Raw genomic sequence first — 144,179 nt, 5'->3', positions numbered from 1 at the left:
CACTTCTAGTTTTATTGGGTTGTGGAAATTTTCCAGTTTTTCTGTGTCACCCTGTACTTATTCATACTGTATATACACTTCCCTGTGATATAAACTTTTAAGTTATTTATAAAAAAGTTCTCAGTTATTTGCTTAATTGAATTAAGTAGCTTGTGAAAATACCTATTGTTTACTTCACCTGAAGCATTCACAATCAGTTTTAGATTTTGCTGTCTTGTGTAATAATTTTCCTTTCTTATTGTTGTAGGATCACATATGACTTGCCTTCACTGACATAATATTCTGATACATGTACTACAGTCAGTACACTGTTATTACACATGGTGTTTCAAAATGAACATACCGGTTTTAAGGCATTGCAGCATTTATTACATTCAGCTTACAATTGTAAATAATATACCACGTGAAAGAGCAACTCGAACAGTTTTGTTTGTATACCCGTGCGCAATGGGAAGAGTATGGAATGACAAAGAGTGACAGAAAGTTTATGGGCCTTTCTTTTTCGATGAATCAACTGTAACTGATGTTTCCTTTCTTGATGTGCTACAGCTATGGCCCGTGCCTCTACGGGAAGAAGCTGAACAACACATCTTTATTTGGGAGCAAGATGGTGCGCCGCCTCTCTGGCGTAACTCAGTATGTGACAGGTTAAATGACGTTGTATCCGACCGGTGGATTGGGCACAAGGGGACTGTTGACACAGAATTTTATGCATGACCTCCATGTTCACACGCGATCTGACGCAATCATGTGTATGTGCTTCCGATACCAGCTGACTTATCCAACTTTAGAAACGGTGTTGCAACAGTTACTCCTGACTCATTGATCAAAGTTTCGGAACAACTCTCCTATTGATTCGATGTGTGATCGGTGTTCACACTGAATTATTGTAAAAAAACTCTTTGTGTTTCTCTTTCATTTTGGTGCATTATTTGTAATTGTAAGGTGAATGTAATATAAGCTACAAAGCCTTAAAACCCGTACATTCATTTTGAAACACCCTTTATTATGGTGTATAAAACCTTATCTATAGGACTCTGTGTGTGGTATTTTTGCTATATGCCCCACTGCTCTTTTCTGAATTCCAAATATTGGTTTTGTTCAGCCAGTTTTTGCACTTTTTACGCACATCAAATTATTAGAGGAAGAAAGAATAGTAATAATAATGAAATCACTTTTTGAATGGTAGTCTAAGTGAAAGTTCATTGACACGAAAGTTTGCACATATATATCTACATGCAAATACTTATATGAACAGCATGTTACCTGTTACATTTTGTCTATCCCCTGGTAACAAATTCTGCGTCTCAGCTCCAACAACAACTTCACACACTTTCTTCCATATGTCTGTCTTCACTACATGATATTTATAATCTGGAGATTTTTGGATTGCAAAGAGAGGGATATTTTTCCACTGCACTTACTATCAGTTCACTGTCCAAATGACAACAAGATTTTCAGACGCTGCCACACAAAGACAGAGCAGAGTTCAGTAAACCTTGTGGCAGCTGTGCTGCTGACTGTAAGAACAGCTAGTAGGGCAGAGATGCCAACCACAATCGCAGCAAATAACATAATCTGACACATTCTACAGTGACCGACGCGAGTGGAAGCTTCACAATGTGACATTTCCAGCTTTCTCTTTGGATCATCTAGTTCTGTTATTGATGAGACAAAATTCGTTTAACATCATTGGAAAAAATCACCTTTTGTGGCACTAGGCTCAATTGTGCAGTTTTTTTTTGCCATCCTGTGTCGATGCCATCGTTATGCAATGAGACAGCACTGTGTCCCCCAATGTAGTCAGTACTTACTACATTTACATGTTCCATGGCTTCTCGCATACGAAAACCGAAATTCAGGAATTGTCCTGTCTACATGTTAAGACCTGTATTGATTTTGGTGCCGCAGTCACATATCGATTTTCCAATTGTCAAAAATGGCTCTGAGCACTATGCGACTTAACTTCTGAGGTCATCAGTCGCCTAGAACTTAGAACTAATTAAACCTAACTAACCTAAGGACATTACACACATCCATGCCCGAGGCAGGATTCGAACCTGCGACCGCCGCAGTCGCTTGGTTCCAGACTGTAGCGCCTAGAACCGCATGACCACTCTGGCCGGCTTTCCGATTGTCACTTACCTTACACAAATAGCCTCTGGAATTCAGCTGTTCCAGTTTCTGATTTAGTCAGCTCGATTGCTGTTTCTTTTCAATTCGGTGTAAGAGATGGATAACTTCTTCATCAGTGTAGAATTTCTTCTTGTCCCTCGATAACTGGATTTTTTTAACAAGACGGAACCTGGCAGTCCAAGCACATTTCACATTCAACTGAGGATTTACAAGGGAGAGAAAATCGATTGTCGAGGTGAAAATCCAGTAGCTAACTGCACTTCCAAAATCAATACTGGAGTCATTAAGGTCAATACACCAAACTGGCTGTGAAGGCATCATCACATCAAGGCACCATCACATCGGGGTGCATTCACATTTTCCATCACATCATGTCAGTTTAAGTCATGTGATCTCAACTCGCATTGCTGGCCTTAGCTGTTTCTTTACGGAATATGTCATTTCTGCAATATGATTCTCAACTCATTTTACATGCGAAGTGCAGATAAACAACGTGATAGCACATATACATAGATGCTGGAGCTCACTTTTGTATAAAAAATGGTTCAAATGGCTGTGAGCACTATGGCACTTAACATCTCCCCTAGAAATTAGAACCACTTAAGCCTAACTAACCTAAGGACATCACACACATCCATGCCCAAGGCAGGATTCGAACCTGCGGCTGTAGCGGTCGCGCAGTTCCAGACTGAAGCACCTAGAACCGCTCAGCCACACTGGCTGGCTCACATTTGTATAAAAATGACATTTATCAGAGTCTTAGATGGTTTGCAGCTTTCAGGGGTAGTGTGTACATTAGAGAAAAAAAGACAGAGGTACGAAAGAAGGCAAAAAGAGTGTGGGTCCGGAAAATGTCATTATGTGGTGTACAAGGGGGATTTCACACACTCTACAAGAAGCTTGAGGAACAGGAATCTGAATTTTACAATTATTTTAGAAAGTCGAAGGAACAATGTTTTTTATTTTGTTAAGTCAAATTGCACAGTCTTATGAGTTGTCATCACATCCCACGAAAAACTGGTTTGATTAGGACTAAGTTTAGTTGCTGGTTACTACAAATTTTTGCCCAATAGTCATATATCACTCATTACCTTTCTGTTCAAGATTTATAGGTTTTCCTTACATCTTGTTCTTGGTTTTTAATAGTTCAGGTGCCTTACTTTTATTTGGGTTATCTTGTGAAACTATACAAATATTGACAACTGGTGGTTGCGAAACTATTGCACACAATCCAGAGAACTACTCTACAACAAATAAGCCAGCCACAAAATGTTTAAACAAATAACTGTAATACATCACTTGATGTATACTTCACAAAAAAAAGCATATTGCCACTGTTGCAATGTCTGAAGGTTTCAGTCAATTGCTTCATCAAACATTATAAATACTTGACAACATACAAATAAGTTCCACTTAATAATTCCTCTAATTCCTGCCAGAGTACTTTCTTCACTTCAAGTTGCAGCCATATTGCAGCCCATTTCTTGTAAAATATTAAACACAGTACTAGTATGCATAAAAATCACTTTATAAATGTAGTAGAGCACAAGTAATTTAGTACACTCATGTCATACAATTCATACAGCTGCTTGATTTCTTCAGTTAATCTTTCGTCATTCATAAAAGAATCATAAATTTTAACAAAAGAAATAACGAAACGTAATAATTTATAACAAATAACAAAAATAACGAATAACAAAGACTTAAAGCAAAAACTCATATCAACAAAGAAAAGGGGTAAAAACTTTCTTTCCGAGAGATCTTGACATTACCATGACATGACGTGATGGCCAATGTGGATGCTGCCATTTGAAGTGCATTTCAGAATGTTTTGACAGGACATGACGTGATGTGACAGTCAGTGTAAATAGGCATTGATGAGACCAATCATATAAGTCACTGAAAAATAGGTTTCTGAAAATCAGTTTTTCAACCCCATGAAAATACAGTAACTAAAACTTTCCTTCATTAACAGTATTTTGAAATGCAGTGTGACTTATGGGAAATGGACTTTTAATTGCTAGTAGGCTACACAGCTCTCAGTGGATGATGACAGTAATAACATCAATCATCTGCAGACTTTCCGTCATTCTAGTAGCAAGAGAATAGTGGATGACTGGTTACTCCACCTTCATGTACAATACCATCATCCCAAATACTGTCAGCACTAGCAACTCGATATATATTTCGGCAGCATTTCAATCATGCATCACCAATATATAACTCCACAATTTTTACAAAGAAACCATCAGGTACAGACAGAAAAGCTAGGATGCTTTGAAACATCGCTATTGTAAGGGAGGCAGTCATCAGGAAGCTGAGACAATCCATGCAACAACATATATGGTGTCTACAGATGAGTCATATCTCTGTGTGAAAAATGTTACATTTCGATTTAAAATTTCAGCTGGGTAAAATGCTAGTTGTTATTCAGATCAAAGGGAGGAACTTATGAGAATACAATGAAATCATTTTGAGTATGCGAATTATATTTGAAGGTGACCGAAATGGCTTCAAAATGGTTCAAATGGCTCTTAGCACTATGGGACTTAACTTCTTAGGTCATTAGTCCTCTAGAACTTAGAACTACTTATACCTAACTAACCAAAGGACATCACACACATCCATGCCTGAGGCAGGATTCGAACCTGCGACGATAGCGGTCGGGTGGTTCCAGACAGAAGCGCCTAGAACCGCTCGGCCACACCAGCCGGCGAAGGTGACCGAATTTCAGTAGTTTTTTATAAGGCGATAAGGCTCAGTTTACTTACATGGGTCAGTTAATAGACAGAGCTATCTTTTTTGGGACCCGGAACAGCCTTTCTTAGTTCTTGAAAGATCTCTTCATTCTCTACTTATGACTGTGTGGCGAGCCGTAGTGAGGATTACTTTGGCAGAAAGCTTGCTAAAAACCAAACTTCACATCAGTGAAATTTTTGGGGAAAATTTAATTATGTGTGGAAACGATAGGTAATGGTAAATGAAAGTGGTGTATCTGTCTCAGTAGACAAGAAAGCCAAATCCACCAAGACAGAAATTTTAGCTAGACTCTAGATTGCTTGGTCATGGATCAGAACCAAAGGTTGGCATAAACTTTTTAACTAGATCCTCCTATCGACCACTAGACTCACCTCCAGACATAACCAAAAACTTAAGAGAAAACCCAACATCACTGGTACATCCCCGGTTACATTGTCATCACTGAAGCAGACATTAATCATCAAACAGTCAGCTGGGTAAAATTTCAGTTTTTTAAATAGTGGGTATGACAACACATCCTATAAAACACTACTAAATGCCTTCTCTGAGAATTACCCACAACAAATAGTTTGGAAGCCCACTTATGATGGAATTAAACTTGAGCTGAGGGCAATAAATAGATCTGACATCTTTGAATATGTCTACATTGAAACTGTTATCAGTGACCATAACACTTGAAGTATCAGTGTTTACCAAAGTACATAGAGCAACTCAAACAGGTAGAAGGATTTATACATTCAGCAAATTAGATAGAGGTGCAAAATTGTATTTCAGACATTTAGCAATGGAGAGGAGTGTGTAGGAGAATTGTGGCTCAGGTTTAAAAGAACAGTTTAAAACTTGATAGATAAGTACTTAGAAGAACAACTCATCATACGATGTTTTCTCCATGGTAGACAGTCACTGTAAAGAAACTTCTATAGAAACAGAGAATACTGTGTAATAGGTGTAAGACAAATCGCAGAGCTATAGATGCAGAGGGGCTGAATAAAACACCTTTGGCTGTCGAGAGAGCAATTTATGAAGCCCTTAATGACTACCATAGCAAAATGATATCGAGAGAGCTCTCACAAAAGTTAAAGAAATTCTGGACAAAAGTAAGGGCTGTTAATGGTACCAGAAATAGTTCCTGGCTCTAACGGATGAGAATGGAATTGAAATTGAAATTGAAGGCAGCACAGTAAAAGCAGAAATGCTGATTTCTGTTTTTAAATGTCCGTTATAAAGGAAAATCTAGAAAAATTCCCCCAATTTTATTTTCTCATTGCTGAAAAAATGAAAGACATAGATATCAGGGAAATTAACGTTGAGAAACCCCTAAAATCTCTAACATTGAACAAAACTCCAGGGCCCAGATGAATCCCTGTCACATTTTATACTAAGTTCATAGCTGAGTTAATTCCACTGTTAACTATACCTACTGTAGATCCATCAAACAAAAACCATGCCCAGCAGTTGAAGGATGCATAGGTCACCCCCATCTACAATAAGGATAGCAGAAGTATGCAAAAATATCATCCAGTTTCCTCAACTTTGTACCATCTCCTAGTTATGATTTACTGAAAAACCGACAGTAATTTTTGATCTGTTTGATAAACTGAAAGTACTACAGAAAGTGAAAGAAATTGCGTAAAGCATGTGATAAAACGTTATCAGCGACGCTCCTATCCAGTTACATAGCAGTAGTAGGGCAAAAGGCATTTTTGCCAAATTTTTTCAAGATGGCGGATCCAAGATGGTGGCGACATATGTGGCAACTTCGCAATGATGTCATGACAAGAAGTTCAAATATTGGCAGGAAAATAGGTCAATTTCGCTATCTCTTACTAACCTAACCCCATCTCTTCCCCTACCCAAGTAATAGTGGGAAAATTTTGGTGGGAAAAAATGGCGGGAAAAAAGGCCACTTGGGACACCCCCACCAACCTAAGTCATCAACCAACACCTCTTCCTTGGAATTGGTGGGAAAAGGACTCAGTGTGTGTTATGTTGATTGGTAGGATGGATGTAAGTCTGTATTTTGTATGCATTGTTTATTTAAACAATTTGAGTTGTCATTGGCAGTAGCTCCATCCCGTGTGTTCACCATGAGATCTGGAGTCCAACTGACCTAGTTCACAACACCGCCACCAGAGGCCACTGTCGACCCTCCCTCTCTCCCCTTCCAATGACTTAATCCAAGATGGCGGTGTGGGAATGAGATGTCAGAAAAAGGACTCAGTCTGTGCCTAGCTGTTGGAGAGGAAGGAGTGCACTTTATTTATTTCCAGTGGGAAGTTAGAACAATTTATTTAGGTATGGATTTCACATAGTTTATGTATTACACTGATACAAATCACTCGCCCTGACGTGCTTGCGGTCACAATAAATAGCCTACAGACCTGCAAACTGCCAAAATAATGCATTGCACTGCCTACAGACATGTTCACAAGATAGTGCAGTACACTGATGTACGAACACGTTCACTACGCGTAAAAATGTCAAAATAATGCATGTATAATGCTCTGCAAACATGCTCACAACGCTTAAACAGCCGAAATAATGCAATACGCCAACGCTAATTGCATGTAAAAATGCTTCTGAACTATCGTTAGGAAATTCGACTGCGATATATCAGGGATTTGTTCCCTACAGAGGTCCAAGGCACAATGATGAACTATCCCACATGTGAGACACGTCTGGCTGCGCACATGTTTACCTAGGCACCATAGTTGCTGCACTGACGCATTGCCTTTGTACCTGTTGGTCCAGCATCAGCCTAATTGCCGAGTGAGACATTTAGCTAAAGATCCACCTTCGTGGGTGTGACTAAAAGGTTGTCAGTACTATACTGACAACTCATGTCTATGTAAATAACAGCCAAGTCTCCCTCTGCATGTACTATAGAAATCTTTTGCATTGCTTTCAGAAACTGTTTAAACTTTTTACGAAAATATCCCAGAACAACACAGGATGCAGTCTTCTTAGCGATCCTAATGGGACAGCCTGTCCATTACATATCAACCCTTCCCGGCAATCATGAAGTGGCACAGAAATAGTTAACGGTTACTTTTGTTGTAGGAGCTTTCATGATGTCTCAGCTTGTCTGCATGAAAATTCTTGTCCTTACAGTACCTGTTTACGAAAATACCCACATTAACCCCAAATACATTCTTCCTGATGGTCCTAACGAGGCACCTCATCCATCATGTGTTACACTTCCCAGTAATTGTAACATCCTGCGTTGAACATACATCTCAGAAATGGTAAATGTTCGCTCATGTTCTAAAAGCCTTCATCATGTCTGTGCATGATTGCAAAAACATAGTCACTCATAATAGCATTCTTGTTGTTTGGAATGAGGGCACTATCTAAGCACAGAAAGGAAAATCAGAACAATTACACAAAGAGAATTCGAAGCACTGTCCTACAAAAGAGAAAAGTAGCTGGAATTTTCGGTGTCCTACAGCTGCTGGTCTGGAGACGTCCTAATGCCACGATGGTGGATGAGGGACAGCATCCTGCCATAGATGGATAGACTGCTTCAACTTGTCTTCGAACACTTGAACAAAGAAGACATCACATTAGTCTCAGAACATTCCGTAGATACCTTGCCACCATCTTGTTCGAACCAGTCTGTAGAGACTCTACAGGCCCCTATTCCCCAGCAAAAAGGGTGTCTTGTGATTGATTCTTACTGAATTTACCCATCAAACTGCTGCTGCTGCCGGTGTGGGAGCACTGTCCGCCATTTTTTTCTGCAGACGAGACTTTCAGCAGCAAAACTATTTTGTATAGATCACTGTATTGCACTGATAGTTAAACCCTGCAAGAGTGGTCTACAGATCGTCCAATATGGAAAGACACTTCCTCAATTATACTCTTCTGCTGTTGTTCTGCAAAGCCTGAATTTTTCGTTGTGAAACCCACCGAACTACTGCTATGGTATGAGAGCACTGCCCGCCATTTTCTGCCGACAAGACTTTCAGTGGCAAAACTATTTTGCACAGATCGGTATATCACACTGGCAGTAAAACCTTGCAAAAGTAGTCTACAGATCATGAAATATGGAAAGATACTTCCTCAATTACACTGCCCTGCTACTGTCGAGGAAAGCTTGAATATTTCAGTGAGAAGCTGATCTCCGACCTGGCTATATCACCACATACCATATTGATGTAGTAAATATACAATTCGTATCCTGCGCTATACAAAATCACCACTTTGGCATCCTGCATATAGCTATCGACCGCCAGACACTTGTACTTATACCACGAAGACAGATAGCATGAGCACACGCCCTGTATATGTTCCTCTCAGTACTAGATATTTCCCATGAGGTCGGGTGCTCATTCACCGCAGCTGATGGTCACTAGTCATCTGCCCCTGCCCACACATTGGCCTGACGCATGACCAGAGCACCCTCACCGGACCGAGGTAATTTTCTGAACTGTTGCACAAAGGCTGGGTGGGTTCCCCTTGGCACAAAGTCATTGCTGTTTCTGACCCCTACCTGCTTGCTTCCTACACCCTTCTCCAGACTCTGGAATTACAAGAACACTTGTACTTATACCACGAAGACAGTGTTTACCAGAATATCACATCATTTTCGTGACAATTCTCGATATCAAGAACATAGCAACATCGCTTGCATAGCGGTATTGTTTGTGTTTGTGTTGTGTCTAGAAATCCTGCATACTCGGTTCACTAGACAAACGATCAAACAACTCGTATTAATGATTTTCATTACAATAAGACAATTACAATACATAACTTTGATAGATGTGTCGCAAGCAAAGGGCGACATACAAAATAATCAGCCTACTTCAGTATAGGTAAAGACAAGTCTGCTCTAAATAGAGATTCCTAATGAAGTGGCTAACATTGACACTGCTATCGAAATGGACCGCCACCAGTCGGGCGCAGCGCTTATGTCGTCTTCATGTATGGGGGACCACTGCAGTCGCATTGAAGTCCTGGAGGGAGGTCAGTCAGCAAGCGATTGGCTGACCTTCTTCTCACAGCCGTCTATTCTCTTTCGTCTCCGACTGGCGTCCCGGCGCTTGACTTTATACCGTAACATCCACCCCCCCTCGCCGCCCCCCCCCCCTCCGAAAGAGACGGACTGTTGTCGAATATGGAGTACGACAACGGGGGGAGGCGGGGGAGGGGGGGGGAGGGCAGGAGTGTGGATGCTCTGATGGACTTCCGGTCGTACCCCACCATCCAGCTTTCCCTCTGATGGAAACGTCCTCCGGAAAATGCCTCCTGAAGCCCATATTAAGATTTAGAATGTGTCGGCCGCTACGGCGTGGTCGGTTCTAGCTCCATCGGTAGGACGAGGAGGAGAAAGAGACGAAGACTCCGTCTCCATGGGGTCATCCCGCGGTGTAGTGATGACATCCTCTGGCGACTGCTGTGGCCGCGCTGTCCTCAGGATCTGTGAGTCTGGGGGAAGACATACAGAAGGATCACCCTGCACATGACAGTGGTGAATTTGATTGTCATGTCAGCGCTGCAATCCATCTGGGCCTGAAATGAGATACATGTATGCGCCAAGTCTACAAAGGATCTCGTCTCGCGCCCAACGTCTGCTGCCGCTAAAACCCTGGAAATCACAATATCATGCGGCGCAAAGCGGTACGTGCAGTCTTCCTTCGGCGCCGGTTGCTGAGGAGGGTGGAGCAGGTGGAGCAATTACCGATGGCGGCGGCCGTGAAGCTATTCATCTGGCGATAGTCAAAAATGGTTCAAATGGCTCTGAGCACTATGGGACTCAACTGCTGAGGTCATTAGTCCCCTAGAACTTAGAACTAGTTAAACCTAACTAACCTAAGGACATCACACACATCCATGCCCGAGGCAGGATTCGAACCTGCGACCGTAGCGGTCTCGCGGTTCCAGACTGCAGCGCCAGAACCGCGCGGCCACTTCGGCCGGCTGGCGATAGTCGATCTCGTGGATGAGGACGGTAGTAGGTGAGAAGCAGCTGTAATGCTTGATCCCTGGTGTATGCGGTGGGAAATTTGTCTATCTGCTGCTTGAAGGTTCTGACAAAACATTCCACTTCACCACCTGGCTGTGAATGGAACGGTGCACTAGTTAGATGCTGTATACCATTGCGTTCACAGAATGTTTCAAATTCATTTGACGTGAACTGAGGGCCGTTGTCCGAAACTACGACTTCAGGCAAACCTTCGAGGAAAAAAACAGATGACAATACCTGAACTGTGCTACGTGACGTTGTCGAGTTCATTGGAACAGCAAAATGAAACTTGCTACAAGTGTCTACCACAATAAACAAACGAGTGTTCCAAAAAGGTCCTGCAAAGTCTATGTGCACACGTAGCCATGGTGATCGCGACTTAGGCCATGCAGAGAATTTTTGTGGTGGAACAGACTGATTTTCTGCTCATGCGTGACACTGTGACGTCATCTGTTCTACTTGGATGTCCATACCCTGCCAAGTAAATTGTCGACGTGCTAATTTTTTTCTTACAAACAATCGCCCAGTGTCCTTGGTGAAATAACTGCAACACATCTTTTTGCAAAGCTTTGGGGATCAACACACGTGACTGCCCACTGTTATTTTGAACAAGAATCACACCTTGCTGTATAGTGAGGCTATGCTGAAGTCCAAGGTAACGGCGCACTACAGAGTTCTTTACGCTGTGCAATGAGCAACGCCAAGATGTGTGAAAGTATGTAAAATGTTCTAATCTGAATCAGCTTCCGTGGCCTGTTCAATTTTCCTATAGTTCAGAGGAAAGGATCGAATTAATTCAGAATCATGACCATCAATGTGACAACAAGATGTAGCAGAAGCGTCAGAGTCTGCATCAGGGACAACCAGAAGACGTGAAAGTGTGTCCGCATTACCATGTTGAGCTGTCTGACGATACACAATCTCGTACTGGTATTGGGACAACAATAAAGCCAATCTTGGTAATTTTTGGGCAGTTCACACAGGAACCGGCATCATCGAATGAAACTGGGACTGCAATGGCTTGTGATCCGGTACTAATTAGAATTTTCTGCCATACAAATAATGATGGAATTTGGTGACACCATACACAATAACCAATGCCTCTTTCTCTATTTGTGAATAGTTACACAGACTGAGGTTTGGACAACACTTTTGATACGAAAGAAACAGGCCTGTCTTTATGTGTGAGAACATTGCACCCCTAATGTTGACAAAAAGTATTGAACTTTAACAGTCTTTGATACTTTGTTAGCAATGATGTGCGTGGGCTTCGTACTGTTGCAACCACACGAGCCATTCCTCTTCTTTATCATTAAACTGGTGAAAAGGCGGTAGGGCACTAGGAGCTAGAGCTACAGTTGTGGCATGTTGCGCTGCATTTGTAGCTTGGTTGGCCAGTAACTCCTGTACCGTGTTTAGGAGGTCTCGCGTAATTATGTATATTTTTTGTACATTAATAAAACGAATAAATGGTGCGTGATAAGCTCTGTAAAATGGTTGAGATTTGGTTTTGGTTTGGATTTAAATTATTTATTGAATCTGATTTTTATGCTTTTTACAACTAGTTGGTCATTAATGATTAATCATGAGCACACTTTTTGTTCATGTTAGTTACTGTAATACGAGCCAATCTTGAAACACATTTAATTTAAGTTAAGAACTGAAATAATATTTTTGTATTTTGCCTCGGCTAATGTTGTGAACATGTATGAGATCTTTGATTGTCATTCGTAATTGCTCTGGATCTCGACCAATAACTGAAAATGAAAATCTTAGAAACTACGTTGGTCTACCTTCGAGCCCTATCCCAGATGTGACATTTGGTGAATCTGCCTCCAAACATCCCTCTGCATATAATATGCGGCAGATGCACACATGAATGCTGACTCGGATGTGGTATGAGGTGGATCTCCGTCCCAACGTCGCTCTGGACTTAACTCATGGCGGATATACACTCCAACCCTATCCCATATGTGACATATTGTGGATCCACATCCCAACACCACTCCGGTGGATCCACACTCGAACGCTAACTCAGGTCTACTTTTGATAGGCGTACTAGGTGAAAAATGTTACTTTAATTTCATTCATATCTCAAGCAGCACACACTGAAAACGATAGTAACCGACTTGAATATTATAAGTTCGAGGTTTAGGTAATGAAATTCGATTGGAGAAATAAGTGAAATATTGTTTACAACTGTTGTGCCACTTGAAATATGTGATATGTGTTAATTTTTTAAAATGAATTTTGACCATATACAACAATAGTAGACCACTTAAATACCAATAACTCAAAGTTTAAACCATTAATATCTAATAAGAAATAGGCAAAATATGCTCAAGAAATCCGTATTAAATTTTAGTACGCTGGTGATATCTCAAAATCAGAATTCAAAAAATTTTCTTGTGTGCCGATGCACTGAATATAGCTGTGTGACAAAGCAAGAGCTACAGTGCGAGTTAGATGCCGATAAGGAGGTGGAGCAAAGCGGAAAACGTAGATAGATATACTTACCAGCCGTGCCCAGCTGACACAGCTGAGAGATCTGAATGTCGGATGTTTACACACCAGGTGCTACCGGGGCAGTTAAATAGATCGCTTTTTGTTTCTAAATCTACATCTACATGGATACTCTGCGAATCATACTTAAGTGCTTGGCAGAGGGTTCATCAAACCACCTTCACAATAATGCTCTTTTATTCCAAACACGAACAGCACATGGAAAAAACGAACACTTATATCTTTCTGTGCAAGCTCTGATTTCCCTTATTTTATTGTGATGATCGTTTCTCCCTGTGTACATCACCATCAACAAAATATTTTCGCTTTCAGAGGAGAAAGTTGGTGATTGAAATTTCGTGAGAAGATTTCGCTTCAACGAAAAACGGCTTTATTTTAATGATATTAACCCCAAATCCTTTACCATTTCATTGACACTCTCTCTGCCCTATTTCGCGATAATACAAAAAGTACTGCACTTCTTTGAACTTTCTCTATGTACTCCATTAATCCTATCTGGTAAGGATCCCACACCACACAGCAATATTCCAATAGAGGACGGGCAAAAGGTGTGTAGGCCATCTCCTTAGTAGATATGTTACATTTTCTAAGTGTCCTGCCAATAAAACGCAGTCTTCGGTTTGCCTTCCCCACAACATTTTCTATATGTTCTTTCCAATTTAAGTCGTTCATAACTGTAACTCCTAGGTATTTTATTGAATTTAAGGCCTTTAGATTTGACTATTGTCCTAAATCGCTTATATAGATAAGGAACAGCAGAGGACCCATAACACTACCTTGGGGAAAGTCAGAAATCACTTCTGTTTTACTCGATGGCTTTCTAGCAGTTACTATGAATTGTGACCTGTCTGACAGGAAATCATGACTCCAGTCACTTAACTGAGACGATATTCCATAAGCACGATATTTCACTGCAAGTCGCTTGTGTAGTACAGCGTCAAAAGCCTTCCAGAAATCTAGAAATACAGAATTAATTTGAAACTTCTTGTCAGTAGCACTCAACACTTCATGTGTGTAATGAGCTAGTTGTGTTTCACAAGAATGATGTCTTCTAAATCTGAGTGTCAATAGATCCACTCTCCTTGAGGTAATTAATAATGTTCAAACAGAATATACATTCCAGAATCCTGCTGCATATCGACATTAATGATGTAGGCATGTTATTTAGTGGATTACTCCTACAGCCTTTCTTGAATACTGGTGTGATGTGTGCAACTTTCCAGTCTTTGGGTATGCATCTTTCGTCAGGTGAACGGTTGTATATGACTGTTAAGCATGGCGCTATTATATTAGCATACTCTGAAAGAAACCTAACCCTAATTGAAATACAATCTGGATGGATGAATTGCTTTTATTAAGTGGTTGAAGTTGCTTCACTACTCTGAGGATATCAACTTCTAAGTTACTCATGTTGAAAGTTGTTCTTCATTCGAATTCTGGAATATTTATTTCATCTTCTGTGGTGAAGGAATTTTGGAGGATTGTGGTTAGTAACTCTGCTTTGACACCACTGTCGTCGATAGTATTTCCATCACTATCACACAGAGAAGGTATTGATTGTGTCTCGCCGCTAGCATATTTTACATATGCAAGATCTGGATTTTCTGCCAGATTTCGAGACAAAGTTTCGTTGTGGAAACTATTATAAGCACCTCACATTGATGTCCAGGCTAAATTTTGAGCTTCTGTAAATGTCTCAATGGCTATCAATAATATTTCTTTAAATTAAAGACACATCTGGTCTACACCTACATTGTTAATTTGGAAAGAGTGTAGACTATCACCCAGGAAGGCGTCAAGTGAATTATTATCAGCTTTTTTGAATAAGAATAATTTTCTTTTATTTTGGGGGAATTTGGGGATTACAATATTCAATCTTGCTACAACAACCCTGTGTTCACTGAGCTAAACATCAACTTGTATATTCAAGATTCATTGATAAATGTAGTTCTTTTTTCATTATAAGATAGACCTGGCGAATCGCTGGGTTTTCATATTGTGCTTTATCGCCACTAGCCACATGTTTTCGAATTGCATCATCAGTATCTTTATACTCCACATACTTAGCTTTAAACCCAGGACTATTCTCTATATCAGTTATTACAAACACTCCTTTATTATTATAAACAATACCACTGTTATTCTGAAAAACATTCATTAAAGATGCTTCAGCATTAGATGTGCTTGGACTTGGCTCCATTTAAAAAAGAATAAATTTATTAGATTTTTATTTTCATTAATAAAAATTCTTATCTATGCATGTATTGTAAAATACAAAAGAAAAAATTAACACATTCATATTTTCTATTTGTATATCATCCTGCTGATGAGTCATCCACATTCATAGAGCAATTAATTCACGAGAATGTGTTTTCTTCAATAGCTTTCAGTACATTATCACCAACACCTTCGATTCCTTCTTTAACTTTTTCGATTACATCAAGAATATGTTGACTTTCTTTAACCATTTTTCATGTTCTGCTCCAAAACCTGAATTCTATTTTCAATTCTTCATATGTTTTTCAATTTCGTTTATTTTTTTATCCTTTTTTATTTTTTATCGTTTCGAAAAGGGTAAAAACAATAATGGAATTTATTTTCTTATTTGAATTTATGTTTGGATTTTAAAAAAGTAATACATTTTGCTACTACACTTCTCAAAAAAATAGCAACAACATGCAACTCTTTATCTTCTTTATTAGCTACTGAACAATTAGTATAATGTTGATCAATTTTTTATAACTTTTCATTTTCTATTATACAAACAAGAGCTTGTTTAATTCATTTATATCTTCGAGTAAAACACCATCATCAAGATCTAATAGGCATGAAATGTGATCTTTTAAAGTGCTCATTTAATTAGGAAATCCTTTATATGACATCTGAATTCCTCTTCATTAGGTTTCCTAGTCATGTCTATTGTAAGAAATCCGAACTAGTTCTCATTCCCACATTTACTACCCATTTCTGTAAAATCATCGAATTTTAAATCACCACCAACAAGGTCATGATAATTGTGATTTACATTTGTATAATCTTGAGAATATTTAAGAAATTTAGATTATCTCAGACTAATAGTTAAGGTATTTTCGAATATGTTTAAACAATCTATTCCTTTACATCCACCTCTAGTAAAATATTCCCTAAATGCATTCTGGTTTTCAAAAATTAAATACAAAAAAACTACATATGAACTATGTTGGCATTTGTTCGGTGGTATAATTTCAACATTATTCTCAATAAAAGTAGTAATCCTCTCATTATTTTTATCTACAAATTATTTTACATGTTTCAATATGTTCTTGATATTTTGATTGAAATAAACTTTTTGAATAAACATAAAGTGATTTATCTTATTCCAATTTAATCATCCTGGAGATAGAACACAACTGTTTTCTCCCAAGCCACTTGGTCCCATTATTGTGTATCGAATAGAATTTGGTTAACTCTTCCAATGTTTATTTTTTGATTTCTTTTCTGGAATTCTTATTTTTGGTTCCCAATCTGTTTTCATTTTATTAAATAAAATTTTATTAATATTAAATGAGTCACCTATTTCAATTGGTAAGTGACCAGTTCTCAAAAAACGATTCACTGTATCTTTATGAGAAAGTTATAGCGTTGTTGCACTAATTGGTTTTTATATGTCTTGAGAACTCCAAATATCATATCGAAAAATAGGAGATTATATTGTGTTGGAGAAATGATAGAAATTCCAGTTGGCCAATGTAGTACGAAAAGCTTGGAATGCTTTATTCATTCAAAAAAAGCTTAATTATCTCATTAACATAAATGAAATTTAAAACAGAATTATTATTGAGTGTAATGATAAATTATATACAGATATAACACATAGTTTTGGAAGTGTGTTCGGATTTAGTGGTCAGATTATTGAAGCTAATAAAAAAGCTGTTGCTAATGATGTTCCTAAAATTAGTCTGTTTTAATTAAGCAACATAAATTTTAATTTAGCTGATGGAATGTTTGTGAAGCATACTGATCACTTTCATCAAGAAACAAATATTACTGCTTAATTGAAGCCTAATGCTGAATTTGGTGGAACAATAATTCATGACTCACACTATCATGTATATATTCCAAGTTTCGAAGTATACAGGAATTAGAAATAACTATAACTGTTGCAAATGATAATTTAATTGAGTTGTGTGACAGTTGTTTTACAAATGATGTAATAAAATTTCATCCTTATTAAATGAACAAACTGAGAGCTCTCAGTTCTATTCATACTCTGTGAATGAGAAATTTAAAAAAAATAATTTAAATATGTATGGCTTCATCCTAATCATGCTCAGTTGCACATGAGCTAAAGTATTATAGGAGCTAATGATACAGACTATCCAACTTATGATGAAAAATCTAATCAAAATGGCAAAGCTATTTGAGTTTATAACCATATAGAAAGGAAATAAACTTACATCTAGAATAGAGCATCCTTTATTTCACCATCAGTTTTGTTGTATTTGACTTCATCTCTTAATGATAAAACAAGAATGGAATGACATACACTTAATAATGGTAAAGTAAAGAGTAAGAAAAATGAAGTGCTTTATCCACTGAATATGTGTGGAGGTTTCTTTAAAGACGACAAAGAAAATTTATGGGAAAGTGATCTTACCGTAATTTTTACATAGAATTCCTGGACTGGAGATACTCTTCTTAGATGGGCTGACCACAATAAAGCTGGAGTTGAATTTCCAAAAGCAGGTGAAATTATAGTAGAATCTATGGAAATTCGTGTACCTATTGTTAAATATAAACTGAATTATGAGCTTCAAAACGAGGCAATATGCTGGAAATTCCTAAAATTCTAAAATTCCAGTATCTTTCTACAGACAATAAACTGTGGAAGTTGCTGGTTTAAGTAACAAGAAAATTTTGAAAAGGGCTCACATATTGGTACTACTCAATAGAATTTGATATACCTTATTTTATTTTTGTCATGTTACAAACTAATCGAAAAAATGTCAAATTGCCCTGATCAGCACTACGTGATCACATAAAGCTATGCAATACACATTTGAAAAACGGAAGAAAAGAAATATTTCCTCAAGAAGTATGGAATTTAGAGCCACCAGATAATCATGAGAAAGCTTGTGACCCTTTCTCAATTTTAAACGAGTTACTCAACTGAAAGGAGATCTTGATACAAATCCTTATAATTTAATAACAAATTATCCTATATATGTGATAAACATGACACACAGAAAAATAATTGTTTGAAGTCAAAAGACATCAGTGAAATTTGTGGGTACCTTTAACGATAAGGTACCAAAAGACACAGTTCTCTCTATAGCCATGTACAGTAAGAAAAAACCGAGCGAGGTGGCGCAGTGGTAGCACACTGGACTCGTCTTCCGGAGGACGACGGTTCAATCCCGCGTCCGGCCATCCCGATTTAGGTTTTCCGTGATTTCCCTAAATCGCTCCAGGCAAATGCCGGGATGGTTCCTTTGAAAGGGTATGGCCGACTTCCTACCCCATCCTTCCCTAATCTGATGAGACCAATGACCTCGCTGTTTGATCTCCTCCCCCAAAACAAAACAAACAAGTAAGAAAAATTTGATGTAGGATTCTCAACACAGAATACTTACTGAAAATTTTTAATTAGTAGGTGCATCTGATTTTATTCATTACATATTTTCTGGATAGCTTTTTTAGTGCAGTTTATATTGGCATTTTAAATTTTTAAAATCAGCCAGTAATTAGCTGAGAAATAGAGAAAAAGCGATCTATTTAATTGCCTATGTGGCAGCTGCTTCATAGATGTCCGACCTCTGGCAGATCTTTCAGCTGTTTGAGCTGGGCGCCGCTGTTTTGGGTCTTCCACTTCGCTCCCCCTTCCTTATCGCCATCTCACTCACACAGTAGATTCTGCTTTGTCACGCAGCTACAGTCACCATGTTAGCACACAAGTAAGTGTTCTAAATTCTGATTTTGAGATATTAACAGCATAGTAAAATTTACTACGACGTTTTTAGCATATTTTACCTATTTCTTAACAAACATTAATGGTTTAAACTTTATGTTATTGCTCTTTAAGTGGTTTGCTATTGCTGTCTTAATGGTTAAAATTCATTTTAAAAGATTAGCACCTACCACATATTTTGAGTGACAAAACGTTTGTAAACAATTTTTTCACTTAATTTTTTCATCGAGTTTCACAGTTTAAACTTCGACTATTTAAGTCAGTTACTAACATTTACAATGTGTGCTGCTTGAGATACAAATGAAATTAAAGTAATAGTTCTTGCATTGTGCAGACAGCCCAGTGCTGAGGTGAGTGGAGACACATCATTAATTTCATAGTTTGAATGCTGCTCAAATGCTGGGCATTTTAAAAAAATCCTGTGTAGTGTTACACGTGATTTCTCCATACAAGACAAGGAATTTTGCCAAAAAAAAACCAGTGTTTGGAGTAGTAAATTTGTAACTAAATTTTTTTGTTCATTGTGTTAATATTCTTGCTACAGATTTTAATTGGTATGAAGATGATAATTTTAGGAATGAAAAAACGTTTTAAAAATAATGATGAAATTAATGCATTATAATTTTTGTTAACTGATTCTAGTGATTCAAAATTGATATGGAATTCTATATAGTAACAATAGTACTACTAGTAAGTGGGTACTTTCAGTGTAGTTGGCATGTTTTTATTGCACACCTTTTTTTGGTGAATTAATTTTATTTTTGATTTTTAGTTAACTTTATTTGAATTAGAACTAATTTTATTTATGAAAATTTTAGGTTCAGTCGAAACATCAGCATTTTAACTGCTTCAGAGTTTCGTAATGACGTGGTCTTACACCCACAAAGATTTTATTCAAATTGATACTGTGGAAACCAATTGTTGTCAATTCTGCCACAACCATCAACAACTTCATGGAGTGTGGCAAACCTGCATTTGCTATAGTAGTCTTCTGACTATATTAATCAACAAGGCATCAATTTATTCACATAAAAAAAGAAACACACTCACACCTTAAACTAAGATTGAATTAAATTTTTGGGATTGAGTGAAATGAGTGAAATAGACTGAATTATAAAAAGGAACTCAAGGCTGATAATATAAAATATTTTGCAACATATAAAATTCTGTAATTAATTAATAGTCCCATCATCTACAGCTCATGACACTACGCACAAAAATATTTAATACAAAAAAGCACATTAAAGGGTTAAATGTGAAGAATTAAACACAATGAACAATTGTATTATTTTCATTTTTTATTAATGTTAATGAAACGTTGAAACGAAACACAAGTTATGTCATCATACTGCTGTTGCACAAAACTGTAATACAGCACATAAGTACCCTATGGCCACTTGTATAAGCAGTCTCTAATGCAATGACAATGTGGTATACCACTTGGTGTTTATATCATGTCACTAGTCTAGAATGTCTACAAGGTTACAAATTGACTTATCTCCCTTCATTGAGCTTGCATTCTCACAGTATTCTGAGCAGTTTAAATGTACATAACAGTTGTACATGTAAAGATGGCGTATTGAAATTTACAGTCAACCTAAACAACTAGTATTTCTGTTCAAACAACATAAATAAGCGTAAATTGCAACTATATACATCTTACTCCTTTTCCAAAGTAAAATATTTTACTCACTCTGAATTCCATTTTAAATTATCTACCGAAATTTGCGACATATGATCATTTGATCCATCTTTTGCTATGTGTAAACTGAACTAGCAAAGATCTATTTTAATTATAAATCAGAGATAATGTTCACCCAAGCATGATCAGAGAACAGCATGGAGGTACAAAAAAAAGAAGGGAAATGGCGCTACAGACTCACACTGTATGTTGTTTTGTAGCCATAGTGGGCAGGGCCTGCCCCCATCTTAAATAACCCAAAACATCAGCAGACTATGACTGATTCTTGTTCATTATTTTTGTCGTGTGAACGCAAGGGGTTTTTAAAAACTAAAAATTACAGCGCTTACACAAATAATTTAGTGGAAGGAAGGGATTTTCGACGTTTTTCTGTTCTTGGATGCATTCGCTCAAGTAATATGTCACATTTACCCTCGTTAATCGAACCTGATTTTTGTTAAAATGTTTGAGTAACCAAAAGAGAAGGATGTGATGTGAAAAAGATGCTTTCTATATGCATTTAATTCCTTTTCTACTGTATTAGTATCGATGGTAAATAAAGCTATAACTAAAAAACTACAGCTTGTTTGCTTACTGGTACTGCTTCTTATACATCACATTATCTGATTTCAACCCATATGCACAATAGTGTTAATGTTCATGTTTGCAAAAAAAATATGTGTGTGTTCCTCATTAGTCCACAAACGTCTCCAAACAGGAAAGAAGCAAGGCATGCTGTTGCATCTTGTGCACATCTACAAAGTAAATAATTATTGAAATGTCAAAGAAACAGAATGCATAAAGGTATACCTTTGTGCAGAATAGAGTTCTTGCAGTACTGAAATGTCAGTGCATTAGTCTCAGTTTACACGTCTCACCATTTTGATTATAAATGAGAGATAATGTTCACCCTAGCATGATCAAAGAACAGCATGGAGGTACAAAAAAAGAAGGGAAATGGCGCTGTAGACTTACACTCTATGTTGTTTTGTAGCCATAGTGGGCAGGGCCTGTCCCCATCTTAAATAGCCCAAAACGTCAGCAGACTATGACTGATTCTTGTTCTTTATTTTTGACATATGAACGCAAGGGGTTTTTAAAAACTAAAAATTACAGTGCTTACACGAATAATTTAGTGGATGGGAGGCATTTTCGACGTTTTTCTGTTCTTGAATGCATATTCGCTCAAGTAATATGTCACATTTAGCCTCGTTAATCTAACTTGATTATTGTTAATATGTTTCGAATAACCAAAAAGAGAAGGATGTGATGTGTAAAAGATGCTTTCTATATGTATTTGATTCCTTTTCTATTGTATTTGTATCGATGGCAAATGAAGCCAGAACTCAAAAAATACAGCTTGTCTGCTTACTGACACTGCTTCTTATACATCACACTATCTGCTTTCAATTCACATGCACAACATTGTTAATGTTCATGTTTGCAAAAACAAAATGTGCGTGTTCCTCATTAGTCCACAAACGTCTCCAAACAGGAAAGAAGCAAGGCATGCTGTTGCATCTTGTGCACATCTACAAAGTAAATAATTATTGAAATGTCAAAGAAACAGAATGCATAAAGGTATACCTTTGTGCAGAATTGAAATGTCAGTGCATTAGTCTCAATTTACACATCTCACTTTAAAATTTTACCTAAGATGCATCATTCAGTGTGTGGCTAATAAAGCATTTTACATGTTAAAAACGTGTTCCAGTCTTGGGCAATGCATTGGATGTGGTAAAGGGAATGGTCCTCAAACGCTGAAGACCCCTCAAAATTGATATTTTGCTTCAACATGTACGTAAGTTACTTTTAGTAATATAGCTTAATCTGTGTAACATGTAGGCCTACCTTTCCAACAGTAGCCTATTTCCTTCTTTTTCCAGAATCTTTCTCGCCAGCACCTCTATTGGCTTTTCAGGACTAACCAAATACACAATTGGAATTTACATCTACTTTATCAGCTTGATTTTACTTTCGACTTTTATTTTAATGTTTTCAAAATATATATAAGTCTGTACTATGCTTTGTGATATATCAACAGTTAGTTACTTAATTAGTTAATTTCATGTTGCATGTAGCATTTGCACAATAAAGCGTAATGATGCCTAAAAAGTGATTTTATATTAACATCAATTTCTTTTTTGTAAATATGCCTCCATGCTGATCATTTATTAGTTTCTTCTTTAAATTAAAGACAGACAGATGTTAGTCAAATTCCTACCCAGCATCGTTTACATATTTCAATAATGTATAGCCTTCTGCAGAATAGAAGCATTTGTCAGAAGGAAACGTTATCAGTTAAGTTTTGAATTTTACTTTCCTGTCTGTCAAGCACTTCATATCAATGGGTAAGTGATCAAATCTTTGGTTGCAGCGTTCTAACGCCTGTTCATACAACACACAACCTAAAAGTGGCAGAATGAATGTTATTTCTCTATTAATGTTGTAATTGTCATTGTTCCTGTTGAAGTACAGTGAATTATTTACAATAATCTTCATAATCTTCACGTGGGAGTAACTATACTGTGCAGCACACTGAGCAGCAGGCAGGCATGATAAAAAGAGTGTTCAGGTACGTTTTTGGCTACAGGCTTCTTCAGAAAGGAAGCAAAGTTCGCAAACATATTCATACAATAATACACTCTCTCTCTCTCTCTCTCTCTCTCTCTCTCTCTCTCTCACACACACACACACACACACACACACACACACACACACACACACAGGTGACTGCTGTCTCTGGCGGTTCTACGCAGAATCTTTTTTTAAAGAGGGATAAAATGTCAATAATGAATAGTTATTGGCGGGAGGAGTTAGAAAATGTGGCGTCTGTGAGAGTTGACACGACCTGGTGGAGATAGTTGCCCCAGTCGGTATGACGTGGAACGGCGTCCGTCTCTCACGACATCGCCACCCTGTAACTAGTAGAAAACCACAAACTCGTCACATGGTTTTCTTTTGTTGTGACTCCGTGACACTTTTCAGCTTGCGTGAACTGGCTAACTGTAGTTCTTTTTATTATGCCTGGTTAGATAATGGATGTTGAATATTAATATAATAGTGTCTTAACTCTTCAATCCATCACCCAAGTCATGGCTAAATTATAGAATTGCGAGGATGTTAAACTGATAAATTGTTATTCCGATGTCAAGACGTCGCTACGTCGCATGTTCAATAACTACACGACGTAATTCCAGAGATAACACATACTTAAGCAATGTTCAGAATGCGTCGTAATCTTGGGACAAATCGATGATTGTACATTGTTAAATAATCATGAATTCACTTTTCACTTCATAATATTCTAATAGTCAATTAATTTTCGCTAATACCGATGATACTGTCTATTCAATTATGTAGGTGACACAAAGAATTAAAGTTTGAATCCAATTTTATTGTTCCTTGTAATTAATTGTTCCTACACTGAGCACGTACATCGATTTCTCACTCAGGGAATTGCTTCTGTTTGCATCAGTAATCCTGTCGTTGGCAACAACATCTGACAACTCGGCACAATTACACGTTCTTCGTGTTGGCGTTTGTATGTTACCTACTCGAGACTAATAATTGTTTCTCTGTCAGCAATCTTTCTTTTACAATGTACTTGAATGTTCGTACTGATTCAGTATCATGGAGGATAAGTCCCATCACATACTCACACGATTTAACTTAATCGCAAATCTCTGTATCCTATTATCTTGCTAACGGTAAACATGAATTTGCTTTAGTATGACTTCTGAATAATGCTTCAGTCTATATCGTAAAACTTTCAAACTTCCGATTAGCTTAAAACAATCTAGTAGCGCTTACATGCATGCTACGATCACGATAGTACTCAAAAGCGACTAGAGAGCAACTGAAGTTAACATTTCCATTTCCGAGTTACATTCTAGTCACATCGAACTTTGTTTACGATACGGCTGCAACTCTCTTATATGGTAAATGTTATCTTTGGCCAATTAACCATCTGGCTTTAACCTTCGTTACTAATAATTTTGCAATTCTTTCTTTGATGTTTTTGTATCCTATCATATTCTTTCATTCAGTCTCTATATCATGATAAATATTATTATTCGCATGACATTCCTGCTGATCAAATTATCACAGGTGTAAATTTTGTCGTCAGTAGCTGCTGTCCCTGTCAAGATGACTAATTTTCCTACTTCTTTTACGACTAAGGTTTGTTTATTAGGGTTTCTGTAACTGGAGTGTTGCAAATGCCCCCCCCCCCCCCCCCCGGGAAATGAAGTGGGTATGTGACTTCCTGCTTCAATGTCCCTAACCAGGTAAGGTCCTTGTTTTTATTGTTGGCACACTCACATTCACACACATACACATAGACATACAAAATTTAAATCATTACAACGTTTTTTTCTACAATACAATTAACTTAAGGTTTATGTCTTATGAATAATTCATTTTTCATTTTATTTTCGACATATCGCCACACTGATGCTGCATCCTCACCAGAACATGAAAGCTGCAAACATGGCCTGGTTTGAAGCCAGTTTCTTCTCCACCATCAAGCATGGCGAAGCTGCCACAGCATCGGATCATATATGGCAGCAAGTATGATCCGATTACTCATGCTCGTCTGGCTACTCTCGATCTCCAGTGGCTGCTCTCCTGGTAGACTGCACTAACACCTCAGCACAATCTGCCCTAAGAATGTCTGCATTACCATTGTTGTATATGCTGCAACAATTAAATCACTTCTCTTCTCGGTACGTAACATGAGATTACATATTACTGTTGCAGTTCATAATGCTCGTTCTGCACATTGTCTCTGCATTTTGTGGTAAGTATGACTAGTCTATCGCCACTTCATACATGTACTATCAGTCTATGAACAAGTACAACGTTCTACAGATCAGCACCATTCTAAGAGTTTTCCTTTATCAGTTAGTTTTTTCCTCTTTTTCAAGTCTTATTGGTTCATTTATTCATTTCTATTCTCTTGTAATCGTCTCTCATCTTTTCAATCCTCAAAATAAGTGATTTTGTTTAAAGAAATTTCCTTATTCCCGAATGATCGTGGTAAGATGTTTCATTCTGCTCGCGTACTCTATCTTAAATTGATGCCTCGTTCATCACACAACACGTACAGGCATTTTAGCATATGAATATCAATATCAATCATTAACATAATAATATACACTTAATTATACTACTTAATAAACTTTCAATGAACAAAATGATGATTATGAACTTGTAGTTCGTGATCTTTCTTGAACACTTAACTAAATAAAACTTAATTGTTGCAAGAGTTACTTAGCACAAATTCGTTGTCTATTACACAGAAAAATTCATAAACATTGTTGTAATGTCTTCCTATTTTATGACTTATCCTAGTCTGCATACTTAAACCTAAACTTTCAATCAACTAAAATATTTATTTAACTCTAAATGAGAGTACATCCCCCTTTATCTTCTTAGTATCTTCGTCTTCCAGCAGGTAACTTCCTTGATGTGGAATCTTAATAATTCTATATGGTCCTTTATACAAATTACACAATTTTCGATCTAATTTCCTTATCTTTTTTAGGATCATTCTTTAATGAAACACTATCACCAATTTTATACTTTCCTCCTAAACCTAGCAATTTGTCAAATTTACATTTCCTAAGATTTCCTTTATGTTGAAATTTTAAATATACCTTTTTTATAACTTCATTACGATTTTTCGGTTTATTATGCAGACATGGTAAATTACCAACCCAATTATTAATATTTTGTTTATTAAATAAGATCTCATTCGGTGAATACCCAGTTGATATATGAGGTAAGTCATTGTAGATCTCTTCAAAAAATTTGACTAATTCGATCCACCTATGGTTGATTAGGTACATAGGTTCTCACAAATCTATTCAATTCTCTAAAGACTCTTTCTAGTGGGTTTCATGACGGATTGAAGTGGACAATGAATACATGAGGAATCCCACATGTCTTCATTGTATTCTTCCACACTTAACTTCGAAAATATGATGTATTATCTGAAATGAGCCTTGCAGGTTTCCCTAATGAATGCCGTATACATACTGGATTCCTTTGATATTTTAGTTTGCCAGTAGGAACTTCAGAGGTCGAGGGAGGTCAAGAATTTCACCCCGTGAAATTTCTGCAATAGTTCTTCGAAGTTCCCTGGGTGAGTTCTTACAGGTTTGAAAATCTTACTAATGTCGCGAGTGTCAAGAACTAATCGAATATCGCCGTTCGGTTTAGTCAACGCTAACAATGGACTTGAGTATTCGGAAGCTGAAGTCTCAATTATTCCCCAGTCTATCACCTTATTTATTTCTTTCGTCACAGCTTCTCTTTTCGACCAGGGGACTGAATAAGTAGTTTTACAAAACGTCAAGTAGGGGTATGTTTGAATACAATATTCAAAATCCTTAATTACGCCTGGTCTTTTATTAAATACTGGAAAATATCAATTCAATACTTCTCCCAATTTATCCTGTTGTTCTGTTGATAGACATTCTGAATCACATACTTTTTCTACGATGCTTGATACATCTATCTCAGCATCAGTTTGCCTAGCACAATCAGTAACCAGCAAATGCAAAGCATTGACAGGTAGACAATTAACTGTTATATTTTGGCAATACTTTCCCAAAATAATCTTTTTCTTTAATAAAGTTACCCTTAATGGTTTGCCTTTAACTATAAAAGTACATACATCCTCCTTAATATCAATTACTGCACTGTAATCGCATAAAAAATCCATTCCCCAAATACAAGGCGTTGACATTCGAGACACTACCAAGAAAGTTCATTCAATGGCTACTCCTTGTAGTTCTACCATCACCTGTAGCTGTTTAATGATGTGTTGCACTTTTGCACTAAACGCCCCTGACACCATGCAGCCTGTTGCTGGTAAGGTGAGTATTTTTCTTTACCAACTAACCATATTCACACATCACATTAACCATCGCCCCTGTACCTATAAGTACATTAATCAGTGTGTTATTAATTTTTACTTCGACAATTGCTTGCAATGTATACCCACTCTCATTCATTTCCTGTTTTGGTTCCAACATGAGATCTTCCCGAATATCAGTTTCCTTACCATATTCCAGAATACGAAATTTGCCTCCGTACTCAATACTAGCCACCTGAGGAAGGCCTAAAATGACTGGCATTAGTTTGACCGTCCATCTTTTAGGTCACTCGGCTGTTATGCACCTCAACTATATGAATTTCGTTTCCTGTTTGTGGATATGGATTGTCCACAACTACACCCCTTCCGTCTGATAACAGTAAGGGTCTCTTGGACCCAGAAGATGCACCTGTATTATTAGAGTTTCTCCAATTTACATTGTGCATTGGACAATTTCCACAATTCGATTTATTCTGCGGCTCCATAGGAACGTAATTATTCCTACTGCCATTTTCAAAACATTGATATTCGACGACTGGCGCCCCCCATACTCTCTTTTCTTGTTGGTAGTTACGACGATAACTCGTTGAAAACTTCCTTCTCCAAGCACTTGGTTATTATTTCCTACAAAATTCCCTTTTGAATATTGGTAATTCATGTTCCAATCATGACTTTTCTTTTGACTGTGACCTAAATGATCATTACTGCTCTTAGAATTAGCGTTATTTTGGTTAAATTCTAGAATACGATTGTTAATTTGATTGCCACTGTTCCAGTTGTTATTACTAGTGTTATTCCTAGAATAATAATAGTTATTGTTATTACTATGCCACTGTTTAGCATGCTCCATCAGCATGTCGATAGAATCGATTGCTGATAGCAATTGTTCTCTGTCAGAGTCGGGACCATGAATTAGTTTTTCTCGAATATTAAAAGGTACCCTGCCCTTCAGTATTCAAATCACTTCTCTACTCGAAGTCGGTCTGTCCAATAACGCGTCTTATTCAAATAGCGTTCAAAATACTGCCTAAGTGTTTCCTTTTTCGAGTTGTAAAACTCTGTTTTGTATACTTCCTTCTGCAGTTTCTCTGGTTTATTCAGGACCAATATTTAGCTAGAAATAATCTTCCAAACTCAGAATATGTGTTGCAGGTCTCGCTGACCTCAGTGGCCCATAACGCTGCTTCTCCTACTCTTTTCGATACTATAAACTGTAGTTTATCATACTCCATCCAACTACGGGGTAATATTCTTTTAAAGGAATCGATAAATACTTTGGCTTTGATGTTATTCTTTTCATTCGAAAATGTCGGAAACTGTCGCCTTTTGAAAATACTATGTTCTACTCCTACTTTCAATGACGAAATGCATCCTCTCTGAACGTAAGGATCATCCTCCTTGTCTAATTGGCTGTTCATTTCCCACAGTTCGCCTACATACATGCTACGTTGCACTCGCGGGCGTTTTCTCTCACACTTAGATTTCATATTGTTATGTATTTGTTCATTTTCCTCCTTGGAATTGATTCCTGACGGGTGATCGGAAGACCAAGCGATACTTGGCACATTCTTCGTCTTTAACTTTGTCTTTAACTTGCCGAAATTCTGTTACAGAGGTCTCTATCAGAGAATTATCGGTCGTCACCTGTCTACATACTTGCCTTTGGGTGCTCTCAATAGTTAAACGCACCTTTCCGTCAATTCTACTGTTTTGTTTTCTATCCATTCTTTCAAGTCTCTTGCTGTTCAGCAAACTTAGTATTTAAAGTCGCTTCCTGTTCAGCGAACTTACTATCCATATGAGAGAACTTAAATCATTCAACATAGTTAATTTTGCCAATATGGCACTAAGGACATCTATATTTCCTGACCACGTTGGTGTAACGTTCGTCATGTATTCATTGACTGCTTGCTCCTTAGGATCAGAATTATTATCCTCAGATTCCATTTTCTTACTTCCAAACCCAGAGCCAGATACACTAGGGATGTTAATTTTGTGTGACTCGGCAAAAGATTCTATTACCACATTGACAATCGTTCTACTGATCTCCTCATGGGCTGATACTTCACTCAGTTCATCACAGGATTCGGGAACAGTTTTTTTCGAAGTCGCTACACAACTTTCTACCTCTTCTTGACATGACGTAAATTTTGTTAACTACCTTTTACTAGTAACCACGCTTACTATATCCACCATTGTCACACAATACTAAATTTACTATCTACTTGACACCAGAACAATAAAATACAATTACCATTTCGGTAAAGTAACGAAATCTACCAGACCTGAATAATCACTTATTTTGAGTAGTGATTACTGTATGTAGTCTGCTTGCAGACTCGCTCACGTCACTAGCGGCAGCCGATGTCGCTGTCTCGACCGACGTCCTGCTCTGTTCCTGTTCTCCGACGCGTTGCGTCGCTCCGTCTGCAGATGTCTCGTACTCGCGAAGCGTCGTCCCTCGTGTTGGAATCGTCGTGGCGTCAAGCTCCACACGTTGTGTCGTTTGGCGTCGTCGAGCCCCGCGTTATAGGCGCCAAGTACTGTGGCGTCTGCGTCTCCTTAGAGTTGACACGACTTGGTGGTGATGGTTGCCCCAGTCGGTATGACGTGGAACGGCGTCCGTCTCTCACGACAACGCCACCCTGTAACTAGTAGAAAAACAAACTCCTCACATGGTTTTCTTTTGTTGTGAGTCCGCCACAGACTTTTCAGCTTGCGCGAACTGGCTAACTGTAGTTCTTCTGTTTATTATGCTCGGTTAGATAATGAATGTTGAATATTAATAATATAAAGTTTTGGATCTTCAATCCATCACCAAAGTCATGGGCACATTATGGAACTGCGAGGATGTTAAATTGATAATTTGTTATTCCGTTGTCAAGACGTCGCTATGTCGCGTGTTCAATAACTACACGACGTAATTCCAGAGATAACATATACTTAAGCAATGTTCAGAATGCGTCGTAATCTTGGGACAAATCGAAGATTGTTCACTGTTAAATATTCATGAATTCACTTTTCAATTCATAATATTCTAATAGTCAATTAATTTTCACTAATACCTATGATAATGTCTATTCAATTATGTAGGCGAAACGAAGAATTAAAGTTTGAATCCAATTTTACTGTTCCTTGTAATTAATTGTCCCTACACTGAGCACGCAAACTGCTTTCTCACTCAGGGAATTGCTTCCGTTTGCATCAGTAATCCTTCTGACAACTCGGCGGAATTGTACATTCTTCTTGTTGGCGTTTGTATGTTACCTACTCGAGACTAATAATTGTTTCTCTCGGCGAGCTTTCTTTTTCAATGTTCGTACTTATTCAGTATCGTGGAGGATAAGTCCCATCACATATCTCACACGACTTAACTTCGTCGCGAACCTCCGTATCCCATTGTCTTGCTATCGGTAAAGATGACTTTGCTTTAGTATGACTTCTGAATAATGCTTCAGTCTATATCGCAAAACTTTCAAACTTCCGATTAGCTTAAAACAATCTAGTAGCGCTTACATGCATGCTACGATCGCGATAGTACTAGAGAGCGACTAGATAGTATCTGAAGCTAACATTTCCATTTACGAGCCACATTGTAGTCACATCGAACTTCCTTTTCGATGCGTCTACAACTCTCTTATATGGTAAATGTTATCTTTAGCCAATTTACCATCTGGCTTTAATCTTCATTATTAATTATTTTGCAATTCTTTCTTTGATGTTTTTGTTGCGTATCCTATCATATTCCTTCATTCAGTCTCTATTTCGTGATAAATATTATTATTCACATGACATTCCTGTTGATCAAATTATCACAAGTGTAAATTTTGTCGTCAGTAGGTGCTGTCACTGTCTGGATGACTAATTTTCCTACTTCTTTTACAACAAAGGGTTGGTTATTAGATTTTCTGTAATTGGGGTGTTACAAACATGAGATGCTGCATCAACAACCAGCACTGTTACATAGCAGTGTGTTGTGCAGGGATGGGTCTGTTGACGTAGTGGTTTGGATGAAGAAGTGATTGTGGTTTGTAAAGCAATGAAACACAGGAAAGAAGAATTTACAATAATATTTTAAATTTTTTGTGTTAGATATACTTTGTTGCATAACCAAATTTAATACATGGACTCAGCAGTGAGTGAGAAGAGCCTTCAGATTTCTTGTTACAACGTTATTACTGATGTGTCTGACCATCCATTATTGATGCTCCATTATACATCTGGCCAACCAACTTCTCTGCAATGGCAAATTCTTGAACTATGCATTCAACATGAGCAAACAAACTATTAATGGTTCTGTCTCCTTGACATCAGCAAAATATTTAGTTCACTTTCCCTTTATGCATTATTTACTTTCTTAATAGAAGCATCTGATTCATTATGTCCCCAAAATAGCAGCTCTTGTTTAGCTAAATAACACACTGCATCGAAGAATATTTTACAATTTTCCCTGTCCATTTAACTTGTTCGTTGTGTTGGCTAATGTTACTACGGTGCTGCACATTTAATAAGATGCCAATTCTGTCCTTTCCAAACATTTTTAATTGCCAAAGTGATTGAATGACATTTTGTGATTTCGAATGTCTTTGTTGCCCAACTGACAGGTGACTTAAATCTGAAAAGCCATGTACCTTCCAGGCCAATTCTTCTCTGGAAAACAACAAACGTGGCCAACAGAAGGTTTTATTTGAATCAGGTGAACCTGTCAACCAATCAAGATTTTCATATTGCGAAACAGAAAAAAATGTCTAGCATAATGTTCTTTTTTGCCCTCATGCTATGAAACTAGGTTAGATGGTCATGACTTTGGTCTACCTTTTTTAACTAGTTTCAATTTTTCTTGTAGAATTCTCATGGAAAAGTCGTTCAGAGTTACATTTACTTCCATTGTCAGTTCTAAATTGGAACAAAAACACTACAACCTACCTCAGCATTTCAAACAAAACCCTATATCTCATTTTAGATTATTAGAATTAAGTACAGTTCAAAATAAAAACCGAAAATGTCTTGGGGAACTTGTCTGGAATCCGCAGGTCCCATGTGTGAAAGTGTCCTTGCCGGTAGAAGTGAGTGGCTTAGTGTCTTTACTGCACACGTCAGTGACGTCCAGTCGCAACCGCCTCCCGAAAACTCAAAGTTCATGCATCCTGCCATCTCCCCCCCCCCCCCTCCCCCTCCCATTCCTGCCCACATTTCCTCAACAATGTGTTTGGCCTCGACGTGTGACGCAGAACATGCTTCGTGTAGTCATTCGCCTGGATGAAGGCGTGTAAGGACTCAAGTGTCGACCAGCTGTAACAAGAAATACAATCCATTCGACCAACAGGCGACTCGTTTCTATTGACTCGCGGAGAAAACTCAGTGATGCTGTGCCAATTGCAATCATAATTGACGATGTCGTCGGGTCAACATAGGAACATTAGGGGTCGTGTGATGTGGAGCTCCATGTTCAACAATGGCCTTTGAAAACAGTTCTCCGTGCATCAGCATTGTACTCACATATACGATATTGCAGTGCCTAATGCCGACTTACGATGCACTGTTCCTTTGCAAATGCATGCACGTCCGAAGGAACGAGCACTGCGGCGACTACAGCCGTTTGAAATACGTTAAATGTATTTGCAGTTGCAAGTGTCGATAACTATCCGCAGTATAATGGAATGACGACAATGAAACTTTGTGCCCGACTGAGAGTCGAACCCGGGTTTCCCGCTTATGGTGAGCGGTCGGCTTACCATTTGGCTACCCGAACACAAGTTATGGCCAGACGCAAACTTCCATATGTCGTCAGCCAAGTGTCTACAACCTGCACTCGTACATCCATTATGAATATTCCCGCGTAGAGGATACGTTTTACTCGAAAGTTGCTCGCCTGATGTCGGCAGATTTGTGCTCTGATAGCCAACTGATAAGGCGACTGCTCACGACAAGTGGGAAATTCTGGTTCGAGTCCCTGTCCGTCACAATTCATTGTCGTCCTTTATGCAGCTGATGGTTATCGGTATTCACAAATACATTTCATGTAAAACATTGTACTTTGTCGTCAAATCTGCCACAGATAGCTTTCATCTTGTATTACGCAGTGGGGGATCAATCGACCTCTACGTTTTGTGATGAGTAGACTTCGGGCTTTTAGGTTCTAAAAATCTTAAAAACTGAAGTATTGTGAAAAACGGCGCTCGGCATGTCTTTCAGCTGCCGGTGCAGGCTCATAGTGTAGTCGTCGCCTCCACGGAGTTTCGGTCATTTTGGATACCTCCCACGCCAACAGGTCACAGCATCTTTCTCCCTTCTTTTCATCTACGAGAATTTTGTGTCACAATTTACATCAATAAGCCACAAAGAAATTACATAAACCTTTTAATTCATAATAGTATCTGCTTATTGATGCATAAGTTGGGGTCACATTTGTCTCCTTGTCTCACGACAAACGACACGTAAATTTTGGCAGGTTACAAGGTCGATGTTTACGCTTGTTAGCGTAGTTAGTAAATATACCTAACAAGCATGTAACTTCATTCAGATTGTTTGTATTTACTAGTTTCTAAATATACACGTTTGTCTAAATTACTTACCATTCGTATTTCCAGTTATTGAACGAATTGAGAACGTCGTCGGCGTTATGCACACACATAAAAGTCAGCTGCTTCCCGCGATTTGTTTTTCAGTACAAATGAAAACACGTAACAAACAAGTGGGGGGACGCGAGGGACCGTCACCACCATGGAATGGAGGTACGAAGTCACGGCCAGTCAATGGGTGAGAAGAGGACAGAAGTTGAAGCATGTTCATAAAACAGGAGCATGCGGGATACAATACGACAATGGAAGCCACGCAGCTGTGTGTTTTCGAAAGGTACCGTCGGGCAAGCGATGAGGCGTCTGCTTACTTCGTGTGCTGATTGTGACCACCTAGCGTATCCTATATGCCATCGACACCTTCCTGTTTCGACTATTTTTGGAGCGAATACGTATTATATTTAGAATTGTTAGTAGTGCTTAAAAGTCGGTGTATTTGGCGCCCCGACGTTTCATGACACTCCAAAAAAAGTGAACATCCCACGAAAATCGGACAGCTGACAAAGCTACACATGCTTGTTCACAGACAGTTGCAGTTTCAAGTCGAGCATACATACACATTTTGAATAGTGTTGTTCAAAATATCACATGTAAGTATCTCCGTCTTTCGCATATACTACTATTACACAGTAAACTCCTGAACCAGCTGTGAGCAGCAAGGTAGATTGAAAGATACCCAGTTTTCTTCCAATCATATATATAGTTCCTTGTGCTATGGGGATAATTCTATGCGCCTCGCTGTTACACAGTTTGAGTCCAGTTTTTCGTCCAAGTGACATTGATAGTTGGGCCAGTCGACATCTTTGATTCTAAACGTATGAGATGGGTAACATATATGTCATAATCGCATTCTATTGATGATAGTTGAATGTCTGCGCATGAGACTGATTCGAATTTACCGAGACGTACTACTGGGTGCTACAGAGATGGAATACGAATAAAACCCTCCCTGTTTCTGCAATTTTGCTGTATTTCCAGGCTGTGAGCCTGATACTGCCACATTCCGTACGACATTGGTATCCGAATAATTAGCTTGTGCTGGTCGGGAAATTTGTGCGTCCCAGTCGCAACAACAAGCGGTCAAATAGCATTATTAACGGCAGGTGAAGTGTAATGTTGTTTTCTTTCTTCCGCCCTTGGCTGTGTGTGTGGAGATAAGCGAGGTCATTTGAATCCACGTAGCTTCTACGTCTTTTCTAATGCTGTGCGTAGTTCCGAGTGTACGAACTACGAGCACTGCGAAAAACCTGTTCTTGATATACTACCTACGTAGACGTATGGAGCTCTCTCATTGGTCAAGCCTTCAGAAGACAGTCACGCCACCCGCTGTCAGTGAGTGAGTAGTGACGTTGTAACCGTAAATAACACAGGGACACACATACCGTTTCAAGTACACGTGCAGACATGATTAACTTAATCAAGAAAAATTTTGCGAGAAAATATTTCAAGAAATATGTTAAAACGTCACATTTTTCTCTTGTAAATGAAAGACTTTCGATTTCTTAGTAAGAATGCCCGGAATTTGCAGTAGTAAACATGTTTCAAGGCCTATACGCGAACATTTTTGGCTACAGTGATTGTTTGCGAATAGAAAGGTAAAGGTGGGCGAGCAGTAATATAAATGCGAGCATGAAGCGCACTTGTGTACAACTTGCGATGAGTGCATAAGTGATGTTGCTGTGCTCAGTCGTACAGTGTAAAGATGTCTCTAAGCAAAAATATTCCTCGGTGCAGTCAGTGCATCTGTATGTCAAAAAGGTATTTGTGTTTCTGCAGTAACTATCAGTAGCCATTTACTCTGTTATAAACAATATTTAGAGATAGGCTGAAGAAATTACTCTCATGAAATTGTGGTAGGCGTGATAATCCGAAATGCTAACAGGATTTCAGTTAATAACAGTCGTGTGCTTCCGGAAGTTAGTGAAGTATGGTTAAATAATTTGGCATAGCAGTCACTACTGCTACGAAAGATGATGATATGCTGTCGTCTTCAATGGTGTAATCTAATCCGAATGACACAAATATGTGCGCCTCACTGTCACGATTGACAGTGAGAATGTACGTCGTCTGCTGCAACAAACATGGCGAACAAATTTATTGTAAGCAAATTGAGGAAGGTGTTAATAGTGAACCAACCCCTCGCTTCCGTCAGTTGTTCACAATACCGTAATTAATTTAGGTTAAAGGTACATGTATTGATATAATAGAGCTTATACATTGTTTTTGGGATACGGCAGATGACGTTTACCAGGCAGAAAACTGTAACTTCCATACTCGTGTCAAATTTGCGTAGTGGTGACATTATTCTCTTAATATTTAACGTTATATCGATTGGTCACAGGTACACTGCCTGTTTTCTTCCAGACAATACGCCACTCGTAACCCCATTCATGAAAGATCTACATCAGTTGACAATGAAAAGCTGCTCGGATCAGCCTCGAAGGACATGCCCACAAATCATTGGAAACTGCTTAATCAACTGAAGGATTTTGTAACGAAGACACCCATTAACAAAGGTTTATTATTTGTATTGAATAATGAATGGGCGAAAGTTCTTCAGAAGATTCCATCACTTCAAAATCAGCTGAAGAAACAAGATACGTCGACCATATCACAGAGTTTGCAGAAGGTTACCACCAAGGAAAGCAGTACTCAGGAATTAGCAAATGTTTTGGAGGGACCGAACAAAAAGCAAAATGAAATTCGAATTACAGATTCGTCACAAGAAGTGCTGCCAAAATGGAAATCATTCAATAAAGCAATGTCAAAGGTATGGCAATTAGTAACACTGTATTCATAATCACGGATATATGTAAATAACATGAATATGTTACAAAGCCTGAAAGCCACTGCTTAAATGTAGCATAGAGTGTAGCATAGACTAGTGATTCTTGATTGGCTTGTTTGCATTATACACTTTGTAAAATAATTAAAATCATATTATTGCCCTCTGAAGATTTGTCATCATGCTACAATGAAAATAAATAACTCTATTATACACGAACACTATGGAACCATAGGAGTATGTTTATGAAAATGGGTCAGGAGGTTGGCTGTGGCCTTGCTGCAGGAACTGTTATGGCATTTTCCCTTAATGATTTAGGAAAATCACAGGCAACTTAAATCAGGATGGCCAGACAGCAAACACTATTCTCCCAAATCAGAAATCAGTGTCTCAACAAATCTGCACTGCTTCGTTAAGTTGGTTCCTACTGTACATTGTTCTCTTGATCATAAATAACTTGCACAAAATATTTTATACTAAAAACAGTTTTGTAGTGCACAAACTGTGGATGCCTGTTGGTGATTCCAGCACCAAGAATGTGCACAGCTCCGTGTCGTCACATCAGTCCGTCTGGAAAAGTGAGTTGAGTGAGATGTTGAGCTCAGGAGAACAAATAATCTTTGTATAGTATGCTGCAATTTTGAAGCATGATTTAGCTGTCATTTCAAACAAGTGTATTTAAGCAATTTGTTTCATCACTTTTGGCAGTTCATTACACACCTTTGTTTTGAGTTTTTGTAAGTGAAATCCAAAAGTGACTTTTGTTCCATGGTTATGGATAAAACTATTAGTGAAACACTTACTGATGTTTTCTGTGATACACACAACAAATTGATAATGTACTCACTTGGTGCATTAAGGATACCCAGTTTTTAAAATAGTTCTTTACAATGAGCCCAGTTACTGTTCCAAAATATTATTCTCGCAGCTGATTTATTACAGTTTGAAACTATGTCAATGTTTCTGTCTTTGATCCCCAGAAAGTAATCCCATATCTTAGAATTTAGTGCTTGTAGGAGCAGTGTATCACCACAAGACAGTGGCTGTTACTAGCTGCTGCTAGAACCCAGAGAGCATAACATGCTGACGACATTCTTTTTGCCACTATCTTTGTGTAATTATTCTGGATGTTATTTGTCGGATCAGTGTTCATCTCTAACAACTTAGTGTTTGTTACATAATCTGTGGGTTTATCATCTGTGCTCAATGTGATAGTCGTTTGCCCCTGTTTGTGCTGAAAGGCATGCCATTTGTTTTCCTTATGCTTATTGTCAATTCTTTATATACAGCCCACTCACAAACATCATTGAGGGTGTCACTTGTCTTCCCTGTTGGGAGTTCTGGTGTTTTATCAGTAATTACGATGTTGCAGTCATCAGCAAATAGAACTTTTTCTTCGTGTCTTAAACTGTCCTGAAGGTTATTGATATTTATTAAGAACAGAACTCAGACTTCACAGTACATGTACTCCCTAGTAAAGTTCACTGTCAGCAAAGTACAGTGACTAACTAAAATTACAGTTGTTTTTTCACTAATGTGAAAGTTTTGTAAGTACTGTAAGATCCAGAGCCAACTTTTAAAGTGAATGCAACAAAAAGTGTGAAACATTAGCACATACACTGCTACAAGGATCTCTCCTCTATCAGATACAAGTGCTCACATTCTGCTTCATAATAATGTGTAATTATTTGGTTATTCAGTTATTTAATTATTCAATTATTTGCACATTATGCAGATCACAACTGTTATATCTTGATATGATTTAGAATGGGACAGTTTTAGAATTATTATTCACATACCTGGTGGATAATATGGTAGTGTGATAATTGATGATTGTCTTAAGCCACTTCTTCTTCATACAGTAATTCACAATGAACTGTGAATCATAGCAAGTCTGTGCATCGCTCCCGTAGCGATTGTAAGGAGAAGATTAGACTAATTACAGCAGCCATTGGAGCATGTAAACAGTCGTTCTTCATGCACCCCATACATGAATGGAACAGAAAGAATCTCAAGTATACTATCTGATCAAAATATCCAGGTGCCTGCTAGTCGAGCTTAATATGGGCTGTGTGCATTGTTTGCTTTTGCTTGAATCTGCTGGGGACACTTTCAGACGTGTCTTCCTCGACTTCAAAGTCACTGAATTAATGTGACCAGCCCATTCTACTAGTGCTTTTCGACTGATACCACAATACTTCCAGCCTCCTTTTATACTGGTGGGTCCACCTCTCAAGGCATCTAGTGGTCAATTCTACATTATGTAGGGGTATCTGGATACTTTTGATCAAATGGTGTAACTGATGCCATGGGAAATACCCACATCCATGCATTTGACAGTGGTTTGTAGAGTGTGGCTGTAGATGTAGATTGCAATAGTGGTCTGCAGAACATGGAGACAACTAACTGCCTGACCACATATCAGCCTATCTATAACATTCATGTTCTTATCAATATACACATAATTAAAAATATCCTGTTTCACGTACAAATGCCTGTGTGCTGCTTTCCTTTGTAATTCCACTGTGAGAATTAACTAGAGAACTTAGGTTATAAGGCTATATTTTAAGTGAGGTTGTATTTAAAGTGAAACTGATTATTGATTCTTAGGAGGGCACCCACTAAAGGCATCAGCACAACAAAATAATTTGTAATTGATCAAATATCAAGAAAAATAAATAAAAAATTGCAAAATTTGTCTGTGTTTTTAACCCATACCCCATATTAAACAAGCACAAAATCATTACCCTTTAGGCGGAGGGGGGGGGGGGCCAGGGGAGTGCCTAATTTGCAAACTGTGAGTGGAATGCAGGGGGGGGGGGGGAGTAATTTTTGCTGTTAAATCAGTTACTATGTCTTCTCAGAGTGAAGGTAATATCTCACTACTATGAAAGCTAGAGAGCTGAGCATGAGATCTGGCACATGGCAGTCAGAAGTTCATGTTTACTCTCATTTACTTTCTACACAATTGTAACAGTGTCATATTGTACCATGTGATTATGTAAAGCTTATAGATGTTAAGTTCGTAAATAAACTGAGCAATAATATAATCATAACATTATTGCCAGTAAAATGATTGTTGCAACGCTGACAAAAGAAAGATATAATGTGAGAAAATTTGCCAAAACATACAGAGAATATTATTTCTCATATGTCAAAGTATGGGTTGATGGGTTTTTTGACATCTTTTTAGACAAACACCTGTATCGCATACCACCAATTAATAATAAAAAAATAAAATAAAAAACTGTATGGAAGAAAACTATATTTAAATTCAGAAATAACACTGAGAGGGACTTTTAAACCTAGAATACTGAATTTTGAATGACCCTGTGCTGAAAAAATTGTATCTGGAAAAATGTTGTTGTTGTGGTCTTCAGTCCAGAGACTGGTTTGATGCAGCTCTCCATGCTACTCTATCCTGTGCAAGCTTCTTCATCTCCCAATACCTACTGCAGCCTACATCCTTCTGAATCTGCTTAGTGTATTCATCTCTTGGTCTCCCTCTACGATTTTTACACTCCACGCTGCCCTCCAATACTAAATTGGTGATCCCTTGATGCCTCAGAATATGCCCTACCAACCAATCCCTTCTTCTAGTCAAGTTGTGCCACAAACTTCTCTTCTCCCCAACTCTGTTCAATACATCCTCATTAGTTATGTGATCTAACCATCTAATCTTCAGCATTCTTTTGTAGCACCACATCTTGACAGCTTCTATTCTCTTCTTGTATAAACTATTTGTTGTCCACGTTTCACTTCCATACATGGCTACACTCCATACAAATACTTTCAGAAACCACTTCCTGACACTTAAATCTGTACTCGATGTTAACAAATTTCTCCTCTTCAGAAACGCATTCCTTGCCATTGCCAGTCTACATTTTTTATCCTCTCTACTTTGACCATCATCAGTTATTTTGCTCCCCAAACAGCAAAACTCATTTACTACTTTAAGCGTCTCATTTCCTTATCTAATACCCTCAGCATCACCCGATTTCATTCAACTGCATTCCATTATCCTCTTCTTGCTTCTGTTGATGTTCATCTTATATCCTCCTCTCAAGACATTGTCCATTCCGTACAACTGCTCTTCCAAGTCCTTTGCTGTCTCTGACAGAATTACAATGTCATCGGTGAACCTCAATGTTTTTATTTCTTCTCCATGGATTTTAATTCCTACTCTGAATTTTTCTTTTGTTTCCTTTACTGCTTGCTCAATATACAGATTGAATAACATCGGGGATAGGCTACAACCCTGTCTCACTCCCTTCCCACTGCTTCCCTTTCATGCCCCTCGACTCTTATAACTGCCATCTGGTTTCTGTACAAATTGTAAATAGCCTTTCGCTCCCTGTATTTTACCCCTGCCACCTTCAGAATTTGAAAGAGAGTGTTCCAGTCAACATTGTCAAAAGCTTTCTCCAATCTACAAATGCTAGAAACGTAGGTTTGCCTTTCCTTAATCTATTTTCTAAGATATGTTGTAGGGTCAGTACTGCCTCACATGTTCCAACATTTCTACGGAATCCAAAATGATCATCTCCGAGGTCAGCTTCTACCAGTTTTTCCATTCGTCTGTAAAGAATTCGTATTAGTATTTTGCAGCTGTGGCTTATTAAACTGATAGTTCGGTAATTTTCACATCTGTCAACACCTGCTTTCTTTGGGATTGTGATTATTATATTCTTCTTGAAGTCTAAGGGTATTTCGCCTGTCTCATACATCTTGCTCACTAGATGGTAGAGTTTTATTAGGCCTGGCTCTCCTAAGGCTGTCAGTAGTTCTAATGGAATGTTGTCTACTCCTGGGGCCTTGTTTCATCTTAGGTCTTTCAGTGCTCTGTCAAACTCTTCACACAGTATCATATCTCCTATTTCCTCGTCATCTACATTCTCTTCATTTCCATAATATTGTCCTCAAATATATCGCCCTTGTATAGACCCTCTATATACTCCTTCCACCTTTCTGCTTTCCCTTCTTTGCTTAGAACTGGGTTTCCATCTGAGCTCTTGGTATTCATGCAAGTGGTTCTCTTTTCTCCAAAGGTCTCTTTAATTTTCCTGTAGGCAGTATCTATCTTACCCCTTGTGAGATAATGCTCTACATCCTTACATTTGTCCTCTAGCCATCCCTGCTTAACCATTTTGCACTTCCTGTCAATCTCATTTTTGAGACGTTTGTATTACTTTTTGCCTGCCTCTTTTACTGCATTTTTATATTTTCTCCTTTCATCAGTTAAATTCAATATCTCTTCTGTTACCCAAGGATTTCTATTAGCCCTCGTCTTTTTACCTACTTGACCCTCTGCTACCTTCACTATTTCATCTCTCAGAGCTACCCATTCTTCTTCTATTGTATTTCTTTCCCCCATTCTTGTCAATCGTTCCCTAACGCTCTCCCTGAAGCTCTCTACAACCTCTGGTTCTTTCAGTTTATCCAGGTCCCATCTCCTTAAATTCTCACCTTTTTGCAGTTTCTTCAGTTTTAATCTACAGTTCATAACCAATAGATTGTGATCAGAGTCCATATCTGCCTCTGGAAATGTCTTACAATTTAAAACGTGGTTCCTGAATCTCCGTCTTACTATTATATATATATATATATATATCTATAAAAATTTGGTTATAATAGAGGGAAACATTCCACGTAGGAAATATATATCTAAAAACAAAGATGATATGACCTACCAAATGAAGGTGCTGGCAGGTCGACAGACACACAAACAAACACAAACATACACACAAAATTCAAGCTTTCGCAACAAACTGTTGCTTCATCAGGAAAGAGGGAAGGAGAGGGAAAGACGAAAGGATGTGGGTTTTAAGGGAGAGGGTAAGGAGTCATTCCAATCCCGGGAGCGGAAAGACTTACCTTAGGGGCAAAAAAGGACGGGTATACACTCGCGCGCGCGCACACACACACACATACCCATCCACACATATACAGACACAAGCAGACATATTGGTCTTTAAATATGTCTGCTTGTGTCTGTATATGTGTGGATGGATATGTGTGTGTGTGCGAGTGTATACCCGTCCTTTTTTCCCCCTAAGGTAAGTCTTTCCACTCCCGGGATTGGAATGACTCCTTACCCTCTCCCTTAAAACCCACATCCTTTCGTCTTTCTCTCTCCTTCCCTCTTTCCTGATGAGGCAACAGTTTGTTGCGAAAGCTTGAATTTTGTGTGTGTGTATGTGTTTGTTTGTGTGTCTGTCGACCTGCCAGCACCTTCATTTGGTAAGTCATATCATCTTTGTTTTTAGATATATATCTATAAAAATATAGATAGAAAAAAATGGACAACAATGGGCGGGACTACAGAACATGGGAATAAGTAGATTTTATTTAATCGTATGGCAAGGGGGGGGTGGGGGTGGGGTGCCCTCCCTCCGCGCTCCCCTTCGGGCACACCATTCGCTGGGTGCCGGTCTTTCAGTTTGATGATACTTCGGTGACCTACAGTCAATGAGGATGATAGGATGATGATGCTGCTGCTGCTGCTGCTGCTGCTGCTGCTGCTGCTGCTGATGATGATGATGATGACAGAGCAAGACCCAATCGCTGGGCAGAGAAAATTCCCTGACCCAGCCGGTGAATCGAACCTAGGCCCAGAGGATTGACAATCCGTCACGCTGACCACTCAGCTACCGGGGGGCGGACAATAAGTAGATGTCCAAGAAAAATTAAAATTTTAAAGTCAGTAGTGACCGCTGCTCATGTGTCTAGAATTAATAGTAAAGTACATTAATATTTATATATCCCTCCAGCCATCATCATCTGAGTCTTCCTCTGCCAACCGGAAAGGCTCCAAGAAGTCAAACAAAAGTAAACAGTCTTCTCCTTTGCTGACTCGAAGATCCTCTTTGATGGTGTCACCATATGATAGCCGTGTAGCAGCGAGTCTTTGATAGCTGGCGCTTGGCAGTCGCCGAGGTGACACCGCTTCATGTTTTCCTCATCATGACTCTCCAATGGAACCTCTGCAATCTTGGATCCAACAAAGAGGATTTATGACTGCTCTTAAAATCGCAGTGTCCACTTGTTCTCTTCCTTCAGGAAACAAAATTGCATCCGTACGATCTCTTGCACTTCGTGCCGATCTGTTTTTTTTTAAAAGAATTTGTCAGGTAGGCGCGAACACAATCCTGACTTCCAAAAATTATGCACCCGAAGGACACATTTTCTTTTCTTTTCATTTCTTTTAATTTTTTTGTTTTTTATTAATATTACATCATTACGACATAACATCTTTACAACAGTACATGAACAGAATTTTTGACCTTCCCCCCTGAAGGTGGCTCATGGGGGAGTCATGCTGCTCATACAGAATGATGATCATAGTCAATCCATCTTCCTGACTACCTACCTTCAAGCTGTTGCAGTTTGCCTTTTCCTTCCTCACTTGATTTTTCCCGTTGTACTATTTACGTCCCTCTGTCTTTCGATGTCACCAGGCCAGACTTCCTCTGGCTTATTGGGCAGCTAAGTCACCCCTTTGTGCTGCTTGGTGACTTTAACAGGCACCATCCCCTTTGATGTTCTCCCAGAAGCTATCCGAAAGGTGCCCTCTTGGCTGACCTTCTCAGTTTACTTAACCTCAACTGTCTTAACACAGAAGCACTCATGTTCATTTCAGACTCCACATGTACCTTTTCCCCTTTGGACCTATCCTTTTGCACTGCCGAGCTTGCCCATGTGTTGAGTGGCCCGTTCTCTCTGATAGGTACGTCAGCGATCATTTCCCGTGTTCTGTCCATTTGCTGACACCTACCCCACCTATGTGCACACCCAAATAGCAGCTTACTATGGCTGACTGGAGGCTTTACTCCTCCCTGACGACCTTCGATGAACATTTCCTTGGTTGTGATGACCAGGTAAAAATCTTAAATACATTATCCTTTACTGCCGCAGAACATTCCATTCCTCGCACTTCCTCTTTACTACGCCATGTCCTGGTCAGAGGTGTGCCACGACGCAATTCATGCATGGAGATGTGCTCTCTGCATTTTTAACCATCATCCTATGATGGCAGACTGCATTCATTATAAATAGTTGCGTGCACAGTAACGTCGTGTTCTTCCAAATAGCAAAAAAACTAGCTTGATTTCATCCACTAATTCTTTTAACAGTTCCACTCCCACTTCCTTTGTATGACGGCTCTCTGCGACAAAGATCCATTCTCAAATTTCCAGCCTGACAGTCGCAGACAATGTCATCGTAGACCCTATTGCTATTTCCAACACCTTCGACCGCTGTTTTGTGGACATTTTGAGCTCCTCCCACTATCACCATGCGTTTCTCCATCGGAAACAAGAGGAAGAGGCTCGGGCGATACCCTTCTCTGTTCAGTCGTGCTGCCTTTACAGTGAGGGAGCTAGATCGTGCCCTCACTTCATCTCTATCCTCCGCCCTAGGGCCAGACGTGTTCACATTCAGGTGTTGAGCACCTTTCTCTTGCAGACAAATACTTTCTGCTTAATAAGTACAACCGCTTCTGGACAGAGGGCACGTTTCCCAGACTCTAGCATGAAGCCACTGTCATACCCATACCCATAGCTAAGCCTGGTAGGGACAAAGGTCTTTCTTCTAACTACCGGCCTATTTCTCTTACCAACTGCGTTTGGAAGATGATGGAACATGTGATTCATGCCCGGTTGGTATGGTGGCTAGAGTATCGCAATTTGCTAACCACTACACAGTGTGGATTTTGAATGCGCCATTCTGCAGTTGACACCGAGCGAGGTGGTGCAGTGGTTAAACACTGGACTCGCATTCAGGAGGACGACGGTTCAATCCCATGTCCGGCCATCCTGATTTAGGTTTTCCGTGATTTCCCTAAATCGCTCCAGGCAAATGCCGGGATGGTTACTTTCAAAGGGCACGGCCGACTTCCTTCCCCGTCCTTCCCTAGTCCGATGAGACCGATGACCTCGCTGTCTGGTCTCCTTCCCCAAAACAACCCAACCCTCTGCAGATGACCATCTTGTCACTTTGTACACCCATATCCTGAATGGTTTTCTGCAGAAATCCCAGATTGTGGCCATGTTTTTCGATTTGGAGAAAGCCTACGACACCTGCTGGAGGACAGGCTTCCGAGGCTGCGTGCCTTGTTTCCTTTAGGAATTCTTAAAAGACCGAGTTTTCAAGGTACGTATGGGTTCTGCCGTGCTGGACACCGTTATCCAGGAAAACAGTGTGCCTTGAGCGTCGTCCTCTTTGCTATCGCCATTAACCCTATAATGGCCTGTCTCCCGCTGGACATCTTCAGCTTCCTTTTCGTTGACGATTTTGCCATCTACTGCAGTTCTCCGTGACTTGTCTGATTGAGTGCCGTCTTCACCGATGTCTTGATCGATTTGCTCATGGAGCATCGGCAATGCTTTCAGTTTTTCACTGTCAAAACCATTTGTATGAATTTCTGGCAATGCAGTCGGTTTCTGCCACCGTGTTTATGTCTTGGCCCTGTTGCTGTTCCATTCATTGAAACTACGAATTTCCTGGAGCTCCTCCTCGATAGGAAACTTTCTTGGTCCTCCCAAGTGTCTTACCTGGCAGCCCGCTGTACGCAGTCCCTCAATGTCCTGTGTGTCCTCAATGGTGCTTCCTGGGGAGCAGATCGAACGACCCTCCTCTGTTTGTGCCAGTCCCTTGTCCATTTGAAACTAGACTATGGGTGCTGCGTTCATACATCTGCACATCTGTCACTCTTACACTTTCTCAGAAGTATCCACCGTTGTGGCATCCATTTGGCCACTGGTGCCTCCCACTAGCCCAGTTGAGTGTCTGTCTACAGAAGCTGCTAAACTACCACTGTCCTACCGTTGTCGCTTTATCCTCAGCAGATATGCATGCCATTTGTCTGGTACGTGTTGCCACCCATCCTATGCCTCCTCCTTTGACGCCTGCTTTGATCGCCAGTATGGGGCGTGTCCCTCTTCTCTGTTACACCATGGAGTTTGCTTGTGGCTCTTGCTACGGCAGCTTAACTTCATGCTACGTGCAACTTTCCCAGTGGGTATAAACCCTTCACCACCTTCACTTCGTGCAGCGGCCCATGTTCACCTTGGCCTTCATTCACTTCCTAAGGACACTACTCCAGCCTCACTCTATCATCTTCAGTTTCACGACATTTGCACGGAACTTCACGATAGTACCTTTGTGTACACTGATGGCTCTTGGGCTGACCGTGGTGTCAGGTGTGCCTTCATCATTGGCACTGATGTTTTTTGGTATTGGTTTCTGGAACACTGTTCAGTATCTACAGCAGAGCACTTCACCCTGTACCAGGCCACACAGTACTTCCGACGACACAGGCTTTTTAACTGCGTCATCAGCTCTGACTCTCTCAGTGCCCTTCAAAGACTGTGTGTGCTGTATGCCATCTATCTGTTAGTGCAACGGGTCCAAGAAAGCTGTCACTTGCTCACTCTTGATGGAATCACTGTAATATTTATGTGGGTTCGTGGTCATGTGAGTCTGACAGGAAACGAGGCCACCGACACTGCTGCCAAGGCTGATCTGTGTGGTGTTGTATGTCAACAAGTGATGACACTTTGGCATCACAGTTGGCCCTCACTTCATGGGAACAAGTTCCAGGTTATCAAGCCTCTCCCAGCGGCTTGGACAACCTCCTCGTGGCCCTCTCACTATGAGGAGATCATTTTAGCTAAGTTGCGTATCAGGCACTGTCTTTTTAGCCATCTCCATTTGTTAAGTGGTTCTCTTCCGCCACTTTGTACTCGTTGCGCCCAACCTTTGACAGTCCGCCATTTCCTGACAGAATGCATTTCTTGTTTGTGTTTGCCATCTGAATTATCGGCAGTTTTTGCAAATGGCACCCAGGCTGTCAACCGCATTTTACTTTTTATTTGTCGTAACAATATGGCAGCCATTTCATTTTTAGTTCAGGACCTCCATTTCTCTATAGCGTATTTTAAAGACTTTTCTCCACGTCCGTCTTTTTAGCTGTCTTCTCTTCTGTTGTTTGGGATTAACGTGTAGTCATTTGAACTCCTCTATCTTCATATTCTACAGTTCTGACGTGGGCGCATATGACCCTAGTTGTTTTTGCACACTAAAACAAAACAAACAAACAAACCCTAAGGAAACCCCAAATTACAGTCCCTCAACTACATAAATTTGTCAGAAAAGTTTGTGATTTTTCCCTTCTACCATATTGCAGTAATTTATTCAGCTGTATTCTGTGATCTACACAGGAGCTCCCAATGCTTCATATAAGCTAAAAAGAACTTATTAGCTGTTCCTGCCGCCTAACTGTAAGTTTGTGGAAAAGTTACATTTACTTATGTAAACAACATTTTTTTTGGTAACATTTTCAATTTTTTTGAAGAGACCAGAAGTGGTAATTAGCCTATAGTTGTTGACTTCCTTTACTTCCCCTTTTGTATGAAAATGTGTAAGACTGTTTGGAAGAGAACTTCTTGAATGGATGGAAGTGTTGTGAAAGCAACTACCTACTCAGTTACTGCAGAGTGCGAAGGCTGTGACAGTCATAATATTCCGTGACATCCGTTTATTGTATAAAAAGTAGAATTTACTTAGGAGAAACAGTGAAATTAAAGGGAAACTGGCTGGATGGCCAATAGGCCTATTTAACGTTATCAACAGAATGACCTCCTCAGTGCCATCCAGCATGGATTTCAAAACTATCAATTGCATGAAATCAGACTTCACTTTTTCCACTTGACAATCTGACAATCATGGGTCAAGCTTCAGAGTGAAACTTCTTCAGTGTAATAGAAATGGCCGTGGTCCATCCACATTTTGACTGTGCTACAGACGTTTCAGTTGGGAAGCCTTTATGCATCCCCCATATAGTTTTGAACTTTCTCCATGTGATTTCCATAGTTTTGGAGCCATGAGGAAAGACATTCATAGCTGTCAGTTCATTTTGAATGTAGTAGTGTCTGTCTGGGTACAATCATATAGGCTACCGAAGTCATTTTTCCCTGAAGTCATTGACTATCTTGTCTGTCTTGTCTCACAGTGGGGTAGACATATTAACATTTTTGGTGATTAGTTTTGAAATGATAAATAGTTAATGTAGTTTCTTTCCATCTGTCTTGTTTCCATTTGACTGCCTCGTAATATTAACACTTTCAACACTGCCCTCTTTACACCCGGCACTTGGCTGTGAACTGGCATATTTAATGGATGTTTGAAATTAGATTGCAAAGAACAGAAAAATGATAGGAATATGGTTCTTGCATCATTTAAAAGGAAAAATGAAGAGCTTTACATGAATGTGAGTTTATTTTACAATATAAAATACAAATGAGTGTTATAATTAAAAAAAGAAAACACAGAAATATAGTGGATAAAAAAGTTTTGCATGATCTCTCTCTTGAGTAATGCCATTATTACTTTATCTAAATTTAAAACAAAATATCACTGGACTGTCTAACTGCAGGTACCTGTAAACAAGAGTATTTTAATAGTGCAGATGTAGTTAGCCTTTGTGGGAAAATCCTGGAAACACTGTGGGACGCAAACTCCAATGCCACAGTCCTTGCACCACCATCTACTTTCCTTCCTGATGCTCTTACCCGTCTCTTTCTTCCCCTGTCTGAACATACTTTGCAATACCTAGTAGTATTCACCATGTTTGCAGTGGGTGGTACCTTCTCTGGACAGTGCCTTGCAAATGTCCTCTCAGTTTGTGAGGATGAAGCGGCTTGTTGCTGAAAAATATTTCTGCCCTTCACAGCCAATTTCTTCCCCACTCTGTGAATAAAGTCTACTAGGGATACATTCTTCCTAGTGTTCTTTATATAAAATAAAACTGTTGACAGTTGACACGATAAACAAGTGGAAAAACAGCTTTTACCACCACCTCAAAGTTTTTCGGGCAAACGGATAATAACTGGAGAACTGATCTGCTCTGTCAATCCCAGCTTTATTCTTGTTGTAATCAATAATAACGTCTGGCTGTACAATTTATGCTATTCCACCTTTGGCCCTAACTTGAATACTAGTGCTGGTAGACCTATGCTTTGTGGAAAGACAAAAAGACATCTCGTTTTAACTTCCACTTCACTGCCAAGAGATGGTGTTTCCTTTGAAAAACTATTTTTGTTTTTTTTGTTTTAGTGCTCTGAATATTCGTCGCAAACCTTTCCTGCTTTTCATTACAGTTCCCACTCCAAGACCTTTATTTTCCCACAACATGTCCAAAAGAGATGGACTGGTGTAGTACCTATCCATATAAATGCAGTGTCCTTTGCCAAAGTACTGTGTACACAACCTTTTTACAAGGCCCTGGATACTATTGTCAACACTGCCTGCAGAACCTGTATATACATCACAGTTTAGCATATAAGTAGTTGATGAATCACAGAGAGCATACAATTTTATTCCCTATTCATTGGGTTTGTTTTTCATGTATACTCTGAAGCTTGTTCTACCACGAAAGGGACACATTGCCTCATCTATTGTCAGATTCATGCCTGGACGAAAAGTAATTTTGCTTTCATTCACAAAGAAATCAAAAAAAGGCCTCACTTTGTGAAGTGGGTCGTGCTTTTCTACGCCTCTGCTAATGAACGTAGCATTGTCATTCAAGTGTAATACCGACAATGTAGTGCAAAATCGATAGTGACTCAACAATTTACTCGCAAATCCTGTCTGCGGAAACGGGTCTGTTGACTAATAATCACTGAATTTCGGCAATTTGATGACGCACATATGCAAAATAATACTATGAGACCAGTAAAGCTCTTGCAATTTTACTGCAGACCACTTATGCCAGAGTTTATTTTCAGGCTACCTTTGCGTTTCATTGTCGTAATAACGTTACCAGCGTACAGATTCATTTCACTTTTGATGAGCCGAATAAGGTCGTCTTCAAAGAAATAACTAAAATATCGAAGCTCCTCAGTGGCATCTGAAAAATGCTATGCTACGCTGACTACTTCCTGGAAATCCGGCTGATCGTCTAGTTCCGACAAATCTTGCTCTTTGTGCTCAGTGAGCCACACACGACCAGGTACCACAGATGGTGACTGATGGTCTGTACCATTGTCTGCATAGAAAAAAAAATAATGCTAAGATTGGTACTAAAAGGTACTAAATGCAAGTGAAGTAATGAACATTACTCACAATACAAAATGCGGTACCGTAATGAACTCTTCACTTTATGAACAATTGAGACACATACATACCTGAATCATCAATTGAACTTTTGTCTGGAGAGTACGAATCCTCTTTGTCAGAATCGTCAATTTCAGATCCTGCATCTCCATAAAGAATATCTAAGATCTCTGCCTCCATCAACTTGCTGCGCGATATTTTTACGATCTTAAACACCTGTGAATGAACTGCAGGTAACTTCGTCTTTGTAGTGCTCACAGCCGCTCCCAGGGTGAGATAGCCGATAAGTGCTTACCACTTGCGGAAGAAGAATGAAATACCTTCACATTAGTTAACGAAACTGCTTCGGAGACGCACTAAATGCACTTACGGAGCCAAATAAAGGCTCGCCCATACGGTATACGGGCCCCGTCGTCAACGTCAGGGCGGCCGCGCCCGTATGGCGTATGGGTGCCGCGCTGTAAGTGTTAATGAAATTGCAATCGTATGGGATGTTAAACAAAATTTGTAATTGTATTAAGGATTTCTTGGTGGGAAGGACACAGCATGTTATCTTAGGTGGAGAATCGTGCACAGATGTATAAGTAACTTTAGGTTGCATGGAAGTGCCTTGGGATCATTGCTGTTCTTGTTATATGTAATGATTGTTTAGAACAATATTAATGGTAACATCAAACTTTTTGCATATGATTCGGTTATCTGTGTTGAAGTACCGTGTGAAAGAACTGCACAAATATCCAGCAATAGAAACTCCAGGTTGGGATGTCTACAATGTAAGGAAAAAGATAGATTTCTACTTACATTAAGGATGAACATTAAGTTGCAGACAAGCACAGACTGGTCCGAGCTGCCGGAGTTGGTAGTCACGTGTGCCTGAGGTATGCTTATTTGTGTGACTGAATAGTGTGTGTTTCTTTGTCTCTTTCTGATGAAGGCTGTGGCCAGCCAAAAGCTAATGTGTAAGCGTCTTTTAATTGTGCCTGTCTGCTACTTAAAATGTCATCTTTACGGGTAGTAGCACACAATCTTTTCCTTGCATTGTTGCAAAAATATCCAGTCAGATCATGTTTCCAACTGGTGTGTGGCTTGGCATCTTGCTTTAAATTTTCACAGTGTAAAATTTTGCACTTCACAAAATGACAAAAAAAGTTGTATGCAGTGACTACAGTGTCAGTGAGTCATAGTTGTAATTGGTCAGCTCGTACAAATGCCTGGGTATAACAGTTTCCAGTTTTCACTGGAGTATCTTACAGGTCCCTACTAGCTGCCATGCTACATTGCTTAGATTCAGCTACTTTTTCTGAAAGAATTATAGGCATCTGAGCAACATAAAAATCAGGAAGTTAGTATTTTTGTTTTTCCATTTTTTATGTCCTATGGGGCAATATTTTGGAGTAACTGTTTGTATAGGCCATACACAAAAGAGAGTAACTAAATTTATGTATGACGTTCCCACACAAATATTTTCAAGGCATTTGTTCAAACATTTAGGACTTTTTATTTATTGGTTGATGTGCACACTTATTTGTTGATGAAATTTATTTTCAACAATTGTTTGAGTTTGAGACTAACAAGTACCAAAGAATACTGTACTAGAAGGGAAAATGATCTGTATTGTTCTCTGTTGCATCCTATATGGTCAATTCAAGGCAATAAAAGCCTGGCACACAGCACTAGCATTTCTAAATGCAAATTGAAGTTCACTGTGTGAAATAACTATTTCCACATGTAATGGCACAAAATGACATTGGCTAACATTTTGAAAATAACATACTATTTTTATCATATAAACTATTTGAAATTTGGTGGTAATGCATTATAAAGTATAAGGATTATAGACAAAAGTATTCATAACTGTAAGTAAAACCATCAAGTGAGGAAAAAATGAATACCTTTTTATACTTTATTTTGTAGAAAAATATTGTTCACCATTACATTGAATGTCACATAAAGGGAAAGGGATAGTACTAGAAATTATTATATTGTTATTATTATTATTACATTTTTGCAAAATGGAAAACTATAATTTTTTCTTCTGGACACATTCACACCTCTGAAAATTGGTAAGTTCTACCATCTGATGTTTCTGGACATTCATCAACAGCAAGTGCAAGGGGATTGGCCACTGGGCAAACATCCTCTAATTTGGACCAATGAAATGATGACAAAAGTCTTGAAAGATGCATAAATTATCTGGTAACATCACGTTCCATTGTATTTACTTCAGTGATTATCAGAAAGTACTACAGAAGGTATTATTTTTGAGCCACATATGTTGATGAGATAAAATTTTCTTCTCTCACAAAGGACATCAATTTTTCTTTGAATTATATTTCCATGTGAACTCCTCATCACTAATAAGCCTCCTTGCTTTCACTTACCCTATATGACCTAATAGCTTAAATTTATGGAAATTTCTGGATCTGGGAAGTGTCAGAAGTTCTGTGAAGCATTCTGCAAGGTAACGATGTGTCTGGTCTGCAGGCTCTTCAGACGTAAAATGAAACTTGAGTTTGGTAATGTTAACATTATGAACTGAAAGAAATCTGTCTCGAGTAATATTTGATTTCCTGGGATTCTTTGTGTAGTGTTCATGACTTAGGGGAAGAACATGCTGTGATTGAAGTGCCCAGGTAGTGAAGGAATATTGTGTGTTATTAAGTCTAATGAACGGAATACAAGAACGCAGTTTGTTGGGATATGCGGCACACTACTTGGTGCAGGCTGAAAAGTGAGTCACTGACAGTTGCACTGAAATGTTCATACACTAATGAGGTCCGTAAGGCCACAGGCGGCAGTGAGCGATAGGGTGCTCAAGGATGAATGAAGTTGATGAATGCTGTGCTGAGATACTACTTGTTGGCATGGTAGTGTGAACTCCAGTTGATGAGCTGCTAGGCACAGATGGCTTAAGCCTGTAGAGCAGTCAGGCGGTGACCTAAATACTTGACTGGCAGAAGGAAACCAAGGGAGGCAAATAACTCGTGGAAGTGAGGTAATGCCACAGTGGAAGCATCATTAGTGGAAGCAAGGCTGGCATCACACTATACCATGGCAGCTACTGGACGTTTGGTTGAAAATGACTCGGTATGTGTCTCTTGATACAGACTGTTTTCATCTAATCCCCAAAGAAAGTATCATGTGCACACCGGAGCTGTGGCAACCTGCAACACACTGTATGGTTGGTGGCTGTGGCATATATGGTATCCAGAGGATTCAGCAGCCTTTCCCTCTGTAAGGGAGAGATGGCAGAGCCATCTCAGAAATGATCTGGCATCCGAAGGGAGAAGGCACCCCTTTGTAGGTTTTCCTGGGAAAATAACTTTTGATACTCTTCTTGGGTTTGCAGTCATGTCAGTACTATATTTTGAGAACCCAACTGGCCACTGTTTTGAGGTGAGATGCTGCTTTTGCTGAATGGCATTGCACCGATGCCATGCTGGAGCCTATGCCCCTTTAAAGGCCAGCAAAGACTATTTCGTACATGTGCCAAGTGCTGTGAGTGCTGCCCCCACTGCAAAGAGCAAGAGCAGTGCTGGCAATGGTGATGTTGATTAAATCAAAGACTGTCATGTTTTAATGCATATCAACACAAGGTTCGACAACTTGCTCAAATGATCGCCCTCGTCCCTATTAATAAGATTATCAGCTAACCTAATTTCGGTTCATTTTGTGAGAACAGAGTTCTGGTAATGGGAAGTGGTAGCAGCCACCTGTGTCTTATTATTGCATGTCTCTCAGCTAAGCAATGCCCTGCCACCACAGACCTTTCAGATTGTTGTAAGCTAGCATGGCAGCTATGTTCTGCACACTTGTCTTCAGCAGTATGAATAGTCTGACCAGTGAATGCTTTATCACAGCAGAATGGAATCATAAACACCAGTGTTCCTTAGTCACAGATCTTTTTTAATATAACCCAATTGAATTCTAATCTTGGCTGCCAGACAGAACCCCGTCTTGATGTTAAAACTTCTTAAAATGCTCCCTGTTTTGAATGATATGCTCTCAGCATGTTTGTAGGGAATGAACTGACATAGGTTCATTTTGATGTACTCACGGTGATGGTTTGAACTCCAAAGCATGAGTGGTATGCCTCTCAGAGGATACATTCTTTATAAATATAGACTTAAGTGTTCAGGTAAGCTTCCTTTATCAAATATGGTATACACTCTTTGCATCAGCATTGTAATAACTCTTCTGCATTGATATGATGGGTAACAGTTTGTCACATCTTGGATACCAGTCAGTATGCATAGATTTGTGGTGAATACAATGCCCCAGATTACCATTGTTTTGTTTGTGGACAAGAACGTCCACAAATGGGAGCATGCAATTAAGCTCCATTTCCATTGTAGACTTATTGGTAGGATTGAAGGGAATTAAAATGTTCCAATAATAGTTATGGATGGCAGCTCCATGTGGTCATATTAAAATGATTTTGTCATTGTATCTCCAGAAACATGTTGGTTTCAAGACTGCTGTCCTCAATGCTCTATCCTCAAAGTCCTCCATAAATTGACTAGCAACTATGGGAGATAAGAGGCTACCCATAGCTGCTCCATCAGTTAGTTGATCTAACTTTTCATTCAATTCCGAAAGTTTCAGTCCACTGTTGACAACCTGACCCTCCTAGAAGTGGCTATTCAGCAGGCTTTCCTCAGTCAGCATCACTGTGTTGGCATATTCTTTGATATTAGTAAGCCTTACGATACTACTTGGAGACACAGTATTCTCGCACAACTGCATCAATGGGGCTTTTGTGGCCACCTCCCCATTTTCATTCGGTCTTTCCAGTCTCAGCGGTTTTTTCGGACCCGAGTTAGTCACACACTGTCTGATCGATTTGAGCAGGAGAATGGTGTCCCCCAGGGCAGTGTTTTAAGTGTTACCCTCTTTGCCATAGCCATCAACAGTATAACATCTACGGTAAGGAGTCCAGTACAGTGCTCCTTATTTGTGGATGACTTGGCTGTTTTATGTTCCTCATCCAGTGTTGCAACGGTGAGCTGACAGTTGCAACTAACAGTGCAGCCGTTAGAGGAGTGGGCTGCAAAAGACGAGTTTTCTGCCAATAAGTGTGTGTGTGTGTGTGTGTGTGTGTGTGTGTGTGTGTGTGTGTGTGTGTGTGTGTGTGTTCATTTTAATCATTCTCGTCATACTTTTAATTTGCCTGTCTTGCACATAGGGGGCACTATCCTACATTTTAGAGACACAGTGCGGTTTGTGGGCTTCTTTTCTCTCTCCAGATTGTCATGGTTGCCACACCTGCGAGACTTGAAAGCCAGAACCCTGAAGGCACTGAACATGCTCAAGTGCCTTAGCCACATATCTTGGGGAGCAGACAGGGCGCGTCTTCTTCAGTTTTATCGCGCTTTCGTGAATTCGCAGCTGTACTGCGGGTGCACGGTGTATGGGTCAGCGAGGCACTCTTATTTGCGGATCCTTGACGCTGTCCACCATGCGGGGATTCGACCGGCCATGGGTGCTTATCAGACTAGTCCCATACCCAGCCTCTGTGCTGAGGTGGGAGAACTGCCACTTACCATCCGGTGTCAGCTCCTGTTGGTGCGGCATGCTTGTAAGTTTCTTGCAGCTCCAATTCACCCACTCACCATATTGTTGCTCGTCTGCTTTTGGAGCGCCTTTTTTCCAACCATCCACAAGCCACAATGCCATTAGGGATCCATGTGCAACATGTGCTGGAGTCCTTTGGTGTGGAGGCCGTACAGCCCCAAATCCAGGGTTTTAACCGCCTGCCACCATTGTAACTAGAGAGGCCCAGAGTGATATTAGATTTGGTGCGTTACAAGAGAGATTGCACTCCTGCCACCGTTTTTAATGCAACATTTTCTGCCATTTTATCCGAGCACCAAGACTATGTAGACATTTTTACAGATGGGTCGAAACAGGAGGATTCTGTTGGTTGCTCTGTTGTTTTTACAGATCGTGTCCTCAAGGTCAGACTGCCTCAAGTATTTACTGTCTTTGATGCATAATTGTCTGCGATCTTGAAGGCACTGGAGCAGATGAGATGCTCTTCCCATCCTAAATTTCTTGTCTGTTCCGATTCACGAAGTGCCCTTCACTCATTGTAACATTTGTATCCAGCAGATAAAATAGTCTAGAACATCCAGGACGCCCTCCTCCAACTACAGCTTTTGGGGAAGGAGGTGGTTTTCTGCTGGGTTTCAGGGCATGTCGGCATTGCTGGGAACAAAAGGGCAGATCCCGCAGCCAAGGAGGCCTGTCTTGATCTGCAAGTATTTCAGTGCGCCATCCCCCTGCACGCACTCACCACACTATTGAGCTCACGAGTCATGCGTCGGTGGGAGGATGAGTGGTTGGAAATGACTGACAATAAGCTCCATTTAGTCAAGCCCACAATGCGAGTGTGGTACTTCTTTCCAGCCCCATACACAGGATGAGGTTCTCCTCACTTGTCTTCGGATAGGCCACAGTCCAATGACGCATGGCTTCCTGCTCCGGCGAGAAGACCCTCCAATGTGTGGTACTTGTGGCATCCAGCTCACTGTGTACCACGTTTTATTGGACTGCATTTTATTTTCTGACCAGCGGGCCGCAGCTGACTTAACAGCGGATATGCCATCTCTTTTAGGAAATACTCAAACAAATGTGGTTAAAGTTTTAAAGTTCTGTGACTTGTCCAATATTTTTACCAAGATTTTAGGGAGAGAGTCTTAATTTGTTCACAGGAAGACTGGCTTGCCCATATTTTACATAAGTGGCCAGCCAGTGACAATTTCCTGTGGCGTCCTTGACACACCTTTCTCGTTTTCCTCACATTTTATTTTCTTATACAGCATTTTGCATCTTTTCCCACTTTCTTTGCGTTTATGCTTCCATTTTACTAAGTTTGTCCACATTTGTTTCTTTTAATGTGTGTCAGGGCACTGATGACCTCGATCTCGATGTTGAGTGCCCGTAAGCCCCAACACACACACACACACACACACACACACACACACACACACACACAGGGTAGTGCAGTGGCGACATAAGGATCCTAGGCTCCGGGAAGTGTCTCAGTCATATAGTCAGTTGGCGGTGGGCCAGAGGTGGTATTGGCTGGTGGTGTGTCAGACACAACATTGGGGCTGGCATCAGTCAGTGGCACATCAGGAACATCGGAGGGGACCTTGTTGGCCTGCATAGTATTCGGTGTAGTGTTGATGGTGCTGTGACTGGGACTGGTGGCAAGTGGTGGCAACTCCACCTCGATGGTGCTGTTCTCACTGGCTGGAGAGGGCTCTAGGATGTAGGCCAGCTTGGGCCTGTCTATGGGGGCAGCTGTGACCCCATTCAGGCAAATGGAGAATGTCTTGTCTCCATGTACAAACACCAAGTGCGGGCCCAAATACTGAGGGCAGAGCGGTTGCTGGTAAGCTTCCAGCCAAAGCATGATGTTTGTGCATGCTGTGACGTCATGGTGGATGAAGGCTCACTATGATGGTGCGGAGGTGTTGGTTGCAGCTGGGCCACGAAGCCATGGAGCTGCTGCACAAAACCTGGGATGCTACTGTTAGGTGGGAGCAGCATCGCTTCCACAAAATCACCAGGAATGGCGAAGGACTATCCTTGTACCAGTCCGGTAGCAGAAGTTCCCAGGCCAGTTTTGTGTGCAATCCGCAGGCCTAGGCATACTGTGGGCAGGCCAGTGGACCATTCAGAAGAATAATTTGTGAGGGCTGCTTTAAGTGTACTGTGGAACTGCTCCACAGTGCTGTTAGCTGCATGGTGGTAGCTGGTGGTGTGGTGGAAACTGGAGCCTCAGGTAGCTGTTTGAGTGGAAGAGGGCCAAGGTGAATGGGAACTCGCAGTCTTTAGTGATGACACGTGGGCAATCAAAATGGGACACCCAGTTTCAAACAAAGGCTGCAGCCACAGTTTCAGCTGAAATGTCGGATATACAGTTGCCAACAGATATCGATATCCATTGGAGGAGGATAGTGGAACAACAATGTTGAGATGAACGTGTGTAAACCAGTGGGGGGGGGGGGGGGGGCAGGCGGACGCAGGGGAGTGAACGTGAACACAGTGTCCGACCTTTGTGTGCTGTCATGTGACACAGGCCCAGTTTCTGCAGTCACACTGGATGCCCGGCAAGACAAAGCATTGTTTCATGAGAGTGGCAGAAGCGTGGATGCCTGGATGTGTGAGGCCGTGGACAATGTCAAATACTCGTTTTTGGGAGGCAGGAGGGAAGAAAGGGTGGGGGAGATCATCGGAACTGTCAGACTGTGAAGAATCCATAAGGAGGTCACACCAGATGTTATGATCAGAGCTGGGTACAGATTTTAGCTGGAAGTTGAGGCCCAAGTCTGCATTTTGAAGGGAGTGGGCTAGTTCCGGGTCCCCGTCTTTGAGCATTGGCCAGCTTATTGTAGTGTAAGGGTTGGGTGATGACACAAGAGCGGCTAAGGCAATCTGCTGCAATGTTACTATGTAGCCTAAATTGTCAAGGTGCAGTGGGCAGTGGTCTGTGAAGATAGTAAAGACGCATACTCGACTGAAGCTCGGAAATAGCAGATGGCTTTGTGGACTGTGAACAGCTCGCTGTCATATATGGTCCAGTGGCACTGTGTGTCGGATAGCTTGGACGAAAACAAGGTGATCGATTGTCAGACATTGTCCATGTATTGTTGCAGGATGGCCCCAATAGCCGTATGGCTCACATCTGCCACTATTGTGAAGGGGCCATTAGGGTGGATGGGGGACAACACAGAGCCACATTGGTGAGGTCCTGTTTTGTTTTTCTGAAGCTCTTGATCATGGCCTGGGGCCAACTGACCAGCTTGTTGCCTTTGTTTTTATCGCAACAGACTGCTGTGATAAGGGACTCTTGGCTGGTAGCAGTGTCCTTAAGATGGCAGCGGAAAAAGTTGACCGTGACCATGAAACTTCTGAGGCCTTCGAATGTAATAGGGTGTGGAAGGTATGCTACTGCTTGTACTGTCTCGAGGAGGGAGTGGGAAATGGCAGCAGAGACTAAGTGCCTGAGGCATTTGACCTCGCTCACCGAGAAAAAACATTTTGCCATGTTGAGGAAAAAATTTCGCGTAGCTGTTGGATGTTCAATAGGATCTCTGGAGTAGATGATATCATCTATGTAGGTGAAACACCTTGGTGTTCCCTGGAGGATGTTGTCCAAAATTCGCTATGTTTCTTCAGCATTGTAGACGCCGAATGTTGCGGACACTGAATGTGATGAATACACTCTTGAACAGATTGAAATGTTTGATTATGGCTGTTTTCTCAATGTCCGCTGAGGCAGCTGAGATTTGTGTGTAGGATTTACCACAGTCTATCTCAACTAAAGACAGTAGCTTCCAAGATAGCATTGTTGTAGATGCGGAGGAGTGGGACTGGATAGTGGTCAGCGATGGTTTGAGTGTTGAGTTTCCTTTTCTTGGGGGTGCGGTGAATAGCTGAAGAGCAGGTCATGCGGGGGCATGGTGTATGTGGAGGGGAGCAGGGAGAGGTGCAGGAGGGGAGCAGTGGTGCATGTTAAGGGAGGGCATGCGTGGAGGGGTGTGGGGGGAGGGGGGAGGTGATGCATGTGGAGGGATAGTGTGTGTGGAGGGGTGCAGGAGGTGTGCAGAAGGCAAGGGGCAGGTGGGGATGCGAGCTGGATGCATCCGGCCGACCTAATGGGAACTGATTTCATGACCAAGTGGGGTGTGCTAATTGGAATAATAAAAAAGAAAAGCCAGTGTTTTGATAGTGAGACTCGGCACTTTGGTTTAGAGGAGGTCGCCAAGGAATGTACGATTTAAGTTCCTTCCTATACTTGTAAGGGGCTATGTGCCTAAAAGGTGTGCTGATTAAGGAAAATGACAACAAAAACTGGGATATTTTGGAAGAGCCTTAAGGGCTGGTTCCAAGGTATTATTCGTAAAGATAATGACTATAGTAAAATTCAATGAATTAATACCACTTAATTAAGGAAGGCCCTTGCTCGGGTTGAAGTCTCTGGACAGGGCAGATCTTGAATGGCTTACAGCCTTTGTTCAGCCTTATCTGTCAGGAAAACCCACTTCAATGGCATGCTTGGTGGCAAAGGGTATGCCAAAACAGCCGGACGTGTACTAGCAATAAACCCACTTGGTACTCCAGGCCCGCACTGCACTTTGCTGTGCTATTTACACTCCACTCCACACAGTATTCCAATTGTTTATACTGGGAGGACAAACCAGGCGTCCGGCATCAGTAGTCAGTAGAAGTACCACGAGGGGAGCAGCTTGGGAAGGTAGGGCAGAAAAATGCAGTAGCATTCCTCTTGTCAAAGGAATCATGACAGAACACTGACAATGAATGCGTAGTAAGAATTACGCTGTTCACGAATACCCCAACAAAATGCACCAGGCGATGATGCGAGCCAAGTGATGTGGCGCAAGTGGGCTGCCGAGAGCACGGCTGGGGGGCGTTGCTTCATCAGAGCAGAATAAGGGACTGGTCAAGCAGCGGTTCAGTGTGCGTGGTGTCTGGAAAGCATGTCCATCATATTATTTCTCATTCTTTCTTGTTATGTTGATAGTTTTGCTTGCTTAACAATTGATTTTCTCTGGAGTCTGTAAACATCCTGGAAAAGTTGCAACTGACTGAAATTTCACATCATTTTGTGAGGTGTACTGTAATTGCTCCATTTATAGAGAATGTACTGGCTGTGGAAAGTAGAAATAAAGTTTTCATTTCAATCTGTGACACTGTGTTTATCTACTACAGAGGTTTTAGGACAAGAATGTATTGCATTTAATATAAACAAAAAAGTTTTTGTGGAACAAGAAATAAAATGTTGATCATAACAAAATAGCTGCACAAGCGAGTTGTTTCAGACAGTGTGTATGTTCATAAAACCTATTTGACAACTAAATATATGGAAGACAACATACCATACAGAAAGAAAATGGGAAAATGCAGAAAAGTCAAAGTGAATGGCAAACAGTAGAAAGAGGAAAAATAATAAAACAACAACAGAGTATGAAGAGGGTGTTGTTGTGACAGAGGCTGTGTTCTTTAGTAAGTTATCCCAGCTGCCATGGTCCTCCTTGCAAAGTTTTTTTTAGTGTTGATATTGTAAAAGGAGACTGAATATTTCCTATCAGACAGACAATTTATGTGCAGATGTGTTTGTCTTTCTACCTGTTTTATGCAGATTCCTATGTTCTAACTTTTTCTTTCTTTTATCTTTACTAGTATTTTCCTTTGTGCATTTCTTTTATTTCATAGTTTCCCATTTTCAAAGTGAAAGGATACTGGCCCCACCTCCATTAGGGATAAACATTAAAGAAGTTGTATAATTGCTCATTTGTCTTTGCCTTAGAGTTTCTCATAATTTTTACTACAGCTTTTATTTAAATTATTATATTCCTTTGTTTTTTCTGTCCTTCATGTATCTAGGTTGTCTTGTTTGATACAGTTTGTTGGTTAAATGGCAGGCTGTAAGTTTGTGTCATATATTTGCCTGTACCATTGGCATAAATAACTGCCCAATCATTAAGTAAAATGTGAACACTCCCTCCCCCCTGCCCCCCCCCCCCCCCCTCTGTCCGTGTGACATAGTAAAGGGGCTCGGATGAGAAAAAAAAGGAGATATACATATATACAAATACTATGAGAAAAGCTGTTGTTTTTCCATTTGTATAATTTAAATACCCTTTCCTATTACAACCGTTATGTGTTTTAATGTTCCACGAATGAATGTTGTTCGATGTGTGAAATGACTTACAGATATCCTTGTTGAATATACACTACTCATACACATATACATAATTATTGGAGTTTCTGGATTTAAAAATATTTAGTGATTTTTCCATCACTTTATTACTTTCTACCTCCTCAATGTTCACCATATTCCATCTAACTTTGTAAACAGGCACCCGTCATTCCAAGCTTACGAACTCTTAACTATCTGTATAGTAATTTATTATTTTTGTATCTTATATTCTTTTCTGTCCATATCTTTGGGGCATTTTGCTTCTGATTTTCGAAAATCATTTGCTTCAACCAGGATTTCAAATTCTGTTTGCAGCCAAGCCTGAGATCTAGAACAAAACATGTGATTGCATCAATAAGCACAGCCGAAAGTGAGCTATCGAGACATAAACGACTCGAAGATTTGACAAACCATTTAAATCAGTACCCAGAGGCCAAGCATCTAGTTATAAAGGTAATTCTCTCTCTCTCTCTCTCTCTCTCTCTCTGTTCTTTTTTTTTCTAATTTTTGAATTTTTGTACTTCAATACAGAAGGCTTTACAAATTTATGAGGACTACATTTTATAAAACCTCGTGCTGAATTTGACACCATTTATAACTTCTTGTAAATCAATCATGCGGTTTAGTGTTGTTAATATAAGTTGATGTGTGATATTATTACATGCCTAAAAATACTCAAGAGCATAGTGTTCACCTAAGACTGTTGAAAATTCACCTTCAGTAATGTAGTCTATGATCGTGTGAAGTTGTTCATAAGTCTACTCCTTCACTAACATTTGTCAAGAGTTAGTATAGCTAGTCTTCAGGATAGCTTTATAGATTACATGTTTGTATACTCTCTGTTTTAGTGAAAATAATAAAGTCCACATTCACACAAAACGGGGGGGGGGGGGGGGGGATCAAGTTACATGTAGATTGTTAAGTTCTGACTCAAAAAGTGAATAACACTAATTGGAAAAGATAAAGTCAGTAAGGATTCAGTTCAGGAATGTTATCAGCTATTTGTTGGAGAACAAGTAATTTATGAATTGTCTAGAATAATATTGAACAATGGAAAATCCAGGATGGAATGTAACAATATTATTAAAAGGAAAGTTCCTACTCACTATATAGTGGAGATGCTGAGTCGCAGATAGGCACAACAGAAAAGACTGTCAAACAAAGGTTTTGGCCAAATGCGCCTTCATCAGAATTACACACACACACACACACACACACACACACACACACACACACACACACACACACAACTGTTTTCATAACACTGTCTAGAATAGTATTGCGTTTATAGATGATCTAGGCTGTAAATTTTCAGCATAACCAAAAGGTTGGTTTGAACACTGCAGTTTTTCATTAGGCAAGGTCCTATTGGAGTTAGTGTGCTCTTTCTATCCCTTGACTTTTAAACTGATGTACCCAGCCAGTTACAGGGGGACCTACAGTTTGATGTGAACTATGTACCACAGTGTGATTCGACACATGTCACACATACAAATCTTTGCCAGAGATAAAGTATTAAGTTGTAGGAAAAATATACAGTGACCGACAAAAGATTAAACCCAAAACCTGTGCATTTGCAGACTAGACCTCTGCTTAACCATCAATCTGCCCTTCATCTGCTTAATACTTGGAAATGTAGCACTTCCAAAGGAATCATATAACAGTATTGTTGTATAAACAGCAAACTTCATTAACTGTCTTCTATTTGTATGACATCTAATAAAACATATTTTACTTAGGAAGGAGGTATTGGAACCCTGTTACGTCTTCGTGCACAAACTAGAGATGAAAACACGCTTGCCACAGTTCGTGAAGCTCTTTCAATTTTGGGCTATGTCGATCCACCACCTGGTCGAGGAATCAGGATTTTATCAATTGACGGTGGAGGTATAAGGTAATGTTTTCACACATTTGCTATATATTTCTTGTACTTTTGTCACTAAGAGAAGGATATTTACGAAGTTCGGTGTGATTTATATATAAAGAATCAAATTTCTGGGACTGGAGCTGCAGAAATAGGATGTTTGTGTCATTAGTGACTTTCATCTGTTAGTGTGTGACAACTAGAGTGTGTTCTGAAAGTTCTTGTAGAGTTGAAGGAATTCATGTGAAGTTGTTTTATGCTGCCCACACTTCACTGTAATTATGTATTTTGTATAGCAAAATAGCAGCAAACATGCAACTGTCTTAGTTTATATTGTTTCATAACAAGTATGACACCGTCCCTATGTATAGAACTGGCGAGTCACTTGCATTTGCATTTTTGTGTGTGTTCCCTTCTCTTGAAACAGAAACAGTTTTCAATTTATTTTTGTGTACGCGGTGCTCAACATCTACTAAATATTTTGAAGTGGAACACCTGACGACTAGCGAGTTGCAATATAACTTCTCCATTCTCTGGTTGAGTGTAATTGAGACATACTGGCCAACTGTGGCAAGCCATTGCCACCATGTGCCATGAATCGTTCAACATTTGTATGCATACATCTATTATAGTTGGTACAGTTTATGAAACTGCAGTACACATACTCTGTATACACTGTCTACATGCTGCAGTTTGTTGACATGGAGTATAGACTAGATGGGGGAAACATTTCAAGGTCACCTCTTGAACATTTACCATATCAACGGTCAGTTTGTGATCAGGTGCACCATTCTGTTGGATGAGCTCTTTCATGATAATTAATGTTCATAGTTTCTGCTTCACTCTGTCAATTTTGCATAATAAGAGCCACTAACTATGTTGACATTTTAGAAATAGTCAACAAGATGATACACTATGAGTTTCAAAAAATTTTCACTGTCATATTTTCAATTGACAAAATGGTTTTTGCATTTTTTTTGTGCTCCATTGCCTCTCCCGACTCACTGCTTTACAGAAATTTTATTTCAGAGTTATAATGATGATCCACATTTCACCTGCAGTCACGTAATACTAAAAACACTGCCGATTTTGCTTCAGTTGTTTCAAACAAATTTTTAGTATATCATTCCTCAAGTGCATTTTATCTAGAGTTATCAGACATGATGCCTATCTTGCACTCAGCTTCTCTGGCACTAAACTACATGCAGAATATTATGTACTGGGTGATCAAAAAGTCAGTATAAATTTGAAAACTTAATAAACCACTGAATAATGTAGATAGAGAGGTAAAACTTGACACACATGCTTGGAATGACATGGTGTTTTATTAGAACCAAACAAAAAACAAAGTTCACAAAATGTCCGACAGATGGCACTGGACAGCAAAACGTCAGTGACTGCGCATGTATAAAAGGAGCTGTAGTGAAAGAGAGAATCAAATGCGACAGCAGTCGCAGCATGTTGACGTTGCCTGAAAAGACGCTTTTAGTGAAGCTATATTATCAGAATGGGGAATGTGCTAGTTCAGCATTACAATCCTATCGCCATAGGAAGGGTATTCGAACAGGTAAAGGTCCGTTGACAAATGCAGCTGTGGCGAGAATGATTTCAAAGTTTGAAGCGACGGGTTGTTTAGACGATATACCCCATAGTGGCCGACCGAGCACAAGGCTGCTGAGACAGTTCAGGAAGAAATGGAGACTGTAGTGGGTTTGTCTATGCACGGGGAAGTCAGCGCTCGTGCAGTCGCACGTCGCACCAGCATTCCATACACTACTGTTTGGTTGGCACTTAGGTGCACCCTCTGATGCTATCCGTACAAAATCCATCGGCATCATGAACTGTTACCTGGTGATTTAGTGAAGCGGAGGGCATTTGTGGTGTGGGCGTTTCAAAAGATGGCGGAAGAACACAATTGGTTGAGTAACGTGTTGTGGACCGACGAAGCTCATTTAACGCTCCGAGGGTCTGTTAACTCCCACAACTGCAGAATTTGGGCTACCAAAAATCCTAGAACTGTCGTGGAAACTCCATTGCATGATAAGAAAGTCACAGTATGGGTTGGATTTACCACATCTGCCGTTATCGGGCCTTTTTTCTTCAAGGAAATGCGTGATTCTGGTTTTGTAACTGCTACCGTGAAAGGTGAGAAGTACGCCGATATGCTACAGAATCACATCATCTCCAGCCTGGCTGATAAACACCTGCTGGAATGTACAATGTTTATGCAGGATGGCGCTCCACCCCATATTGCTAGATGCGTGAAAGATCTCTTGCGTGTGTCATTTGGTGATGATAGTGTGCTCAGCCGCCACTTTCGTCATGCTTGGCCTCCCATGTCCCCGGACTTCAGTCCGTGCGATTATTGGCTTTGGGGTTACCTGAAGTCACAAGTGTATCGTGATCGGCCGACCTCTCTAGGGATGCTGAAAGACAACATCCGACGCCAATGCCTCTCCATAACTCCGGACATGCTTTACAGTGCTGTTCACAACATTATTCCTCGACTACAGCTATTGTTGAGGAATGATGGTGGACATATTGAGCATTTCCTGTAAACATCATTATCTTTGCTTTGTCTTACTTTGTTATGCTAATTATTGCTGTTCTGATCAGATGAAGTGCCGTCTGTCGGACATTTTTTGTACTTTTGTATTTTTGTGGTTCTAATAAAACCTCATGTCATTCCAATCATGTGTGTCAATTTGTACCTCTCTGTCTACATTATTCCGTGATTTATTCAGTTTTCAAATTTATACTGACTTTTTGATCACCCAGTATTTGTTTGTATCAGATGTCCATCGTCTCAACAATCTTATGGACAGAGTTGGGCAAAAGTTATTCGAATGATGAGTAACAAAGACAGATAAAAATTATTGTACATGAATTCAGATAAAAATATTTATTTGAAATATTATTCATTTCTGATAATAAAAACATTTGTTGGCCATCTATAAACAAAATAAGTTAAGAGTAATAAACGAATTTTAAATTCAATGGCTTTTATTGCCCCAATTTTTGGTAACTTATATAATAATCTACCTCTTGTCGCTTTTAAATTAGTTTTCAGATTAACTCCCCCCCCCCCCCCCCCCTGACCACCCCCTTCCCCCCCCCAGCCATATTGGCAGAAAGTTTATTTGATTTTGGAATACTTTTGATTTAGGCATATAGAAAAATACATTCTTCACATACAAAAGAGGTAGCCTTTATTTCACCATAAAGATATAAGACTTTAAATTTTATAATCTTATTTGGTAAAATTTTTGGTGAATGACTTTGTAGTGACTACATATCAGCTTCACATCCCAAATCCCACACAGGATCGAAAAATTCATTTTCTTTTCCTGTCAGAACCTAATTTGAAAAGCTTCACCTGAGTTCTTTGAGATTTCTTTGGCTGTTATGTGTCTGTAGCTTATTGTAAACCTCCCCTTGATAATGGACAGTGATATAGGTGAACTACTGACTTTGAAATTGTGGATAAGTTTCTGCTGAAACCATTTGGTGTAGAAAGGCAAAAAAAGTCTACAAATCATCAGTTGACTCTTTCTTAATAGAAAGTTGCCTGTATGCTGCAGTATGTAGTCAGATTCAGTGTCTCTTATGAAATTTATCAGTCACAAAGCCTTACGTAATTACACAGATTTTTGTCGGATCAAGAAACTATTAAGGCTTGCAGCACAGAGCTTACTCTGAGTTAGTCCTTACATAATTTTAACTATCTTGGATGAGTTTGGACACCCAGTAGTATTCCACAAATTGTGACATTTTTGTGTAGGTTTGCAATCAACTTTGGCTAATACTGTTTTAGGAGAAGTTAGATTTAAAGCATGTTGGTGGTAGTAACTAGCAGATACTGAGTCCTTACTTTGTTTCCTCATTTTATAGCACTACAAATACAAGATAATTGTGTAATTGTATCAATGAGACAACCATATTTGGTAGTGTTAAGCAATGTTCATGCAATTGAGGTAGGTATTGCAGATCAGAGTTTGTTGGCGCATTCTCATCTTTACGTACCTAGCAGGAGCGGGAGAGATGAAAGCATTGGCAAGAGCAGTGTCAGTTGAATTGGGTTGCACTGGTAGTGTGAACTGTTTAGTCACCGTGAAGGATTGTTACATTATGTTTGTTATGCTGTAAAGCAAATAAAGCTGTGCCTGACCCAAAGGTGGGTTTGAACAATGCAGTGCTTTATTGGGCATGTTCTGTTGGAGTTGGTATGACATTGCTTTCCTGAAAGCTCAGAACTGACTTACCCAGCCGGTTACGGGGGAACCTATAAAGGAACATTTTCCCCATTGTTAGAGGGGAAAGAAGTGGTCCCAAAACCAACGGGGGGGGGGGGGGGGGGGGGGTGGGATTGAACCCAGGCCATTAACTCAGTAGCCAAGAAATTATCCACTAAGCTACCAATGCACACTTCCTTACAAAGCCTTAATAAAGCATCAAACAGAAACTACACTGAACTGCAGGAACAAAAGCTGGTTATATGTGACCCAGTTCTTTTCAAGTTAAGGAAGAAAATGTGGTGGTATTCTACTTTATTTACTAGTTAAGTTATGAACAATAAATAACAAATAATTATTTGTAGTGACAGAGATAGAAAAACCTTTTTTCCGCCAACAATTTATTTATGGATAAAATTTCTTGAATAGTGTATTTATTGGAATCGTTATGTAGACAGAAATCTATATGAATTATGCCCGTCTCTGTTTAAGGACTTCATGTGGTCTGCCACTACACTTGCAAAATTTGAATTTCAGTTGTCTAATAATGAATGGTCTTAAGTACCTGCACAGCATTGCAATTTCCTTCAGCTGAGTTTTTAAGTGGAGCGCATACCATATTCCTTAAATGAGGTAGTATTATTAATGTAATATACTCCTTGTTAGCTATTTAAATGAAATGAGACACCCTAATCACGTAAGACAGTACCCAACAAACAACTGCTCATTTCTGAGAATGCGTGGTTTGTGTGATTGGTAGTGCATTGCCACCAAAATTCAGAGATCTGGGTTTGAATCCTGTCCCAGCATACAGTTTTAACTAATCATGTGCAATCAAATATACCAATCATGTACTGGCACTTCAAATTTTGGAAAAAAGAATTAAAAGAATAACTAACTCTAACAACTTGTCATACCTGTTAACAAGCTTTTCTGCCTTAAATGTGAACATTGCAGGTTAGACTTGACAGAAACTGTTATCAGTATCAATTGAACTACAAATTACTGTAATCACTTACAATGATGGTGTCAAGCCACCTTAATTTGTAGCTTCAGTTCGAAATTTCTTGCTCTTTTGTAATAATTCCACTACATATCTTCCATCTTTGAGGATGCTCATCTCCATCTACATCTATGTGATTACTGTGCTATTCACAATAAAGTGCCTGGCAAAGGGATCAATGAATTTTTTCACATTGTGCTGAGTGTGTCAGCAATTCTACTTTTGCATTATGATGGGACATTCTTACATCTGGAAATTTTCTGCAGAGTCAGTCTGTGTGTCAAGCATGGTCTCAAATATGGATTCTGATTTTTTGCGGATGAAACAGTAATAGTTTCCAATATTCTAAGTGATGTACCATTATTTTTTCACTGTCAGGACTGTTTTTTTTTTTTACTTTATCCTCACTCCAGATTTCTTGTGGCATCTCATTGGATGCAGTGTATTGTATAGAAAATTTGATTGTTTTTTCGAGCTATATTTTCGTTTGATGACCTCCAGTTTCTCCTTCCAGTGCAGTTGAGTAGTGGATTAGGTTTTTCGTATTTTAACAGTTTGTATTATGTTTTACCATTCTGAAAGCCTATGAAGAAATTATTTTTATAACTAGTATTATATCTGACACCAGGTGGTCCTATGGTTGGTTTGCTGTTCTTCTTGGCTCACTGTGCCCTTCTTTGACTGTTTTATAAATAAATAATTGTACAGTCTAATTCTCAAAAAAGTGAAAACAACAACCAGCCACAGTTAATAATGTTATTTATTAAGAACAAGTAGTACTTTTACCTGTTTCAAACTGATGGGTTGGTCTTCCGAAGGCTGTACACATTTAACTACTGTGTAATGATGAACTTGTCAGTTTGAAACTGCTAACAGCGCATTGTTAACGGTAGCTGCTTGCTCTGATTGCTTTTTTCGTATGAATTAACCTGTATTTCACACAGCCAAAGGCTCATTGTCTCAATTTTCAACATATAGCATAAATGATTATAGTTATTACAGGTTTATATGCACCCATTTACGTCAGAGATGGAAAGATTACTTTTACACATGACATAATTGAAGCCCCACTAATGATCTTGTACCCCTTTTTTTTCAGAGGTGTTGTTGTGATAGAGATGCTCAAGAAACTGGAAGAACTTACTGGGAAAAGTGTATATGAATTGTTTGACTTCGTCTGTGGTGTCAGTACAGGTGCTATACTAGCTTGTGTTGTTGGTATGTATATAAGATAAGACTTTTTGATGTGTTTTTACACTTGCTTCTACAGTTATTAATGGCTTTTTCTTGATTTTAGGTGCCCAAAGAAAACCATTAGATGAAGTGTCCACACTTTATAAAGAGCTAAGTACAGAAATCTTTACTCAAAATCCTATTTGGGGAACCAGCAGCTTAGTATGGTCTCACTCCTATTACAGTACTGAGTTGTGGGAGAAACTGCTGAAAAATTATATTGGAGATACACAGCTTATAAAGACCTCAAGAAGTCCCAATTGTCCAAAGGTATGTAGAAGATTAATGTGGCTTTATAAGAAAAATAAAAATTCTAAATAAATTGAATGTTCAAAATTTATTAATGTTGTTTCGTTTTATTTTCATATCTTACTGTCCCTGTCGAATAGGATTTGCATGTTATTCTCCTTAAAAACTAAATATAAATTTCAGATTTCAGAGTGAAAGTCTTGTCAAGTATGAGAGGAGCAATTTTAAACTAATAACATAAGGAAAGGGAAAATAAGAAGAGATGATTGGCTTTCTATAATTTTCGTTAGAAAATTGTAAGCTGAAGCCATTGAGTTTTATTAAATATATTGTAAATTCCAACTTCTTGCATACCAGTGCAACATAAGATAATTAATAAAGTAGTGTGTATCAGTGGAGGCCATATGAGTCTACCATTGTCCTTTTTTGATCACTTTGTTTTCAGTTCTTATGATTTCACAATGCAGAATTCCATTTAGTTCCATCTTGTCTCTTAACTGAATTTTATAAGGACCAAAACTACTTCAAGAGCACCAAAAGCCAGACTAAGATAGCTATGCATTGCTAGCAGTGGTATAGTTTATACATGATAGTGTTACTTTAGATCCTCATTCCTCCTGTAGTAGACATATTTTTGTAATGTACCAGTATGACACACATCAGTAATGCAGTTTCAGAACCAAACAATCCAATAGGCATAATGTGGCATAACTTGTCAAGCTCATATACAATTTAAGAGAGACATTTAAAAAATTGTATTTTATAATCTGATGCTTTGTTACATGCTTTTCCTGTGTAACACGCTGCTTGCTTACCTGCTTAGAGCTTGTTGTAGTAGGCTTCTGTTTGTATTGTACAGTCACATGTAATGTACAAAAAGGTACTGTAGTGCAATGTTACACTACACAAGGGACTGATGACCCTGTAGTTTGGTCCCTGTATCCCTCAAACAAACCAACCAACCAACCAACCATGGTTGAGCAGGTCACTACCACGATCGTTTCTGCAGCAGAAAACGCGATCCCTCGCTCTTTAGGTTGGCCCCAGTGAAAGACAGTCGCTTGGTGGCCACCAGAAGCCGCTGAGGCAATTACAGTGTGTCGACGAACTCTACAGCCTCTTAAGCGACATCCTTCCCTAGAGCATCTGATAGCCTTTAAGCGGCTATGTGCGCGTGTATACCAGCTTATAAAACGACGGAAACAGGAGTGTTGGGAGAGGTATGTGTCGAGGAATGGGTGCCATACGTCATCTTCCCGAATCTGGACGAAGATCAGACGTCTTTTTGGGTACCAGACACCAACAGTTGTCCCTGGCGTTACCATCAGTGGTGTGCTATGTAGCAATGCAAATACGATTGCCGAGCAGTTTCCTGAGCACTGTGCTCGAGCCTCTGCGTCGGAAACTATCCCCTAGCCTTTCACACCTTCAAATGGTGGATGGAAAGGGAAGTCCTCTTGTTCACTACATGCCACAGTGAACCCTATAACACCCCATTTACAGAGTGGGAGCTCCTCAGTGCCCTTGCACATTGCCCCAACACAGCTCCTGGGCCAGATCAGATTCACAGTCAGATGATTAAACATCTTTCGTCTGACCACAAGCACCATCTCCTTGTCATCTTCAACAGGATCTGGTGTGATGGCGTCTTTTCATCACAATGGCAGGAGAGCACCAGCATCCCAGTGCTCAAACCCTATACAAACCAGCTTGATGTGGATAGCTATCAGCCCATCAGACTCACCAATGTTCTTTGTAAGCTGCTGGAACGTATGGTGCGTAGGCGATTGGGTTGGGTCATGGAGTCACGTGGCCTACTGGCTCCATGTCAGGGTGGCTTCTGCCAGGGTCGCTCTACCATTGATAATCTTGTGTCTCTCAAGTCTGCCATCTGAACAGCCTTTTCCAGATGCCAAGACCTGGTTGCTGCCTTTTTTGATCTACGCAAAGTGTATGACACCACCTGGCGACATCGTATCCTTGCTACATTATGCGGGTGAGTCTCGGAGGCCCGCTCCAGATTTTTATCCAGAATTTCCTGTCACTCTGTACTTCCAGTGTCCAAGTTGGTGCCTCCGATAGTTCCTCCCATATCCAGGAGAATGGGCTTCCACAGGGCTCTGTATTGAGCGTATCACTATCTTTAGTGGCCGTTGATGGACTAGCAGCAGCTGTAGGGCCGTCCATCTCACCCTCTCCGTATGCAGACGATTTCTGCATTTTGTACTGCTCCACCAGTACTGGTGTTGCTGAGTGGCACCTACAGGGAGCCATCAACAAGGTGCAGTCATGGGCTCTTGCCCAAGGCTTCTAGTTTTCGGCCACTAAGTCGTGTGTCATGTACTTCTGTCGGCATCGTACCATTCATCCAGAACCAGAACTTTACCTTCATGATGATCCACTCATTGTAATGGAGACATATCGATTCTTAGGACTGGTTTTCGATGCCCGATTGACTTGGCTACCTCCCCTTCGTCAGCTTAAGCGGAAGTGCTGGCAGCACCTCAATGCCCTCCACTGCCTGAGCAGCACCAACTGGGTTGCAGATCGCTCTACTCTGCTGCAGCTCTACAGAGCCCTTGTTCAAATGCGCCTTGAATATGGGAGTCTGGTTTATGGTTCGGTGGCGCCCTCAGCGTTGCATGTACTCTACCCAGTGCACCACTGTGGCGATCGCCTAGTGATGGGAGCTTTTAGAATGAGTCGGGTTACCAGTGTCCCGGTGGAGGCCAGAGTCCCAACATTGCAGATCCGACGTGCACAATTGCTCACCAGTTACACTGCACACACTCATAGTTCTTCTGAGCATCCGAATTACTGTTTCCTTTTTCCACCCGCGGCAGTTCATCTCCCCACATCAGCGGCCCAGGTCAGGGCTAATGACGGCGGTTCGTGTGTGATCCCTTCTGTCTGAACTGTAGTCCTCCCCTTTACCACCTCCCATCCAGGTCCATCTGCATACAACTCCATGGTGTACACCCAGGCCACAGATTCATCTGGACCTTTTGCATGACTCTAAGGACTCAGTTACTCCTGCCACTCTCCGCTGTCACTTCCTCTCGATTCTTGATATGTTGCGTTGCTCTCAAATGGTTTACACCGATGACTCGATGGCTGATTGTCATGTCGGCTTCGCCTCTGTCCACAGAGGCCATTATTGAACAGCATTCCTTGCCTGATGGCTGCAGTGTATTCACTGCAGAGCTGGTAGCTATATCTCCTGCTCTTGAGCACATCCGTTCATGCCCTGGGGAGTGGTTTCATCTGTGTACTGACTCCTTGAGCAGCCTACAAGCTATCAAGTAGTGCTACCCTCGCCATCCTTTGGTAGCGTCCATTCAGGAGTCCATCTATACCCTGGACTGGTCCTGTCGTACAGTAGTGTTTGTGTGGACCCCACGACACGTCGACATCCCAGGCAACGAACTTGCCAACAGGCTGGCCGAACAGGCTACGTGGAAACCGCTTCTGGAGATGGGCATCTCTGAACCTGACCTGCGTTCTGACTTATGCCGTAGGGTTTTTTGGGTTTGGGAGACGGAATGGCATAACAGGACACAACAACAAACTGCATGTCATTAAGGAGACTATGAATCTGTGGAAGTCTTCCATGCAGGCCACTCGCAGGGAATCAGTTGTCCTCTGTCGGCTCCACATTGGCCACGCTTGGGCGACCCATGGTTACCTCCTGCGCCATGAAGACGCACCTGATTGTCGGTGCGGCGCCCGGTTGACAGTGGCTCATGTTCTGGTGCACTGCCCCACTTTGAGTGCACAGCAATGAAATCTTGGGTTACCGGACTCATTGCCGCTAATTTTATCTGACAACGCCTCATCGGCTGATTTAGTTTTACGTTTTATTCGTGAGGGTGGGTTTGTCCTTTGTCCCTCTGTGTCCTCCACCCTAGTGCTTCTAGGGTGGAGGTTTTAATGTGTTGCAGAGTGGCTGGCTTTTTTTATCCTCATGGTCAGCCAGCCATGGTAATTTACTTTGTTGTTTTAATCTTTTCATCCCGTTTCTTGCATTTCTGTGATTTTATTGTCCCCTTTTGTCCATTTACATGTTTGTTGCCTTTCACCGTTCTTGTGATTTTTTTCCTTTCATTCCGTTTGGAGTTGTGAGTCTCATTTGTTTTATTCTCACACTTCTGGCATTCTTTTATTCAGAACAAGGGGCTGTTGGCCTTGTAGTTTGGTCCCTTTCCCCCTCTTTTAATCCAACCAACCAACCTATCCATTTCCCTTTCTAAATTTTCTACCTAACCTGCCCAATTAAAGGATATAACATTCCATGCTGTGATCCATAATGCCAGTTTTGTTTCTCTTGATGCCAACATCCTCCTGAGTAGTCCCTACCCAGAGATCCGAATGGGAAACTATTTTACTTCTGGAGTATTTTACCCAAGAGAGGATGCCATCATCATTTAACCACACAGAAGGAAACATTGCAGCTGTAGTTTCCCCTACTTTCAGCCATTCGCAATACGGGCACAACAATGCCGTTTTGCTTGATATTGCAAGTCCAGATCAGTCAGTCATCCACTGTTGCCCCAGCATCTACCGAAAAGGCTCCTAAAGTATGGCTATCTGTATTGCTGAGGCACGCAAGCCATCCCACCAACGGCAAGGTCCATGGTGCATGGGGGATATAACCAGATAGAATAATCATTAGTTCTGACAGCATCTTTAATTTGTACAGTACAGAGAGAACACACAAAAATATACATGATTTCATCATTGCTGATATTGTTCTCCATGATGTAGAAACAGATGGCAGGAAATGTTCCAAAATAAGAAACAAATACACAGCATTGTTAGAGAATGATAGGGAAACATAGGGAAGGAAATGTTCCAATATAAGAAACAAACACAGAACATTGTTGCTGATGAATAAGACTGGCTGTACTGATATAATATTGGAATTAAATCACAGAATAAGAAACAAGTATTTGTAGGTTGGGGCTCATCTGGTGCAGCCTGAAAAATCTCAATTTATGTACAAGAGGATGTTTTCTGTTCTTACTCTTACTCACTGTAAGAGTATTTTGAAATGTGTTGTGTTCAGTTTTTACTTGAAAGTAGAAAGTCCAACAGTGACTTCCAATATCATAACATATGGATTTCATAAAGGCAGTGCTGCAACGTATTGACTTAAAATTTTCTTTGGATAGTTTAGCTGTCGTAGGATTCGAAGTTCTTGGGCACTCTCAGTATGGTCATAATTTTGATGAAAGGAGTGTGCCATGTTTGCATAAGTGAAGATTGTATTGGTGGGACAGTAGTTTTCTACAGAAGAGAAGTGGTGCCAGAACCACTTGGAAGAAGTGCTTTGATTGTTTTCGAAATATCATAAGGCTGAATATATTGGGAGTTGCGTTGAAAAAGTAAAATAAATGGGTTATTATTTTTTATCTACCTGGCTGAAGGTACACTGTACATTCAAAATGACGTATCTAAAACAATGGTTAATGGTAGTTTTAGACGTGCTGTGTTCTTTTTACCGTAGAATTTTCAGCAAAATTTTAGTAGCATTTTTGGCTGTCGTATGAAGAATTATGATAGATTTTTGATGTTAGGTGTCATTAATTTTTGCATCCATGTCACCCCACCCTGCTTACCATCCCATTTACTTCTCTGCATGTTTCAGAGGGCTGGGGTTCAACTGTGTTGTGTGTTTTCCCAAAAGCGCTTAAGGTAATGTGCTTCCCCGTCCTTCCACAAACTGAGCTTCTATTCAGGTCTAATTACCCTGTTGTTAGCTGTTAAACCATAATCTTCCTTTCACTTTCCCACTTTATGCCTTCAGCTGAGTCACAGGAGATGCAAGGTTGCATGTAAATCAAAGAGTGCACCCCATTTACGTTGAATTTATTTATTTGTAGTCTGTAACTATTGGTAATGTCATCTTCTACATTTTTTCTAGATTGCTGTCGTCTCTGCTATTGTTAATCAACCACGAGTACAAGCCTTTATATTTAGAAATTATTCTCTGCCATATGGAATAATTTCACAGTATACAGGAGGTTACAAACATGCATTGTGGGAGGCAGTCAGAGCATCTGCAGCAGCACCATCTTACTTTGAGGAGTTTAAACTAGGAGAATATTTACATCAGGTGAACACCACAAATATTAATGTCCAGTAATGCATTTACTGTTTTTCTTACCTTCTTTGATTATAAGTGATACCTTGTGTGCATATTCCGTAGTTAGGCTAACTACTGCTTGTGATGTACACTGGTTTCCACATATTATTGAAATACTAAGGCGAGTCTTACCTGGTAAACACACAACTTAGTTTACACGTTAGTTGAGCTGCTTGTTTCCATAGCAGAAATTCATAAAATTATGGAACGCAAATAGTTGGCATTGTCTCATTGCAACATTTATAACACACACTTGTTCAGATAGAAGTTGGATGACAGTTTGTTCTATTGAAGTGAACAAAACTAACTGGGATAGCCAGCCTGGATGCATTCTCAGCCCATGTTCATAAGACTTAGCTGTAGCAACAACTAAAGCATTGGTACATCAAATATCTGCACACAAGATGAATAGTTGAACGAGATGCATGATAGTCTTTTCACCTAAAACTTCATGAGAAATCACTTATAGATACTGTATAGTTACTCTGTGATGTGCTTGCACTGATAACACTGACTGTAAGCTGGCAGTGAAGGAAGGAAGGGGTGGGAGGTATCCATTATTTGCAATAACATCCACTTCTTCTTCAGCTCCCTCTTCACTCATTTCAGTGTTTCTGTTGAGACTGTAACTATTTAGCAAAGAGGTGTCAACAACTTGTAAATGTTTCCGTGATGTTGTAGCCACATTTTAACAGACTTTACATTATGGTTTCACAACGGGGCAGTTGTAGAAATAAGTCATTTTGGAATAAACATATTCAGAATTGTGAATACCATTAGACTTCAGCTGCACAATTTATTTGTGACAAATGAAAATTTGTGCTGGCCCACCAGGACTCTCCCAAACCCAGATTTCCCCGCTTTACATGAGCGTTCACCTTAACCATTTCAGCAATCCGATCACACCTCCAGGACTGACCCAAATCTCTACATGTCAGCGAGTGTTTATGTCCTGCACTGACGCTATTGCTGTGACTCCTGTACAAGGAGAGACTTTATTACTTTCGTTGTGGCCAGTCTTAGACATGTAAATACTGTTTGCCATGTATGTCATGCATGCATGTTTGAAGGACATTGCACAGTACATTGTAAAACGCAAGCACTGCAAATAGTAAACATCAGTTTGTTTTAATGAGAGTGACACAGGTGAGAGAAAGCTTTTAAAATTTTGTTTTATGCCAGCTCCAGTCGAAAGTTTTAATTGGAAGTTTTAGTGTGTTGCATATTGGCTGGCTCATCCTTTTCCAACCCAGCGGTCAGATATTCATGTTTTTCTGCTGTGAACTTTTCATTTTTGTTGGATCTTTTCAAGTGAGTCACGTTAATCACATCACATCATATCTTTTCAAACAATGGAAAATCCAGAATTTAATAATGTTTTATGAGAAGGATAGTGTGCTACTTTCCATATAGTGGAGATGTTGAATGTTCGGCGAAAAAGGGCTTCATCGAAAGTGGACAAAAAACACACACACACACACACACACACAAAATCATGCAGGCACAAAACACACACACACGACCCCTGTTTCTGGCCCCAGTGGTCACGTCTGAGTTCACTTGTATGAATGATATGTGCATGTGCTGTCTACTTTCAACAAAGGCCTTTTTGGCTGAAAGCTCACACTGCTAAGCTGTCTTTTTGTTGTACCTGTCTGCGACTCAGCATCTCCGTTATATGGTGAGTATCACTCTACCCTTTTCATAATACTGTCACTTTTCCATCCTGGACTTTCCATTGTTTGAAAAGATATGTTGTGACTGAAAAGATATGTTGTGACTCGTGTAGACAACACACGCACACATTCATGCAAACGTAACTCAGATGTGACCACTGTCTCTGGCCTCAGTGGCCAGAGACAGTGGTTGTATGTTTGTGCTTGTGTGGGCCAGAGGCCAGAGACAGAGGTCGTAAGTGTGTGCTTGCATGATTTTTTTTTCCTGTGTGTGTGTGTGTGTTTGTGTGTGTGTGTGTGTGTGTGTGTGTGTGTGTGTATACTTTAGACGAAGGCCTTCTTGACTGAAAGCTCACTTGGTTAGCAGTCTTTTCATTGTGCCTGTTTGTAACTCAACATCTCCACTATATGGTGAGTAGCAGTCCACACATTGTATAATATTGTCACAAAGAATCTTTTGGACTAACTGGAGCTTAATGTAATTTGTTTGTAAGTTTCCATGAAGATACGCACTGCTGTTGAACAGAGAGTGGATTCCATTGTCACTCTAGCCATTTGTTCAAAATATTTATGACACTAGGTGAAGTAAGCTGATGAGAAATGTAATTGCATCAGGTACAAAATCAGTGGGTACTCCTGCATGAAGAATGTTAATAGCCTCATATTTTGATGAAAGATTTTGTGTCAAAGCTGACCATTAAGTTAATTTTCTGTACTTATGTACTAATCGTGAATATGTTATCTACAGTGTTCACATATGTTTCTGCATATTCTGTGTGTTCCACAAGGTGACATAGTTTTCTGACCATACACTTCACCAGATTGTATGTAGCTGATTTGATCCCATCAGCTATAGGCCTAAGCATACAGGGTGTTACAAAAAGGTACGGCCAAACTTTCAGGAAACATTCCTCACACACAAATAAAGAAAAGATGTTATGCGGACATGTGTCCGGAAACGCTTAATTTCCATGTTAGAGCTCATTTTAGTTCTTCCACCTACACTCAATGGAGCACATTATCATGATTTCATACGGGATACTCTACCTGTGCTGCTAGAACATGTGCCTTTACAAGTACGACACAACATGTGGTTCATGTACGATGGAGCTCCTGCACATTTCAGTCGAAGTGTTCGTACGCTTCTCAATAACAGATTCGGTAACCGATGGATTGGTAGAGGCGGACCAATTCCATGGCCTCCACTCTCCCCTGACCTCAACCCTCTTGACTTTCATTTATGGGGGCATTTGAAAGCTCTTGTCTACGCAACCCTGGTACCAAATGTAGAGACTCTTCGTGCTCGTATTGTGGACGGGTGTGATATTATACACCATTCTCCAGGGCTGCATCAGCGCATCAGGGATTCCATGCGACGGAGGGTGGATGCATGTATCCTCACTAATGGAGGACATTTTGAACATTTCCTGTAACAAAGTGCTTGAAGTCACACTGGTACGTTCTGTTGCTGTGTGTTTCCATTCCATGATTAATGTGATTTGAAGAGAAGTAATAAAATGAGCTCTAACATGGAAAGTAAGCGTTTCCGGACACGTGTCCACATAACATATTTTCTTTCTTTGTGTGTGAGGAATGTTTCCTGAAAGTTTGGCCATGCCTTTTTGTAACACCCTGTATAGCTTTCCTTATGGATTTAAATATTCCACAAATTATTGCTCAGAGACTTCAATAATCAGTCCTCTGGCTGTGTCATGATAAATTCTAGAGTCTTCGATTAAGGCTCGTTTCTTAGTCAATTATCTTAAGAGTCTTAGTTAACTATCTTCAGTCAGATTTCACCTGTGTTCTCTGCAGGTGAGCGTATCTATCAGCCTGGATAATCATTGAGTGATTCTTCCCAGGATATTCTGTGGTGACTCTTTCTTCCAGTATAGTGTTATGTTTGGATGTTTCACTTTTTGCAGTATTCTTACTTTTTCATGGCCTTTTAATTTCAGCATCAATGTGATGGACATGTACTCACAAAATGAGAGAGGCAGTTGAAATACTGAAGCAGCTTACCGTCATTAGAGAGAATAGCCAAAGGCTTTCATTGTTCTGGTTGCGAGCAATTCTCAGAACGACATACAGTACGATCGCATAGCAGTGTCTCACCAGACACTAGTACAACTGACTAAGCAAGCAAAATGTACAGAACGGGCACTGCTTTACTGCAACTAACAGTTGGAACACACAGTCCATATAAGCCTATCACCAGTTTGTAGTGGGCTACCAATTACCAGTGTGCCATGTAACCCATGCCTAGTATGCCTTATATCCCCTCCCTATCTACTGGCACTGACTGTTTGTATTTAGACCCAATAAAATCTAAGAATATTGACAGTGGTGATCTTATGACGACCTTAGAAACACAATACATTGGAGCACCTTCCTTCAGCTAAATTTGTATGTGCTCTGAGGAAGGCCATTGTGACATGGCTGAAATGTCAGTTATTTTAGCATTTTAAGTTTTTTAAGTGATGAGGATTTCAGTAAGCTCGCCACAGGCTGCAGAAGTCCACATGCTTAATTTCGTTGTTGCTAAGAATTCTCACCACTACGCAATTCAGAATTGACCACTAGTGGAAATGAACATCAGTGGTTTTTGGTATGGCATCAGTGTTACATTTCCTGTGTGTGATCTGTAACCCTCGTATGTGTGATATCAGTAGATTTATTTTTAAAAAATTCATGTGGTCACCTTTCGTAATGTTTACACTGAGGTGAACCTGCTAGTCAGTGCCGCATATCTGTAGTCCAGCAGTCTCCACAGGACTACCACTCATTCTGTGTGAATGGTTGCTGAAAGAGAGCATCCTCCAAGCTACATGAATTACATAAACAACTGAACTTTGAACTTTCTGTATTCACACTTTGTTTTACAACAACACAATCTCATACACTAATTGGGGTGGCAAGTCTTGTACATACATAGCTTGTACAAGATAATGACAAGAAGTTTCTCTTTACATAAGCCAATTGGACAGTCATTTGTCATGGTGTTTATTGTAGCCATGACCTTTCCTCTCTTTCTCCTTATCTTCTAAATGTCTTCAGAGTATGACACCAAGAAACACGTGGCCCCCCACAGCAGGTGGTGACCCTCACTTGACATCCCATCTTGCAGAAGAGATGGGTTTAAGATGTTTTCCACAGCAGGTGGTGACCCTCACTTGACATCCCATCTTGCAGAAGAGATGGGTTTAAGATGGTTTCCATATGCACATGTAATAATAATACCCCCCTCCCCTACAGTTGAATATCCCGACACTTACTTCCTAATAAATGTCACAAACATGTTTGTTGTCATGGAAGCTTGGAAGTGGGACATGTCATCCTAAAAATGTCATCTCACACTTCATATGCCCCTGGTAAGATGAAAGATATTATGTAAACCATCCTAAACTAATTACAGCAACTTGGAACATAGTGTTTTTAATTACCATCAAATTATTTACATTTAATCGCCCTTTGGGTCATAACTAATAAAGTATATGAGAACGTAGCTCTTCTATTCCAATACCAGTCCCCCTAATTTTCACTTCTGCTTTTATTAATTGGAGTCTGGTTTACAGAAACCTTTTTCTATATTTATTATACAGATTGTCTATGATAGTTTTACTACATATAAATCACAGCATTTAAAATATCAATTGACACTTCTCTGCACACAACTGTAATCATCTCCATATACTTAAACTTTTTTTCCAGAATCAGCAAGAACTTTGCTCTCCATTTCAACCATTTTATTTTGAAATTACATTCTGTTTTACTTTATTTCTTTTTCTGTAGCTAATATATTTCACTGTGCTAGTGGACTATCTTTTGTATTAAATAATCACACTCTTAACATGTGTGCAATTTTATGTTTGCTATTTATTTGGATAATTGCATATGAAAGTTATTCCCATTTCATTAATTTACTCCTGCACAAGATTTGTGGATTTCTTATGCATCACTTTAGATAATATCTGTTTTATTTAATATTGTCATGATGATGAGAGATTTTACCTGAAAAATAGTTCAGACTTCCTTTTGCCTTGTCACCTTATATTGATGACTGTATACTCTCTCTCTCTCACGAAGCAGACATAGCCACTGCTAGTTCACTCTAACTCAGTAAATTAATAAATGCATATAAGCATATGCTAGTTAGATTACTTCTTGCATGTATCCAAGGAACTGCGTGATGATCTGTAAATTCAATCCACAGTTGCTTATTGCAAATCTTAGGCACTTCCCATGGGGCTCACCACTCTTTGGTGAGTTCATGCTTGGCTACCACTGGTCCCCAGCCTAATGCATGATGCGTGTCCATTCTCCTACTAATCGTCCCCTACTTCCCCCCCCCCCCCCCCCCCCCCCTCCTCTGGTGAATGTGTCTTTGATATTTTTGAGAATGCATTCTGAAGTTTTGGCAGCCCGGCATCAGAACAGTGCCTCTCGTCTACTTCTTTCTTCTCCATCTCTTCCCCTTCCTCTGGTTTGCCGTTTGAGGTCTCTCTTTGATTTTTCTTCCTACCTAAGTACTCCTGAAGACCAGCCCATGTGTGTAACATGTAACAGGTGATAAGTTATGTGTAGTCCCCAACCCCGGGTCAACAGGTAGGGTTCTCTCATACTCCCTGGTACAGGCCAGGCCAGGGAGGGGTGACTGCCTGAACTGTTACCTTACCAATTGCCAATGGTCCCTCTGTCTGGATTTTGGGAGGTGTGACTTGAGGTGTGAACAATCACCTAAAGGCGGATGACGCCCCCTCTCTTTTCTGATGGTGGCCCCCAGTTGGCAGGAGCATGCCATTGAAGATGCTGGCAATCATGGGGGATTTTTTCACAGTGAGCCAATCATTTTCATCTCAGTCAACATCCACTAAACATAAACAGAATGAGGCTAAAAATTTAACAATTGTTCCAGTTGCACCTCGGTTCCTCGTGGTGTCATGTACTGGAGGAAGTTGGAGGTCGGAGGTCGGTCTTTTGCTACAGTTACTCTGTTTATTATTCAGAAAGGTGTTGGTGCCATTGCAGACCCTGTGAAACCCTGCTCTTGCTTACTTATTGTGATTTTGCTTCTGGAGACCAATTGTAATTTTGAAGCCCAAGAACTGCTTACAGCTTCGCTCCTCCAAGATTGTCGTGTTTGTGTCCAGGCCTGTTGTATGCTGAATTCTTTGCATGGTGTTACACTCGGCTGCTCCTTGGCCTGACCAAGGGGGAAATCCAAAATTATATCTCTGATCGGGGCGCCACTGCAGTCTGTCGAGTGATGAAAAAGACTGATACAAACTTAGTGCCTACATGCACTCTTTTTCTCACATTTGATCGAGTAGTGTTTCCATCGAAGATTAAGGCAGGTTATGAAGTCACCACACTTCAACCGTACATTCCAAACCTGATGCATTGCTACCTGTGTCAACATTATAACCACACTTGCATGTCCTGTCAAAACACAGCCAAATGTGTTGTGGTAGAGATGCTCACGAGGGAGATTGCCCACCTTCTTCTCCCTGCTGTAACAATTGAATCCTATATTTCAGAAGGACCCTAACTCAGCTTTTATGACTTTTGAGCTATTTACATTTTTGTGTTCTTTAGGGGTTGACTCATCGAGTGTGGAAAGGACCTCCACATTTTATCAGATAGCTGCAATATACAGTGGAGAAATTCTCATTAATTTCAAGAGAGCCCTATGTACAGAACATAGGACGTTTTTGCTCTCAACACTTTTGAACAATAACTCAATGTATGTTAGTGAGATGCTGTGATTGTCAGAAAAGGCAGGAGAATGATATAGGTAATGCATCTATAGTTTGTCTCAAAGTCATTGTTGTAGAGCAAGCAGTAGGATGTGATACTGTTTCCTCATAGTATCTTATATTTTATCAATATGAGAGAATCTGATTGTGCAGTTGAACCTTTCCATAAGGAAAGGAGGAGGAAAGTTGTACGTTATCCTGAGCATTATGAACGAAATGTAATCAAAACAGCTAAACTAAAGGGACTGAAGCATAATGATTATTGAGGTAAGCTAATATCAGCAAAATCTTTCGGACAGCCTTGAACATGCAGTTCTAAGTGTTTTGAATCCATTGGTCAAGATGATCAATTACCAAGGCTCAGACATGTTCTGGATCTTAATAGTAAAGATGAACAAGATCTTTACCTTCAGAGCCTAATACTGGCATTAAAGTAAAATAACTTAGACCAAGGGAAGGAAGAAATGCAAAAGCAAATTCTTTCAAATACCATTGTATGGTGGGAACAAACTGTATCCAAATTTGCAGAGAAGCATTTCTAACCTTTTTTGCAGTTGGTGAAAAAAGGGTGAGAAGAATAAGACATCTGCTTCTTCTTGGAAGAAGCCCTAAAGATGTATGAGGAAAATATGATGTATAAGCGGTAATTCAATATCAGTACTTGAAATTGCCAAAGTTGATGAGCACATACCATCATTTCTGATGAAGGGGTCTCATTGTGCCGGTAAAGCGTACCTTTACTTAGTGCTGACTGAATAGAAAGATCACGTATGAGCTTTTCAAAGAAGTGAATTCCCTTTCTCCAATCAAATATGATTACTATGTGAAAATATTTGACCAGGATTTTGACCTTCATTTCGGCAGACCACAGGTAGATGCGTGTTGTGAATTTGAGCAATTAATGGTGAACATAAGTTTCAATGAGGTGTCTTGATGGACTTCTGTGTGCAATTTAATGGTGCACGAGAGAAGAGTCAAGAAATTTTATACTACTTTCAATGTAAGTGAAAGGCTTTGTAAAGAAAATAAACATATTTCAAGTCTGAGATTTGACTTCATGCAGAATCTTCATCTGCCAAGAGTACCTGTTCAAGACCTATTTTATCTCTGGTAGCTGACAGTTAATGTTTTTGGCATTCACAGTCTGAAAGACAATATGGCATTTCATTACCCACAAAGGTCCTAATGAAGTGCACACTTTCTTGTATCACCATATCACCACATGCATCCCAAAGACATAAAAATTATACATCTGTTGTGTGATAACTGTTTAGCACTAAACAAAAATCATTTGTTTAATAAGAATGTGTCAAGCGTTTGTGGGTGCTGGAAAATTTCGGACAATAGAGGTATTCTTTCTTATCAGGGGACACTCAGTCTTACCGTCTGATAGAGCTTTTGGCACAATCAAGAGATCACTGCAAAGAACTGACAGAGTATAAACTGTTGTGGATTATGTTGGACTGATTATATCATCTAGTACAAGAAGACAATCCTCCATAAAGGTTGTCTCAACAGATGAAATCGTTGACTTCAAGTTATGGTGGATGGGACTTTACAAGAGGACGACAACTCATTCTCTAGAGACAGTTACATCACAAAGGGACTTGAAAGTAGCATTTAGTGTTTAAACATTTTATCATTTTTGTCATCAGCGATGAGGTATTTGGGTCTCTAACAGCCTGGAGTATGGTCAGTGGTTTAAATACCCGTTCAGATTATGACTACCTGGAGTTTCTTGATCCAGTGTCAACTTCCCAGCTGTTCAAGCCTACTCAGATGACTACATTCCTGCCAATGCGAAGATGATGATAGGTGTAAAGAAGTTGGCTGCTTACATAGTGCAAGAAGAACACATCCTAGAATTCTGAAATACTGTTCGTCAGTGGCCACTGCTGTGGGAGCACTGGACACAGATGATGTGTTATTCGTGATATTCATTATTGATTAACAATTTGTTTTCATAAGCAGATATTGTGAATTCTTTAAACATTGTCTCTAACATTTACTTATATATTTATTGACAGTTTTTTTGTGTGCTGTAAAGGTTTTAAGATTTTTATGTCTCACTTATTTCTGAAAATCCATGTCAAAGAGAAATATTCGCCTCTGGTCAATAAATGCATACAGTATTTGAGTACAGAATAAATCAAGATAATTGTTCATAGTGGCATATCTCAGATGGTCACTGCAAACAGTTAAGAAAATGCCCCGTAAAATATTAAAACAGTTTTTTCCACTTCTCTCAAAACAATGTCAGATGGATATAGGGCCCTTCTGAAATAAGCGATTCAGTTGTAATAAGTGGGCCATCCAGGAGATCTGGGTGAAGGAAAAAGTACCCTACCCTGTCACACACAAGTTGTTGGCCAGTCAAAAGCCCTGCTTTGCTTTTTACCATTCGACAATTATAGTACCATCCTTGCTATGCCACACTCCATGAGGGACATGGCCACACAGACTTGCGACTACCAGTTCAGTATTGCAGTTCTGAAATCGCCCAGTAACATTCAGTCTCCTCTTGCAGCTGCACGACAAGCCACCAAATCTTTGCCCTTGCCATTGAAATCACCTGATACACTACTGGCAGGCCATAAAGGACAAAAGAAACACTCCCGCGGAAACTTTTTATGTCCCTCCGACCAACAAATGTCTGAGTCCTTGTCTGCCAGTCATAAAGGCTCTAAGAAATCAAAGACAAACGGTTCTCTCATTCCCCGACTTGGGGATCCTCTTGAACAGTGGCGCCATGTGATACCTTCACCCAGCTGATCTCCATTTTGCTGGTGCACACTACCCCAATTTTTTGCCATAGAGCCTGCAGGCTGACCCAGGGAGAATGCTGAAACTTACATAGATTTCATGGAGCAGGATCCTCCAGCCTCTGGTGTCCTGTAGCAGTGAATCTTCGAAGACTGACACTCAGCAGCCACCAAGATGATTGCCCTTCATTTGTCCCCTCCTCCCCATTCCCCATTATGACTCTTCTCCAGTGGAACATTCATGGCATTAGATCCAACAAGGAGGAATTAAGGCTACTCTTGGAATTGCAATGCCTGGTTGTTCCTCCAAGAAACAAAATTGTACCCTCGCGACAACTTCCATCTCGTGGCGGAGGGGGGGCGGGGGGTCATCCATAGCCAAACTATCAGACTATTTGAACACTTGGCTGCAAGCTGTTGCAGTCCTCATTTTTCTTCCTCGCTTCACCAATTGTCTTTATAATGTCTACATCCTTCCTTCATTAGCTGTCACCAGGTCAGACTGACTCCAGCTTACTGGTCGGCTGCCTCACCCCTTTTTGCTGTTTGGTGACTTTAATGCCCATCATCCCCTTTGGTACTCTTCAAGGACCTGTCTTAGAGGTTCCCTCTTGACAGATCTTAACCTGCTCAACCTCATCTATCTTAACACTGGAGCACCCATGTTCCATTCATACTCCATGCACACCTATTCCCATCAGGACCTCTTATTCTGCACTGCCCAGCTTGCCCGTTGTCTAGAGTGGTCTGTTTTCTCTGACATGTATTCAAGCAGACATTTCCATTGTGCTATCCGTTTGGTGACTCTCAATCCACCTGCATGTAAACCCAGTTGGCAGCTTTCTAAGGGTGACTGGAGACCTTATTTCTACCAGGGGCCTTTGACAAACATTTTCTCAGTTGTGACGACCAGGTAAAGTACCTTATGAACATTGTTCTTACCACCGGAGAATGTTCTGCACTTCACACTACTACTTCACCACACCGTGTCCCGGTCTCCTTGTGGACTGAGGTGAACCAAGGTGTGATTCGCATATGGAGACATGCTCTCCGCATTTTTAACCGTCATCCTGTTTTGGCAAACTGTAGTCATTATAAACAGTTGCACATGCAGTGTCGATGCATTGTTTGGTATACCAAAAAAGCTATCTAGATTTCCTTTACTAGTCGTTTTAACAGTCTCACTCTCTCTTCTGTTGTGTGGGGCAACCTCTTTTGGTTCTCTGGTACCAAGGTTCATTCCCTGATTTCCAGCCTGACTATAGCAGATGATGTCATTGTGGATCCTGTTGCTATCTCCAACACCTTGGGCATCTATTCTGGAAGATTTCAAACTCCACCTACCATCACCCTGTCTTCCTCCCTAAAAAACAAGTGAAGGAGGCTCGGGTGGTATCCTGCTCCTCTCAAATCATGAATGCTATGATGCTGCCCTTACTATGAGGGAACTTGACCATGCTCTCAATCTCATCCTGATCTTCCACCACCCTAGGGCCAGACGATATTCACTTTCAGATGTTGCAGCACCTTTCTTTTGCAGGCAAACACATTCTCCTTTGTATGTACAATCGCATTTGTGGAGATGGCACATTTGCCAGACATTGGTGTGCAGCCACTGTCATACTCATACCAAACCCCAGTAAGGACAAACACTTTGCTTCTAGCTACCACCCTATTTCTCTCACCAGTTGTGTTTGCAAGGCGAGAACGTATGATTCATGGTGGCTCAAGTCTCACAATCTACTACCCACTGCACAGTGTGGATTTTGTGTATGCCGTTCTGCAGTTGACCATCTCTTCACTTTGTCAACCCATTTCATGAACAGTTTTCTGTGAAAATACCAGGCTGTGGCCATGTTTCTTGATTTGGAGAAAGCTTACAACACCTGCTGCAGGACTGGTATCCTACTCTACACACTTTGGGCTTCTGAGATTGCCTGTCCCAGTTCCTTCAGGAATTTTTAAAAGCAGAGTTTCAGCCTTGTTGAAGACCTTTATCCAGGAAAAGAGGGTGCCTCAAGGCTCCATCCTGAGCATTGTCCTCTTTGCTGTAGCCATTAACTTTGTAATGGTGTACGCCCCTGGTAGCTGAGTGGTCAGCGCGACAGAATGTCAATCCTAAGGGCCCGGGTTCGATTCCAGGCTGGGTCGGAGATTTTCTCAGCTCAGGGACTGGGTGTTGTGTTGTCCTAGTCATCATCATTTCATCCCCATTGATGCACAAGTTGCCAAAGTGGCGTCAAATCGAAAGACTTGCACCCGGCGAACCGTCTGCCTGAAGTGAGGCCCTAGTCACACGACATTTACATTTTACTCTGTTATGGATTGTCTCGTGCCAGGCATCTTCGGTTCCCTTTTAATTGACAACATTGCAGTCTGTTGCGGTTCTTCATGAACTTGTCTCCTTGAGCGGCACCTTCAGTGATGTCTTGATTGTCTTTACTCATGAAGCATCGACAATGGCTTTTGCTTTTCCACTGACAAAACAATTTGTATGAATTTCTGGTGGAGGAATGAGTTTCTTCCTGTCTTTACATCTTGGGCCTGTTGCACTTTCATTCACTGAACCTGTGAAATTCTTGGGGCTTATGGTTGATACGAAACTTTCTTCATCCTTCCACATGTCCTACATGGCCAACAATATCTTACCTCTTCCTAGGCGTCACTCTTTTTACTCCAGCACTCATCAGCCATAGCCTTGCTAACCACTCACAAAGTCTTTTAAAGCTTTGAAAAAAAAATTTACAATTACCTATGACTATGTGCCTCAGTCAGTTGAATTTGTGTAGTCGTCTGCAGTAATTCTTATTTGTCATTTTTTTTTCATTTACATCCTGTCTCTTCTATTATTATAACATAAACAAGAAATATTGATGTTATTTAGGATATTACTTATTTTCACTCAGATCTATCTTGAAGTACCCCAGAACAAGCATGAGAACTACAATGTGATTACATAAAATTTTCTTACTAGTTGACTGGCCATTTCTGCTACTTGTGCTTTTTTCCATTATGTCATTACATTTCTACTCTAAATACTCTAATAAATATATGCATTACTTTTAGGATGGTGGTATTCTCGTAAATAATCCATGTGCTGTGGCTGTCCATGAGGCACGACACCTGTGGCCTGGCTCTCCTATTCAGTGCATAATTTCTTTTGGTACTGGCCGTTGTCAACCAGTTATAGGAATTCAAGAGGAATCATTGTCATCATCATGGAAAACAAAGTTCTTGAAAATTCTAGACAGTGCTACAGACACTGAAGGTTTGTAACAGTGCATATTTATTTTCTGCTGTATTGTTACTTGTATTATACAATAACATGCACATTTTTAAGAGAATGTTACTGTAAAATTGTAGAAAGGTATTTATGGTTGGTCATTGTAGTCTCAATTATGCTTTAGTTACACAGTAATTGGCAGTATCTCAATCCAGAAAGAAAGATGACTAACACTTTTTTGCAGCATCAGAGTAACTGGTAGAGGAGAAGTAAGGGACCCAAAAGATATTTTTAGCTATTGCGTCCATTGTTCATTTCTCCTCTTTTTAAGAGATAACATGAAGAAAGAAGAGAGACTTATCCTTCCAACATGTTCATAATTACAACAACAGAGAGAAGAGGGAGAACCTATTTTAAAGACAAAATGATTAGTATTGGACAGGGAAATGGTCACTGCTGAATATTGAACTTCCTTTCTTCTTCTTTCCAATATGAGAATTTAACAAATGCTTACACCTCTAATCTTGTGATGTAAGATAAATTTAACAGTGTCTACATATTCAAAGTTCCATGATGCAGTTGGAGTCGAAGATTTATAGAACAAGTTAGTGTTTACATTATTTAAAAAGTTGGACAACTGCAGCCAAAATTCTATTTGGTAAATAAAATCTTCCACACTAGCTGTTAAAATACTTTATTAAAAGTCACTGACTGTTTTGCATCAATAGAGATGCAGCTTCAGGTGATAGTTTTTTTTTAAACACTCATGTCATGACAAAGTGATTGCTTAGAGCCAAGGTCTATCTGCTTTTATCTATGAATGATAGAACTTGGCTGTAAGCAGTCACTTTGTGACATGACTGTTCAAAAAACCTATCATCTGAAGATGCATCTCTATTGAGGCCAAGCAGATAGTGACTTTTTATAAAAGTGTCTTAACTGCCAGTGTGGAAGATTTTATTCACCAAGTTAATGTTCGATAAACAAAGATTATTATTGCAGTTTCGATTTACCCTCCTATGCTAATGAGTATTGACTGTTGATATATCTATCTGAGGTCACACCCATACAGCTCTGTTAGTGGGATACATGGGCACTATAAGAATAGTTTGGGATTTATGCCATTTTTATGTAACCATAGAACAGTATTTGAACATTGAAGTAATTGATACCTCATGTGTTTCTTTTTACCACCCTCTATTCAACGTAGAGAGATTAAGTTTCTTTTCCCCACAATGTTTTGAATATATTTTGTTAATAAAAATTATAAAAACTGGGACTTATTGTTAGCACAACAGTTCATGTACAGCAGGTAGTTGCACATATTTTTGTACATTAGCACAGATTTTTTAAGATCACTGTGTACAAGCCATAGTAGAAGCGAAATCAAAAAGATGCCTCTGTATTATCCATAATAATTTACTATTTACCTTCACTTTAAATGTTAAGTCATTAATAGGCACATAAATTGCCTCTGAATGTTGATTATATTGTGTGCCTGAGACCAGCTGTGATCTGTTTTCCAAATCATTATTTACATTTGGGCTATGATATTTCCATTGCCATAAATTATAGTTAGTTCCAGACATTCTACACTCCTGGAAATGGAAAAAAGAACGCATTGACACCGGTGTGTCAGACCCACCATACTTGCTCCGGACACTGTGAGAGGGCTGTACAAGCAATGATCACACGCACGGCACAGCGGACACACCAGGAACCGCGGTGTTGGCCGTCGAATGGCGCTAGCTGCGCAGCATTTGTGCACCGCCGCCGTCAGTGTCAGCCAGTTTGCCGTGGCATACGAAGCTCCATCGCAGTCTTTAACACTGGTAGCATGCCGCGACAGCATGGACGTGAACCGTATGTGCAGTTGACGGACTTTGAGTGAGGGCGTATAGTGGGCATGCGTAAGGCCGGGTGGACGTACCGCCGAATTGCTCGACACGTGGGGCGTGAGGTCTCCACAGTACATTGATGTTGTCGCCAGAGGTCGGCGGAAGGTGCACGTGACCGTCGACCTGGGACCGGACCGCAGCGACGCACGGATGCACGCCAAGACCGTAGGATCCTATGCAGTGCCGTAGGGGACCGCACCGCCACTTCCCAGCAAATTAGGGACACTGTTGCTCCTGGGGTATCGGCGAGGACCATTCGCAACCGTCTCCATGAAGCTGGGCTACGGTCCCGCACACCGTTAGGCCGTCTTCCGCTCACGCCCCAACATCATGCAGCCCGCCTCCAGTGGTGTCGCGACAGGCGTGAATGGAGGGACGAATGGAGACGTGTCGTCTTCAGCGATGAGAGTCGCTTCTGCCTTGGTGCCAATGATGGTCGTATGCGTGTTTGGCGCCGTGCAGGTGAGCGCCACAATCAGGACTGCATACGACCGAGGCACACAGGGCCAACACCTGGCATCATGGTGTGGGGAGTGATCTCCTACACTGGCCGTACACCACTGGTGATCGTCGAGGGGACACTGAATAGAGCACGGTACATCCAAACCGTCATCGAACCCATCGTTCTACCATTCCTAGACCGGCAAGGGAACTTGCTGTTCCAACAGGACAATGCACGTCCGCATGTATCCCGTGCCACGCAACGTGCTCTGGAAGGTGTAAGTCAACTACCCTGGCCAGCAAGATCTCCGGATCTGTCCCCCATTGAGCATGTTTGGGACTGGATGAAGCGTCGTCTCACGCGGTCTGCACGTCCAGCACGAACGCTGGTCCAACTGAGGCGCCAGGTGGAAATGGCATGGCAAGCCGTTCCACAGGACTACATCCAGCATCTCTACGATCGTCTCCATGGGAGAATAGCAGCCTGCATTGCTGCGAAAGGTGGATATACACTGTACTAGTGCCGACATTGTGCATGCTCTGTTGCCTGTGTCTATGTGCCTGTGGTTCTGTCAGTGTGATCATGTGATGTATCTGACCCCAGGAATGTGTCAATAAAGTTTCCCCTTCCTGGGACAATGAATTCACGGTGTTCTTATTTCAATTTCCAGGAGTGTATTTATATCACTTTGAGTTTCAAGATTACTCATTTGATGTGGAACGGCTTGTTCTGGTAGTTCTGTGTTAAATACTGTTGAAAATTAATACTTATTTGCACATAGGCAGTGAAAGTTCTAGTTGACAGATCACTTTTTATACATCTTTAAATATATGTTTGAAGACGAGTTTGGCCCAAATACTCCTGGGTGCTGCATAGTCAAGGAAATGACAGATTCTCGAGAGACAGAAATACATGAGAGAGAGATGGGAAAACAGCTGGAGTCACTTGATAAAGGAAGGTCACTGGACCCACTTTGAATATGCAGAAGACATGGTCCCTCTTCTACTTCAGGTTACTGAAACAAAGCAGCATTCCATGTGATTAGAAAATAGTGCAGATAGTTCCTGTCTTTCAGAAAAGTCATGAACAGGTGCCCAGAACAAAAAAGAATCTCACAGATATCACTTTATTACAAAATTAGGGAACAAAATTGTGCTAGAATTTATCACCACCATCATCATCAGCAGCAGCTAGAGATGTATTTATGTTGCTCCTTCATGTTTTTCTAATGCCAATAATCCACCTTCAATTAGATTAAATCAAACAATTGAAAATCCATAATGGAAAGGAAAGGGTATCATTACAGTGTTTTCTTATCACTTTGGGCTAAGCAAAGAAATTTCGTGGTCCACCTTCCACCTGTTCAGCTCGTTACAAGTTCTGCGTACCTCTGTTTAATTATCATTAGTCACAATTTTGCCGTGCAGTCCAGTCTTTTCTCTGTTCAACTTGATTACTTTTCCTGTCTCTTAAAGACCATTGCCTCATTGTTGTTGGTCAAAACAGATAGTACACACTGACTGCAAACTTCCCATGTAGAAATGTTGGAAGCTACGTTTTGGAAAAATGTATTTTGTTTACCTAAACCATTCCACGCTATTTTTATTTTTCTGATTGTTTCTTTTGCTGTCCATCCCATCATTTTCTTCAGCTGTCCTAAATACAAAAGCTGATCAGCTGGTTCTATGATTATTAATCTTGTATTATTTCCTCTTCAGTGAATATATTGTTCTTTACTTTAATATTATTATAACTGAGTCTTTGTCCTACTTATGAACTTGCTCTATAAGGCTCTTCCATTGTTATGAAAGGCTATGTTTGTCATAGGGTAAAAGTATAGTGTACTCAGCAAACTGAGAGTGATTCGGATGTGTTTAATTACCGTGTTTCCTTCTTCATTTGCCTGGTTTGAGGATCTGAAAATGTTGTCAGAGACTGTTGAGAACATATTTGGTGGTATGGAATCACTTCGCTGGACTCTCCTCAGTTCTGAATTTCCCACTATTCAGATGAAATATGTAGAAGCTGTATCTTATATGCATTCATTCCTCAATGTGATAACTTAGAATGAATTCATGCCTTCTTTCCCTATGGTGCCAGTACAGATTGCTTGAAACTGAGTGAAAACTTTTCTCAAAATGTATGTATTTAAGAAAAAAGTATTTATTCATAATCTTTTGTTTCCTTCCATAATTTTGCCCATGACTTTGAAAGTGGTCCATTGTGTGATACCTGCATCTTAAGCATGCACAGACCTTTGCTAGATTATAATAATATTTAGTTTCTATGTGGTTGGTAATAATTTTAGTGGATACTAGCATTTTCCCTGTTTCTTTGCCTCTGTACATGTGTGTCACTTATAATTCGCACATCTTTTGGTCCCTCTCCACGTACCCTCTCTCTTTGCCAATTACCTCCTCACCTCCTTACCTGTCCATCTCTTCCTCCTATATCTCAGCTCCTCTCTCTCTCTCTCTCTCTCTCTCTCTCTCTCTCTCTGTGTGTGTGTGTGTGTGTGTGTGTGTGTGTGTGTGTGTGTGTGTGTGTGTGTGTGTGTGTGTGTGTGTCCTCCTTCCCCTCCTTCATTTTTGTATCTCCTCCTGCCCCAACTATCCCTACTGATCACTGCCTGCCCCCTCTGCCCCATAGACCAGCCCCTCATTCCCTCCTCTCAAATCTTGTCCTCTATCCATCTCAACCTTCCTCCTTGGCATGACCAGTCACATCCACATGTGTAGACCCTGTAAAAGACGTCAGTAAAGCAGGCTGGTGTACTCCCCCAACATGCTTCTTGTGCAGCACAGCCTATACATCAAGGGTTTGGAAACACTGTGTGTCCCATGATGTGTAGGCTGCCCTGCAAAGCAGGTTGATAAGGCAGGTTGATGCTATTCCTATGCAACACACCTATCATTCAGTGCAACTATATGCCACGAGCTTAAAAACGTCTGTACATCCATAAATACTAGAGCTGGAATACGAGGGTTGAAACTTAAATAATGGCAACTATTTGTTCACAACCGATACAAAAGAGTTACATGTTTGCACTTGTTACTGTCCTTCAAAGTAGTCACCAGCGTTGTGTAGAACCCATTGCCAGCGATGTGGAAGTCATACTATACTGTTAGCAGAGCCTGTTCTGTTTGTTGTGTGAATGGAGTGGTCTACTGCCTGTCGAATCTCTGGAACAGTTCTGAAGCAAATGCCACAAAGTTGGTCCTTCATGTTTGGAATCAAATCAAATCAGATCAAAGTCACGGGGAGAATGGTGGATGGTACAGTACTTCCCAGTCCTATTGACCAGACAGAGCAACCACAGCTTGCGCTGTATGCGCCCATGCGTTGTCGTGCAAAATGATGGGTGGGTTGCGCAGAAAGTGTCACCACTTCTTTCGCAAAGCTGGTCGCAGGTGATGCTCCAAAAATGAACAGTAATACCGTGCATTGACGGTCTGCCATGGAGGAACGTAATGTGTTATCCTAACACCATCACAGTCGTATAACATAGTGACACCGTTACATTAGACCGCTCATTCACAAGTGACTGTTTTTCCCTCGATGGTGCGCATGCCGGTGACATGGGACAAGCGAGTCCATTTGCTTGGAGGTAAGGTAGGTATGTCAACATGTGCTATCAGCGACAATTGTAAATTCCATTGCCTAGTGTCTCCACAGCAGTGTTGCCACTATTTAAGCTCCAACCTACGTATTATGAACCCTCCCCCACCCCAAAATGTTGATCCTAGCAGGAGTTAGTTTATCAAATTTGGCCCACTTCAGTCCAAGGGCCTGGGAGTAGTTCTTACAAACGCTCAGCTTTGTGTGTGTGTGTGTGTGTGTGTGTGAGGGGGGGGAGGGGATTGGATGAAGGGCTTTTGGGTTAAAGCTCACTTGTTTAGTTGTCTTTTTGTTGTGCCTGTCTGCAACTCAACCTTTTCGTAATATTAAACATGTAAGCAAAGGATAGATTGCTACTTACCATAAAGATGACATGTTAAGTTACAGACAGACATAATTAAAAGATACATACACCTAAGCTTTTGGCCACAGCCTTCATCAGAAAAAGAAACACACACCACTCATTCACACAAGCAAGCACACCTGTTGCACAGTCAACTGCGGCAGGTCAGACCAGAATGCAGCTGTCATATGCGGAAGGGATAGCAGTATATGGGGGGCAGGGGGTAGAGAGAGGAGCACTGTCAGACGGAGTGTGCAGGGACAACTCTGCCAACAGGTTCAGCAACAGGAGACTGTGGGGCAGGGAGGTGAGTAAAACAGAGAAAAATAGGAGAGTGGGGTGGGGTGTTTTGGCAGAGGGCAACATTGGGAGATGAGAATATGGAAGAGGTGGTGGACAGACGGCATGCAACTGTTGGGTGGAGGGTGCGGGAACAGTATATTACCCTAAGTTCAGGAGCAGAGAATGACTCAGATAATGAAGCAGCCATTGAAATCACGTATGCCATGTTCAGCTGCATGTTGTGCCACAGGGTGGTCTACTTTGTTCTTGGCCACAATTTGCGGTGGCCGTACATCCTGGTGGACAGCTGGTTGGTATTCGTACCAATATAGAAAGTTGTACAATGATTACAACAATGCTGGTAAATGACATGGCTGCTTTCACAGGTGGCCTGATCCCTGATAGGGTAGGATAAACCTGTGACAGTACTGGAATAGGAAGTGCTGGTGGGTGGATTTGGCAGGCTTTGCACCTGATGTTGGATGGGCGACGGAGCACCAGTTGTGGAAAATATCTTGGGTAGGACATCCCTCATTTCAGAGCATAATGATAAGTAATCAAAGCACTGGTGAAGAATGTGGTTCAGTTGTTCCACTCCAGGATAGTACTATTGCAGGGATCGGGAGAAGGAGAGTGGGTCCTTGACAAGTTCAGCGTGGTTAAATTTGGGTGCAGGGCTAAGGATGAGGCCTTTGGATAGGACTGAAACTTCTGTGGAACTGAGGATTTTGGTGGAAAGGTTAACAACAGTGTTATGGGAATGTTTTGGCTCTCAATTTGGTGGAGAGTTGGTAGGGAGTTTGAGGAATGTGACAAAGTGAAAAGGTCAGGTAGGCAGGTTTTAGCTGCTACGGGTGGTGGACGAGGAGGAATACTGTGGGTATGATGGGGGTTGGATAGATGACACATTAAGTTGCAGACAAGCGCAGTTGAAAGACACTTACATTGTTGTCATAGATATAGATATTGAACATTTAGGAAATGTCATTGATCAATCTATAGGTTTTTATTTCTTTTGTCTGTCTTCTTTCTTGTCAGATAGAACGATTTCAGCATTGTCCCACTTTAAACTAATTGTCTTTCACCACAGACATTTATGTACATTATTCTAGAGGATTCACCATTCTTACAGAAACATCATCACTTCCCAGCACCTTTCCATTTTTTATATCTCAAATTGCTATGTACATCTCAACTGCTGTAACTTCCAGATGGTCATTATTGTCTTTATTTCCGAGTCATTTCTTGAATAAATTCAAAATTTAAAGAAATATTTAGGTATGTAATTTTATCCATGTTGTTAGTTTCTGTACCATGTACATTGTTAAGTGGTATACTGTGGTGTTCACCCACTGTTTGTTTTATTTTAATTATACTTTTATTGTTTACAGATTTTTCTTGTATCAAACTTCCATTGTATCTCCTTACATTCTGTTGAAAACATTTCCAGTAGTTCTATTGAAGTCAGCATAATCTATTGTTACTATTGGCATTTACTTGTAACTCTGATCTTCTCGTTAACAGCTGTCTGGTTTGATTTCATATTTTCTTTTCTTTTTGCATTCTTTCTACCAGTAACATCTTTTTCTGTATGCCCAAATACTTTAATTTTATAACTGCCACAATTGTTTATTGAGATCATACTTATTTCTGAATATGTCAAAGAAGTTGCATAATTTAATCTGAAATATCTTCTTACTTTATAGTAAATACTCATAATCTGCATTTCTAGCTTCCTGCTGTAGGAGTCTCTTATTTTATACAATACAATCAGTTTCATTTTTAGTTCCTCTTGATCCTTCGTATTAGTTTTCGTGTTGAAGAAAAACATATGGCTTTTCTCAGTAAATTCTTCTAATTTATAACATCTTGTCATTTCTGGTATTATACCCAGCCTGAAGAACTGTTCCACAGTTTTTGTCCTACTTTTACATAAAAAATTACCCATTATCATCTTGTAGTGGGGTTTGCTATCATTTATCAGTTTCTCGAATGAGCTGTGTCTTCTACCTCTGCATCAGAATGTGAGCATAGACCTGATTGATTTCCATGGAATATATTTGTTTATTTTTAAAATAAATGTTGCTTTTTTGCTTGAGATTCCACCAACGTCAGCAACAGTTATTATATTATGTAAAGGAAAGTTGCCACTCGCCATATAGCATAGATGCTGAGTTTCAGATGGGCACAACAAAAAGACTGTCACAAATTAGCTTTCGGCCAGTATGGCCTTCATAAAGATAGGCAACAGACATGCAAACACACTCGTGCAAATGCAACACACACACATGACTGCCATCTCTGGCCACACTGCGAGCTGCAGCACCCATGCACGATAGGAGTGGCGACTGGATGGGATTAAGGAGGATGCTGGGGCAGGGAGGGGGAATGACAGTGGGGGGGGGGGGGGCAGTAAAGCACTGTTGGGTGCTGGGGAGTGTGCAGGGATGAGGTGGAGAGAGGGTAAAGCAGCTATGTGCAATTGGGAGGTATGCCTGAGGCTAGGGGAGAAGTGGGGGGGGGGGGGGGGGAGGGATCGGAAAAGGAGAGAAGGAGAGAAGTAAAAAGAATGGGTGCAATAGTGGAATGATGGCTCTGTAGTGCTGGAATGAGATCAGGGAAGCGGCTGTGTGGGTGAGGTCAGTGACTAATGAAGTTGAGGCCAGGATGGTTTTGGGAAAGTAGGATATATTGCAGGGAAAGTTCCCAATCGCACTAGGATATATTGCAGGGAAATTTCCCAATCGCACAATTCAGAAAAGCTGGTGTTAGTGGGAAGTATCCATATGGCACAGCTGGTGAAGCTGTCATTGAAATGAAGGATGCCATGTTGGGCAGTGTGCTCAGCAACAGGGTGGTCCACTTGTTGCTTGGCCACAGTTTATCGGTGGCCATTCATGCAGACAGACGGCTTGTCGGTTGTCATGCCCACATAGAATGCAGCACAGTGGTAGCAGCTGAGCTTGTAGATCACATGAATCATTTCACAGGTAGCCCTGCATTTGATGGGATAGCTGATGTTTGTGACCAGGGTGGAGTAGGTGGTAGTGGGAGGATGTGTGGGACAGTTCTTGCATCTAGGTCTATTACAGAGATATGACCACAAGGTAGGGGTTGGGAGTAGGGGTTGTGTATGGATGGATGAGTATATTATGTAGGTTCAGTGGACTGCGGAATACAACGATGGGAAGATTGGTAAAGTTAGTGGGCAGCATATTTCTCATTTCAGGGATGAGAGGTAACCGAAACCCTGGTGGACAATGTAATTCAGTTGCTCCAGTTCTGGGTGGTACTGAGTTATGAGGGGAATGCTCCACTGTGGCCAGACAGTGAGACTTTCGGAGGTGGTGGGAGACTGGGGAGATAAGGCACGGGAGATTTGTTTTTGCACAAGGCTGGGACGATAATTATGGTCTATGAGGGCTTCAGTGAGACCCTTGGTATATTTCGAGAGGGACAGCTCGTCACTGCTAATGTGGTGACCACATGGGTGGCTAGGCTGTAAGGAAGGGACTTCTTGGTATGGAATGGGTGGCAGCTGCCAAGGTGGCGGTATTGCTGGTGGTTAATAACCTACTAACTTTATTACTGTATCTACCTAAGTATAAAACAACCCTGAATATAAGGCAACCCCTCCTCCTTTTTTTAAGGGTCTCATTGTGAAAAAATTATTTTTAACATATTCTGGCTAATCAAAGTTACAAACTTTTATTGATTTAAGGGATCTGTCCAAAAAAGTTAACATTACACCTACTCTAAATTTATGCCATTTGTTAATTTATATTTTTATAATACAAGGAGAAATAAAATAACAAAAATAATTTTTAACATTTTTTTCTACCTGTACTGGCTCTTTTTGTTTACTTAGCCTGTCATCTGTGGTATCTTTGTTTTTAATTATCATCCTAACAGGACAGCTGTGAAAGTTATATCTCCATTGTCACAAATATTTGGCCATTTCTTCCAAATAAATTGCGATTTCTGAAGTTGTGGTTATTGCGGGAACTGAAAATGTAGCTGTTTTTTTTTTTTTCTGAACACACAGCAGATTTCGCCTCTGAACTGATGTGTGAATGTTAAGTGTGTCTTGCTTCCAGACATACCATTTGCCCGCCACTCTCCCATTGGCTGTGTAGAACTAACAGCTGACACACCCCAAATCGTTACCGTCATACATCGTGGTGAGCATTGACAACATTGCTGTACGAAAACACATAAGTACGTCACTGGCCCCCATCTGGACTTCAGCATCTCCTGCAAACATGTATGCTATTGTTGAGTATTGTCCAATTTTGAAGTCGATTTGATTCCTAGTGCATACGGATTCAGGAAAATTGCAATTTAAACTAGGTAGGCGTTCATAAAAAGCCAAAGCACACAGTATACATTCCCTTGGTTGGCTGCACATTAAAATTTCTGCCTGTTCAACAGTCCCAGGGCCCTCATATTTCTCAGCCAAGCTGCCTCCCCTCCAACTTTCTGCAATGCTGTGCTTGCACAACAGTGAAACATGGACGGCAGTATCTTCTAGGGTGCAGGTCATATTTACAAAGAGCAACTAATACATGAATAAAAGTCGCAATCACTATTCAGTGCAATTATCGATCTTTCGCTCATTCCAAAATCTAGTGACATCTGTTTGTACTATCTCCACGACAGGTCTTTCTGCTGCAATTTATTCTAGTGACAAAAATTACAGTCAGCTTAATACATTTTAGTTCATTTGTTAAACATTTCATTCTGGATTAGTATTCCTTCTTGTTTCATCCGAATGTCATTCTCTTTTTCTAAAGCTGATTAAAAGCTGGTAATGATTTTATGCAATACTCTAATGTGTACACCAACCAAATTTCTGATTTGAAACCTACCTGGTAAACCATTAATTTCTCCATAACTAAATAAAATTTAATGCGGATTCAGAATCAAGTAATGGTTTTTGAAGGAAAAGATTTTCTCCTTTGAATGTTACCTTTACTTAAAAAGATGATTATTAGTGTTTTAGGGTGCACAACAACGAGGTTATCAGCGCCCGACCTTTACTTAAAAAACGGCATAGATGTATTTATATGGTATCTGTACATGTATATGAACATTTATTGCAGTCATTTCAGACACAACTAAATTTGTAAGTTGATAGAACTTAATGTCATTTCCTCCTGTGTTTCACAAAATTGTCAATTTCTAAGGAGGGCATTATATTGTTGTAGTGACTAGTTCATAGTTCGTCACTTAATCTAGGGCTGGGCAAACGATACTCGTGTACAAATGGGCTCGAGTTTTCCAAATATGCTGCAGTGTTCAATACAGTATCAAGCTTGTTTGAACAATCATGTGACATTTGACTCATGCGGCGCAAGTGTGAGGGACACGCAAGAAACTACAAACTAGGCAACAAGCCACAACAATAAGCTATGGCTCTACTTAAAATTTGACTATTTAGTGAAAAAATGGAGAAAATAGCATTAAATACTACCTGTGCATAAACTCCTGTTGTGTATACAAGTTCTCATACAACACTGATATACAGGGTGGTCTACTGATCGTGACCAGGCCAAATATCTCACTATATAAGTGTCAAACGAAAAAACTGCAAAGAACGAAACTTGCCTAGCTTGAAGGGGTAAACCAGATGGTGCAATGGTTGGCCCGCTAAATGGCGCTGCCATAGGTCAAACGGATATCAACTGCATTTTTTAAAATAGTAACCGCCATTTTTAATACATATTCGTGTAGTACGTAAAGAAATATGAATGTTTTAGTTGGACCACTTTTTTCGCTTTGTGATAGGTGGCGCTGTAATAGTCACAAACGTGTAAGTACGTGGTATCATGTAACATTCCGCCAGTGTGGACGGTATTTGCTTCGTGATACATTACCCGTGTTAAAATGGACCGTTTACCAATTGCGGAAAAGGTCGATATCGTGTTGATGTTTGGCTATTGTGATCAAAATGCCCAGCGAGCGTGTGCTATGTCTGCTGCTCGGTATCCTGGACGACATCATCCAAGTGTCCACACCGTTCACCAGATAGTTACGTTATTTAAGGTAACAGGAAGTGTTCAGCCACATGTGAAATGTCAACCACGACCTGCAACAAATGATGATGCCCAAGTAGGTGTTTTAGCTGCTGTCGCGGCTAATCCGCAAATCAGTAGCAGACAAAATGCGCGAGAATCGGGAATCTCAAAAACGTCGGCGTTGAGAATGCTACATCAACATCGATTGCACCCTGCCATATTTCTATTTTTTTTTATTTTGTTGTTTTATAGTTACACTCATTTTATTCATATATGCATGAGACACTATACACAATATAATAGAGGGAAACATTCCACGTGGGAAAAATATATTTAAAAACAAAGATGATGTGACTTACCATACGAAAGCGCTGGCAGGTCGATAGAAACACAGACAGACACATACATACACACTAAATTCAAGCTTTCGCAACAAACTGTTGCCTCATCAGGAAAGAGGGAAGGAGAGGGAAAGACGAAAGGAAGTGGGTTTTAAGGGAGAGGGTAAGGAGTCATTCCAGTCCCGGGAGCGGAAAGACTTACCTTAGGGGGGAAAAAAAGGACGGTTATACACTCGCGTGCACACACACACATATCCATCCACACATATACAGACGCAAGCAGACATATTTAAAGACCTTGTTTGCGGAGGGAATGTAAATAAAACATAATGGGGTCTTTGTGCGGGGTGTTGTGAGGGTGACATGGTATTAGAAGGTGGAAAGTGTAACATGAGGCTGAAATGAAAATGAAAATAAAAATATATGGGGAGGGATAAAGGTGGACTGGAAAGTAACTGGAGATCTGGTGTGAAAAAAGGCGAAAAGGTATTGGTTACAGCTGGGCTATGTTGGACTTGGGTTGGTAGACAACGATGTGCACACAGGTTAGGTGGTTGTGTTGCCGCCAAAGCACCTTAGAGGACGGAGAAATTCGGGAAAATTTCGAAAAAACTGCGTGTAATATATTAAAAGGAGTGGTTTTGTGGTGGCAGATTATAAAAATGAGGCTAACAATTGTCTGACGAAGAAATAATGACGTTAAAACCTGTGGGAAGCAGCTAAAAATTATCAGTCATGTGGGAAAAAACGGAAATGGAAATAAAGCAAAAGTTATTAGAACTAGCCGAAATGGTTGTTTAAAAGGTGAAAGGAACTGTTTGTGAACTAGAAATGGTGGATTTTATAGCGGCGGTAGTGTTGAAAGTGGCAAAAAAAATTTTTTGGTTATGGTTTGGAAGTGGGTTACGTGTTATTGAGTATCTATAGGCGGGATAAAATTGTACAGCAGATTATGGTAAAAAGGAGAAGGTGAATACAATGTCTGCTTGTGTCTGTATATGTGTGGATGGATATGTGTGTGTGTGCGAGTGTATACCCGTCCTTTTTTCCCCCTAAGGTAAGTCTTTCCGCTCCCGGGATTGGAATGACTCCTTACACTCTCCCTTAAAACCCACTTCCTTTCGTCTTTCCCTCTCCTTCCCTCTTTCCTGATGAGGCAACAGTTTGTTGCGAAAGCTTGAATTTTGTGTGTATGTATGTGTCTGTTTGTGTTTTTATCGACCTGCCAACGCTTTTGTATGGTAAGTCACATCATCTTTGTTTTTAAAGACACTATACACAGATATACGAGGGCTGTTCAGAAAGTAGGGAATGTTTCCATCTGATGCCGCTAGGCCTGCGCTGATCGTGTATATTTTTGTATGTGCATGCTCGGCAACTCAGTTGGCATCCATCCATGACAGTGAGAACGTCTCTGTGCGTCTGGTTTTTTAGATATTCAAATTTGAAATGTGTGCTGTAATCGAAAATCCTGCCAGTTGCGAGGTGCGGTTTTTGTTGGCAAAAAATCTAAAACCTATAGAAATTTATCGTGAACTGTGCGAAGTGTATGGAAACAACGTAATGAGTGAATATTTCATCTGGAAATGGTGCATTCGGTTTAAAAATGGCTGAAACAATGTTCATGATGAAGAGAAGAGTGGATGCCTAAGCATTGTGACTGATGATCTTGTCACTGAAGTTTGTTGAAATGATTCGTGAAAACCATCGCTTCACAATAATGGAGCTTTTGCTTTCTTTTTCACAAGTTTCAAGGACTTTGTTGTTTGGAATTGTCACTCAAAAGCTAGGCTACCACAAATTTTGTGCATGATGGGTGGCCAAAATGCTTACTGTTGTTGTTGTTGTTGTTGTTGTTGTTGTTGTTGTTGTCTTCAGTCCTGAGACTGGTTTGAAGCAGCTCTCCATGCTACTCTATCCTGTGCAAGCTTCTTCATCTCCTAGTACTTACTGCAACCTATATCCTTCTGAATCTGCTTAGTGAATTCATCTCCCCCCCCCCCCCCCTCCATCTGCCCTCCAATGCTAAATTTGTGATCCCTTGATGCCTCAGAACCTGTCTTACCAACCGGACCCTTCTTCTTGTCAAGTTGTGCCACAAACTCCTCTTCTCCCCAATTCTATTCAATACCTCCTCATTAGTTATGTGATCTACCCATCTGATCTTCAGCATTCTTCTGTAGCACCATATTTCGAAAGATTTTGTTCTCTTCTTGTCTAAACTATGTATCGTTCATGTTTCACTTCCATACATGGCTACTCTCCAGACAAATACTTTCAGAAACAATTTACTGACACTTAAATCTATACTCGATGTTAACAAATTTCTCTTCTTCACAAACACTTTCCTCGCCATTGCCAGTCTACATTTTATATCCTCTCTACTTCCACCATCATGAGTTATTTTGCTCCCCAAATAGGAAAACTCCTTTACTACTTTATGTGTTGGTTGGTTGTTTTGGGGAAGGAGACCAGACAGCGTGGTCATCGGTCTCATCGGATTAGGGAAGGATGGGGAAGGACGTCGGCTGTGCCCTTTCAGAGGAACCATCCCAGCATTTGCCTGGAGTGATTTAGGGAAATCGCAGAAAACCTAAATCAGGACGGCCAGACGCGGGATTGAACCGTCGTCCTCCCGAATGCGAGTCCAGTTTCTAACCACTGCGCCACCTCGCTCGGTCTACTTTAAGCGTCCCATTTTCTAATCTAATTCCCTCAGCATAACCCGACTTAATTTGACTACATTCCATTATCCTCATTTTGCTTTTGTTGATGTTCATCTTATATCCTCCTTTCAAGACATTGTCCATTCCGTACAACTGCTCTTCCAAGTCCTTTGCTGTCTCTGACAGAATTACAGTGTCATCGGCGAACCTTAAAATTTTTTTTTCTTCTCCATGGATTTTAATACCTACTCCGAATTTTTCTTTTGTTTCCTTTACTGCTTGTTCAATATACAGATTGAATAGCATCAGGGATAGGTTACAATCCTGTCTCACTCCCTTCCCAACCCCTGCTTCTCTTTCTTGTCCCTCATCTCTTATAACTGCCATCTGGTTTCTGTGCAAATTGTAAATAGCCTCTCGCTCCCTGTATTTTACCCCTGCCACCTTCAGAATTGGAGAGAGAGTATTCCAGTCAACATTGTCAAAAGCTTTCTCCAAGTCTACAAATGCTAGAATTGTAGGTTTGCCTTTCCTCAATCGTTCTTCTAAGATAAGTCGTAAGGTCAGTATTGCCTCACATGTTCCAATTAGTGGTGTACATGTTCCGCTTTTAACCCGCCCGTGCTTGCCCGGTGGCCAGGCGGGCAGGCCGCTGCGCGTTGTCAACAGAACGGGCAGGCTGCTTCACTCCCAGCCAAGCCAGGCAGAACCCAACCCGGGCAGGCTGCGGGAATCTTGCTTGCCTGCCCATATTACTGCTGAGCTGCGCTACACAGCTGTTTAGTCTGCGCGTGTCATTGTCGTATTATGAACGTTAATTAAAAGTTTTTATTTTACCTGAGCATTAAAAGACAAACCCCAACATTATATGTATATATTAATTTCAGGTCAAAAACTATTGGGTTTTATTTATACATTCTTCCTTTATGCGTATATTTTGGGCTTATTATCTATGTACATAAAAATGAAATGCCATATGTGTTGATAAGCGTAAAACTCGAGAATGGCTGGACCAGTTCGGCTAAATTTTTTTTTCTGACTTTGTAATTCTCAGGACAAGGTTTTTATGAAATAAAATTTTTGGAAAATTGATTGAAAAATTGGAACCAAGAGGAAGGTCACTGTCTACATAAAATTTCGTAGGATGCATGGCAGAGGTTACTTTACCTAATGGAATTCGACAAAATGTACCTTTTTATTCCGGTCTTGATGAAATTTGGCACACTTGATATTCAAAGCAGGATGAAGGGCGCTGTCTTCTTAAAATTCTGAATGGTGCATGGCGGAGGGTATTTAACTTAAACACTTCTACACCAACCTACAGTTATATTCCGGTCTTGAAGAAATTTTGCACACTTGATCATCAAGAGGAGCATCACTGTCTACATAATATTTCAGATAGTGCATGGAATAGAGTACCTTACAAAAGATTTTGACATCGTTTGCGCGTTACCATGAAAGTTGGCTCATGTACGCATGTTTCCATGGAGAATGTTTTTGAGTATTTCCGTGTGTGTGTGTGTGTGTGTGTGTGTGTGTGCGTGTGTGTGTGTGTGTGTGTGTGTGTGTGTGTGTGCGCGCGTGTGTGTATATGTATATATATCTATATGTGTGTGTGTGTGTGTGTGTGTGTGTGTGTGTGTGTGTGTGTGTGTGTGTATACATACATTTTGTTAAACGAAACGTCTATTATCTTTTTGAAATTTGAGAGATGTCTTACACATTCACGGTCATCGTGTTTGACAATTCGCGCACAGCAAATGTCGTTTAACAGTTGCAAACAATTTTTGGTTGATTGAGCGAACGTGTTATATTGGCTGCAAAAAACCTTGATGTTAACGAAATGAATTTTCAGATTCAAAATATGATACCTGGCGAATTGATGACATGAAAGTCGGTTTATTCCGTTACTAACCAAGATGATGTAGTCAACTATCCTACGGAATTTTTAAATTCGCTGGATTTGCCCGGATTACCGCCTCCCAATCTGCAATTAAGTCGGATGGGCAATCATTATGTTGCAAAAGGTAAACCAGCCACGTCTTTGTAATGGTACCCGGCTTGCGGTGAAGAAATTAAAGAACAACGTAATCGAAGCCACAATTTTAAAAGGAAAGTACAAAGGTGAAGACAGTTTGATTCCACGTATCACTATGATTCCGACCGACATGCCATTCGACTTTAAAAGGTTATAATTTCCAGTGCAGCTTGCATTTGCCATGTCGATAGATAAATCGCAAGGGCAGTCGTTATATGTTTGTGGCTTCAATCTTGAAAATCATGTTTTTCACATGGCCAATTGTATGTCGCATCTTCCCCTGTCGGGACACCTTCAACATCACTTGTTTACGCACCAGAAAACAAAACCATCAATGCTGCGTATCAAAAAGTATTACAATAAATGCTATCTAGCAATAAACTTTGACACTGCTTCACTTATCACCACAAAAGTTGACAGATATATATGAGTTTTCATAGATACGTGAAGAGGAGATGAACTGAGGTGGCGGAGTCCAACAGAGAGAGGACGAGGAGAAGGATAGAGGGTGGGGGGAGATGGGCCAAGGGATGGGGAGGGGGGGAGGTGAACAGAGAGATAGTGGGAGAGGAATAAATGGATAGAGAGAAAATAGGGGAGGGAAGATGGACTACGAGAGTATGGAATAAATAAATGCCCAGACAAACACAGAGTTTTCAGCTGGTTGTCAAATATAAAAGGACTTCTTCGAGACTTCACAAATACTGGACATTCTCAATTCGAACCACCATCAGATCACATCTCAAACAGGTTTGTGTAGCAAGCAGAACAATCACTGAAAATGGAGCTCCTTTGTACACTAAAAGCTACAGATAACTACCAGGGGCATAGATAACAGGAGAGGGGGGGGGGGGGTCAGGTGTCTCCCCCCCTTCCCCCCAGCCCATGAACATAGTGTTTTTTGTTTTAGTGGAACGCAATGCAGTCTGTGTTGCAGTTTTCAACTCTGAAAAGGATGGATATTTGTACTAAAGAAGTGAACCTCCACCCCCCAAAAAGAAGTTTGGTCCCCTCTCCAGAAGAATAAATTATCTACGCCTCTGATAACCACTGTACTGCAATGAGAACCAAATTAAGATTTTGGAAGTCTAGATTCTTTAACTTTAGTATGTTTCAGCCAAGTATGACACCAGTTATACAAATATTTAACTCCTTTTCCAGGATGTGTTTTACTGGTTCTGCGAATTCATTCGAAGTTGGCAAAATCATTCTAAATTGCCAAAATGCATTTTAACAAAATCGAAGCACTTGTTTCATATCCAGTTCATCTAAAAACTATAGTACAGGGAATAAAATGGCGACTCTAAGCACTTTCTCGCGGCGTCTACGTTTGCGTCATGAGAGTCCACACTTGTAGTCTAGGTCTGCGTTGTGAATGACCATAGTTCGGACCCTCATGATGCAGATTTAGATGATGAGTGTTTATGTGCATGATGAAAACCTAAACAACGACTGTAGACCCTTATAACACAGACCTAAACGACGAGTCTGAACCCTCCTGACGCAGACGTAGAAGCTGTGGAGAGTGGCTCAGAGTTTCCATTATATTCCTGCTACAATACATTCGTGGAAAAAGACGCTCTTCATTTTAAAAGCATTTCTAGTGTCTAGGTCTTCACCATCTCGACCCTGCTTGTGGGCTTCCCCTTAATATATAAATACAGGAATAAAATTACATTTTGCACTGTGTGTGGAACTCAACAAAATAAATTGTAATTTAAACTCATAATGTGTATTGCCTTAATCCAAAAATGAATATTTTATTTTGCAGAACACTTTTGAATATAAAATATTTACAAATTTTCCTTCAGTTTCCCTGAAAGTATTACTTAGGCCAAACCAGATACTCCTAAAAATTTGGCTACTTTTGCAAACACAAGTAACAGAAAATGGTTTACAAACAATAATAAATTTCACCTGGGAGGATTGAAATCAAAAAGTTTAGTCTAAAATAAAAATGAACTGTATGCATTACAAAATTTCTATCTCAGAAATTGACACCCAGAAAGCACAAGAAAGAAATCTGCACTCTTAATTAGTAAATTTGCACTCAAACGCATAGTTTCCCGTTTAATGTTCTACTGTATTCTTAATGCATCTGCTGATTAGTGTTTGAATTAATTATGATGAGATCATTATGTCTGTCTGCATTAATACGTGATCGTTTTTTGCTAAGTAGGTTTCCAGCGCAACTAAAACATCTCTCACTAGATGCTCTATTGGCTGGTATATTTAATATTTTTCTTGCCACACACGCAAGTCGGGGAAGTCGTTGGGAGTTATTTTTCCACCACTGTAGAATATCTCCCTCGTTCACACAGTGTTCTTGCAAGTATCTGCTGACTTCATCATGTAGGAGAGGAGACTCTTCTGCCCAGTCCTCAAATTTCGCCATTTTGTACGGTCCTGGATTTGTTTCTTGGGTGCTGTGATTGGGCACTTGTACTGAAACTATACAGGTTCCAATTAATATTTGCAGAATAATGTGAAGATCGTACTACACATAGTTGAAATTATAATAGTTTTTAGATGATGCTATCATTTATCGTCCAGTAAAGTCACCAGAAGATAAAAACTAACTGCAGGATGATTTAAATAAGATATATATTTTTGGTGTGAAAATTAGCAGTTGGCAATAAATAATGAAAAGAGCGAGGTTATCGGTGTGTGTACTAAACTATGTCCGTTAAACTTCATTTACAAGATCAACCAGTCAAATCTAAAAGCTGTAGATTCTAATTAATATCTCTGATTACAGTAACGACCTGCTTGAATAGGAATGGACACACAGAAAATGTTGTAGGTGTTTTAATGGCAAAACACTCTTTTGGAGCATTGCTATGCAGTTGGAGAGCCTTTCTGGTGCGATTGATGGAGGAGGTCGAAAGAGTCTAAAGAAGGGCAGCTCGTTTGGTATTATCGTGAAACAGGGGAAAGAGTGTCGCGGAAATTATACAGGAGTTGAGGTGGGAATCATTACAACAATGGCGTTTTTTGAAGTGGCTCAATTTATGTATGAAATTTTGATCACCAACTTACACCACCGAATTCTAAGATACATTGTTGAGTCCCATCTACATTGGAAGAAATGATCATCAGAATAAAATACAAAAAAGCAGCGCTCAGACGGAGAGATGTAGGTGTTTTATCCCGCGCGAAAATCGAGAATAGGAGACAAGTAAGGTGAAAGTGGTTCGATGAACCCTCAACCAAGCACTTGCGTGTGACTTGCAGAGGACCCATGTACATGTAGATGAAGAATATATGCATTATCTTTGGAGCTTACCTTCAACACACATCTGTCTTGCTGCTTGGTAAACATCAATTTTTTCATCCTCGGTTAACTTTCTTTTATGCAACATACTAACGCACATTTTCTGTTCTAGGAAGGCTCCGGCGGCTTGTTTCAAAGGTTTCATGTCCTGAAAATACATTTTATCAACATACATATTTTACAAGTGGTTCTATAATATTCAGATGGAATAAAATTACAAACCTCTTCATCGTTATCCCATACAGTACAGTGAGCTTTTAAGGCATAAAACCACGGTAGAACTAAATGTAGGGTTGGCTCCTTGTCACCCTCTAGATCAACTGTGGCTTCTTTCAACGGCTTAAGAAATGCTATAAGCTGGCCAGTTATATGGTGGTCATAACCCAGCACCATATCAGAGGCACCTTCGTTATGTAAGACAGCCTTTACTGAATCAATCTGAGAATGGACTGATACAAGCGTGTCAAAATTACTATTCCAACGAGTTGAAACCCACTGCTTTAAAGATGAGTTCAGTCTCACACAGAGACCTCTTCTCTTGAAGTAGGACTGTACTAAGAATGGCTAATATATTTGAAACATTTTCTTTCAAAAACTGTTCGCTCAGAACATGTTTCAAGACTGTGTTTATACTATGAGCCATGCAAGAAAGACGCTGACATATTTCGAGAGCTTTGACAATGTTACTGCCCTGGTCTGTGACAAACGTAATTTTGGCAATGTCTTCATGAGGAACACCCATAGTTTGTAAGCGATCTTCCAACTGGTTTCGAATATTCGAGCCAGTTTTTGGGCAGTCAGGAAACGAAGAGCACACCAGTACATATTTATTCAAATGTCAGTCTGAATTTATGTAATGCATTGTCACGGAAATGTAATGCACCCCTTTGTAATTGTCTGTCCATAGATCAATTGTACTGGTACATATACCAGAACAAATCGCATGCACTATATCTGGGAGCATTTTGCTGCACACGTTATCAGCTAAGTTTTGAACTTTCCTAGCTACTGTCACTCGGGAAGGCATAATATTTTTAATATCAACTGAGACATATTTTTTACCTATGTCGATCAGTGTCTGCCCTAAATTAAGAAATCCTTCTCCCTCTATACTGCTAAATGGTCTCAGGTCCTTAGCACACATTTCGACACACTTTTCGGCCACTAAATCTTTGTGCTCTTTCAAGATGTTTACGGAGTGAGGGAACTGCTTGTCAAATTTGCACACATGTTGTAACGTACTTGAGGTTCCCGAATAAGTACTTAAGAGTTTTTTTACATAGTTTGCATTGAGACACACCTACCGATTTATTTGAAGCGGCCCCATAAGCACACGAAAACGTTTCCCATGCGGCACTTGTGCTCTGTTTCGTTACCAGAATGTATTGGCCAGTTGTCCATTTTTTTTTTCAATCTCACTAAAGTTCGACCTATTTATCGTTCTGCCCCCATCGTTGCGATAAATGAACTGCAGGCTACCTAGCTGGCTACTCTAGTCACAGTAGCTTGACAGCACAACCTGTTGTCAGGCGCAGCAAGCTGAGCGGGTCCCGTGAAGGTTGGCAGGTTGCAGGAACCCAGGTAGCCCGGGCTTGCGGGAGCCCGAATCGGCCGCATTACCCACCATGCCTCAGTACACGCTCACTCTTGTGTTTATGTCACGGCAGGCTGACCTGCATGAATGGTTGCAGAGGAGCTAGGGGCAAGCAGGCTGCAAGGGGAATTTGTACACCTTTAGTTCCAATATTTCTACGGAATCCAAACTGATCTTCCCCGAGGTCGGCTTCTACCAGATTTTCCATTCCCTGTAAAGAATTCGTGTTACTATTTTGCAGCTGAGACTTATTAAACTGATAGTTTGGTAATTCTCACATCTGTCAACACCTGCTTTCTTTGGGGCCTTGTTTCGACTCAGGTCTTTCAGTGCTCTGTCAAACTCTTCACGCAGTATCGTATCTCCCATTTCATCTTCTTCTACATACTTATCCATTTCCATAATATTTTCCTCAAGGACATCGCCCTTTTGTAGACCCTCTATATACTCCTTCCACCTTTCTGCTTTCCCTTCTTTGCTTAGAACTGGGTTTCCATCTGGGCTCTTGATATTCATACAAGTGGTTCTCTTTTCTCCAAAGGTCTCTTTAAATTTTCCTGTACGCAGTATCTATCTTACCCTTAGTGAGATAAGCCTCTATATCCTTACATTTGTCCTCCAGCCATCCCTGTTTAGCCATTTTGCACTTCCTGTCGATCTCATTTTTGAGACGTTTGTATTCCTTTTTGCCTGCTTCACTTACTGCAATTTTTTATTTTCTTCTTTCATCAATTAAATTCAGTATCTCTTCTGTTGCCCAAGGATTTCTACTAGCCCTCGTCTTTTTACCTACTTGATCCTCTGCTGCCTTCACTACTTCATCGCTCAAAGCTACCCATTCTTCTTCTACTGTGTTTCTTTCCCCCATTTCTGTCAATTTGTCCCTTATGCTCTCCCTGAAACTCTGTACAACCTCTGATTTAGTCAGTTTATCCAGGTCCCATCTCCTTAAATTCCCACCTTTTTGCAGTTTCTTCAGTTTCAATCTGCAGTTCATAACCAATAGATTGTGGTCAGAGTCCACATCTGCCCCTGGAAATGTCTTACAAATTAAAACCTGGTTCCTAAATCTCTGTCTTACCATTATATAATCTATCTGAAACCTTCTAGTATCTCCAGGATTCTTCCATGTATACAACCTTCTTTTAAGATTCTTGAACCAAGTGTTAGCTATAATTAAGTTATGCTCTGTGCAAAATTCTACCAGACGGCTTCCTCTTTCATTTCTCACCCCAATCCATATTAACCCACTATGTTTTCTTCTCTCCCTTTTCCTACTCTCGAGTTCCAGTCACCCATGACTATTAAATTTTCGTCTCCCTTCACTATCTGAATAATTTCTTTTATCTCATCATACATTTCTTCAATTTCATCATCATCTGCAGAGCTAGTTGGTATATGAACTTGTACTACTATAGTAGGCATGGGCTTCGTGTCTATGTTGGCCACAATAATGCATTCACTATGCTGTTTGTAGTAGCTTACCTGCACTCCTATTTTTTATTCATTATTAAACCTACTCCTGCATTACCCCTATTTGATTTTGTATTTATAATCCTGTATTCACCTGACCAAAAGTCTTGTTCCTCCTGCCACCAAACTTCACTAATTCCCACTATATCTAACTTTAACCTATCTGTTTCCCTTTTTAAATTTTCTAACCTACCTGCCCGATTAAGGGATCTGACATTCCACGCTCCGATCCATAGAACGGCAGTTTTCTTTCTCCTTATAGAGCACCATAAAGAACACTGAATGGGGCAACGTTGACATTTCTGGAGGCCTACCACAAACATGGTGATTCGTTACTGGATTGAATCATAACCAGTGACCAGGCTTGAATGAAACATGTCAATTGCGAGACAAAATTACAATCCACCAAGTGGGGGCACACAAGGTCCCACCCAAAAACCAAGAAAATGTTGTCCCACCCAAAAACCAAGAAAATGTTTGCAAACCTTGTCAGCAAGGAAGTTGATGGTGACAGTGTTTTGGGATAGGCAAGGTGTGCTTCTTATTGATTTTCTTGAAAGTGGAGCAACCATAAATTCTACGCGGTAATGTCAAACTTTGCACAGCCTTAGAAGAGCAGTTAAAAACACTGAGGAAAGCTGACGTCCAAAATTTTGTTCTTGCACGACAATGCCTGTCCTCACATGGCAAACCGCACTAATGAACTCCTTAATTCATTCAAATGGGAAATTTTCCCTCATACGCCCTACAACCCCGATCTTGCACCAAACAACTTCTACTTGTTTCCCAAGATGAAGAACTGGCTTGCAATGCAATGCTTTGATGACGATGGAGAACTTTAGGTGGGCGCGACTCACTGGCTGAAGTCTGAGGCGGCTGAATTTTATGATGAAGGTCTTTCAAAGCTTGTCCACCGCTATGATAAGTGCCTCAATGTGTTTGGTGACTATGTGAAATAGTAGTATGTCAGTCGCTCTTTCAGATGTATATATAAAATGTATTTCTTGTATTTAGTTTTTTTAATGCTAAAACATTCCCTACTTTCTGAATAGCCCTTGTACAAAAAATAACCATAAATACTTAATACAGTGCACAAAATAATGGCAAAATAGTTTACATTATGTAGATAAACTTACTACACAATCACATACATAGATGAACTTACATAAAAGATTACTATATTGCAAGCTGAATGATTTGTGCAACAAATAATAAACTATTGAAAAAAGCATAAATCTTGTTATTATCTCTTATCTTAAAATTCTTGTCACGATAAAAAATGAAAATTAAGAAACTGCCATTAGAAAAACTCGTGTGAAAATTTTGTCACAAAATGTTGCAAAAAACAGTCCCAATTAACTACGAGTATGATTGGCTGAAATAAGCAGAAGAACTGTGAAACAGTGCATGCATGATATGTCAGTCCTGTACAAAAATTGGTTAACATAAGCTTGTTTTGCCTGAAAATAAATTTTCTACAAGATAATGTAGTAGTTTCGGGAGAAAATGCAGTAAAATATTTTCTATTGCTCAGAAATAAGGTGATCTTTTCCTCTGAAAAATATTTTTATAGTAAATTTGGCTTATTTTTTAATTTTCTGCATGCTCGATGAAACAGTGTATCATTTTGTACAGGGCTGTGTATAATTCTGGTTTGTTACATGCATTGTTTTGCATGTCCAAAGATTTTCTGATGATTTGAAGCCACTGTTAAATGTAATGTATAAGCAGCTAAATGATAATCAACTGTAATAACCAGTTTTTAAAATTATATCCAATGCAGTGCTTAAAATGCAGTGGTTTTCTACAAAACACAATTTCATGTGCAAACATGAGTTTTAGTATGTAAAACTTGAATGATGAAAGATTTTTGGCAAATGCTTCTTACAGTTACTGTAAAAATATATTTTTTATCATCAGCTGTAACACTGTAAACTGTCTCAGCATGTGCAATTTGTGTAAAACTGTATTTTATGTGCAACTTTTGACCTCTGTATCATGGCAACAGATAAAGCTTTCAGGAAATAACGTGGAGACAATTAATTACATGTATTTGTCTATCTTCTTACAAAATTTGAACCGTTTTGCACAAGTTTGAAACCTAGAAGTGGTGCATGTAAAAATACTCATAGAAAACATGTTTTTTCGTGTAAAATCTGAATGAAGCTAGATTTTTGAAAGCTAGTTTTTAATTTTATTGTCAGAATGAATCTGTCATGTATTTGATTCACTTTAACCTGCTTCTGTGCATTCAGTTCACATAAGAACGAATTTTGCATGCTACATTTAGTTAGAATTTAAACGGTCATATCTTGACAATGGGTAAAGATTATTGGATGAAAAAATTTCATTTTGACTTAATCCATTTATCTATTTTTGTGCAATGTTTAAACTGATTCATATAAGTTTAAGGTATAGAGGTAACGTGCTTCAAAAACCTCCTGAAAAATGTGTTTTTGAACATAAATCCAAACAAAGCAAGATTTTTTTCAAATGGTTAAAACTTACTTTAACCCAAGGTTCAATACACTGATGGACCAAATTCAAATTTGAACCATCAGTCTTGCTTCAGTCCAGAGTTATTTAGTGGTGACTGTTTTTGTATGTAAAATCCGAATGGAGCACATAAAAATGGTGCCATTAGCTGAACTTTTAATTTCAGCCCAATTAAAATCTTTTGCAAAAAGAATTAAGCAATTCACTCAATTTTCCTGGGTGCCAGGTTTGGTTTGTCATTCAACTGTTGCCTAATGTACTATAACATAGCTACAGGAAGGCAAATGTTCCAACGGTATACAAATGGCCACTGGGCTGGTCTAAACAAAAAACTTTTTACCCCATTTTCCTTGGTGAAATAGGAACTGAGCACCAAGACCCACCAAAAAAACCTTGATTCTGCATACGGCCTTTTCATACACATTTGTTACAGTGCTTCCATGCTGTAGCAATTAGTAACCAGTTACTGATACTTCAGATATACACTTCAGTACTATAACAAGTGTATCAAGGAATTTTTTCGGCCTGATGTGCCTGCTGTGATGTCAATAATCCATAGAACATTTTGCTCATTGCAGTAGAGCACTCAGATCTCTGTATTGACAAATTTATAGACATGGACTGCAATATGGTATGTAGCTTCTACATCAAGCAGTGTCAAATTAAATGATTCAACAAGCTTTGTGCATATTGGGAAACTGGATGCAGGAGAGGGATACAAAATAGAATTCTTTCCTACAAAACAGAGATGTATTTTTCAGTGATTATTTATGATTCCATTGAATTAGTAGGAGAGTTCCCTCTCTTCTTCGACTGCTCATTTTCTCCAACTGAACTGGTCAATAATTTCTCTACACTATTTTTTAAATAAACTGGCATATTTAAAGAAACTAAAAGAAAGAGACTCATAAAATTCAAAGCACATGGACATTCTTATTAATATTTGAAAATGTTTATAAAGTTGTAGCTTATATTTTTCAGTTGTTATCACAAGTTTGAACAAGTATTTACTCTCATCCCTTTCCTTTTCAGCGGTTCACACAATGTTGAATGATCTTCTGCCGGGAAATGTGTATTATAGATTCAATCCATATTTAACAGAAATGGTCTCTATGGCTGAAATAAATCCAGCAAAAATAGCACAGTTGGAAATGGATGCAGAGATGTATTTTCGACGAAATGAAGAGACATTCCAGGAGGCAGCTAAGGCACTTGTGGCAGCAAAAACATTTGGGCAATGGTGCCAAGATTGGATTAATTTAAAAAGAGAATTATTAGGTATCAAGTAACAGTATCCAAGAAATTCCATGGAATATGTGATTATATCTCAGGTAGTGAACATGATCATTAATGTTTCCCACTTTGAATTTATTTAGCTATTTCAAATTAGTGTTCCACCTTAGGCATTTAATTTTTTTTATTTTTGCCATTATGGCTTAGTTAATCAAATGTTCACTTTTTTTGGCTGCACGTATATCCTGACGTACACATATTGTGTCAGTAATTAAAGTATCGCATATGCCAGCCTTCTTTTTATAGTTGTGGTTTTTATGCCTTATTTTATTACTATTTCAATGTTCGCCAAGAGGCATGCAGTGCCTCAGTTGACATTTGTTGTCTTAATCAGAATAAGTCCTAAAGTATTCTGCATAGAACTAAATTTATATGGTCAGTTCAGAGCTTTTTTTTTAAAAGAAAAAAAAAAAAAAAAAAAAAACAACTTTCAAGGAAAATAAAACTGTTAAGAACAAGTATTACTACAATTTTCCAACTGATCGAAAAGATTTAACAGACAGCTCTGTCTCTTGCTGTTACAGTGTCATTTCATTTCTGTGATACATTTTTGTGTTGTGTCTGACATGGTTCAATTCCATAGATTGAACAATCTTTTGAGTGTTTCTGATATATAAAATAATTTACATTTATGTATGCTTCAAAGTCTGTCTGTCTGTCACTGAGTAAGCTAGCTTTTCATGGCAAAAGCTGAAGTATATGTTTGTGAATACTTAATAAGAAACTTGTATTCCGTAATATGAGTATACTGAATGTTAATACCTGTTGGAATGGAACTTGGTGTGTGACTGAAAGTTAAAATATTATGTCTGATGTGAGCAGCTAGTTCTGTAGCAGTTGGATAGTCTGTGCACCTTGTACATGTATGATAAAATTTCAATATGGCATTATTTTAATTTGTTCTTTTGTGATAAACAGTAATTCATATGTATATAAACATTTACAAATATAAAGATAGCTTTTCCATAACCACTGAGCAGTATTTCATACCAAAGGGCAGCTGATTTTTAGTGCAATGTATTTTTTATAATGCAATAAATATATGAAAGAGATTTTATTCTTTGTGTTTTGATTTCTGTTCCTGTGTGGTAATACAGTCCAGTTGTATAATTTGAGTTTCACTAAGCAACATTTTCTTCATGCACTAGCTGTAACCAATGAACCTTACTGTCTAGTCTGTGGCAGATAAAGTCCACATCTGTATAAGCTGCTGCCATCAAGTACACAAAGTAAGCTATCCAGAAACATCATGGTATGGGATTTGGCATCACAGTTGTACATGAGAAACCCCATAACTTTAGACTGCTCCATATGCACCATCAACAGAACAGGCTCTGCTAACGGTAAACTACGCCTTCCCCATCACTGGCAACAGATTCTACACAATGCTGGTGACTACTTTGAAGGACAGTAACAGGTGCAAACATGTAACCCTTTTGTATCGGTTGTGAATAAATAGTTGCCTCTATTTAAGTTCCAACCCTCGTAGTAGTGTAGAAATGTATGCACAAAAAATGTGTGCAGTACCGGTATGTAGTTACATAATATTTTGCTGTTTGTTGGATCTGAAAGCATGAATTATATTTTCTAACTATATGTAAAAAATGCCTTGATTCATTACATTCATGCAGAAATAAACGTCTTAGGGGTTTCTCTGGCTCACCTAGTACTGGATGTAAGAATTGGCCGCCAGAGCAATATATGCCATTTCTCCCTTCCATTTTAATGCATTATGGTGCCTACATTTTTTGACCTATCCCCCTCTGATGGCTAATTTATGATTAACACAGTCAGTTAATAGATCGTAATCAGATGCAGTCTGACTAAAAACTTCTCACTTTCCACATGTAAAGGTATGACACTCTGTTAGTCATACAGCCTTTAAATGGTGCCATTGTCGTGAGTCTTCAAGCATCTTGGAAGCTGTAAGAGATGCATCTAAAATGTGACAGGCTTGTGATTGATCTAATTCCTTTGTAGCTCTTAAGGCCATCTGATGTTCGGCAGCCAAGTTTTGGCAGACATTGCTCTGAAGATTGATTGAGCTGATTAACTTTCGCAAACTTGAGCTCTCTTCGAACTATGTGTTAAATGATATGTTTGTGAGGTTTATAGTAATAGTTTTAAATGTGGTTCTTGGGATTACCATGTGATTTTGTTGTTCTATCTCCACCAAATCTCTCCAGCTATGCCATGTGGTGTAGGCATTCAATATCATAAACCACGCACACAGTAACATTGGATTTACCATGTCACAGAGTAATCTATAGACACTGAGACGCCGACCATCGAACCAGTGTCGTGTGCATGCCACTCGTGTATACCATATTTAAAAATGGTAACAATACTCATACAGATAAAACTTTCCAAAGAAACCTTTGGTCTTCCTCAGCGTTCAAGCTACTCCGTACCAAATATCCTCGTAATCAGTTCAATGGTTTAGTCGTGAAAATGTAACATTGTTACATTTGCATTTATAATATTAGTATGGAATTATGGACCGGCATAGATTAAACGCATTGAGGATTCTATAAGCATTGTATTCTAGATGTTGCTCACAGCTGTGCTTGTGTATCAGTAAAATGAAATGAAATTTGGTTATGGCTTTATTGGCTGGGAGTCCCCAGTTGGGATGTTCAGGAGTTTGGTGCAAGTCTTTTTATTTGACACCACAACAGTGACTTGCACATCAGTGATAATAAAATGATGAGGACAACACACATGTCCAGAAGCAAGCAGAAAGAAAAACTGAACTGGGCGGGAATTGAACCTGGGAACACATGATTGTGAAACAGCAGTGCTAACCATGTGACCATGAGCTGTTCACACAAGTTTGAACACAATAAATGATTTATAAAAGATGCATGATGCTCAGTGGCTAAAATGTGACAGTTTTGCGACTGATATTAGTATGGAGTAAACAGATTAGAGGATTGTATAAACATTGTATTTGTTATGTTGTATTATATTATGTACAACATATCGAAGAATAAAAGTATTTTCACAGGTATGATGAAGTTCAAAAGACAAAGAGTACATAGCTTTTTCAAAGAGTAGTTATTGTTCTATATTTCACATTATATTCTTCAGATCAATAAATACATTGTACTACACACTTTCTAAAGTAGCCAATCTTCTTTCTCAGCATTCAAGCTATTTTCATACCGAATTCTGTCAGAATTGGTTCAGCGGTTTAGTCATGAAAGTGTAACTGACATAGTTACTTTCACATTTGTAATATTAGTATGCAAGTATGCATTATGAAAAGGATAGAGATCTATGCTCCATGTACGGAAGACACTGAGTTGCAAACAGGTACAACAAAAAGGCAGCTATACATTTGAGCTTTTGGTCAAAAGGTCCTCAAATGTGTGATCACTGTCTCTCCATTGTGGCCAGACAGCATACAGCCAATTGCACCTGATGGGAGAATCTGTGTATGAGTGGGCAAAAGGCAAGGTGTTTGGGAAGGAGTGATACTGTACTTCTGTGAAACTAAGTCTTTTGGAGGAAAGGTTTACGACTGTGTTTGTGGTCTGTTAGGTTGTAGATTCTGTATGGTGGTGGGAGTGAGTTTCTGAGGGTGTGGTAGATACGGTAGGTCTGCAAGGCAGGGTTTGTTGGTTTTGAGGGGATTGCTTTGACCATTTGGTGCAGTTGGCTGTACACAGTCTGGCCTTAACAGCCAGAGACAGTGGTGCTTGTGTGAATGTGTTTTGTACTTTAGAAGAAAGGCGTTTTGGCAAAAGCTCAAATGTTTAGCCATCTTTTTGTTGTGCAACTAAGATTTATCCAGTGAACTTTTACACTCTGAAAATCATTGTCAAGAGCATGGTTGAGGTTACTTCCTGTTACCATCTATTGAGGTGTTGCTATTGAAATATGGAGTGCGGGAAGAATCAACATCTCCTCCGGATGGTGAGTAGCACTCTATCCTTTTCATAGCATTCTCGTTATTCCATCCTAGATTTTTCATTGTCTAGGTTTTAAATATGTGATGATATGAAGTGGAATATTCACATTGCTTCAGTTGTGTGTAAAGTGGATAACAGACTTTGGTTCGGTGGTTGGGTACTGTGAAAATTCACTCAGTCTACAAAGAAATATACATATAAAAGACACTTGCAGCCCATTCAAGAACATTGCTTAGTTGTATGGGACCCATATCAAATACGACAAAGGCGGTATTGGACATATACATAAAAGGGCAGCATGGGAGAGAGAGGTTTTTGGGTTATGGAAAAGTTATGGAAGTGCTGAAGACCTGAACTGGCATACACTTAAAAATAGATGCCAATTGTACCATGACAGATGTGGATGAAGAAAAACAACTCACCAAGTTTCAAGAACTAGTACAAAATGAGTAATCTAGGAATCACTACAGCAATACATAACATTTCTTTGACTTGAAGATTGTCGCTTACCTTAAACTATTTTTCGTTTGATAAATGTTTGTTACAGAAGGTTTTGGTGATTCCATAATGCCATTCTTTAACTCCCGTAGGAACCACAAAGACAAGACCTGACTGATTACAACATGCACAGAGTCATTAATGTGGTCATTCTTCCTGCATTCCATATATCAGTGGTGCAGGAAGAAACCTCAATATATGGTAACACAGAAGTACCCTCGACCATGAACTAAACAGTGATTTGCAGAGTGTAGATACAAGTTCACAGGATAAATATTATTAGTTGCTCCTTTAATTAATTTACACTGGTCACTATGGAGCACTGTAGATAGTGTAGAGTTACTGGGTGGTCACAAGTTGTGGCACTGAAGTGTTGTGAATATGCCAGTAAATTGTATGGAATCGGCACAATAAAGTGTGGAGACATGATGAGCAATGAAAAGGAGCTGTTGTTTGGATTTGGTCATACTGTAAGTGTACTGTAGTTGCCCAATTTGTTGGAGTATCCATCCTGATTTTACACTGTCTACAAGCAATAGTGTATCATTCTTTGCTGTGTAACACAGTATAAGAATAGTAGTTACAAAGAGATCCTAATAGTGGGTACTGGAGACAGTGGTCACAGTACAATCCTTTTCAAACCCAGCAGGAATTGCTGCTGTCTATCTGTTTGGGTTCAATTCAACCATTCCCGAGTGAACGTAGTGAAGAGATTTGCATCCAATTGACATTTGGAATTTGGTATCTTTTAGAAGGCCATTTTTTGCAGTTTTCAGTGAGCCAAACAACAAAAATTTGACGTTAGCTGATTGAAGGCATCTGATCTGAAAAGTCTAGATTTTGCCTTTTTTCAAATGATGAAAACTGTCGAGTTCACCAGCAGCCTGCTGTAAAAAGTGTGTAGTTAAGACTGCAGGTAGTTTTGTGGTGTTTTCCAGTGTTTTTCATACAGTGACTTGGATCTAATCATTTAGGTTTCTGTGGACAAGAACTAGGATGTTAGTTTTTTTAATTTTTATGACCAAGTGTTTCCCTTTCCTCTTCTTCACAGTGAATATTGTCTGGACACTCTTGCCTTCCAAAATAACAGCATCCATGTTCACAGGGCTGCACATATATGTTTCTTTTTTGATTAACAGTCTGGCACCCTTTTGATTGGTCCACTAATCACCTGATCTTAACCAAACAGAAAATGTTAGGGGCAGTTTGAAACAGCTGGTGAACCATAGTAATCACCATGAAACTTCTTGTCAGATTAAAATTGTGTGCTGGACTGAGACTCGAACTCGGGACCTTTGCCTTTTGCGGGCGAGTGCTCTACCATTTGAGCTACCCAAGCATAACTTACGCCCCATCCTCACAGCTTTACTTCTACCAGTACCTTGTCTCCAACCTTCCAAACTTTACAGAAGCTCTCCTGCGAACCTTGCAGAACTAGCACTCCCGAAAGAAAGGACATTGCAGAGACATGGCTGAGCCACAACCTGGGGGATGTTTCCAGAATGAGATTTTCACTCTGCAGCATAGTGTGCACTGATATGAAACTTTCTGGCAGATTAAAACTGTGTGCCGGACCGAGATTCGAACTTGGGACCTTTGCCTTTCACGGGCAAGTGCTCTAGTAATCACCATCCTTGCAGTTTGGTAGCTGTAGGGTATCTTATCATCAATTAATGGCTTCATATGGATACAGCATACATAAATAAACTTGTGGGCACTCTTCCTCACTGAACTGTGGCCATTACAAGGTTAGAGGCTGTGTTTCATTATATAGATGTGGTGTCTCTTGGGAGGGACTAATTTTTTGTTGTGTCCACTTAGGTGCAGTTTCTGTGCTTCCCTGTATTTAACCAACTACTGAGCCCAAAAGAGGAGCGAATGCTTGAGTTTTGAAAGATTTCTGTAAATAATATAGACACCGAACTACCAAAACTTTAATAAGTAATGAAAATGGTTTGTTTATTGAACTGATATAGTTTGAGCTTTGTGAAGAGAATTGAGCAAGATCAGGGTCCCCACTATCTTGAGTAACAAATGCTTGTCAGTTGCTCACATAAGCAAGCAACATCAGGTGGTCTAACTTACTCACTCACTCTATAGCATTAGCAGTGATGTCCGCCCCTGGTAGCTGAGTGGTCAGTGCAACAGAATGTCATACCTAATGGCCCGGTTTTGATTCCCAGCTGGATCAGAGGTTTTCTCCTCTCAGGGACTGGGTGTTGTGTTGTCCTTATCATCATCATCATCATCATTTCATCCCCATTGACACGCAAGTCGCCGAAGTGGCGTCAACTCAAAAGACTTGCACCAGGCGAACTGTTTACCCAACGGAAGGCCCTAGCCTCACGGCATTTTCGTTTTCCATTGGCATTGATGTAAGATCTTCCGTCCCCATCTCAGGAGGTTGCACCTACCAATGTCCAGTTCAGAAGTGTAGTCGTAAAAATGAACATTAAGTGTTTTTTGAACTTTTACTAATTTGATAGTTGACAGCTATTTCACAGTAGATGGAAACATTTAACACATAGTATGAAAAGCTTCTAAATTTATTCACTTATTTTTAAATCTTTTTGGCAGCTTGCTTTGCAGTATCTGCTTCAGCGAATTTAACACAGTTCAGTTATGAAATGTATTTTAAATTGTGAACATACAAAGAGAATCCAAATTGTGATTTGCTAATTTTAATACAAAACAAAAAGACATATATATATTATTTGCTCCACTTTAATTGCCTGGAATGGACTTTGCTCCACTTTAATTTCCTGGAATGGAGAATATAATACATTTCTGCCTTTAGAAAATCAGCCTTGGCACTGAGGCTGCTGTGGAATACCGAATGCACTGTTTTATCATCATTCATTGGACTTCCACCACTGGATAAAAGCTGTCTAGGATTTTCCATCCATTAGTCTTCAGCTATACGAATTCATATTGTTAACAACTAGTCTTTTCTTCTGGACTGTCTGCTGCTAAGCACTTATTCTGTTTAGTGAGTAGTGATCAGCGTCATATACATTGTCATACTCTGTATTTAATGAGTGTGGTATGGTAGCACACTGTCAGACTACAAATTATTAGGTCTCTGGGGTTCGATCTCTAATAAGTCATAGGATTTCATCAGCCACTTATTGCTTCTTTCGCCCCTATTGGGTAAGTTAATTTCAATGTTGAAAGAAGGCAAGATCATACCACCTCCAATAGAACCATGCTTAGTAAAGCAATCCATTGCCAAACCAACCTTTGGGCTGAGCATTCACCTGTATCTCAGTTAATGTGTAATGCAGAAAGACAGGCAAATAATAATGGGAATACCACTACCTTCCAGCACACACACACACACACACACACACATAAATGTGAACTAAGAAAGTACCATTTTCATCTATGTCGTACATTGTAGTTGTGTTCTGCTGATGTAGCACACAATGCACCCTAACTCTAGTCAATATCCAAAGAAATTTACCTACTTGATTGTATTTTATAGCGTTCAAGTCATTTAAGTGTTTATTCATGGGATACATTGTCACATGCCATCAGTAATCTCTCATTATCATGCTTAGATTTTATATATTGGTTGGTGGTGAGAACCAAGGACATGTTGTGCTAGTTCCCATCTGTGCAGTTCAGCATCTGAAAAAATACGTTTGCTTCGGATGCTAAGGCTGCATAGGAGGGAACGTTTGACATGGAAAAGATGGCAGCTGTCAGAATGTAATGTTTGTTGGTAGGTTTAATGTGGACAGAAGTGTGTAGCTCACCTTCGATGAGGAAGAGACCGACAGTGGCATGGGATTCGGAATAGGACCATGTGAAATATAATTGGGAGAAGGAATTCAGAGATTCCAGGAATTTTAGCAGGTCAGCCTCGCCATGAATCCATATGGTAAAGATGCCCTGAAATGAGGTCCATTCACCCACCTGGCCATAATTTACATTAATTTCTTCTGTCTCAGGATTTCTTCACTGTAACTACTCTTTGCTTCAGTCCATTTTAGTTTTCTACTTCTTTCATTGTCGTTCCTGTCTATTTTTGCTGCCACTCTCCCAACTCTGTTACATATAATGCATGTAGCTTTTCACTCTTGTTAAATCATGCAAAATGTTTTAGCAGTAAGCCCTGTCTTGCATATTACCCTGTCTTCCACCGTTGAGCTCTCAGGTTATCAATTATCGTCCACTGCAGTCCCCAACAATCAGTCTTCCATTCTCATCCCTTATGGTAAGTCTCCAGTGACCCACAGTTCTGGATGATTTTCCTGAAATACACCCCTTTTCCTAGACCTCTCCAGTCCTTTTCCTTCACCTTTCTTCCTTCCCTTTAAACCCTTCTGCCTGAAGAAGGAGCCACTGGCTCCAAAAGCTTGCCAATTACAACAGTCTTTTATGTGTGTGTTCTGCCACCATTTGATGAGTAAATTTTTTATCTATCCAATTAAGTAACTTTAACGATTGTATTAAACTGTTCTTGATTTTTTCAGTTGTCATGGCTGCATAAACTATTATAAGTGTAATGTGGGAAGGTGACGAAAATTGTCAGCCAAGCAGGTGGCAGTGGATGCACTGTCCACTCAAGCAAAGTGATATCCTAGTTTTGAAAAAGTTACAGTGTCTCAATATCCACGAGGGAAAGATTCGTAGCCGTAAGGCACAATGTCAGCAATAACATGGACATAAGACGGATACCAAAAGCATTGTGTTAGCTCGGAGATGATGATAAAAACTGGTTGTTCCCGAAAAAATATGGTCAAGGGTCAACACTCAGCACTCATTTTGGAAACTGCCTTTGTGGAGAATGGCAATCAAGGGCAACAAAGTGACTGTGCTTGAGTCACAGTTATGGAGCCATTGAACAGTGACTGCACATAGGAACACTCCATGATAAGCCAGTAACATGTCATCATCGGGCCTAGGATCTGACTGGATAAGTATTCAGCTAAGTAGTACTAGTTAATCTAATAATAACAGAGATCCCAATGTGCACATAGAACAAGAGACAGCCCGCATCTCGTGGTCGTGCGGTAGCGTTCTCGCTTCCCACGCCCGGGTTCCCGGGTTCGATTCCCGGCGGGGTCAGGGATTTTCTCTGCCTCGTGATGGCTGGGTGTTGTGTGCTGTCCTTAGGTTAGTTAGGTTTAAGTAGTTCTAAGTTCTAGGGGACTGATGACCATAGATGTTAAGTCCCATAGTGCTCAGAGCCATTTGAACCAGAACAAGAGACATAAGTGGTAGCAGAGATTTGACAAAAGTAGAGCCAACGTGAGCTGCTTTTGTCTCTGCTGTATAATTAGCCAGCAAGCCAACCTGTTGTAAGGCACCTCCACAGATAACAAAAAATGTTTCAAAACATAAATCCCGTTCACATGCTTTCAGCAGAATGGCCTCAGTTTTGCCTAAGATAAATTCAAATCAAATAGGGGTAATGCAGGAGTAGGTTTAATAATAAATTTAAAAAAATAGGAGTGCGGGTAAGCTACTGCAAACAGCATAGTGAACACATTATTGTGGCCAAGATAGACACGAAGCCCAGGCCTACTAGAGTAGTACAAGTTTATAAGCCAAATACCTCTGCAGATGATGAAGAAATTGATGAAACGTATGATGAGATAAAAGAAATTATTCAGGCAGTGAAGGGAGACGGTAATTTAATAGTCATGGGTGACTGGAATTCGACAGTAGGAAAAGGAAGTGAAGGAAACGTAGTAGGTGAATATGGATTGGGGCTAAGAAATGAAAGAGGAAGCTGCCTGGTAGAATTTTGCACAGAGCATAACTTAATCATAGCTAACACTTGGTTCAAGAATCATGAAAGAAGGTTGTATACATGGAAGAACCCTGGAGATACTAGAAGGTTTCAGATAGATTATATAATGGTAAGACAGAGATTTAGGAACCAGGTTTTAAACTGTAAGACATTTCCAGGGGCAGATGTGGACTCTGACCATAATTTAGTGGTTATGAACTGTAGATTAAAACTGAAGAAACTGCAAAAAGGTGGGAATTTAAAGAGATGGGACCTGGATAAACTGAAAGAACCAGAGGTTGTACAGAGTTTCAGGGAGAGCATAAGGGAGCAATTGACGGGAATGGGGGAAAGAAATACAGTAGAAGAAGAATGGGTAGCTCTGAGGAATGAAATAGTGAAGGCGGCAGAGGATTAAGTAGGTAAAAAGACGAGAGCTAGTAGAAATTCTTGGGTAACAGAAGAGATACTGAATTTAATTGATGAAAGAAGAAAATACAAAAATGCAGTAAGTGAAGCAGGCAAAAAGGAATACAAACATCTCAAAAATGAGATCGACAGGAAGTGCAAAATGGCTAAGCAGGGATGGCTAGAGGGCAAATGTAAGGATGTAGAGGCTTATCTCATGAGGGGTAAGATAGATACTGCCTACAGGAAAATTATAGAGGCCTTTGGAGAAAAGAGAACTACTTGCATGAATATCAAGAGCTCAGATGGAAACTCAGTTCTAAGCAAAGAAGGGAAAGCAGAAAGGTGGAAGGAGTATATAGAGCAGGCTGTTCCAACCGAGCTCCAAGGAGCCGGAGCGCTCACTGCGGCAGCCCGGAGCCCGTGTGGAGGGGGAAAGTGAACTCACTGCCCCCTGGCCGCATGCAGCCGCAACTGACGCAATAATCCGTGTTCAATGACAGCTATGACTAGCCGCGGGAGCCCTGTACATCTATTGGAGGATACCTTTCTATTCATTGCGAGGGATGGTTGTCTGCAGTGTCTTGTATGTCAAAGTATTTAATTCTGCGAAGAGGTTCAATATACAACGACATTATAAACGTCTTCACGCAGCACACTACGATCAGGTAGAAGGCGTTACACGCAGAGAACTGGTAGCCAGGCTTAAGAACAACATACCAGGAGACGAAAGCTTAAAAACGGTTTCGTGATACAGAGGGTATCAAAACATGCAACATAGTTCATGTTCTGTAATGCGTTTATAATTATCAGGTGAATGAGAGCAGAGAAAACACTACTGAATCTGCAATTCGAGCAAGCTACAGGATCGCTCACGTCATTGTGACGAGTGGCAAGCCGTTTTCGGTGGGACCACTCGTAAAATCGTGCATGGTAGCGGTTGCAGAATGTTTGTTTCCAAGGGAGGTGCAGGCAATTAAAGGGGTTTGCCTGTCGAAGCAAACAATGTCTCGTCGAATCCTAGACATGGTAGCGGATTTAGAGACACAGTTCAGGAAAAAGGCGGAGAGCTTTGTTGCATTTTCGCTAGCGCTTGACGAAAGCACCGACATATCGGACTGTGCTCAGCTTGCAGTGATTAAGCGTGGTGTCGACATGGAGCTGCAAGTAACTGAAGAACTCTTGGATGTGGTACCACTCGATTACATTGCAACAGGATGTGACATTTTTGAAGCTGTTATTGAATCAGTGGACAATATGAATTTGCCGTGGGATAAGCTCCATTCTGTAGTGACGGACAGTGCATCACAAATTATCGGGCGTCACCATGGTTTTGCTTAAATAAAAATAAACTCCAGGACGAATTCGGGAAAGACATTTTGACTCTTCATTGTTTTATTCACCAAGAGGCCCTGTGTGCTGGAACAGTAGAGCTAGGTGGCATAATGAAAGATGTCGTGAAGTGTGTGAATTTTGTGCGGCGTCACGGTATGAATCATCGCCAATTCAAAGGATTCCTGAAAGATATTGAAGCGGAGTATGGGGATATACCTTACCACAGTACAGTTCATTGGCTGAGTCGGGGAAAAGTTCTTGATGTTTTCTTTGCCATTCGTGAGGAAATATCCCTTTTTCTGGAAATGAAAGAGGAAGAAATGCGTTGTCTGAAAGATATAAAATGGATATCAGACCTGGCGTTCCTAGCTGACATAACTATGCATCTGAAGAATTTAAATCTGTCATTGCAGGGTAAAGGGCAGCTAGTCGTTGACATGCTCGACCAGATCAAAGCATACATGGAAAAATTACGTTTATTTGAGAGGCAGATGAGTAATGGACATTCAACGTTCTTCATACGTCTTGCTTCTTTAAAACTACCTGAAGGTACTACTTTCAGCAATTACCAAGCACAGTTAAAGCAGCTCATCACATCGTTTGAAACACGATTCCGAGGCCTCATTAGTTTGGAAATGGAACTTAAGGTGTTCAGCACTCATTTTTCAGTTTCCCCCGATGGCTTGTCATCGTCACTTCGATTGGAGATTATTGATTTGCAAAATTCAACTTTGTTGAAAGAGAGGTACTACAACAAATTGGATTTGTCACGATAGTATCGTTCATTACAGCAAAAAACATTTCCCAAGCTTCACAACAATGCCGCTGAGATCATGTGCATGTTTGAATCTACGTATTGTTGTGAGCAGCTTTTCTCAGGATGCAACAATGAAGGCCATCCTCCGCATTAATGCACTTTGACACCTGATATTTCCGATTTGTAATGAAAAGAAAAGTCAAGCTGCAGAAGCCCAATAAATTTAGTATGCAATTTCTTGTAAAACAGTTATTTCTTATTTATTTCCTGAACATGGTATTTCCTGGTGCAGCATGTCACCACGTCTTAGCAGCTAAGAGTATGAGGTTGTCGATCTTGTAAGATGCAGCTGGCACATCAAAACGCTTGCCTTGCCGCCTGCCTCAGCCAGCTGCGCCACATGCCGGCGTGCCGGCCCACTTGAATGGTCACAGCGAGCTACACGGCTCCCTGGAGCAGGGAGGGCTCTGCGGCTCACAACGGAGCCGACGAGCTGGAACAGCCTGATATAGAGGGTCTATAAAGGGGCAATGTTCTTGAGGACAATATTATGGAAATGGAAGAGGATGTAGATGAAGATGAAATGGGAGATATGATATTGTGTGAAGAGTTCGACAGAGCACTGAAAGACCTAAGTCGAAACAAGGCCCCAGGAGTAGACAACATTCCATTAGGACTACTGACAGCCTTGGGAGAGCCAGTCCTGACAAAACTCTACCATGTGGTGACCAAGATGTATGAGACTGGCAAAATTCCCTCATACTTCAAGAAGAATATAATAATTCCAATCCCAAAGAAAGCAGGTGTTGACAGATGTGAAAATTACTGAACTATCAGTTTAATAAGTCACAGCTGCAAAATACTAATGCGAATTCTTTACAGACGAATGGAAAAACTGGTAGAAGCCAATCTTGGGGAAGATCAGTTTGGATTCCGTAGAAATGTTGGAACACGTGAAGCAATACTGACGCTACGACTTATCTTAGAAGAAAGATTAAGGAAAGGCAAATCTATGTTTTTAGCATTTGTAGACTCAGAGAAAGCTTTTGACAATGTTGACTGGAATACTCTCTGTCAAATTCTGAAGGTGGCAGGGGTAAAATACAGTGAGCCAAGGGCTATTTACAATTTGTACAGAAAGCAGATGGCAGTTATAAGAGTTGAGGGACATGAAAGGGAAGCAGTGGTTGGGAAGGGAGTGAGACAGGGTTGTAACCTCTCCCTGATGCTATTCAATCTGTATATTGAGCAAGCAGTAAAGGAAACAAAAGAAAAGTTTGGAGTAGGTATTAAAATCCATGGAGAAGAAATAAAAAATTGAGGTTCGCCGATGACATTATAATTCTGTCAGAGACAGCAAAGGACTTGGAAGAGCAGTTGAATGGAATGGACAGTGTCTTGAAAGGAGGGTATAAGATGAACATCAACAAAAGCAAAACAAGGATAATGGAATGTAGTTGAATTAAGTCGGGTGATACTGAGGGCATTAGATTAGGAAATGAGACACTTAAAGTAGTAAAGGAGTTTTGCTATTTGGGGAGCAAAATAACTGATGATGGTCGTACTAGAGAGGATATAAAAAGTAGACTGGCAAGGGCAAGGAAAGCGTTTCTGAAGAAGAAAAATTTGTTTACATCGAGTATAGATTTAAATGTCAGGAAGTCGTTTATGAAAGTATTTGTATGGAGTGTAGCCATGTACGGAAGTGAAACATGGATGATAAATAGTTTAGACAAGAAGAGAGTAGAAGCTTTCGAAATGTGGTGCTACAGAAGAATGCTGAAGATTAGATGGGTAGATCACATAACTAATGTGGAGGTATTGAATAGAATTGGCGAGAAGAGGAGTTTGTGGCACAACTTGACTAGAAGAATGGATTGGTTGGTATGACATGTTCTGAGGCATCAAGGGATCACTAATTTAGTACTGGATGGTAAAAATCGTAGAGGGAGACCAAGAGATGAATACACTAAGCAGATTCAGACGGACATAGGTTGCAGTAGGTACTGGGAGATGAAGAAGCTTGCACAGGATAGAGCAGCATGGAGAGCTGCATCAAACCAGTCTCAGGACTGAAGACCACAACAACAACAACAACAAATTCAATGACAGTCCCTTTGCAGAGAATCATATCATTTTGAAATTTTCTCTCTCTTTGGAGGAAAGACATTTATGACACACCTCTAGAGCAATAAATATGAAGTTAAAAAGCTTGTTGTCTGATTTATGGCGTGTTTCCACCAAATATATTTATTATTCTTAGGAACAGTTAAATCATTAAAACACTTCAAACGTAGTTATAACTGTCTCATTACAATGTTAATGTACAGTGGTGGTCAGCTTGAGATCTAAAAGCTATAAATGAATTGGAAACAGCTACTGAAATATTTTTGGGCCTGTCCAAAGTGTGTGAGGGAATTAAAGGTATTTCAGATTATTCAGTTAGATCATATTTTACTAACCAGAAACAAAAAGTTGTTCTTAAAGAAGACACAACCACTGGAAAGATAAAAAGGACAACATATTCATCAGAAAACTCTTTGAAAAAATATGGTGAACTGCAAGGATCTACGTTAATGCCAGTCCTCTTTCTCTTACTCATGCCAAACAGAAAACTGTATTCACAGCTGACAGCAGTACTTAGTGAAAGGGCTAAACAGAACTAACACACTTTGTTTTGTGTGTGTGTGTGTGTGTGTGTGTTTGTGTGTGTGCATGTGTGCGTGCGCACGTAAAAAACTAATTGTGGTGTCACCGCCAGACACCACACTTGCTAGGTGGTAGCCTTTAAATCGGCCGCGGTCCGGTAGTATACGTCGGACCCGCGTGTCGCCACTGTCAGTGATTGCAGACCGAGCGCCGCCACACTGCAGGTCTACAGAGACTTCCTAGCACTCGCCCCAGTTGTACAGCTGACTTTGCTCGCGATGGTTCACTGACAAATTACGCTCTCATTTGCCGACACGATAGTTAGCATAGCCTTCAGCTACGTCATTTGCTACGACCTAGCAAGGCGCCATTTTCGTTTGCTATTTATCTTGTGATGCATGTACCGTCAGACCAATGTTCACCAATTATGGATTAAAGTTAAGTATTCCAGAAGCTACGTACCTTTTTTGCTAGTCTCTATTCCTTTAACTGTTCCAGACCTGACGCCAGCCTGCGTGAGCTTAAAAGCATGCCCTTTCGGCTATCTCATAGTGGCTTGGCTGTCTTGCCAAGTCACAACAGTTTGGCGCCAAGGATTGGCGATGAGCTAAATCGCATTCGTATCTCTACAGACTGATTTACTTGTGTAATGGCTTCGCCACAATCTCCAGATGTACTGTCCGAATTTTATCGCTTACAGAATCAGCAGATGCAGGCCTTATTGGATGCCCTTGGACAGCTCGTCCAGGGTCAACGTACAATGCAAATCGATGCGGCAGCCGCCGCTTCACCGCTCCCGCAGCCACAACACGCAGTTGCACCACCTTTTCGTCCTTTTGATGCTGCACTGGAAAGCTGGACGGAGTGGTTACGCCAATTTGGATTCCATCTCGCCGCCTACATAATTCAAGGTAACGAGCAGCAGCCTTTCTTATTATCGTGTGTCGGAGTGGCCACGTACCGTGTGATAGTGAAATTATTTCCCCGACGCGATGTAGCAACTCTGTCCTACGAAGAAATTTTGTCTGCATTAGATGCATATTTCAAAGGATCAGTCAATGTAGTTGCCAAACGGTATACGTTCTTTCGTACAAAACGTACGGCCGGTCAGACTAATCGGGAGTGGGTTGCAACCTTGCAAGGCTTTACTAGGGATTGTGCTTTTGAGTGTGAATGTGGACTCCCTTATTCAGATACTATGGTACGCGGTGCTATTGCACAGAATGTTTCTGATGTTTGTACAAGGGAACAGATTTTGAAACTAGTCAATCCCTCCCTTCAACAAGTGATGGACATATTGGATCGGCAGGACACACTTGACTTTGCTCAGGAATCATTTGCAACTTCGCCACCCATGTGTCAGGTTAACCAGCCCGCCGGGCGAGCTGCACGGAACAGTAAACAGTCCTCGCGCCCGGCCGCGCCAAAGCCGCCTGGCTCTCAACCATGTGTGCCGCGCAAGCAAGCAAATGCAGTGCTAAAATCATGCCTGCGGTGTGCTACTAGACATTCGCGTGAGAATTGCCCATCACGCCAAGCTATTTGCTTTTTCTGTAATAAACGAGGACATGTTCAGAGTGTTTGCCAGATAAAGCTCCGATCGGACACTCACAACCATTCCAGGCCCTTTGCTTCGCGCCGGAATCGGAATGGAACCCAGAATACTCAGGCTCGTGAACCTTCGCCCATGGAAATTCATGTAGTTCATTCCACTCCGCCCAGTGCCACACTCTCTAACGGTGACTGTGTTCGTCCCACAAATAGTGTGCGTCCACATCGACGGAAATCCCGTCAAGTCGCAAGTGATTCTATACCAGTGTCAGTTCACGTTGCACGAGACAGTCGCTCTTGTCGTCAGCAGGACTTGGACATTCACGGCAAAGTGATACCATTCCAGCTCGATACCGGAGCTGCAGTTTCACTAATCAATCATGACACGTACAAACAGCTGGGCACACCTCCGTTTAGTGCCGCAAATGTTAAGCTCAGTAGTTATTCAGGACAAGCAATCCCTGTGTTAGGACAGCGCAGCCTTCTTGCAACATACAAAGGACAAACAAAACTTGTGTCATTTTACGTCCTTCGTTCTTCTTCTGCAGTGAACTTGTTTGGTTTCGATTTGTTTCAGTTGTTTAACTTGTCTATAGTCAATCAGGTCCTATCAGTGAACCAGACTGTGCCTTCAGACAGTGTTTCTCGTCTACGTGAAGAATTTGCAGACATTTTCACACCGGGCCTCAGTTGCGCTAAGAACTATAAAGCACATTTGGAACTGAAAGTAAACGCGCAACCAAAATTTTTCAGAGTGCGCAATGTTCCCCACGCATTGCGTGATGAGGTCGCAAGAACATTACACGATTTGGAATCACAAGGTGTAATTGAACGTGTACAGGCTTCTCTCTGGGCATCACCCTTAGTAATTTTGCAAAAGCCTTCCGGAAAATTGAGACTTTGTGTGGACTTCAAGGCAACAGTGAATCCACAACTAGTGATGGCAACTTTTCCTTTACCCCGCCCGGAAGATCTTTTTGACAAACTGTGCCCGGGTAAATATTTTTCCAAGTTGGACCTAGCAGATGCGTACTTGGAAATACCGCTGGACGAAGAATACCAGCGCGTTTTGGTGGTTAACACGCATCTTGGTTTGTATCGCTTCAAACGACTGCCATTCGGGTGTGCATCCGCCCCTGCATTGTTTCAGCAATATCTGCAAACAGTTTGTGCGTCGGTCCCTACTGCAGCAAACTATCTGGACAATATTGTGATCTCCGGAAAGACGGAAGAAGAACATTTAGCCAATCTCAGAACATTATTTCAGGTCTTGCGACAAAATGGTCTTCGCTTGCAGAAGGACAAATGTGTGTTTTTTGCTCGTGACTTACCCTATCTGGGCCATGTACTCAATGCCCAAGGCATACATCCCAGTCCAGAGCACCTCCGTGCCATACAAGACTTGCCTTCGCCGCAGAATTTGAAGCAGCTACAGAGTGTGCTGGGAAAAATAAATTATTATCATTGCTATGTGCGCCACGCCTCTTCCATTTCAGCTCCGCTTCATCGCTTACGCCATAAAGGTGTTCCGTTCGTCTGGACGACGGAATGCGAACGCGCCTTTCACCAGTTGAAATCGGCGTTGCTTTCCAATACTTGCCTTACGCCATTCGATCCCCAGAAGCCCCTTTTGTTGATGGTGGATGCATTGGATTTCGGGATCGGTGCTGTGCTTGTGCACAAAGACGGTTTGCACGATCGCCCTATTGCCTTTGCATCCAAATTGCTCTCATCTGCACAAAGAAATTATTCACAGATCGAGAAAGAAGCATTGGCTCTCGTATTTGGTGTTACAAAGTTTCATGATTTCTTGTATGGTCGTCACTTTACCATCATCACAGACCACAAACCTTTGATATCACTTTCTCATTCGACCAAGCCTGTACCTCCACGTACAGCGCAGAAATTCATTCGCTGGTCTATTTTCCTCTCGCAGTACCGCTACGATATCTTGTATCGGTCCACTGCTAAGCACGGAAACGCCGATGCGTTGTCCCGTTTGCCTGTTGCTGAGGATAGAGCCTTCGAATCCTCCGAACTTGCTTGCATGTTCATTGATTCGGAAACCGATGACGTGGTCGAATCGTTTCCGATTGATTTTCGTCGTGTAGCTACAGCCACAGCTGCCGACCCTGTCCTTGCTACCGTTCTGCGTTTTGTTGCTACGCAGTGGCCCTTGTCAAAGTCACGGATCGGGGATCCGTTAGTTCGTCGATTTTTTGCTCACAAGGAGAGAATTTTTGTACGACGTGGTGTTATGCTGTTTCATTCTGATAATGATCAGTCCAGGGTTGTGGTCCCACATTCGTTACAGTCCTCTGTCTTACGGCTTCTCCACCACGGACGTTGGGGTATAGTGCGAACGAAACAACTTGCACTGTACTCGGTTCGGCATCGATGCCGCAATTACGAATATGTGCTCTTCTTGCATGGTGTGTGCCGAACACCAATCAGCACCGCCGCGGAAATTCTTTGCATGGCCGAAAGCCACTACCCCTTGGCAACGCTTACACATCGATTTTGCTGGTCCATTCTGGAATGCTCGATGGTTGGTTGTGGTAGATTCATTCAGTAATTTTCCTTTTGTTGTCCGGATGTCTTCCACGACGTCTTCTGCCACCATCCAAGCGTTATCCGCTATCTTTTGCATTGAAGGTCTTCCACAGACTATTGTTTCCGACAATGGCCCACAATTCATGTCCGCAGAATTTCAGTCATTCTGCAAGGCCAACATCTGACGTCCGCACCGTTTTCGCCGCAGTCAAACAGTGCCACTGAACGATTGGTCAGGACTTTCAAGTCCCAGATGTTGAAGTTGAAAGAGTCTCATTCTCGGGAGGACGCCTTATTGCTCTTTTTGTCCACATATCGCTCTCAGCCCCGAGATGGTCGCTCGCCGGCTGAGTTGCTCCACGGTCGTCCTCATCGAACCTTAATGTCTTTGCTACATCCCCCACATCAGGTTCCTGTGCAGCGGCAGACACCTGCTTTTGCCCCAGGCGATGTTGTGTACTATAGCAACTATCGAGGTTCACGGCGTTGGCTCGCGGGGCGCATTCTTCGCTGCCTCGGCCGCGCTATGTATCTGGTTTTGGGGGCCTCTGGTGAGGTGCGTCGGCATCTCAATCAGCTGCGCCTCTGTCATCGCACGGGTTCTGCCGCTCCCCGTCTGCTTTCAGCGACGGTGCCGTCCGGTCAGCGCCCTGGGGACCCATCTACTGGCTCGCCTCAGCCCCAGGTGTTACCGACGATGCCTTCCCTTTTGCCCCATGGCGACGCGCTTCCACCGCCGCCGCCGCCTGTTCTCCCGCTGGCGACGCCCGCAGTGGACACGTCGCTGCAACCGCCGGGCGCCTCCCTGGGTCACGCGCCGCCGATCGCTTCCCGTGACCCGTTGTCCTCTGCCATGGACTTCTTGCCCGCTCCGGACCATAGGACGTCTTCGCCCGTCGGGTGCCGCGACCCGATGGAGGTCGACCCTTCGGGCCCTTCTGTCTCTTTACGGGCACATACACCGCATGTTGGCGTGCACCCTGGACTAGGTTTTCAGGCGTTTCCTAGCTCCCCTCAGACCGAATGGCAGGGTGCGGGTGGCACAGCCTCGCCTGTTGTTAGGCTCCCCACCTCGTCGCATACGTCAACATGGGGTCCTCCCCATAGCGGGCAGAAGCCTTATAACACAACCGTTTGCTGACTTGCGGGGGAGGAATGTGGTGTCACCGCCAGACACCACACTTGCTAGGTGGTAGCCTTTAAATCGGCTGCGGTCCGGTAGTATACGTCGGACCCGCGTATCGCCACTATCAGTGATTGCAGATCGAGCACCGCCACACGGCAGGTCTAGAGATACTTCCTAGCACTCGCCCCAGTTGTACAGCCGACTTTGCTCATGATGGTTCACTGACAAATTACGCTCTCATTTGCCGAGACGATAGTTAGCATAGCCTTCAGCTACGTCATTTGCTATGACCTAGCGAGGCGCCATTATCATTTGCTATTTATTTTGTGATGCATGTACCGTCAGACTGATGTTCACCAATTATGGATTAAAGTTAAGTATTCCAGAAGCTACATACCTTTTTTGCTAGTCTCTATTCCTTTAACTGTTCCAGACCTGACGCCAGCCTGCGTGAGCTTAAAAGCGTGCCCTTTCGGCTATCTCATAGTGGCTTGGCTGGCTTGCCAAGTCACAACACTAACACTATGGCCATGAACTTTCACATGTGCCATCAAAAGGAAACAAATGACAAATCGTTAATAACAAATAACAAAAGCTTAAAATTGCCCGAGTATGGAACTCTTAGGTATATATCTGCAGAATCATTTAAAATGGAATACATGTCCAATCTCTAGAAGCTGATCAGTCATCTCTCTGTTATATGCTACAGTTACTGAACATAAGTTTTAACAGAGAAACAGTGATACAGATGTAACATGCACATTTGCAGTGTGCGATCATGTATGGAATAATACTCTGGGGTATCACATTCTGTGGTCAAACTATACTCAAAAACCAAAAATTTACCATCAGAAGCAGACCGAGCTCATGTAGTCATTCTTTTCTTGAACTAAAGATTCTAAACCTTCTGTGCCTGTCTATAGTTGTTTTCTCTGTAACCAAATTCCTCTACCAATTAAGACGAATTTGTAAAACTTAAAATTTCCATCATATTGTGACCATGTATTTTGTATAATAATTATCATAGTGTCAGTTTTATTTATCCAAAGTACACTGATTAAGTATCTGCTGTTTGACAAGCACACATACCTAATTCAATACTGTGAAATGGCTAAAATATTAAACAAGATAAATTGTATTATTGTTGTGATATATATCTAACCTTAAACTGTGAACTGCCTACAGTAATCATTGTATAATTGTATTAATTTTATTTATTTAACCGTATGGCTAGGGCCCCCCTGTCGGGCAGGCTGTTCGCCGGGTGCTGATCTTTCAATTTGATGCCACTTCGGTGACCTGCAGTCGATGAGGATGATAGGATGATGATGATGATGACAGCACAACACCCAGTCCTTGGGCGGAGAAAATTCCCCGACCCAGCCGGGAATCGAACCCGGGCCCAGAGGATTGACAATCCGTCACACTGATCATTCAGCTACCGGGGGTGGACATTGTATTAATGCTATTATGTATTAGTAATGTTTAACTCTTTATTGTCTACTGACCTGTCATATATCTACATCAGATGCCACAGCACCAAAATAAAATAAACAAATTGATTGGTTAGCTAAAAAGACTGTAACTGTCATCCTTTTCAACTCTTTTCATGTGCTGCAATTTATAAGACGATCCTCAGATTGATTCCTGATAAGGTACATTGAAACACTATCAGAACCATAACAGTCCACCTTTCTTGCAAATTTCCATAGACTCTATTGCTATTTCCAACTTTATACTTAGTTCTGATATGAAATCTAAAAAAGACAATGTCCTTGGTGATCACAAATAGAGAAAAGGAAGACACATAGATATATTCATAGATGAAACAAAACTTGGAGATGTTACCTTTATAAAATGTTTGGGAATTACAGTTGATAATAAGCATCAATGGAGACAAAATATAGACAATATTTATTGTAAATTAAGCACTGTAGTATTTATTATGAAACAGGTTCCTCAGTATGCTAACAGAAAATGTCTGTGTACACTGTACCATGGTCTATTTGAAATGTACTTACAGTATGGAGTAACTGTTTGTGGAAACTCCAGCAACAATAATATGAAAGGAATTTCTGTTTTGCAAAAACAGGCCATTAGAACTATCTTGAATAAAAAACAGAGACACATGTAGAATTCCATAATCTAAAGATATTGATGTTTCCATCCATGTATGTATACAGGTCAATAATTTCATTAAACCAGTACACTACTAGAAATAAATGCAGATGTTCAGTTATATGACACAAGAAATAATGATGGGTGAGAAGTATGCCACACAGACTGAGACCTGCTAAAGAAGGTTCTTGATACTCAGGTGCACAAATGGTAAAGCATCGTCTTCAGAGTCTACAAGACAGCACAGGTGCTGACTCAATGGGGCCTGACGAGGTTCCCTTTCTGTGCAGCAACTGTGGAATATAAAATTATAAAGAATGTATCAGCCAGCCGCAGAAACATAATTTATTTATCTTGTTGCAAATTGATTTTGACTGATATCAGTCATCATTGATGCATTTTTCTAACCAATACATGCCATGGTAGAAATCTGCGTACAAAGAAACATTCCACATGGGAAAAAATATATTAAAAAACAAAGATGCTGTGACTTACCAAACGAGAAAATGCTGGTAGATAGACACAATAAAAAACACACAAACACACACACAAATTTCAAGCTTTCGCAACCCATGGTTGGTTCATCATCAAGAAAGAGGGAAGGAGAGGGAAAGACGAAAGGATGTGCGTTTTAAGGGAGAGGGTAAGGAGTCATTCCAATCCCGGGTGTGGAAAGACTTACCTTAGGGGGAAAAAGGGACAGGTATACACTCACACACACACACACACACACACACACACACACACACACACACACACACACACACACACACATATCCATCCCCACATATACAGACACGGGCAGACATATGTAAAGGCAAAGAGTTTGGGCAGAGATGTCAGTTGAGGCGGAAGTACAGAGGCAAAGATGTTGTTGAGTGACAAGTGATGTGCGAGGGGCAGCAACTTGAAATTAGCGGCCGCCCCTCGTACATCACTTGTCACTCAACATCTTTGCCTCTGTACTTCTGCCTCAACTGACATCTCTGCCCAAACTCTTTGCCTTTACATATGTCTGCCCGTGTCTGTATATGTGCGGATGGATATATGTGAGTGTGTGTGTGTGTGTGTGTGTGTGTGTGTGTGTGTGTACCTTTTTCCCCCTAAGGTAAGTCTTTCCGCACCCGGAATTGGAATGACTCCTTACCCTCTCCCTTAAAACCCTCATCCTTTCATCTTTCCCTCTCCTTCCCTCTTTCCTGATGAAGCAACCATGGGTTGCGAAAGCTTGCAATTTGTGTGTGTGTTTTTTTATTGTGTCTATCTACCAGCGCTTTCTCGTTTGGTAAGTCACAGCATCTTTGTTTTTGTGTGTGTGTGTGTGTGTGTGTGTGTGTGTGTGGTTTTTTTTTTTTTTTTTTTTTTTTGTGGTTTAAGCCCCTTTTGTGTTTGTATATGTTGGGTCACAGCAGGTCTGGCGACTGATTATTAGAGTTGTCAGCAAGATAATATATTCTAGTTATATATAAATGTTGCTGTTTAAACTCCCCTATTTTTAATGTATGCATATGCTGGGTCGCAGCAGGTCTGGAGACTATGTATTACTGTTGTCAGTAATACCTGCTACTTCTTGCTTCAATGATAGTCTGGTTATAGTCCTTTATCTATGTCTGTTAATATTTAAAAGGTAAAATAATTCTGGGCGTTTAATAGTCTTACCCACAGCAGGTTTATCTGGTAGATTACAGCCATCAGCTGTAGTATTCTGGGCTTGTTGCTTGGTTGATTACATTTTTCTAGTTTTAAGCATGTACATACTGTTTAAATCTTCACAACAGGTTTGAGAATTAACCTATCATTATTGAGAATTGTGCCCCGGTAGTTGGTTTGATTGCGTAGTGACCATAATTTTGGTATATCCTTTTATATACATTCTTACAACTTAAGGCTTGGGAAGACAAGAAACATCGGTATTTCTGATCATTGCAGGGCCGACATTGGTTTCTGATGTTCTGCACCCAACTGTGATCTTGTACTCTGTAATTTTGGCATGTATTTGCATTGAAAGAGTTGCTTATTCAGAGGCGCACCACTCGCTGTCTCTGTCGGAGCCTGTATTGCTTGATCCCCTGGAACTTGGCCTAGCCCTCCCACTCCCAGTCCTACTTAACGATAAATCCAGACTAGAGTAGGACCTAATTAATGGTAGCAGAGCGTGGTTTTTTCCAGGTTACAAGTGGAGCATGTTGGGTTTCATACGAGCGTGGCCGCCAGGAGCTGTCCAGGGTTGTCATACTTAAAAATTGACTATCTGCATTATGAGCTCACCATTCATCAACAGACAACCCAGGGGACCGTAACCAAGTTAGTAAATAGGTTGCGGGCTACATTAGATGAGCCAATTGTCATTTCTCCTGACATCCTGGGGAAGGTTGACCAAGTTATACCTTTTATTGAGCAGGCTGTTGACCAGCTTGAGCAGAGCTTGAATTTTTTGGTGAGTACTCAAGTCAATCCTAAACAAAGGGCAAGAATTCAGGCCTAACTTTGTCACTGGCAGGCTAGATC

The 144,179-nt window shown here is 40.4% G+C and overlaps 1 protein-coding gene across 5 annotated transcripts; it reads left to right on the top strand.

The window, feature by feature from the left end:
* Positions 1-35,755: 35,755 nt before the first annotated feature.
* LOC126473421 (calcium-independent phospholipase A2-gamma-like) lies at positions 35,756-120,074 on the top strand. 5 transcript variants are annotated; one of them, XM_050100453.1, is made up of 9 exons: positions 35,756-35,805; positions 36,838-37,243; positions 63,420-63,557; positions 64,844-64,998; positions 71,303-71,421; positions 71,501-71,706; positions 77,609-77,800; positions 91,091-91,292; positions 118,762-120,074. In XM_050100453.1, the coding sequence occupies exons 2-9, from the start codon at positions 36,920-36,922 to the stop codon at positions 119,016-119,018; spliced, it is 1,593 nt and encodes a 530-aa protein (XP_049956410.1). In that variant the 5' UTR covers positions 35,756-35,805; positions 36,838-36,919; the 3' UTR covers positions 119,019-120,074. The 5 variants fall into 5 exon arrangements, with proteins under 5 accessions (XP_049956410.1, XP_049956405.1, XP_049956406.1 ...); XM_050100448.1 differs by lacking the exon at positions 35,756-35,805 and adding an exon at positions 35,815-36,068; XM_050100449.1 differs by lacking the exon at positions 35,756-35,805 and adding an exon at positions 35,815-36,231.
* The last annotated feature ends 24,105 nt before the right edge of the window (positions 120,075-144,179 follow it).

Source organism: Schistocerca serialis, chromosome 4 (assembly GCF_023864345.2).
Source record: "Schistocerca serialis cubense isolate TAMUIC-IGC-003099 chromosome 4, iqSchSeri2.2, whole genome shotgun sequence".
Taxonomy (NCBI): Eukaryota; Metazoa; Arthropoda; class Insecta; order Orthoptera; family Acrididae; genus Schistocerca; species Schistocerca serialis.
Note: the sequence above shows the minus strand (reverse complement) of the source record. Positions and strands in the feature narration are given on the sequence as shown.

What these genes read in the sequence shown, in the direction of transcription:
- LOC126473421 (XM_050100448.1), top strand. Translation starts at nt 36,010, where the DNA reads ATGTTTCAAGGCCTATACGCGAACATTTTTGGCTACAGTGATTGTTTG. An exon ending in GATTGTTTGCGAATAGAAAG is followed by an intron (nt 36,069 to 36,837) that starts GTAAAGGTGGGC and finishes GTTTTCTTCCAG; the next exon opens with ACAATACGCCACTCGTAACC. An exon ending in GAAGTCCCAATTGTCCAAAG is followed by an intron (nt 71,707 to 77,608) that starts GTATGTAGAAGA and finishes CATTTTTTCTAG; the next exon opens with ATTGCTGTCGTCTCTGCTAT.